Source organism: Aquila chrysaetos, chromosome 15 (assembly GCF_900496995.4).
Source record: "Aquila chrysaetos chrysaetos chromosome 15, bAquChr1.4, whole genome shotgun sequence".
NCBI classification, from domain to species: Eukaryota; Metazoa; Chordata; class Aves; order Accipitriformes; family Accipitridae; genus Aquila; species Aquila chrysaetos.
Genome location: NC_044018.1, coordinates 10,975,221 through 11,119,399, shown reverse-complemented (window position 1 = coordinate 11,119,399; position 144,179 = coordinate 10,975,221). Strand labels below are relative to the sequence as shown.

At 41.4% G+C, this 144,179-nt stretch overlaps 5 protein-coding genes across 12 annotated transcripts; 1 reads left to right on the top strand and 4 right to left on the bottom strand.

The window, feature by feature from the left end:
• Positions 1–32,902: 32,902 nt before the first annotated feature.
• On the top strand, positions 32,903–49,760 carry LOC115351421. 4 transcript variants are annotated; one of them, XM_030038109.1, is made up of 23 exons: positions 32,903–33,366; positions 33,461–33,519; positions 33,654–33,746; positions 35,412–35,539; positions 36,899–37,045; positions 38,206–38,277; positions 39,216–39,383; positions 39,475–39,571; positions 40,445–40,662; positions 41,646–41,799; positions 42,676–42,884; positions 44,115–44,232; positions 45,120–45,325; positions 45,959–46,076; positions 46,158–46,324; positions 46,449–46,549; positions 46,641–46,762; positions 46,881–46,931; positions 47,024–47,207; positions 47,290–47,413; positions 48,433–48,529; positions 48,740–48,841; positions 49,342–49,760. In XM_030038109.1, the coding sequence occupies exons 1-22, from the start codon at positions 33,320–33,322 to the stop codon at positions 48,820–48,822; spliced, it is 2,763 nt and encodes a 920-aa protein (XP_029893969.1). In that variant the 5' UTR covers positions 32,903–33,319; the 3' UTR covers positions 48,823–48,841; positions 49,342–49,760. The 4 variants fall into 4 exon arrangements, with proteins under 4 accessions (XP_029893969.1, XP_029893968.1, XP_029893967.1 ...); XM_030038108.1 differs by having other exon boundaries at positions 33,461–33,746; positions 47,102–47,207; XM_030038107.1 differs by having other exon boundaries at positions 33,461–33,746; positions 48,749–48,841.
• Positions 49,761–54,701: 4,941 nt separating this feature from the next.
• TTC32 (tetratricopeptide repeat domain 32) lies at positions 54,702–57,208 on the bottom strand. Of its 2 annotated transcripts, XR_003926652.2 has the most exons (4): positions 56,812–57,208; positions 56,559–56,719; positions 55,716–56,075; positions 55,486–55,586 (listed from the first exon to the last, which is right to left on the bottom strand). XR_003926652.2 is itself a non-coding variant. In XM_030036995.2 (3 exons), the coding sequence occupies exons 1-3, from the start codon at positions 56,958–56,960 to the stop codon at positions 55,459–55,461; spliced, it is 438 nt and encodes a 145-aa protein (XP_029892855.1). In that variant the 5' UTR covers positions 56,961–57,185; the 3' UTR covers positions 54,702–55,458. The 2 variants fall into 2 exon arrangements, 1 of the variants encoding a protein (XP_029892855.1); XM_030036995.2 differs by lacking the exon at positions 55,716–56,075 and having other exon boundaries at positions 54,702–55,586; positions 56,812–57,185.
• A 397-nt stretch (positions 57,209–57,605) lies between these two features.
• Positions 57,606–103,981, bottom strand: WDR35 (WD repeat domain 35). Of its 2 annotated transcripts, XM_030036989.2 has the most exons (28): positions 103,833–103,981; positions 103,037–103,154; positions 102,216–102,287; positions 99,984–100,076; positions 98,373–98,501; positions 98,020–98,153; positions 96,414–96,579; positions 96,173–96,318; positions 93,920–94,045; positions 90,520–90,705; positions 89,915–89,947; positions 87,692–87,752; positions 78,142–78,286; positions 76,815–76,884; positions 76,008–76,061; positions 74,034–74,143; positions 72,244–72,454; positions 71,588–71,668; positions 71,320–71,456; positions 68,379–68,582; positions 66,103–66,249; positions 64,812–64,944; positions 63,723–63,833; positions 62,425–62,589; positions 61,258–61,398; positions 60,312–60,468; positions 59,403–59,643; positions 57,606–58,353 (listed from the first exon to the last, which is right to left on the bottom strand). In XM_030036989.2, the coding sequence occupies exons 1-28, from the start codon at positions 103,854–103,856 to the stop codon at positions 58,206–58,208; spliced, it is 3,543 nt and encodes a 1,180-aa protein (XP_029892849.1). In that variant the 5' UTR covers positions 103,857–103,981; the 3' UTR covers positions 57,606–58,205. The 2 variants fall into 2 exon arrangements, with proteins under 2 accessions (XP_029892849.1, XP_029892850.1); XM_030036990.2 differs by lacking the exon at positions 89,915–89,947.
• An 882-nt stretch (positions 103,982–104,863) lies between these two features.
• MATN3 (matrilin 3) lies at positions 104,864–123,876 on the bottom strand. 3 transcript variants are annotated; one of them, XM_030036991.1, is made up of 9 exons: positions 123,710–123,876; positions 121,246–121,815; positions 117,537–117,659; positions 116,923–117,045; positions 115,453–115,575; positions 113,495–113,617; positions 112,545–112,667; positions 108,967–109,074; positions 104,864–107,252 (listed from the first exon to the last, which is right to left on the bottom strand). In XM_030036991.1, exons 1-9 carry the CDS (start codon positions 123,852–123,854, stop codon positions 107,197–107,199), a joined length of 1,494 nt encoding a protein of 497 aa, XP_029892851.1. In that variant the 5' UTR covers positions 123,855–123,876; the 3' UTR covers positions 104,864–107,196. The 3 variants fall into 3 exon arrangements, with proteins under 3 accessions (XP_029892851.1, XP_029892854.1, XP_029892852.1); XM_030036994.2 differs by lacking the exon at positions 112,545–112,667; XM_030036992.1 differs by lacking the exon at positions 117,537–117,659.
• A 2,190-nt stretch (positions 123,877–126,066) lies between these two features.
• Positions 126,067–140,144, bottom strand: LAPTM4A (lysosomal protein transmembrane 4 alpha). Its single transcript, XM_030037627.2, has 7 exons — positions 139,933–140,144; positions 132,728–132,848; positions 130,420–130,496; positions 130,207–130,329; positions 128,872–128,967; positions 127,375–127,473; positions 126,067–126,850 (listed from the first exon to the last, which is right to left on the bottom strand). Exons 1-7 carry the CDS (start codon positions 140,029–140,031, stop codon positions 126,776–126,778), a joined length of 690 nt encoding a protein of 229 aa, XP_029893487.1. The 5' UTR covers positions 140,032–140,144; the 3' UTR covers positions 126,067–126,775.
• Between the last annotated feature and the right edge of the window lie 4,035 nt (positions 140,145–144,179).

Below are 144,179 nucleotides of genomic sequence, written 5' to 3'. Positions count from 1 at the left end.
ATCAGGCTTTCAGTGGAGAAGACCTCAGGTCCTGTTCCCACCGGCCAGCAGGCCCTCCCTTTGCACGCACCTGCAGTTTGCTGCTCTTGAGCATAGTTTCCAAGCAAAAGTCAAATGCTGTGTCTGTCAGGGCAAGTGCAGGATATGAGAGCAAACATGATTCACTGTCTGCCCAAGAGTTAACAAGCAATTCAGTTTAAAATTTATTGAATATCAACAGGGCAGAGGAAGACGTGGCTAAGCTGTTTCCCATGGTGTTCTCTTTCTACCTGAAGACAAGACTCATCATAGACATTTTGATAACAAAACTCCCCTTTTTCCTTTTCAGTCAACTAAATGTAAGTCTCTCACTCGTCAGTGAACTATGTCGGAGCAGGCTGTTTTGCATTTGATAATGAATTGCATACCATCTTTAGATAGAGATCTTTTGGACTCCTTTTTGGCTTCTCTGAGGAAATATGTTCTCCACCTGCTGCTCTGTCCCATGCAAACACCATCCCCACAGCGTGTTTCACTGTCGTGGGCAGACCCTGCCACCTAGTGCATCCAGATGTGTACTGGCCTCACGGTACACCAGAAACATCTGGCTGGAGCTCCACTCCTCACCTGGGACGACCTGATTTCTCCATAATGCCCTTTTCTTCAGTTGCTGAAGGAAACACACTGCCAACAGCAGCAGTATTCCTGAGAGATTGAACTGTGCAAATATTCTCCCAGGACCTGGTTCAGTTCTCCAAAAAAGCCATTTTGATTTTCATTTCCATTTAGAAAATATCTCTGTATTTCTCTGCTAGTAATAAACCAGGCAAGCAGACACAGGGGCATCCTATTTTATTCTCCTGTACTTCTTAGCTTGTACCCCTTTGCTCTGACTTGCTCAATCCAGCATCCAACAGCAATAGTATTATCTGGCTTTATGGTCTCTTCTTGCCCCCTTATTCTGTGGGGTTTGCTCTGTGTCATGAAATAAACAGTCCTTCAGAAAGCCCTCAATGCACTAACTTTGCTTCCACTCATAGGTCAAGCAGCATGGCTAGTAAAAAAGGAGAGAGTACACAGCCAATGACTGTATTAGAGTTTGTCAGAAAACAAAATTGGGCTTAGGTGTCCCTGTGTGGCCTGACTCCCCTCCACAAGACTGAGCTACTTGCTGTGTGTGTGTTACACAAAACACACTGACTTGCTCTGAAAAATCAGGTCTGGGCCAGTGTTGGAGAGGGATGCCAAACTGGACACAAAAGATATGATATTTGACAAATTCTGTTTATCAAAGCAAAATTCTCCTTTCTTTTTACAAGGACAGTTTATAAATCTTCAGTCCAGGTTTGAAAGTCTTAATTCTTCCACACTTTCCCCCTCGCAGAGCCAATGATCCTGTTTTCTGACAGGACAACCATCAGCTTTTGCACTCTACACTGAACAAATATCCACTTCTTTCCTCATCTCTCATCTCTGGGAGGAAGGTATTCATTTTCCTCCACAGTAGTAATATAATATATTGCTTCAATCCTTCATTAGCTTCCTAATCCAATTCTTGTCAGCTTTTTCTCTTCTCTTCTGCCTTGTGTTTCTAACCTTGTGTATAGAGAAAAGCCCTCTTTGCCCTCTATTTTTCCAGCAGTCGGCCAGCCTTGCCAAAATTTGCACTTTTCTTCTGCTCCGTTTCTTTTCCTCCCATGCTTCTGACGGTAAATACATTCAAACTAGTAAAGCGATGTACGTTTTTCACAACACTCGAAATGACTTACCAAGAGCCTTGGTAGACTTTCCACCACTTGTGTGGCTTTTATTTAAGATCAGAGCCAAACCACAGCAGCGGGTGAGGAGGGCTGATCCCCAAGCAGTGGGAAGGGGGGGATCCACAAGCCGCCTTCTCATGCAGTGCCAGAAAAGAGCGGGGGTCCCTCTGAGCAACAGCATAGCTCAGCTCATCAGGGTAATGCCCTGATCCTGCCCCAAGAGAAGGATTGGGATTGGTGGTGGGCCACAGCTGGAGTGGGAAGCAGCTCCTGCCCCATCCCGAGCTCCCAGCAGCAGAAGAAGAACGGACCGCTCCGCAGGTCTCCCCTCCAGCCCTGGGCCTGCCTGCAGCCCCCTCCCCATCCATTTGCTTCAGTCCCCTGAGGTGCAGTAAGACAAATGGGAACTGCACAAACAGGGGCATGTTTCTCCCGCAGGGAGGTCGGCTGCTGTGTGAAGCACAGCTGGGGCTGTGAGGCTCACACCCCTCCAAAGTGGGGGCGTGAGGGAAGTCCAGCGGGGAAGGGGTTGGATGCGGTAAGGGGGAAGCAGAGGGATCCCTGCCTCAAATGACAGTCCCCTCGAACTTTTCATGTCTCTCAAATCCCTCTTGTCCCCCACTGAGACCCTCCCAAAAGCCTCATCACTTCCATGCCTTCTCTGGAAACCATGACCTTTCCTCTCCATCTCCTACCTGAAAAGCTTCTACCTCAAACCACCTGGCCCTGTGACACCCTCCTGAATCATACACCTGCCAAAAAAACCCTTAATCACCTCTGTACCTTTTCTGCAGTCCTCCATGATTTTTCCTAAGCCTGTTTGACACTTGTGGTCTTCAAAAGCTTGCTGATCTCATACTTGCCTACTGGAGTCCTCCTGACCAGTCCCAGCATCCTCTCCCCCACCTCCTAAAATCCCCTGACCCCTTCCAGCCCTTCTCCTGTCACAACCCAGTCTGCTGCTGCCCTGAAAAGAAATTTTGCCTACACTGCCAAAAAGCCTTCAGCCATCTCTGATCATGATGGAAAACTTTCTTCAAGTACTCTCTCTCCCAGCTGCAGGAAATCCTGTGGGGGCTATTCAGTGACCTCCGTAATGAAATAGGTCAGATTAGATAACCACAATAAGCTTTCCTGGCCCTGAAGGCCTCCTGCAAAACAAATTGCATGATCTAGCACATGTAAGAACACGGATTAATAAGGACATTCAGGCAGGTCAAACCCTGTGTTCCTAAAGCCTCTGAAACTACAGATGCCAACAGCAGTCTAAATATATAGATCTAAAGAGGGAGGAAAACAAGCGTAAGTGCAAAGGAACGATCTATGTAGCCCTGATAATACCAGCATTACACCCATATCATTTGTTTTGTATTATTAGACAAGTTACATAGACATCCCGTATTCCCCAGTTTGAACTAGCAACATGCCAATGGACAAGGAAAAAAATCACAAAAGTTTATTTTTGTAGGAATAATGCGATGACACATTTTCAGCAATATATACTATATCGTCAAGCCCTCATTAGACAAGCCAAATATTTTTGTGTAATTTCTGCAATAAAATATGAAAGCAGCAACATTCAGACAGAGAGGCTGGCTTTTGTTAAAGTGGGGCTCCAAGAATAACAGCTTGTGAATTACCAACACCATTGTTTGGAGGAAGAAAGTTGCTTGATATTAACAAATTCATTAAGCCAAAACTGACACGCCTGTTAAAGCAGCCATTAGCAGTCTCAATCTTTATGGACTTGTGTCCCAAACGTACCAAACACCAGTCGTGGGTATTGTGTCAAGTGCTCTGACAGTAACCTACAACTGCTGGGGCACAGATACGTTTTCCAGCAGATGTTAATGATGATTTATGACTCACATTTCTTCCGTGTACTGTGGCACTCATACAGCTCATTTGTGCTACATGCTTGTAAGAGTCATTTCACCCATCCATAATACTGGTGAAATGCAACTGCCTCTAAGGAAAAAAGCAAGTGAGGGTTGGAGCTATTACGGTAGCAGCACGCAGGTGTCCAGAACAGGGGATGAGGAAGACTTTCATCTGCTAAGGCCCACCTCGCCAGAGAGTCTTTGAGCCTCTCCATAATTAATTCCCTGATCGCCCATCCCAAGTTATCAGCCCAGTGGACAACTGACTTGCAGAGCATGTCAACGCTGCCTTTCTCAGACAGGGACCACGCACAGAGACAGGGGATGAGCCCAGACCTAAGTGCAGTCCAGGGCCTCAGCTTGTGGCAAATCCTTTTTCTTTCTCCGGTAGAAACTGCCAAGAGGATTTAGGAAGATGGATAGTAATTTGCCCAGGAGAAATTTGGTGAGGAATCCAGTGTGAGCATTCCAACCCTTCTGATAAACTTCAGATAATATTACAGCTTTAGGTACACGGTATCAGCACCTGACTACACAAGCGCAAAGTTTATTTATTTGTTGCATGATCTGGGTTTTTTAATCTGAGGGACAGTTTCTCCTTCTCTCTGTCCTGTATCTTTGAGAGATCTGATCCCAGCTAACATAAGCAAAAAATTCTTCCACAGAATTATCAAGGCAAATTACAGTAAAACATGTGGGAATCCGTATTTGAAGCACCTACATTGCAGAACATTAATTTTTCTTGTTGTTTACTCCTTTTCCAAAGGAAGTGCTTCAGTCTTCCACCTCATCTGAAACTCCCATTAGCACAGGACACTTCCGAAATCTCGTTTTTGCTGTGTAAGGCTATCACGTTAAATAGTCAGATTTGGATCTGGAAGGTCACAAACTTGAGTGAACATCAAAATATGACACTATTATGGTGGAAATGGTCTTCCCATTCCTTAAAAAATTGTACGAACATTAACAGATATAGAGCCATTAAAAGATCAAAGCTTTTACTGATACCTCTATGGAAGCAAACCATTTAAGGCTCAGGTTAGCCCAGGTTGAGTCCAGTTCATCAAGAAATCTTTCTTGAAGCTCAGATAAATCTGCGTTCCACAAGGATCATGCTAATTTTCACCTTCTTACCTGTCCACACACATTTCATTTCTCTCAGAAATAACATTTCATTGTCAAAAGAGATCCCATGAGTATTGTAGAGATGTGCAACTCTCATCACAGATAACCGACATCCTACAACACCATCTATGGAGCACTGTCATCTGGAAAATGTTTCTTCCCTGCAGTAGTTTATAGCTTATATAGAAGAAAAATGTCAAGTTTGGAGTGACAGAGACTTTTAAGTAAGAAAGAAACTCAAGGTTCACTTTAATCCCTAGGTCCCTGGGAAACTCAGCTGCCAAATATCTGTCCTACCCAACAAAGAAAGCCAAAGAAGCCTTACTCCTACGTGTCACTGTCTTTTACCAGTCAAACAGAGCTAAGCTTTAGCTGGATTAAAGCAAAACTACAAACCACCAGAGACACATTATCAAGCAAATCCTTAGACAGCATGGAGACTACCATGGCAGGATCAGATAGGAAAGACAGATCAGTGTATTATGTTTTCGTGTAACCAAAGAGTACTACGAAGTAGCAGCAAATCAACTGTGTTATTCCTCCACCCTCCTCAGGGAATGCATGTCCCGATGAATCCAAATCCACTTCTTCTGCGGATCTTTCAAACAGCCAGCGGAAAACCTGCTTCCCTCTTGCTCTGTCGCCAGCGACATAACCTGACACCAAAGCACCCACTTCCCCACCAGCCCGTGGCAACAGCAGTAGATAAGGAACAGGAACAGGACACAGATATCTGTCATATTAAGCCTGCCCTATACCAATACTGATTGATAACCTATGAGATGTGCCTGTGATCTGTATACAGATCCTAGTGCCCACAAAAAATCAGCATTGTATTTATGACTTCCGCTGTCACTGTCTGTCAAAAGAATTACATGGGACCAAAGACCAAACCACAGTAGCCACCGTTAAAAGCCCATTATACTTTTGCAAGAAATGCTCTGTTGAGAACAGAAAGAAGAGTAGATAATAAGCCACAATCCCTTATGCTAAATAATACTATACCGACAAACACAGGAAAATATTGGCATGGAAGGAAGCTCATGCTACCACTGCCCCTTTATTGAACTTGTTCTGTGTGCTCATTAAAGCTTATGGCACGCAGGATGCTTGCTCTAGCCTACCTAACTAGCATAAACTCCCTCAAAATAACACTATCAGTTACAGTCATACCAGAAAACAAATGAGCAAATTAATTGCATAACAGGGAAGCTTGTTATGAAAGGACAGAAGATGATGCTCTAGAACTTCTCAAGGGCATACAATTTGTAGCACTGAGCTGAAACAGCCCCAGAAAATCCTATTATTTGGAAATGTGGGTAGAGTTCCTGGTTTGCCTCCCACTTTACTGAATCCCTCCATTTACTCACTCTGCTTTCGGTCCCACGTGTAGCCGCTGAGTTCTGGCACCCTGTCCAAGTCTCCCCATCCTGGGAATACCGACCCCATTGGTTCTGGAATCAGAATGACCACACGGCACTTATAACATTTCCAGACAGACATAAATACACAGATTAGTCTTTTCTGCATTTTTCCTCATAAAAACAACAGCAGCTTCGAAGCGCATTGGCACAAGCACTGAGATTAAGTATTGCAACCTGCTATTGTTGGCAGGGTTGCTCTGGCTTCTTCTGCTTTCCCCACCTCCTTGTAATCCTCTCTCCTCTTGGAGAGTAGTTAAATGCTATGTCCATTCATGTCACCACGGAGTAGTCTTGGCAGATGCATGCCCCAAGGCTGGGATGTTTTTACGAGAACCGTTTTCATATTTCACTGTTTGCCTGGCTGATCCTTTATCTGTTCTAGCAGTTATACAACTAAACATGCTGAACCCTCTGTCAGATGATTACATATTCCATGCTGAATTGCAGGATATGGAAATACTGCCAAACACAGTCCTGGTCTAACTCTGTCGACTTCAGTGCACAGCTAAGAATGAATTCAGCCCTTAAACTCCTTCACATTGGTCTTTGAGAATAAATAGAAGCAGATCATCAGTAATACGTCTTGCATTTTGTGCATCTATGCCTTTCTAGACCCAAAGGCTCTTGTGTATACCCTCTAGCTCCGAGTGACGGGCTTGTATACACTACCCCTCTAATTATGTAGGACGTTAGAATCCCCAAATTTAAAGCTGAAAGCATTTAAATCTAGAAGCAACGGTTGTCAGGCTCCTAAAGAAAAAGGAAAGGCGAGAGCGGACGGAGCCGTCCCCTTCACTCCTCACTGTTGACCCGGCAGAGGCGGCAGGGAGGTGGAGGTGAGGAGGGCAGGCGCAGAGAGGAGCTCGTTTCCCTTCTCCACTTGAGAGCGGCCTCCCCATGCTGCCTGCTCCCGGCTACACAGCAAGGGCTCTCCGTCCTGGCGGCGTCTGCCTGCAAACTGTCGTTTGGTTTTTGTCAAAAAATTCAGGGGATTTTTCAGGTTGCTTTTAAACATCCCCAAGCCCAAGGAAAACATGGAGTGTTTTTTTCTGCAGAAGTTTTCATTACTTTTTAAACTCGTGATTCCCTAGAGAACTGGTTCAGGAGAAAAATGCTGATCTGATCTATTCCCATATCATTCAGCTATTACTACTGTATCAAACCATTAATATAGCTTGAGGATCTGGTTTGCACATGATCAGAAGGGAAGCAGAAGACAGATGATTATAGCAAGAGTTCAGGAAGGGATTTTCTCCACAGGAGAATCCTAAGAGAGAACCGACACATGGAAAGAAGGAAAAGCAAATGTACTGTTCATATGTTTCAAAAAGAGCTATAAAAATGTTCTGTACCTTGGATTTCAAGGTGTTTTCAAAGAGTCTCTGAGTTCTCCTACTAATATTGCCACCTGGACACCTCCCAGCCATTTTAGCTAGTTTTATCAGGAGTTTACCTGCTGTTTTCAGTGTTGTTACTCTGATCACAGCTGCCCACATGCAACTAGCATTCTTTTGTATTAAACGCCTGGAAGGTTTATTTATTTATTCATGTGTCTTGACAAGAGTGGCAGCCCCATCTCCTACCAGTGAACAAAACAATACAAAAGAGGCCAAAGGAACAGAAAACATGATCATAAAAAGGTGGGAAGGAAAGTTTTCAGCAGGAAAGCACTTCAAAAGTATCATGGAGAGTGGCTGAATAATTGTCCTTAGCATCCCTGGGTGACTCACAAACAGAATTGCTAAAAAAAAAAAAAGACAGATCCTGCTAATATTAGTGTTTCAGTTCCTCGGTCTCCGAAGATGAGGGACCACAGAGTGGTTCCTCTTCTCAAATCGTTTTTCCCCTGCATGACTTTTGTCCAGCCCCTCACTATCCCAGCTTCTCTGGACCCTAACAATAATTTCTGTGCATAGCAGATTTAATGAGGACTGCATGTTGCTGGCTATTTAGTTGGCTGTAGCTATAATTAGACAGCTGACAAAGACTGGCTTGTTGTGTGCTTTTTTTTCTGTGATTACATATCATATTTGGTCTATGTGCAAGACAAAAGATGATTTTTCTTCTTTGTCACTCTCCAAACTCCTCAAGGGAGTTGATAACCGTATTGGCTGCTTTCTGCCACTTACCTCACTACTAGTAATAAGACACTGTCATCATTACTAAGCTGATAAGTGTGTTGAAGTGACATGTCGAGGAATTCAGTCAGCCTCCTACCTACGCCAGTGTTTTTCCCCTTTTGCAAAAGTGTTGCCTTTCGGGGGAAAAAAATGATAAACAAATATTTTAATTTTGAAATGTTATGCTGCTTGTTTCATGGTAATAGTTGGTTGGATTGCATCTCCCAACACACCGTGATGTCCTCCTGTGGCAATGGGAAGCAGTGTAAGGTGGGAACCCTATGGTTACAGCAGGACACGGAGGTCAGGCCCATATCAGAAAATGAGGACATGAGGGTGGCCTGAAATGGCACTTTCTAATATTTTTCACCTGCAGTATTTCCTGGTTCTACTCCAATCTTTGCATTTTTCATATGGAAGACCCAATCTTCCCATGAAATTAGAGCCTTTTAAGGAAAAAGTCAATGAAAACGTTTTCAGACAGAACATCCTCATAGAACATTTGTTAGTTCACTAAAACAAACACATTATCTTCAGTAATCACTGACAGTAATAACTTAGACTCAAAAACAATCCAGAGCAGATATTTTGAGTGAGAAGACGGCATTTCCAAGACAAGTTACTTTTCTAACCATAGTTCAGGACCATACCAACAACAACACACTCTGAAAACTATCTGTAGAAGTACTTAAAGCCATTCTTCATCTTCAGTTCACTGAGAATGGCTAGCAGAGTATTATTACCAAGATAAATGAGTAAAGCAAATTCCTGAAAAATAAAGCACAATTTAAAAAAAAACAAATAAGCAAGAAAATACTTTTGATCCCTAGTCTGTGAAATCTTCCAGTGAAGGGAATGAAAATTATACTCATACTAGGACAAGGTTTCTACCCTACCAAAAAAGGTCATCAATAAAGAGAAAGGTCAGGTGACAGATACTTGCACTCCTCACAACCTGAAGTTGCTGCAGATTGCACCACACCTCTCCAACCAGAACCTGCCGAGAAAAAGGTGGGATGACTTTTTCTCCCGAGAGAAGCAGAAATCTTCTATAACCTTCCCACCCAGACATATGGACTGAAAAGGTAACGTCTCTGTGGACGCTAGCCAGAAGAGACATCATTAACACTGGGCTTTATTTCACAGCATCAGGGGGGCAATGGAGGAACACAAGTGAAGACTACGAGGAGACGCTTTTCAGAGAAAAGCGGCACTGTAATTCCACCGTGACCAACCTAACTTAAGCTGCTACACATTTTCTATCAGGTTGCTGCTGGCAAGTGAGCAACAAAAAGTAACTTATTCATTTTAGCAGCTACCACCAGTTTCTACCTTTCTTCCTCTGTCAAGAATGCCCTGGCTATCGTTTAGATAGCACACAAAGAGCTTTCCCACTGTCTTTCCTGCTTGCTTCCCCTGCTCCGTAATTCAGCACAGCCCAAGCACCTTGTAATGCTCAGAAATGATTCTCCAGGGTACAATTCCTAGCACCTTCCCAGTCCCCCCAGTCAGCTGCCCCCACTTGCCTTTTGGGCAGACCTCCTCGCAAGTTAAGCGGGTTGGTAAAAATAGTTCTCCCTGTCTGCCCCACTTCTGATTCATGGTCCACTTAGGTAACGTCTCTTTCAGTTACATGGAATGGCTGGGGCCTCCTGGACCCCAGGGACATTACATCTTCATAAATAAGGAGATTTATTTACGGATATAAATCAAGACACAACGTTTAGAACATGCTACAGGGAAACAGTAAAATGCAAGGAGAAGGAAAAAAGAATAATCAAAAGTCAAGGATTCCGGCCAAATTCTTCTTAAAATAGCTCTTCCAAGACATAGTGAACATTGTATCAAACTCACACAGGATCTCTAGCCAGCATCTTGGCTTCTTTCATGACTCATTTCACTCGGGCTGGGGAGTAACAATTTCCTCCCTAGCCACCGACTAACATGGCTAAGACTAGGTAGATAGAGCTCAACCCGTTGTGATTGATCAGGTCCCTCTTTAGAGGAAACGATGCGTTTCATCAAACGCTACTGTACATCAAAATGTCAGCATCAAGAAAATCATCCTCTTTCACACACACCCACACACACCCACATACATGCACGCTCAGCCCGGCGGTCAGATCATCACCTGCTAGTGTTAACGCGCACGCAAGCAATTACAGAGCAGACATCTGTTCAGGATGTTGCTCATTGGATTAGTATCTTCGCACTGAGATGTCTGCAAGACTTTGAAGCATTTATATTCTAACTCTGTGCTGTCTACTAGTGCAGGATGGTTTGTCTGTTCCTCGGGCTGGCACAGCATTCATTGGCATGAATTATTCTGGTTCAGTGCTAAAGCAATGATGCTAATAGAGGAAAGTCAGACTTGAGCAGACAGACAAGATGAAGCCCACTTCTTTCAATTATCAGTAAGTGGGAATTATGGACTCCTACATGGGTCCCCTGCGTGGGAGAAGGTTTTGCAGATTTTCCTATAAACAGTAAATAAAGAGTGTATGTACCATGTTCTGTTTGGCAAGATGGTCACCATTTCAGAGAAATCAAATAATGATTTGGAAATAAAAAAAAAAACCACAAGTCAGTTACAGGGTCTCATCTCAATTATACTAAAGTTTTAAAATGTTCCTCAGAATGAATGCCAAAACAAAGTTTGAGTTTTCACTGTGATTTCTGAATACAGGCTGACGCAACTCCCTCTGAGGGCATTGGTAATATCTTGAGATTGGCCTTGGAGGTAATTAAAAATTAAACTGGACAGTGGTTGCCAAGAGGTGGTAAATGCCCTTGCCAAGTCCCTGGTCTTCCATCCCCGCATGTTGGTAGCACAGGAACACAGGCCTGGCTAGGACATTGCAGAGGTCATCATGTCCGGACTCCTGTGACTGTGCACAATCACACTCACAAATGCCAATTCTTCCTGTGCCCATCAGCTTTAAAAAAAAAGGAAAAAATACATTTGAAATATATGTGAGCTAGACGTTATTCTGGACTTCACACCACCAGAACTCGGGTGGCCGTGAATAACCCACAGGGATCCCAGCACCTTCATACATTCGTTCAGCCTAACAACCGCTTCTCCTGCAGGCTAAGAGCCGGGCAGACTGGTGTGATTTTCGGGACGGTCCACGCTCCGTGCCGAGCTTGCACCCCTTCTCCGTGCCACTGCCACTGCGCTGCGTGGGTGCCTTTGGGGACGCCTCTTTGGGCGCAACTGGGAGGGAAGAAAGGAAGAAAGGAAGGGGGAGAGAGGGCACACGTATCCAACGGGCGCACAACAGACGTTATACCTACACCCTCGGTTGATGCCGCCTGTGGCAGGAGCTGAAGCCCACGGGCAGGGGTTAGACACGAGGGTGGGCTACACCTTCCCGCAGCGCAGCCCCCCCGGGGGTGCAGCCGGCAGCAGTTCCCGTGCCGGGTGTGCTGGGCAGCGCTTCGCCCAGCCGGCTGGCACGGGACCTGCGGGAGGACCCGCGTGTCCCCGGGCTGACCCCCACAAGCTCCGGGAGCCGCGGAGCCGAGGACGGAACGTTTCCCACGCGTGGGAGGCCACGCGCTGGAGCGTGCCGTTAGCGCGTGCGTTTGCCCCGCGGTAGGACGGAGGCGAAGTCTGCGGCCAGCGTGAGGGCAGCTGAACCGGCGGCTGCAGAGCACCCAGGCGCCTTCTGGTGTTTATCGCCCGTGGTATATTTCTACCCCGAGCGGGTAGCTCACGCCTCCTAGCCACGGCCGCGGCGCTGCGGCGGCTGCGGTTTGCAGCTCGCTGGGCTGCCGCAGAGCCGGGAGCGCAGTGGGAGGAGGGAGGGATGGCCGACACTTCATTCAGTGATTGCAGGCCTCCTCCGAGGCTCAGACTTTGAAACAGGACATTGGCAGGCCTGTTTAGAAAAATGATTTCATCCATGTATGAATTAAGCCAAAGAACACAGTACTTGTCCCTTTGGTGTTTATTTTAAAATAATTATTACATGTTCCCTTTTCTTTCAGGAACGTTATACGCAGTGCTGCACATGATTTTGTTCGGGAGGGTTGCAGATGGCTGCGATGAGGGAAAGTCAGTGGCAAATACTGACATATGCACTATGGCAAGCACTCAAAAATGAACTTCTCGTTCCCTTCAGCCCGAGGAATGCTGAAGTCTCATACCATTTTTGGGGAAACTAAGATCAATAACAGCTAGCTGATTTATTTGGTTGTTGATTTTTCTAGTGCTGGGCCACCAGTCCTGTTGTATTTCTGCTCTTTAAATCGAGTGCAGACCTTTACAACAAAGTGCCAGCATTTGGTAGCAAGAGAGGCTTCCCTCAAGCAGCTGTCCTCTGAAAAACATGCAGTGGTTTGAAAATGTGGTTGCAAAATGTGGACAATGTGCACAGGAGTTATTAATGTTCGCAAGAAAATGTGCTGCTTCATCTCCATTACAGTCATTAACCCCAGCTGTGGTTTTGCAAGCAAGGAAATCTACTCTCATTCTTAGAGCTCAGATTTGGATGTTTGCAAGCAGACACAGGTAGTTCCTAGAATTCCTTTCCCAGCTACAACAGGAACATATACAGACACTGGAAAAAGACTTCCCTTTATCTTAATAGACCTAGCACACAGACTGCAGAAGGAATTTAAAACAAGGCTTTAATGTCAGATGTTTCATATGGACCACATTTCTCACACTAAAAAGGGAATAAAAATATATATGTATATTAAAAAAAAAAAAAAGACAATACACTGTCCAGGAAAACAAAGCAAGCCAGCCAGCTCTACAACCATTTGACTAGGAGACGGCTCCAGAGTCATTCCAGTACTGGCAGTACAGCTAAGCCAGAGTTCTCCTATAAGCCAGATGACACAGTTGGAAAAATATATTCCAGAGCTTGTTATCCATCTCCTGGACCTGCCAAATTTGCCCATATGGGACCACAGGTGTTGGCTCAACCCAAGGAGGAAAAGGATGGAAAAAGGCAGTGAGATGAAGAATATCGAGAACTCGAGCAGTAAGTATCAGCAAGCTAGTGCTGAAGTTGCTACAAGTGCCAATTTCTGAGGGAAGGACTGTCACCTTCTTAAAGTCCAGTCCAGGTAAGAGAATGCTTATAGACACATGCATGGGCAGATATTTAAAAGCCCAACATGTAACTTGCAAATCCAGCCCGGGACACTCCATTTTTGCACATGTATGAACACGGCAGTCGTCAAATATTTGCGGGCACAGCATGCTAGAAAGCACAGCCTTCAGCTTCAGTCACAAAGGGAGTCTTTTTGGCGGTTTACTGTGAAGAAGCAATTCCCCGAGCACTGTTAAGATAAGACTACTTACAGTGGTGCAGACAGGCCAACGCACTCTACCCCAAATTCCAAGCTGGCCAGATGCAACCCAGCTCCCATCTGGAAGTTGTATAGCCGTATTAGTGTAGCAGAGTGCCCAAACTACCTACCCCACTGAAAAGCAGGATATATTAACCGGAGAGCATGGCTGTGTTAACATGGCTGCGTGGCTTCTGGAGCTGAGACCAAAGCAGCTGAGGTCTCTCTGAATCATGCAGATGTAACCAGGGAGGAATTTGCTTAGCACCTGCACAGGTCTGATCTTTCTTCCAAGTGAACGAGCTAAAGCAGAGTTGTCCTTGACTAAGTGCAAAATACCTGGATTTCAGTTCCACAGGCTGGCCCCGAGGCTGCTGGCTGCAGATGAGACAAATCCCAAGCAGTGCACAGATCAGCACTATATTTGTCATTGGGAATCAAGCATGGGAATTTTAGCATCAAAAGTACAAAAGCCCAGCACTTGAACAGGAACAGCGTCTCTTACATCGCCAGCTTGAGCCATCCAAAAGTTACAGACAGGTTCCCATACTCATGAACTTGTCTTTAAATAAAAATCACACCACGAGATATGATTTTAATAACACATTTGGGCTTGATTGCATTTACTGTCTAGGGTTTTAACCACTGGGGTCCACTTCCAAACACTTTCACAACAGGAAGGCTCAGAATATGTTATTTTATGTTGTTTTTCAAATGAAAGCTGAGGTTCTTATGCGTTCATCTCAACTCCAGGAGCTGTGTTTTTTAAGGCACACACCAAATGTCAAGGGACTCACAATAAAATCACAAGAATTGGCAAGACTGCCTTCGTTGGCTTTGGGGAATGAGCAGGTTGTTGTTGGAGCCACACATTAGAGGGAGACATAGTCGCATGTTCTTAACCAGTGAATTATGCACAGAGGTATAATGGCAATCTGCCCAGCACTGACATACAGCAACAAGAACAGGATGCACAAAATTCCCAGGCCTCTTAAGCTAATGGAGAAGCTTTGTTAGTTTCCCTAACAAGGGAACCAATGACATAACCTGTCATAAACATGTTGGGACCATTATATACACAGACATGAGATATATTTAAACTATAAAAACCCGTTTAATAACCAAAAAGACAGCTGCGTAATCTGCACATTACACTCACAAAAAGGAAATAAAAGTAAAATGAACTGGAACATGTGTGTCTGGAGAGAAAAGGGTTGAGAGAGGCCTGAAGACCTCTCAGAGAAATTCTTCTAGGACCTGCTTCAGCAGGAAAGCACCCCTATCCTCTGTTCTCTGTGGTGCTCTGTAGGAGCCATATTTTTACAGCTTTTTTTAAAAAAATGGAATGGCCCATACACTAACAATGGGACAATTTTCAAGTAAGGGGAGGAAGCTAGAAGCAGGACTTCATCTTCTCCATTGATGGGGGAAACCGAATGCATATGCATCTCTGTGTCCAAACTAACTAGGTACCACCACCTGAGATCAAGACAAAGTCCACTGAAGTCAGTGAACTGGTCCTTATTTTTCTTGCACTGAAGTGCAAACACCGAAGTAGCAGGCACAATATGGCAGAAAAGAGGGATCTGCTCTCTTCTTCATCTGTCGCTGCCTTTGGTCTTAAAGGCATTGTAGATTTATGTGCAACATGAAAACTGACTCAAACCTATTTAACTAGGACTAAGCTTACAATGTATTTGGGGAGGCAGTACTATGGGGTATGGAGGTTTTTATAAATCATATCACTTATGTTTTGCCATCTCTATGGAGGACATGTTTAGCTGCATCATAACTCATTGAGGTTTTGTCAGGATCAATTTACATTTGTCAGATGCTCTGCAGTCTTCAAACAAAAGCCATAAATAATGGCACAGCACCAGTATTTCATCTTTTTAAATGTTATGATTTATAGCTCATAGAATGGGAAGAAGAGGCAGTGGAGTGATGCATTTGTCTCCCAGCTGCAAGCGCTGATCTTCTCAAGAGAGGAACCAGTGTACAAAACTCAGTAACGTCTATCCCTAATACCAAAATAGAGATTGAAAAACCCCTCTGAGGTGCCTAAATGTCTGTATCTAATTTATGGGTAATTTACAATGGAAATAGACTATATAAAAATGTATACAAATTTGTAGCCTTGCACATCGGGGCAGATAGATAGTTTAACTACAAAATAATGAACATGAAGTGTCTCTTGTGAGCTGCCAGGTAGACATTTTGATTGCCCAGATTTCATTAAACTCAAACCAGAGAGAGCTTGAAGTCTTCCAAACATTCTTTAACTCTATCAAGTGTGTCGGTGCTCTAGAGCCGATGACAGTATATTTCACCAAAGTTGCCAAAAAATTGTTTAATTTTAAGCGATGCCTGTATTGCATTACTTTTTACAAGTTGAGCCAGCATGTAGGGCACGATCAACTCCATAGATGAATAAGCCCATTGCCAACGTTTTCTTTGCGTCCAAAGCACCAATTTCACACAGCCATTCCTTAAAACAAGGAGAAAGAAAACAAAAACAACAATAAAACCCCTGTTGTGCCCTTCTCTCCTCTAGCCCTCAAGTCAGCTTTGCTTTTCCCAACTTTGCCAATCAGACTCAAGCAAGTGAAGAGTTACAGAGAACGTCTGTGCTGCCAAGAGCTATTTCCAGTGGACTTTGATCAAATGATGCTGTAATCCCTAATGGGAAGCATACTTCATTTATAAGGTATTCTTTGGTGTCATTCCCAAGGAGCAGGCATACGAGTTTTTTGAGCAGCAAAGCTCTTTCTCTACAGAAAGCGCTACGTTTGGGAGAGGGTAGCACTACCACGTTCAAGGCGGGTGTACAGGCCTGCCTAGATAAGCGGGCTTTGGCGTTAGTCATTGCCACAGTCACAAAAGGTAGAGGTGGTCAGAGGCTAAGTCTTAGCGCTAGAATTCCTTCAGCCACAGCCCTTTACCCAACAGCAACGACTAACACGCAGCAGTGCTTTTGGATTTTATGATTTCCAGCGAGGAACACAACAGCAGGCTGTTCTGACATTTGCACTTTGCTGCAACTTCGTTGAACTTAAGAGACTCGGGTTATTCAGAACAGTATTTTATTCTCCCTGAAGTTTTATTCCAAGACCAAGGACAATTAGCTCACATTTTAACAAGGAAGCAATTAAAGAGCATGACGTTCATAAAAATGATTTATTGTGTTATTAAATTAGGATGAAAATCATCAAAGTTTATAATAGCCAAAGAAAAACAAATATAAATTATCTTCATACTCGGTTTGTACCCCGATGCTTATCAGCCTGAAACGCGTGTATTTATTCTCCAGTGCTGCTGTGCAATTTCTGTCATTGTATCTTGCTGCTTGGAAAACTCATCATTTTCATTCTGTGCTGAATAGCAGCCCTTTAAATTGAAAAGGTTTAAACAGCCCTTATCTGCTTAAAAATTCCTCCAAAAATAGCTTAAGCTTCCAGAGTAAAGGCATTTTGGGCACCCCCAGGCAAACCTGCTGGAGCCAGGTGTCCCACCGGACATGAGGAGAGCCTCTTGCCCCCCAAAACTCCCTGCTTCTGTCTGTTTATGCATTTATGAAAAAGTCCACTCTCATAAATACTAAAAACTATTATTTTTGTTGTGCCTTCACTTTTTCATTAACCCTTCTACTGTTTTTACATGCAAACCAAAAAGATGAGGATGTTTTTACTGAAATGGCAGTTTCAAACTAACAGACTCTGCTCCCATTTTCTTCCCTATTATATTTTAAAATACCATAGGCACTTATTTATTACGAGATATACATGTGTTAACAACTCCACAAGAAAAGAAGAAGCAATGAGAACACGTCCCAGTGGTAGCAGTACAGAACCAGAGATCAGGAGTCTTTCTGCCACTGGCTGCCTCTGTGATACTAGGGAAAAAAGTTTTCTGTGCCTTAGTTTCGTTAGTGAAATAACAACACATTAACTCCTTCATAGGACTCTTGTCTGCAAAACATTTGGGCACTTTCTATAAAGAAGAATTATGTCCTCTTAGTCAGTCAAGGTTTTCCAGACAATCAGGGTTTTCCTTTCATACCAATATACAGAAGTCCCTTTTAGCAGCCTTCTGTTCTTCACTAGCATCTTTCATAAAAGTCCTTCCTGCATTTCACTGCCAGCCCCTCAGATTTTGACTAGAGAGCAGCCTTCAAGGTCTGGCAAAAGCTGCATCCCTGCAAAAGGTCCACTTTGCACGGTTTAGGGACCCTGCCATGCTACCAGAGGTTGCAAGCCTGCTGGCCCTTCTTGATGTTACAAGGTGATGAGAAGATCCACCTGGCTGAGAATTGCAAACAAGGCCTCCTGAGCGGTAAAATCATCAGGAAAAATCTATCCCCGAAGTTAATAGGTAAGAGCCGGTTCAGATAACCTGCGCTCCTATCCAGGACCTAAATTTGAAGCATGTGGGAAAGCACGTCTCTGAAAATGAGCCCCTTACTTATTAATCGCTGGAAAGATTCCTGGTTTAGATGTCTGAACTTCATGGCAGCGATGTCGTTTGTTATACATCTAATTTAAGGGAATTGTTCATCTACTAACTACATGTTAAATTGATTTGCTGAATTGGGACCTGTGTTTCAAAGTCATAATAAATCTCTGTCATTCTGGACACTGTTTTTCGTATTATAACTTGGTAAACATTTATTTATTAAAAATTCGAACTTTACAATTTGCAAGTAATTTCTATAGGTTCCTTAAAAAGGCTCATTCATGACTTGGAAAGCATCATGCATTATCACATCAATGCAAAGAAAGCTAGTAAGACCTTAGGTACATCTGTTTTCTAGAAAACAAAATTTGAAATAAAAAAAGAAGTGTTTCAATTTCCCATTTCCTTCGTAAATGATCCTTACTTATTTGAAAAAGGAAAGCATTAAATGCTCTGCCTCTATGATGAGTTTTAAGTAGATATTTTCAATGAATTATCCTGATTGAGCTGCCTGTCAAGATAATGGTATAAATTGCTCCTTCAATCTACATTTACAAACTGATTTGAACAGCTTCAGTAAAGACTCAGACAAAAGTTAAAGGAATCTGATGTAAATCAACAATGAGATTAGTGTTCAGATGTCCTTTAACAGACAGGCTGTGCTGCAGCTGAACAGGCTCAAGTTTCAGTTTCTTTTCTATTTTGCTTTAATTTCCCCATTTCAACTCTGTTTAAATTTAAAAAGTATGAGTGACAGTCTAGAAAAAGTGCTCTGAAATAGACAATGAAATATTTCCAGAACCTCAGGTACTGTGTCTTAAAAACTTGCATTCACCGAATGAAGGACTGAATTCTACGTGGAGAAAATATGTTCAAATGTTGAACTGCCAAAAAAATCAGGATTTTAAAAAATGGGGATTTTAGAATACTTTACATATGATATGGACTTAAAAAGCAAAAATATTATTGATCTTATTAACAAACCTCAATCTCACATAGAAAATGTTATTCTTAGCTTTTCACCTCCCTGCTATAAAAAAAAATCTTTTTCTTGTTGTGTTTAGTTTTTAAATCACTTAATCATTATAGCGATCTCCATTTTATTTTGTTTGCAGCTAAGAGGATTTAGGTGTTCTAGTACCTTTTAACAGCATGTTCCAATACTGTTTTACCTTTTCAATTACTTCACAGCCATTTTTAGAAGAAAAAGGAACGATGATAATTGGATATAAATATGCAGTATTCACGCTCTGAAAAATGATTAGAACTTTGAAAAATGTTGACAAACCTCACTATTCTGTTTTGCTCTGTTTTAAATATTGGTGTATTTATTAAAGCTGGTTGGAAAATTTAATCATATACAATATTTTTGTTTTTCATCAGATTTGAATTCTTTCCAGGTTTTTCAGAACTCTCATTTTTCTACACGTCTCAGAAAATCTGTATTAAATGAGGTAGGATTTATTCCAAGTTATCCAGTGCATATCTTCAAAGAAGTATGTTATGTATATATCTTTTACAGTAACTTATTATGTAAACAGTTATTAATACAGAATAGCTGGGAAAAGATTACTTTAAAAAACGTTAGTCTTCTAAAATGCTGCGTGAGAGAGATTTCGGCGAACGTAGTGGATATCTTGAGTTATAGTTCATGCAGTATTTTGTATTCATCAGATTTAACTCTTGAGGTTATTTTCTACTTTTTTGTTGTGGATACATGTTATCTGTTATTTTCCACAGCTAGAAATTAATTCCCGAAGGGCAAGATTTCTGCCTTCTTAACTTGCTGCGTGATACATGATTCTTCCCTGAAAATAATCTGGTTCGTACGTGTAGTGCAAAACCATCCGCGTGGAGAATGTGGATGCTCAGACTCTGATCTCACAGCTCTGGGCACAGAGGACAGACGGCTGCAGTCCCCCGCAGCCCCGCTCGAGCCCGTGGCTCTGGTTCAGGACCCGCGCAACGAGCTGCACCAGGAGTAGGACCGGTTCAGTAACCTTGAACACCCAGCTCAAGGTCAGGGCGAGGTTTTTTTTGGGGTGCAAGGGCTTTAGCGAAAACCTGGTCGGTGGTTCTTACAACTAAGACCTGAGGGTATCCCCTTCTGCCCCCAGCTTTAGGGACTTAACCATGGCTGGTTTCGGAGCCCAGTCACTGTAAATTCCCAGTATGGTCCCAGAAGACAGACAGGCTTCGTCTCCACTGCCAGAGCAGAGCTGAGCTAAGATCGGCCGCGGTGCCTGGAGGAGCTGACCTCTCTCTGTTGACTGCTGCGGGAGCGCGACCTGAGGAGGTGCTTACTTAGGCGCTTCAAGAAATGTCCTACAGCTCGGCAGAATGGATCCGGGAATAGAAGTACTGCAAGAAAGGTGGCACAGCTGGGTCATGGATTTTGCCAAAGATGCTTATTATAAGAGTGTTTATATAATTTAAGCCTGGAATCAAATCCTGCTAGACATATGCTTCATTATTTTTTTTACCCTCTGAACAGATTTCCCATCAATCTCCGTGGTGGTAACTCAAGGTGAAGCTCGGTCAAGCACTGCATGTAAACACACGTAAGTAGAAGCACACCAGCAGTCCTTCTGGAGTCAGTGGGCTTGGCTTGTTAAAGTGGGATTACGTGGCATGTGTGTAATGAGCAGAACTTCAAAATGGAGATGCCCAAGCAAAGGTCAAAGGCTTTGAAAGGCAGGAGGCAGTAGCAGTTTGGTTCCTCTAGGTGAGAGGAGTGAGAAATGGTTGTAATTACTGCTTGCAACTGCTTGCTAACCATGGAGCTGCTAACTACTTGTCATTGCCCGAGCCTGCCCAAATCCCAGAGATAAGGGTGGCCATGGCCAGTAATTGCAGTGATTTCTCCCTTGCCAAGGGAACTGAGCTGCTGCAGCTTCACGTGGGCTCACTCCAGAAGCGAGAATATTCTTAAACATCTAAAAAAATTGCTTTGAAAGTTTGGTTTATGCTGGGGCGGGGGGGGGGGGGGGGGGGGGGGGGGGGGTCAGCATGCAAATCGTGCAAGAGCAAGGAAAAATAACCTCAAACAACAGAAGGCCAACTCCAGAGGTGCAAAGAGGGAAACAATGATTATCAAGGTCTCAAAGTCTGGCCAACAGAGCTGAAACAGTTTTGATGCAGATCTTGGATTCAGCATTATACTAAGTGCAAGTAAGGGCAACCTTGACTGAGCTAGTGTTAATTCCAGCTTTAGGTACGGCTGCTTCCAAACCCATTTTCCCCAGGTTGTGCCACATCACCAATTTCTAGGGTGAGTTAGTCCTGAGCATAGACGAGGCTCATCCTAGTAAAGCCTGCCCCCTTTTTTTTTCCTGTGTTTTACTACTTAGATTACAGTATACTGAATATTCCCCTTGACCTCTATTTATTGGTCTCTTTTCTTCATATATGTCACTTCTGGCCTTTCAGCAGCACAACTGTCTGGGCCACAACAACAACAGGAAAAACACTGCTGACAGATTGCTGTTTTCATCTGTGATTTAACATCAGTCTTGGCCAGGCTCTGAACTGTTCCACATTGCTCAGGAGCCTAAATCAACTCACTAGGCAATCCCGCCTCGCTCAGCAGCAGGCATCCTCCTTGCTCGGGGCAACAGGAGAACGTGCTTAAGCACACCGAGGGGGATAGACTTAAGGACATACTGAAGTGTTTCTGATTTGCAGCCTGAGGAAAACAGCTTTACTGTAACAACACGGATCTGCCTGCTAGTTTGGTCAGTCTGGAATCAGTGGTAAAAATGAAGGCAAAATGAGGTCAGACACCACAGGAGTAATGAGTGCCTTAAGAGGTGAAGCAAGATCATGACTGAAGAATACAGGGAAAGCCTGTAAATCGAGATGATCTAAACCACATCCAAGAGACAGGACGGGGCAAAGCTGGGGATCGGAGGGAAAGTGGGATCAATGCATTGGGAAGGGACACACTGCAGGATGGGAGCAGGCAGGGGTGAAACAAGCTGGTGAGAAGGCAGAGGTCAAGGAAGACGTGGTCAAGGCTGAGGATGAGGTCTAAGGCACAGGGACAAGTAGGGCTAGGAGCCAAGCACAGAAATGCATTTACACTAGTGAACTTAATCTTTCTCTGGTTGTACCCACACCACTAAACACTCTTAGCTCTCCCTGCAGATCTCCTACCTGCCTGTACTCTCAGACTGTACCTGGGAAATGCGAAGTGCACAAATTTGCCCATGGCAAAACTGTGCAAGTGACCTGTGCCTGTGCCCTGGCACAGTTCAAAATACCAATATAGATGTGCCCAGAGACTCTTCACCCAAGCACCCATTCACTAACCATTTGCTGTGTTACCAGATTGATCTAGCCCAGGGTCCATTTCCCATGTACACAGGAGCCAATGCCAGTTCAGCATATCCTCATTCATACTAATGAGAGAATAGAGTTAATATTACATCATTGTGAGAGTTTCACTTTGCAGCCTTAATATTCTTCTAATACAAAAGGTTTCATGCCATATAGAAATTACCTTGTCAATGCACTTTTCTGGCAGCAGGGAAGATGTTTGTCATTTGTTTGCAGCACCTTGGTACTGAAACGTGACTGGGGACCGTGGGAGAGGAAGGCCATCGAGGGACAGATCCCATCTCAAGGCTACCACCACCTTTTTGCAGCAACAACAGTTTCCTAAACCCACCTTCCTCAAGCCTGAGGAAGGAAACTCAGCTTGACAATTGTGTTTCTCATCAGGCCATCAGGGTGTTTGTTAAGTGACAAAATCAAACAATCCTTTTTCATGGAGGGTTGTGTTGAAAAGTGACTTTCCTTTTATAAACTGGCCCGAGTCTCTCTCAGTCATGTCTGTTTTCTACGTGTGATCATTGCAGGGGAGGGAGGGGAGTCAAAGTGATTCAGCGCTTGGAGCCTCATCCAAGACTCTGCACAGCTTGGATCACTGTCATGTTGGGAAGCGGGAGGATGACAGGAGTCTCTGCTAGCAGAATGCCTCAGATTGTTTGTCCTTGCACTTAATCCACTTTAGGCTTCCTCTCATGCCAACACTAGCAGCAACCAGCAGCTTTGAGACAGTGGAGTTTTTGTGTAGCTCTTGCACATTATTTTGCTTCAATTTTTCCTCTCAGTGTTGGACTTTTTTTTTCCTCTTCTGTGATATATGTGGTGATTATGAAAGGTGTGCCTGTGAAAACAATACTGACAAAGGATTCAGTTCAGTTCACTGGGGAATACAGCAGGAATTATACCAAAGGTATCCAGCTATTGTAGAGACATGGAATAAATTAGGTTGGAAGAGACCTCTGCAAGTCATCTGGTCAAAACTTGTGCTCAGAGCTTCAAAGTTAGATCAGGTTGCTCGGGGCTTTGTTCAGTCATGTTTTGAAAATCTTCAGGGATGAAGATTGCATAGCCTCTCTGGGCAATTATGCCAGTGGTTAACCACTGATTGTGATTTTTTTTTCCCTTATATTCAGTCAGGATTTCCCTCGCTGCAGATTGTGACTATTGGTCCTGTCCTTTTGCTATGAACTTCTGAGAAGAGTCCAGTTCTATCTTCTCTGCAACCCTCCTTCAGGCAGCTGGACGCAGCAGTGAGATATCCCCTCTGCCCCTGTTCCTCAGGCTGAGCAAACCCAGACCTCTCAGCCTCTCCTCCGACCTCATCATGTGCTCCAGCCCCCAACCAGCTTGGTGGCCTTGGCTGAACTCATTTGAGTTTGTCCGCGTCATTCCCGTACCGAGGGGCCAAAACTGGACACAGTACTCCAGCAAGTGACAAACAGAAAGGAATAATCATTTCCCTCAACCTGCTGGCTACGCTTTGGCTGATACAGCCTAGTGCACAGTAGCCTCGTTGCCCCAGGGGCACCCTGTGGACTTCTGTCCCATCTGGTGTCCACCGGGACCCCAGGTTCTTTTCTGCAAAGCTGCTTCCTAACAGTCAGTCCCCAGCCAGTACTGGTGCATGGGGTTACTCCATCCCAGGTGCAGGACTTTGCATTCCTTTTTGTTGAGCTTCCTAAGGTTCCCCTAGGCCCATTCCTTCAGCTTGTCATGTCTCTCTGAATAGCAGTCAAATCTCCAAAGCACTCAATGCTCCCCTCAGCTTGGCATCATCCACTGAGGTGCCTGCCATCCCATCGCCTGGGGCACTGGTGAAGGTGTTGAACACTATCCATCCCAGTACCGGCAGCTGAGGAATGCCACTCAGCACTGACCACCAGCCAGGCTTCAGCTCCTTAACCACTTGCCTCCAAGCGCAGCAGTCCAGCCAGCTTTTCAGCTACCTTGTAATCCACATCTCCCGAGCTCAGCTACGGCTGTGTTACCTCTCTTGCCTGTGGACATTAATGTTGCTCTGTGGTGGAGGAAGCAGTTGCAAAAATTCGAGCACAGAGACCAGAGACAGGAGAGCTGGGCTGTTACCCAGTCTCTGCTGTGTGACGTCCAGTAAGTCACCCAAGCCACAGAGACCAGATGCTACACGTCGTTTAAATAAGTCAACCTATCCCAAAGATTATAGCTGCAGCTGCATCTGGGGCAAAACTCTGTTTGTGTGACAGCTGAACTAACAGCACTGCCAACAACAGCAGCCCATGCCCAGAATTAATAAATAAATAAAAATCAAAATAAAACTTTAAAAAAGACTTCTGTAAAGATGTCCAGCACCTGAAGCTTAGGATAGTGTCTTAGTCTCAAGCTTAAGTCCTCCTCTCTGCAAAATGTTGACAAGATTACCTACATTTGTATGCTGCAGGAGTGCCAGTGGTGCCACTTCAGCATTGCATGTGAATTAAGAATAGAATAATGCAATCAGCTATAAAACTTCTAGTGCCACAAAAATCCCTATGCAAGGTGATTTGCAGATGAGGAACAAGCCACGGATGATCTCTGTGAATGATGCAGCATGCAGGGTGCTGCATTGCTATTGCTTTCACAACCTGTTGTATTTTGAGCAGCAAATAATACTGGATCAGGAGAAACTTGTGTCCAGTGTTAAGATGCACAAAACTTGAATAATTTTAGATAGCTCCATGGGATGTCATAGGGGCTACACAGGGGCCAAACTGCTTAGAGCAGAGGTAGGATCAGAAAACAGCTGCGGAAAGACAGGCAAAATCCTCGCAGCCATCCCATTGCCAAAAGGGCCTTTTTCTCCCCACATAAAGGCTCAGGAATATCATTGCCATCATTTCGCATTAGGATTCGGGGAGCGGGGCAGGCACCTTTGTGCATAGCTTGCTATCAGACATCCCTCTTTGCACGTGTTTTCTTCACGCGTCTGTAACACAGGGGAACATCCTAGGACCCAAACAGGGATAGCGTATAGTACCTGCGACAAGGCAACAGTCCTTCCCTAAGCCCTTCTTGCGTATCACTGCCTTGCTTTCCTGCCGCCAGGAAATCTAGGCTCAGCCCGAAACTCCACGGAGGTAGGTTCGATGGAGCTGCCAAGTAAGTTGTACGGACGCTCAGTGGTTTGGCGCTGCCTGCAAACATACGTGCCCCCTCGGGCAGGGATGCTGTGTGCCCCCTCGGGCAGGGATGCGGTGTGCCCCCTCGGGCAGGGATGCTGTGTGCCCCCTCGGGCAGGGATGCAGTGTGTCTCCTCGGGCAGGGATGCGGTGTGCCCCCTCGGGCAGGGATGCGGTGTGCCCCCTCGGGCAGGGATGCTGTGTGCCCCCTCGGGCAGGGATGCGGTGTGCCCCCTCGGGCAGGGATGCGGTGTGCCCCCTCGGGCAGGGATGCGGTGTGCCCCCTCGGGCAGGGATGCTGTGTGTCTCCTCGGGCAGGGATGCTGTGTGTCTCCTCGGGCAGGGATGCTGTGTGCCCCCTCGGGCAGGGATGCTGTGTGTCTCCTCGGGCAGGGATGCGGTGTGCCCCCTCGGGCAGGGATGCTGTGTGCCCCCTCGGGCAGGGATGCTGTGTGTCTCCTCGGGCAGGGATGCGGTGTGCCCCCTCGGGCAGGGATGCTGTGTGTCTCCTCGGGCAGGGATGCTGTGTGTCTCCTCGGGCAGGGATGCGGTGTGCCCCCTCGGGCAGGGATGCTGTGTGTCTCCTCGGGCAGGGATGCTGTGTGCCCCCTCGGGCAGGGATGCTGTGTGTCTCCTCGGGCAGGGATGCTGCGTGCCCCGAACCGCGAAGAGCCCCGAGGAGCGTGGGGCAGTGTCCTGCGAGGTGGGAAAACGCGGGGCGGGGGGGGGGCACAACCCTGCGCAGCGGGGCTCGGCCACACGATCCCGCTTCCTCGCCCCGCCAAGGAAATTCCCCGTGCAAAGATCCCGGAGCAAAATCCGCCAACGTGGCCTGAGCCAGAAACTCGGTCCCGGGGGGAAAAGGGGGACCCCCGGTGCCCCCCCCCCCGCCCCCCGGCTGAGAGCAGGGCGTGGGGGGTGCCCGCTGCCGAAACCCGGCGTGTCGGTCGGGCGGGAGAGGCTGACACCTAACGGGGACGGGCGCGAAGAGCACCCACGGCACGGGCGGCGCAGCGCGGGTGACGGGCGAAGTCCGGCACCTTCGTCTGCGGTGGCCCGGGGAGGTGTAAAGGCATTTGGGGGGGGGGGGGGGGGGGGGCGTGGAGAGCAGCGTCTGCTACAGGGTCCGATGCCGGCAGCGCCCACGCTGCCTCTTGCGGCCGGGCTGGGGGGGGCTGGCCGTGGGCAGCTCAGATGCCGTTTCTGCCCCTCGCCGGCTGCAGGCAGGGAGCCCAGCTCTGCGTGAGACCCCTCCCGCACCCACCTCCGTGGGGCTGCTCTGGCCAGCGGCCCGGGGCACACGGGATGTGGATGGGAGCCCACGGCGTGGATGGCCGCCCCGGCCGGCCGAGGGGCCGCACCGCTGCTGCGGCAATGCCGCTCTCCTCAAGGTTGCCAGCCGCACCATGGCTGCGCTGCCGGGAGGGCGAAGAGGGCCCAAAGGACCCTCAAAGCCGTGGGCAGCTATTGGTCTTAACACTACTCTTTGAAATACGGCCAGCCGAGGCGGCTGGTATCCTACGCCTTCACCAAAAATGTCATGGCTGCAGGTGACAGCAGTATCGTGCGTAAGATCGAGCTGGTTAACTGGGGACAGTCGGCGTCAAAATTGTTTCTGGCAGCAACCAAACTCTCAAGGGAACAAAAGAGGACGCTGAACCTTGCTTTCCCCCTCGCCGTGGACCACGAGGGCCAGGTCCTGCTGGGAGGAAGGGAAGCCTGACAGGTCCCGTGAAACACAGACAAAGACCCAACTCCTTCAGTGCAGCACCAATTTAATTCACCAGTTTCTGCCCATAGAAAGGGCGCCTAAGCTGCCAGTAACACGAGGCAGCGACTCCACAGATCATCTTCCCAAACAGACCTCCGCTCACAGGGAGACCAACCGCGGTGAGTTACAGCTCCTCTCGAGCCACCCTGCAAACATTCCCTGCTAATCCCTCGTAACCATCTCGGGGAGCAAGCGCTGTTCCCATTTTACAGATTTTATACCCCCTGAGGGGATGCAGGGGGCTGCAGCTCATCAGGCTGATGGAAACAGCACGCGCCCCCATGACAGCGAAACGACGAGAACGATTAACCGGTGAGGCCGAGTGGTAGGTGACCTCCACAGCCAAACAGGCAAGCGTGGAGATCTCACCAGAGAAGAGAGCAGCCATGCAAACCACCGAGTGAAATTGGGAAGAAACCTCACAGATCACTGTTAATGACAGCTGCTCAGCAAGGAACAAAGTGCTTCATACTGGTCATGGGCCGAAGCCCACGGTTGTCCACGCTGGCCGTCATCTTAGACAGATGTACAACATTAGCTTGCCAGGGATTTCAAGCTTTTGTAGTCCTAACCCGTGTTGCGGTAACCCGAGATAGGAAATAAAAAGCGACTTCTTGCCAGCATTCCTGGATGCGCTTCAGGGTGAGAGCTGTCTGCTCCTCTCCGGCCAAGCTGTGCCTATAACTGTGCGACTCTCGGGAAGCACATGAGCGTTTTTGTGGTGAAAATGTGACTCAGCAAGTTCTGCACTCAGCTGGATCTTGGAGGCGGCCGTTGGTGTCTGAGACGGAGACGAAATACCACCAACCGGCTGATGATAGCTGGCCGCGGTGGGAGGCAGCCAGCCGCCCACCCGCCCGGGCTGCAGCCAGCGCCGGTGCGGGTACCTGTTGGGAGCGGGACGGGGGAACGCTGCAGTGCGAAGCAGGGAGAGAGTGGAGATGCTGTGGAAAGAGATGGAGATTAATAATACGGGTATTAGGGGTAGTCGAGGAAAAGGGTACGGGAAAGGAAGGAGCACAGGGCTCTCCTGCAGGAGAACAGGAGAGGGGAAGGACACATTAGGACGCGGCATCTTAAGAGGGAGCAGGGAAATTACCCTGATAATAGGTCCATATCTGTTGTGGCACTGACCGCAATAAGCGTACCAACAAAATATCTAATTCATTAACACAGGCAAGCTTTTTTTCTTGGTTCTTGCCAGTGGAAGGCTGGGCACCCTTGGCACAGGACACCAGAGTTAGAAGGAAGAAGCAGGTCTGGGCTCTGCATGCCCAGGGTTTGGGAAGGGTTGACTTGTGTTTAAATCTTACTGAAATAAATGAGATTTAAGCAAAGGCTTAATTGCTGCACTCAATAGACATGTTTTCTTGAATCAGGCCCTTCATCAAGAAATGTTAATTAGACATATTTCCTTCCCAAGACGTCTGCCTGTGAGGACAATTTCATCATCTCCGAGGTGCTCAAGTGACAAGGCTAGATAGCCAGCTGGGCAAGGAGAGCGCTGAACCTCTCAGATCCCAGTTCTGCCACCACTGCTCATGGCAAATATAGTATATTTTTTTCTCTGAAATAACCTCCAGCTACTTCAGCAAGACTGCTGCTGAATGCAGGGCTGCTCTTCATGAGAAAGATGACAGACTCCCGTCTCGGGCTGCCAACTCCTTCATACCAGGACTTTACAGACAACTCTGAAAACCACCATCATGCCGGCATCACAGGCACTACAGAAACGCGCAGCGGATGCTCCATGTCCTCCACCTGTGCAGAAGAAAAGTCACGTGCCTTCGGTGGAAAATAAACCCATGCAGTCAAATACCAGAGCGAGGTGGGGGAGGTCAGACAAATTAAATAGATGGATCAGATTCCAGCATGCCCCGAAGGTCACTCCATGCAGGGTCTGCCGGAGGGAAGGTGGGAGCAGTGTCGGTCCTCCAGGGAGGGTGCCAAGCTACCAGTCTCTTGCCGATTAATCCTGGGGAGCAGGAGGCGGTGGAGAACACCCTGCCAATTGCAAATGTGGTGATGGGGCATTGGGGGCATATATACGCATCATTAGTCATCCGCAAGAATTTTGTTTTTGTAACCTCTGCATTTTTATCTGTCACTTCGAGCAATAAATATGCACTCCCGCCAGTTATTTGACATTACACTTGCTTTGGATGGTTGCCTTTCCCAAATATTAATAGTAACTCATTGTGGACACAGCATTGGTATTTAGTTAGATCAGACCAGCTTCTTTTAAAAAACAACTTTTCGTATAAAGAGAACAGATGTTTTTAATTTACACAAAGAACAAAAACAAAGTTCTATTGTTCAGTTACAGTGAACACAAACATTACAGGCACACAGAAATTAACACCAATAGCACGTTAAAAAAAAATTAAAAGCCCATCATTATACAGGTCTGCTTATTTGCACTTTTTCCACCACTTTAACGATTTAGTGGCATGCAATGATAGCAAGTGTTGCTTTTTGGAATTCATATGAATCTGAGTGTGGCATATTTTAAAGATAAAAATGGCATAAACACAAAGACACTTTTTAAACACATTATACAGACAATAATAATAACAATAATAACAATAGTTTTATAATAACAAACAAGGAATGTAAACCCTCACAGTCCAGGGCATAAGCCAACTACTAGCTCATGGGGATAGGAAGAAATTGCCTCTTTGAGCTGATTATTCTATTGCTGTTCCTTACAGGGTGTCTTTTCCTCTGCAGCACCTGCACACAACAGCAAGGCCTCAGCCCTCTGAAACACAATGTGTGCATATGAAAACGAACAGAGCATTTAGTTGCATCAGTGAGGTTATCTTGTGGTATGGTATAAAGTCAAACCAGAACTATCTTAGATGCTATTTTTCCCTGGGGATTTAAAAGCCCTTTGCATGCACTCACAAGCTCCTGGTGCATGCATGTGGGAGCAGAGCTCAGGCACACATCCATGCCAAGGTGATCAAGCCCTTTCCAGAACAGGAGTGCTACCCTGCAGGTGGAGGTCGCTTGCACCTCTCTGCATCTGACAGACACACACCCTGAGACAACTTTTCTCAGACATAAAGCTTAGCATCATTCCCATTTCTTACCCGCTAGACCCACAACCTGGATATCTAATTCTCAGCTCACTCCAAGGCATAGCTCTTCCCATGGAGAAGCATCTCCTCCAGCATCTCCTTCTTGAAGATTTCCTTCTGGCTCTCTCTAGTTGGTTGTCACATCTTAGGTCACCTTCTTGGGCAGCTATTTCTAGGTTTAGAAATACTGACATACCGATATTTCTCTCTCTTTCGGATCTGCCAGTCCTGCAGCTGCAAGAGGACAAGGAGGGCAGGGATCCCTTATCTTGGCTTCTCCCAACTCTATATAAGCAAAGATTCTGCTTTTGGTACATTAAAACCAGACTTCACCCCATTTCCTTTCCCACTGTTAACTCATCATTTTTTTGTCCGATAATGGGTGCCATTTTACTGTATCCCACACTCAGACTACGTGTCAAACTATAAGGCTTACTTAAGATCATCGCATAGGACCCAGTGAAAAAAAAAATACAACTTCCTTGCATTTTAACCAGTTGGAAAAATAAAGTTTTAATTATAAGACTTGGGACAGAAAAATGAAAAAGTCTTTTTCCGTAGCATTCAGGTAACCTGGGGATTTCAGTGCCGCAGAACAACAGAAAGACAAACAGCATGACTCAAAGGGCTGGAGCCTTTTTCCACCACTAAAAGCAAGCCTCAACTGGGAGAGCTGCTATATGCGTGCTGCTCCAAGTGGCCGGTTTTAAACTCTCAATCACATTATATAATACAAAACCCAGTTCCAGACCCATGCAGGAAAAAAAGAGAAACCAAAACATTACATTCATACGGTACCTTTCAGCTTGAAAGAACCCAAGCCATGAATCATCTTATCCACCATAGAATGCCATCACTTCAACGTCGAAACACAGCAGCTGTTTATTACTCTACAAGAACATTAAGATGGGTGCTCTTATGCAGCCAAAACAGCAAGGAAAACCAAGTAGACAAATATCATAACCTGGAATGCACAAGCTTATCCTCCCTACCTTTATAATGAGTACCAGAGGGACTTTAGGGACCACAAGCAGCCGATGCTTCCAGCCGCCCAGTGCTAACATTGCTTTCTGCAGCACTTTAGCGATCCTTGGAAGCCAAAAGCATTTGACCTGGACTTGCTTTGCTTTGCTTGGTTGACAGCGAGGCCAAGAGCTGGCTATCGCACACTGACCACAGTTGCTATGTCACATCCAAAGTCGTTTCTGCCACATTTAGAACCACAATTAATGCCAGAAACAGTAATCGCGATGCTCCGAGTTGTCCAAAGGTCCGGAAATTCATCTCCTCACTGCTTGTGCAAAGGCGGCAGCTAATTGCAGTCGTGTACCTATCCTGATGGTTGGCTGTTCATTAATAAATTGCAGTCACGCTCTCTCAAACATGGCTCCCTCAGACCTTGACTCTCAGTATCTCGGAGAGATGCTACATGGCTCTTGGAAATGGCTTATCAAAATTGGAACCGTTTGCTATCCAAATATACTGAAGTTTTCACTCAAAATTCAAGATCTCACTGCTACACCACACTCATCACTGTGGTATCTGAGTACCGCCATTTCCAGCTGAATTCCAGCCCCAGCTGGATTCAATGAAGAGTCACTCTGAGTCCGGGGACGCAGAGTTAATGCAGGCCAGGATCACGCGGTGAGTCCTGCGTGGGCTCATGAGAAGTTTTTTGCAGAAGTTGGACTTCGGCTCCTGCTGAGTGAGAAAGGGTCTTGTGGCCAAAGGACATTAATTAGGAGATTGCTAAAGCCCCAGGGCTCTGCTCCAGAGCACTCACACAAGCGTGCCACCGGGTCCGTGCTGTATAAAGTGAGCGTGCCTGGCAGGGCGGTGGTGTGGGTTCTGTTGTTACTGCAGGGGTCCTCTGAGAAACGGGGACAGAGGAGGAAATTACACTGATTGCACTGTGTCCTGTGAGTGGACGTGCCCACTGGCTTTTGTTTATCCCAAAGTGGTGTGAAGTATACTGTAAAAACAATCTCATTTCTACAGCACAGCTCTGCTCGTGCATGTAAACCAAAGTAAGTTAAGAATGGTTGGGTAATGCCCCCAAATGGGGACCAACAGGAGATTGAGCCCGGAGTTTCAATGGCTAAAATGTCAACCTAAATGTCCTGTACATCTCACCCCATCGTAGCTCATCCACGCCACACAAGCTGTATTTTTAGCTCACCAAACCTCTCAGCCTTTCTGCTTCCCGGGGCACTTGCAGTCCCAGAGCCACAGCTCCCACCAGGCGCAATGACTTTCTTTTCCCAGGCAATATGTTTGGCCATTTACAGACCTGCACATGGTCTGACTGATCCAGAGATATCGGAGCACTTCTAAAAACAAGATGTTTTCACCAAAACTCGCTCCGATAATCAAACAAATCAAAGGGCGACCTAACTGGATCCACAAAAGCAAAACGTGTAGCTGCCAAAGAACTGCTGTTATCTCTGGCATGGCTGGGTCACTGGGACATTCCACAGAAACAAAAATGTATTTCCTGTGTAGACCCAATTAAAATATCTGCTGGAAAATGTTTCATGTGCTCTTAAGACCTGAAGCCAAAGCTACCCAACTGGCTTGTAAGGAATGAGATTACTTCCCAGGGGTTGATGGAAAGCACTGAGCACCCTCTGCTGCACTCATTAAAATTAGGCTCAGTAGCAGCACCTGACCTTGTAAATACCAGGCAGAAGGGTGCTGTGCCCTCCCAGCAAGAGGAAGGCTGCCTCCCGCTGCCAGGAGCTCAGATAACGTTGGAGGGCACTGCAGGATTCAGCCCAGGCTTCCCTCTGCAACAGAAGCCACTGTCCTCTCCCGATTCGCACGCAAGGTTTGGAGAAGACAGCACAATCTCTCTGTTGTAAAAGGTCAGCTATACCTTTCCTCCTGGGTCTGACCAAGTTCCCTCTCTGCAGCTGGGTCAGCTTTACTTCAAAGGGAGGAGGACTTTGCTGCCTATGCATGGGTCTCTGGGGACAGATGGAGGCCGTGGGTTACTCACTATGCAGGTAATGAGACTTCAGTTGCTGTCTTGTTTATTTTCTGTCTTGATCTTTTTTTCCTCTGTTCACCCCATCATTTGTTCTTGTGTTTATACTGTAGGATCTGGCTGCTTTTCTTGCTATTCTGTCTGGGACAAGGGAGGCAGATGGCTCCCCCAGGTTGGTGAAACATGATAAAAGGATAGTGGGGAGAGGCAAGGATGAGAACTTGGTTATTTTACTTACAACGAGATATGCTTCTTCTCTGCTCTGCAGTCCCACTGGCTCATACGCTCTATATGTGCTCCCACCAGGTTTTGTAGAGAGCAGTTGCCGCTCCAGGATTTTCTGGATGAAACTGAATAAACTCTTGCTCCAGGGAAAGTTCTTCCAGCTGGAAATCAATGGTGAGTCACAAGTGGCTGCCCTGAGTACCATAAAGTCTGGGGAAATACCTAAACGATCACAGTGCCTGTGATCTGGATGCTGCTGCCATCTATGTGATAACTGGTAAGTGGCCTCAAAGAACTCACAGAACATCCTTGCCACCTAGACCTGGCCTCTCACACCTCAATTTGGCCGATATCCTTACAGATGAGTAAAGCTTGTATGTACAGCCACAGTCCCCTTTGCATCTTATGTCTAACATGCTGGGGAAAGAAGGATGGTCCGAGGAGGAACGACTGACATTTGGCTTTCATTCTTTCATCTGAAGCCTTACGCATGTCTAGCAAAGAAAACGAAGGTGACATTGCAGCTTGGATATGTCCTAGACAGCACAAATGATGACAGTAGTGTAGGCTGGGTAATACCCAGAAAACACACTCTCAATGAGTGCTGAGTGAGTGCTGCAGCAATTAAAGGATTTTTTTCTTTCCTTTTTATTTAACACCACAATGGCAGTGAAATACCCTCTTTCAGATTGAACAAAGGGTTTCCATTTTGCTGAGGAAAACAAAAATCTACTTAACCAAAATGAAAACCAGAAAATGTTCACATTAGACTGAACAAAGTATGTGATTTCACCCCAAACCAGATTTCTTTCTGTTGAGATCAGTCCACTTTTTTCTGGGTTTTGGGTTTTTTCAATTGATTTGGAGGCAGAACTGAAAAAGTCAAGTACAACAAGGGTGTGGGGAGAAGTGATAGCATTTATGAGAGCAACTGATATCACTGGAAAAAACAGACCAGCCTTCAGGCACAAAAAGGTTGTTTGTTTCTTCCAGCTCTATCAGTTGGTCTCATAAAAGCTATTTCCTCTTCTTCCAAAATTCTTCACGCTTATCTCCTTAGTCTATCCTGGCTGCAAGAATACATCTACTGAAACAGCAGTTATTAGTACTGTTCAACATATAAAGATGACAGACAAATCTAGAAATTACAACGGCAGCTGGTTAAACCCTATCTATTTGTACAGATTCTTGTGTCTAACCCAAGACTAAAATAGTTCCTTAATCAGAGGAGCAGATAATTAACAGAATACAATGTTATTAGCTCTACCAGCATCAAGAAATGAGTGCAGCCAGCTCCCATCATGCCCATTACTTGGCTCCCCCATTGGTTCAACAGCACACAGCGCCTTGCCAAGCAGAGATGAGCAGCAAACCTGACCAATTTGTAGAAGTGCCCATCCAAAATAGGTCCATGACTACATCCTTTGATCGGAGTGAGAAGCAGATTATCGTGACTCGAGGATTTTTAGAAATGGATGGGCTTAATTGCCCGTAACTCTTTTCTAGAGAGTAAAATCAGGGAGGTAGAAACGTACATGATGCCTCAGAGAAACTCTCCATAATAGTTACTTCAAGGTGGCTATGGCACAAGCTTCTGGACGCAAAGAAATGGGCACTAAAGTAAACGTACTGTGGGTAGGCTTGAGACATGCCAGAATGTCTCCTGCACTCTAACATACACCAGCACAGCTTCACCAGCTCCCTCGCAGCACGTGTCGCTGGAGAGCACCCAGCCCAGCCGGACCTCTTTTCAGAGGAGAGCTGCCTGAGGGGGCCGCACCACTGACCTGCGACTTGCCCTGAGCTTTCCATCCCACGCGTCATTCCCTTTTTCTATAGATCCGTATGCTGGCCCCCTTCTGCTGGATGAGAAACTAGCATCTCGCTGTGGCTACGTCCTGTCGGAAGATGCGTGGGGCAACCCCGTCTTCCGCGCGTCAGCGCTTGGCTGTCACGTGACCAACGAGGTAAGACCCAGAGACGGGCTGAAAACAACTTCGGACGGTACACGCTCTCCAAAAAAGACAGAATTTGGATATTATATGGCATTCCAATGGCATGTTTTGAGAACTCGAGAAATAGTGAGCTCGAAGAGTTAGCGCCGATGGTGTGTAGAACTGAATAGGCAACGGCTCTCCAGTACGAGGTTTGTGCAGTGACTGACATGGGATTTCCTCTCTCCATGAAATGACACTTAGCCTAATGCTGCTGACTAGCTGCCAGTTCTCAAGCATATCCTTGGAGCTGCTGATTTGCCAGAGTTTCTTGAAAGCCTCTCTGGAAAGAAGTAGGCATCTGCTTGAAAAAGCAACATTTGCAGTGTGATTCTGGCAGATCATTTCCTGGCTTAATTTGTGTGGTAATGTGCCTGTTAACACATGCCTAGGAACGTAGGTCACACACATCTATTAGACCCAGATTTGTCTCACGTAACTTTAGCCATCTAAAAGATAATGTCTAGTCTAAACTAGTTGTTTACGCTTCCACAATAGTCAATGGAGAGAAACAGGCATCTCGGAAGGTGATTCACCCCTTCCTAAAATATGTGTAAAAATTTAGGCCTGATTTCTAATTTCTAAATGTTAGTTGAGGTGCAACGTACCTAGAAACAGAACATATCGGGTAGAAACTTCATTGCTTGTCCATGTTTAGTGTGGTTGACCCCGGAAGCCCCTCAGAAAAAATAAGGTAAAACTTTATGGGCAGAGGTTACGCTAACAAGAATGGGGGTGTACAGTGTGCTGTGCAACAACCAGGATTTGCAGACTGGAAATTTCTCTGGAAAAGTTTTGGATTTTTCTGTAGAAAAATACACATCCATGTCAGATAGAAGCACAGTCCGTGGCTTCACGTGTTGCTCCTGGAGAGCTGAAGGACCAAGAGGAGCTCTTAGTGAAGATAGTCAGGATAGACAGACACTAAACAGCATTTGTAGGTAGTTCAGATCTGTCTTACATCAAACTAAAAGCTCCAGTACTGTCTCTCCATGAGGAGGCACGCAGCAGTCATGAAGGGGAGGAATGTGAACCACATGGTGAGGAAGGACAGATCTTCCCCTGACTAGCTGCTTAGTACTGTGGCAAGAACAGTGCTGAGATGTGACCTGAGGCAAAGGCTGTAAGTACTGAGGCAGTGTCTCTGGCTCAGAAAGCCCCTGAGCACAAACCACTTAGGGTGGTACGTCGGAGGAACCGTCACTACAGCTCTCAACCTGTTCCCATCCTTGTAAACCACTCTTGGAAACAGGACACTGGGCTGGACGGTCCCCCGCAGCCGCTCCTGGGACCTTCCACACCATCTGTTGAAGTGCCTGTTTTTCTTCCCAGGCAGATGAGTTGTTTTCACTGACTGTGAACATCAAAGTCTCCTCATTTTCAAGCATGAGGGCAGCTGTGACCTACACCTACCCTATGTACTGCTCCTACTCTTCCTGGGCTTCAAGAGAAATTGTGTGTGAAGAAAACTACATGGAGGTAAAAGTTTCCCACTGAAGGCAAAGCTACATTCAAGCTCCCTGCCAGGCACAACAACCCCCACAAATTCCTGTCGGGATTTGATTTTACACTATGTACCAGGCGTAATAGTGACCTGCCGATATTCATGTAGATGTAAGCACTGTAGATGCTTACTAGTAACACTTTTACACGTCATAGGTATTTTGCATGCAGTAAAATTCAGTTAACTGTACAGATGATGTAAGTCAAGCCACTGCAAGCGAATCAGCAGCCAGGTATGCCAACCTGTTTAGGTCACAAGAGTACCTTTATGATATAAAGTGCGGCAGCATCTGTGAGGATGTCATCCTTACATTTGAAATAATAAAACCTAGAGTTTGCAGAGCTGCAGCCCTGCTGTGTCACACGACTCACAGGACATCATTGTGAGACAGATCCTGCCTCCCGCTGGGTGGTACGATTTGGCTGTTCAGCCTGCTACCAGCACCTATATGCCAAACAAGAAACAAGGCACTGAACAAAACAAACTCCACCGCCTTTTATATGCACCTACTAGAGGCAGGACAAAGCAAGCATATTTCTCCTACTAGGAGTTAAGGCTGTGAAGTCACATCTGGGTGTCCCAACACACTTAAACCATGGTACAGATGTCTGGAGCAAACACTGATCCCCAACTCATTGTCCAGAACTTGCCTCACTCTGCAGGACATGCTGGTAAGAATTACACCACAGCATCTACCTTAGGTATTGGGGATCCTGCATTTTCAGGTGTTCAGCCTGCATGGGAAGAGGGAACCAGTTCTGTTAAACCCAATAGCTTGCTTCCCTGTAACTCCAGTTTAGAGACCCAGATGTCCCTGAAAGTCTCCAGAGTGTGATCTAGTTTACAGCTTACCAGATATGAAGCAGGACTTTTGATTCACCTGGTTATACAAAAAGTATTCCCTCTATTGTACGTGCACCACCATAGATGCCATGGCTTTAACTTTCATTTTAGGGCCACAGAACTTAACGCAGTCAAGAACCTGTTTGGAAACACTTTAACTACCTCCAGTGAATGTAACTTGCTAAATCCCAACAGATACTGGGGAAGAAATCTGAAAGCCCCCTCTCTGCTCCCCATGCCTGTAATAATGCTGAAGATTTGTTTGTTCTCAAACAATCTCATCTGTCCCCAGGTGTCAGTGAAGACCAATGTCCCTGCAGTTTCAAATGACTACACTGTAGCGTGGATGTCAGCACTGCCAGAGGTATGAAGGGGAGTCTTTCCTAACAGCTCCTAGCCTGCCGCTTCTTGCTATTCTCATGAGTCATTCTTGGGGCATAGCTCCATCTCCATCAAAAAAAAGGAGAAGGCAAAATTGCCATGAAGTACTGAAAAACCTCTCAAGTTTTCTTAGAGCTCTAGACTGCAAAAAGACATTTAGGTGGGAGAATAGAGCCATATGCTTGTTACATTAGTGGAAACTGAATTCAACACAAACAAAGGTAGGTGGTTCTTCACACAATGGGTAGTGAATCTGTCAAACTCCTTGCCAAAAGATGTAAGTGGCTGCTAAAAGCTTGCTTGATCTCAAGGAGAGTCTGGAAAAATTGACCGAAGAGAAATCCAATAAGACATACAAAATACAAAGAAGCTACAGATAGTTCAGGAGTTCCTGAGCTGAAAATTGAGGCTGGAAAGTATTAGGGGGAAATATATACGCTTTTCCTATTTTTCTCATGTCTTACTTGCTCCTTATGCCCATTTTTCCTTTTGACTATCCTCCCATATGGTAATCATTTCAGAAGTTCTAGACCAGTACAGACATTCTTTGACACAGTATGGCTATGTATTACAAAAGGTAGTCTGTCATTTGGCCTCTGGACTGCTCTAGCAATTGACAGATATGAAGGCAACCATTTTATTAACAGCACAGGCCTTTTGTCCAAGGGGATTGTTCAAGGCCACCAATCTAAGTTTCTGCTTAGGGCTGCTATAAGACTATCTCTAAAGATCCCTTAAAGAGCTATAGAATTCCTTACCATTATATATATCAAGGGTGTTTTTTGCCTGGAGTGGACTAGTAGTGTCTAGTGCCACTCCAGTTACTCCATCTTCTAATAGGAAAACAGATGCTACAATATCATAGTTTTTTAAGAGACTTTGGTAGACTTAGATCTGATGCAGCTCATCTCTCTCTTGCAGACTCAGAATGTTGCATACCAGCTATGGCAACTGATGTTTGTTTCTCCATCAGGGAGAAAGAGAATAACAGTAAGCGATGCAGCAAAACTAGGCTACAGCTTCAATAATACGCTGTCCCGAGTGTACCTGCGTGCACCCTATCACAGCAACGAGTCTGACTTCAGCGTGGTGAGTTGTTGCTCTCAGTCAGACACAAAACTGTGCCGTTTCCACTGCCTCTCTAGGACTTCAGTTCTCCTTTTTTCCTGCATCCCAACAGGTCAGTGGTGTAAATATGAACATGGTCACTTCCACTTCCATGTACAGGCAGCGGTGGCTGCTTTTGCTGATTGACACAACTGTCTCCTGTCCTGTTGGTAAGGATTTCTCCCTTGTTCACCAAAAATAACTGCCTAAGGAGCTAGTAGGAAACACAGTCTCCCCATTTCCCTGCGATCTACTCTGTAAGAGACGAGGTTTGCAAGCCGCCCTCCAAGCAGCATGAGCTAAAAGTCTGTGGCTTTAGTCCGGGACAAACATGCTGTGATGCTACATTACTTGTGTTCCCAGTGCAGTGTTGTACCTTGTCTCTGCCATCTCAAACCCCCACATTAGATGCAGGAAACTGGAGACAAGTAAAACTGCTGCAGAAGAGCCAGGGAGCCTCCCCTGGACTAACCCCTCGCCCTTGGCTCTCCGCTGTCATGTAACTCCAGGCAGGGGATGCAGCCCTGCGCCCTCGGGACTCACCTGGTCTTTTTCTCTGGAAGGGCAGAACAAGCCTGGCTTTTTGCAGAACATTGGTGGCTACACCTTCTGTCTCTCACAGAACAGTATTAATTTGAACAATTGATGAGGAAGCAGGAGGTTTTAAGTTGTCATGATCTTGAAGCCACTATTTCAAGGAGAATGCCCAAACAGGTGGCTCTGTGTCTCATTCCTTTTGCCACTAAGGCAAAACTCCTGGGACCAGAAGGACAACAGAGTAGGTAACCAGGAGCATGGCTGTTGGTTATTCTGAATAAATTAATTAGTCATCTGCAAGTGGTGATTCAAGTCTACACTGAGCACCAGGGTTTCTGCGACAGAATAGCCATCAGTTGGCTAGTATCTTACAGTGTGTGTCATTAGTGAAAGCTGTAAAGGTACCCTGGTGAAAAGGAGTCAGGGAAATACAGCCATCGCATAGTGAAGACTCACTGGTAACTCCAATTGCCCGGCCTTCTGGGACTGTCTATCTAACTCAACAGATGGCATCAGTTTCACTGATACTACGCTAACATGGACTGTGCCAAGCATTATCCCCACATTAGTGGTTCAAGAATCCACCTTTCTGTCTAAAAACATCTTAATGGGAGTTGATGGCCGAGCTGTAGTAAACCCAGAGGAGAAGAACTACTTACTGGAGCACAACAAGACACACATCGAAATAACTATCCCTATTGGAGCAGAAGGAGGCAAGCTGAAGGTTAGTACAAACCTGTCACATACTAACACAGTTGAGGGCCTGCACCATGGAAGATGTTTCTAAATCATAATTTTTCCAAATAGTGATTGATTGCTGCTTAAAATTCTTACAAGAAATATTTGAAGACCTAGGTGCTCCTTCTCTGTGTTTTGAAAGCACCTACTCAGAAACTAAGTATCTCTGATTACAAAGCATGAGAAAAGCAAGCGGCTGTCTTTTCTTAATAATCTATAAAGTATACTAATAAATTAAGAGTGAAGGGATTCCTGGGCACTGGCGTTCAATTATATATGTTGTTACATTATGAAACTGGTCCTGGCACACTTCTGACCTCAGTCAATGAGCAATTCCCTAGACAATTTCCATGCAGGCAGCATGAGTTAGTATGGGACAGGCTCCCAGCATGTAGTTTGGGTGCAGCCAACTGCTTTGGATATAGTATAATCTATGTCAATCTATAATTTACAGGTGTAGAGGCAGTGTCCAAAGAAATGTTCAGTATAAAGGAGCTGGCAATATTCTCACAAGGCTCTTTACCAGTTACCTTTGCAAAGATGACATTGGTGTGACTTTGACTTCTCCTGTTCAGAAGTTCACTGTTTGGTGTATCAGTGGACATTTACATCACCATGTGTATGTGACACCAGACAGAGTTGGTCTGAAGAACTGTTGAAAGCACGAGAAATGCGGCTGGTAGTCCAGGGATTGCAAAAAAATAAATGCAAATAAGGTTACTTACTAAACTTAATGAGGACACACCTCCCCGCCAACCCTGATACCTCCTTATTGAGAATCTCAGCAGTATCTGAGCCAAACACGGACCAGACAAATGGGCCAAACAAACAAGCTCCCCTAGCAAAATCCATCCCAAACTGTACTATAATACCGTTTTCCCTTTCTAGTGTAAGGATTTTAACCATATTCAGTCATTCCTCTAGTGAGCTATTGAGAATTAAGACTTAATCACAAATTTTACCTCCTAGAGCTCCATATCTGGTGGTGTATATGGAGTCGTTTACAGTATTGACTTGTTCTTGGAGCACACATGGACAGATGCAGATTGGCAAACCACGAAGTACACTGTCGTCAAATCCATCACCACACCTTTCATGCCACAGATACCAACTGTTATCAACAGTAAGTCATTCCTCTCAAGGAATTTTACTGATCTCTTGCTTTTGACGTGTTATACATTGCTCCATTTGACCTCTGCCACACACGTACATTCACCAGAACTTCCTCAACTCCCACTTCCAATTTGCTAGCCAAAGTCAAGACTCAAGGTATTATAAAAAACCCCAAAACTTTAGCCTTAATGGATGTATCATTTATCACCCGTCATTATGGGATGAAGTGAAAATTATCGGTTGCTGATAAGAACGTGAACATTTCTTTCACACTAACATCCAGATTTTTCCAGTGAGCACTGGGACCCTAGAATAAAGATGTTGTGTTGTGCAATTATCACACTGGGGAGAACTGTCTGAGGACAGCGTTCATTGATGGCATTTTCTCTCCAAAATTGCCTGCATTTGTTATCTTGGGAGCATACTGAAATCATTGTGCCAACCAGTGGTGCAGTAATATTTTTTTAATTGTATTTTCCAACGCATTACGACACTAAATGTCATTGGTTCTGTCTGGATAACTGATGTAGAAAGAAAAAGGAGCCTCTCAGCATACATTATGATAGTTTTTCCATATTTTATGTGGCTGAACTAGATTCTAGATTTCTCTATAGGAAAGTCATTGCACATCTTAGTGCACCTCTAGAAAGTTACTGAACCCACTTTCTATAAAGTTGTATGTATTTGTTGTTAATCTCCTGCAGCTTGAAGCAATTCTCATGTACACAGAGTATTTCAGATCTGACTAGAACACAAACACTCATTAATCAGAGCCATTAAAGAGATGGCTGTTGGCTAAGTTTCCTGGAACCTGAATGAGAGGCCACCCCAACCGTCTTCGTTACTTGATCCACATCAGCAGTAATTTGATGTTCTCTCCCTACAGATACCCTGCCAGAGGAAAGGCTATTTAATGTTGCATTTGGACACTTTCTTCCCGATGTCTCTCTGGTGGCAATCGCAATAGGAAATGTGCCATTTACCCTGAGAGAAGCACAGCACCATGGGTTTAAGATTTATGAAACTCCCTTTTCTAATGGAATGAAAGAATTTATCCTGGAAGTCTCTTTTGATGATCTATACGTTCTAAAGGAGGTAAGATACAGCAGGTCACTCCAGCAGCTGAGTGGAGGAGGTAGGGCAGTCCCTTTTCAGAACATAGCCTGGCTTTTATTAACCAACAACTGTTGCTCAGTCATAAAGGTGTCAATGAGTCTGAGCTCACCTGAATTAAGACTAGAGGCTTGTATGGCCCCACCTTGCTCTCCCTCGGTCTCTGGGAGACATGCTGCATCAAGTGTGATTAGAAGGTATGAAATACGACTTCCTTTAGTGTCTGTCAGCACGGCTAATGTCCAAGCACACGCCCAGCAGGAAGAGGTTTGTCAAATCTCTATTAAATGCTATCCCTTGATACAGAAGTGCCTTGGAAAAATAAATCAATTACTGCAATCCTGCAAACACCAGTTACCAACATCCAGTAAATCCTGAACCTACTGTTTATGCACAGCCATTTGACCGCTGGCACAGGCCACGCACCATGTGAACACGTACAGGCAGATTCGGGTTATTCTAAATGTAATTTTGTTAAGCTTCAGACCATTTCTAATCTAAATATTTGTAAAAAGTATAAACTCACAGAGGGAATTCAACCTCTCACTTCAGCGGCAAGATGCATAAGTGCAAGTCCTCTACCACTGTTTCAACCAAACCATGCAGAGTTGCGAGACTACTTTCTGTTACAAGGAACAACATTGTGAGGGCACAGGATCAGGACTAATTTTCAGGCTGCAGTCAAACCACAGTTAAATTGCATTAAGGATCAAAGCAAGCCAAAAATTTTTAGAAGTACGTCTTTCAGGTTGAACGGCAGGTTTTACTTTGGGGGCACTTTTAGTGAAGTAAATGAGGATATTGAGAGGGACCTCTCACAGCACCTCCTCACACCTTCTGTCTTACCGATTACTCACTCTCCTGGGTCCAGCCCACATTCTGGGTAAAGAAGAATAAGCATTTGGACCCACACCTCCCTCTACGAGCTCTTTCACCAGTGGGCTACAGAGGAAACACCACTGTGTTCACTTCTGCCTCCATTTTCTGAACAGGCACTACATTCTCCACATTCATGTTTGGCCGAAAAAGCTGTTGAATCCAGTCCAGATTTCTGAATAGTTTTAGGCCAACTGAAGCGATGTTTTTGGAGACTGAGCTATTTGCAGGGGAGAGGAGGGTGTTGGAATAATTATTTAGTGCTGCTCAGGATATACATTCCTGTCTGTGCTGGAAGCCATTGCTACTGCAGCCTTACACTTCTCTCTCTTTCAGTATGTGAATAGAAATGAAACAAAATATACCCTCCTTGTTAACTACACTATAAGCGTGGGTCCGGAGATGACACTCTATTATCATTCTGCAGAGGTGGAGTGTGTGGTTGCTGACATCGGTAAGCTTTCCCCCGATATTAACTGGTTTGCATCAACAGCATGGATCAGATTTTCATCGAATTCAGTGAGAACAGCTTTAGGCTGAGGATGAGAGCTTTTGGGAAAACCCCACCCTTCAATAGCTCATTATTGGTAACATAGCCAACTTGCTGCTTTTCTGATGGCAGCTCTTCTGCATACTGGCAAGACAGTCTGCCCTCGAGACACTGAGAGCAATAAAAACTAGTGTGTAAAAGAAGTTGGCTTGCAAACTCAGTGAACAAGATGCCTCATAACTTGAACATACATCTACTGGCAAAACTTTCAGACATTGCTGTGAGTTTCAGTTTGTCCTCAAATGCAATTCTGCCTCTGCGTCCAGGGCAGAACTCAACTGACTCAAATAAATTGCTGTGAACTCCAAAGACAGCATTTCTGTAAGGAGACAATCATCCACTAAAAGCTGTACTTAGCAGGTTATTGAACCAGTCAGGAGGTCTGGTTGGTATTTTTCTCAACCTTCTTAGATTTTGAATGCCACAAAGGTGACAGTGTCTCCTCACTGTCCTATTTTATCTTTGAAACAGCTCTGGCTTCAATCCAGAGAAGGCTGACCGAAAAAATATATTTGCATACATAGCTCAGCTTGCCTTACTGAAACAGGGAGTAGTCCTGGAAGCAAGCTGGCAGGCCACCGCTAAAGCATGAGGATTCCCAGTCCCACGAATTGTGAGCTGTTACATCCACAACACAGCCAAAGCCCTGCAGACGATGCCAGTATGCGCGTAAGAGGGCTGCTGCAGTGCAAGTGCAAAATTTACCCATGAAGGAAATCCCTGCCTGGGCCAAACATCATTGCTAAAACCTTCCTTCATTGCTAACTCTTCACCCCACCTTCTTCTTACAGAACTACCAGAAGCAGTTGGTTACTGTGATGAAGAAAACCTGTATCTAGCCATCCCTCTTTTTGGCTTGCACCAGTATTGGAACCTGTATCTTGGTGACAAGCTCCTAAACCGGCACGTTGCGCTTCTCAATGGGTATCTTGCAGCTACCAACTCTACCCACCTGATCTTGCAAATACCTCTGTTTGCTGTGGGAGTTATCTATGAGGTACGTGAACTGTATAGCAATTCCTTCTTTAAAGCACATAGGACTGTTTGCTCATACAGCCGCAGTCCTACAGTCACAGTTTGTTGTGCCACAGTATTACACGTATTGGGAAACCTCCAGAGGGAACAGCTCTAAGCCAGTGCAAGTAGGACAAGAGGTATCGGACATGGACCCTTCTGGTAATGCCATGTATTATGTAATCTGCAGTGCTAAATTGTCTCTAAAAGATATGCACCAAGTCTTCAAAAACAAACTCCTCAGTATTTTTAGTAAGATGAAGCAAAATGTCCCATCTGCACTGAGCCAGAAACAATATTTCAATATAGCTTTTATGAAAGAAGCTCTTTTAAAGGAACATTTTGTAGAAATGTTAAGACATGGCAGGGGAAAATTGATGCTGTAATAAACATCTGAACTATTCTACAATAATCAGCCAAAATTTATCTCTGTGACAGTGACCAATTAATTCATACAAGAAAACTTCTGCCCCCATGTTGCATCAGGCTCAAGTCTTCAGACTGACTCAACTCTTGTGACTTGTTAGTATTCAAGTGGCACAAGCTAAAGAGCAGAACTTTGTACATATGGATCACATGCCTTAACAGGAGACCTCTTCCATCACCTCCTTCACAGGAAGTGTCCTTTCAGAAAATTAAAGCAAGGTTTGATGTTGCCCTGAGGAAAGTGAGAACTATGGAGACCTTACAGATGTTCTCCGTTAGCTGCAGTTTTAATTCTCCAGCATTTATAAGTAAGTTACACAACTGATCAATCAATAAAAAGATCTGTGATTCTTTCCTTGAATTTATAACCAATTCTCTGATTTTCTCAGTATGCCACCCAGATGGTACCATAATGATATCTGCCCAAATGAAGACAGTTCCTGCCATTGATATGAGTAAAACCAAACTAAGGGATAGCTCTTGCAAGCCTAGAGAGTATAATGAAGGACATGCCTTCTTCAAGTTCCATGTCACTACCTGTGGCACTTCAGTAAGGGTAAGCCCATGGCCAGAGCAGATATATCTGCTGGAAGTCTCTGTCTCTCCTGCATTTTCTCTTTTGTTCCCCTGCGCCAGTTCCTGAAAAGATTCAATTTTTAATGAGCTTCCCATGTGCACAGTTTGAAGGTGATCACATTATTTATGAAAATGAAATCTCTTATGAGAAAGAGACTCTTCCAGGACAGAGCATACCGACAATCACAAGAGATCCAGACTACAGGTAGGAGCTACTGCTCACTGACACTGCTCACTTTGGCACAGCTGCTGGAAAGTAAGAGTGAACACAAAAATTACCCTTTCTTCTATTATAGACTAACAGTCTTGTGCTACTATCGAGCAAAAGAGACCCTAGTGCTAGGTGCCTTCGCTAGTGATCCATCCACATCACCTCCCTTTGGCTCCGGTACGATGGTACCAAGACCAAATATTGCAGGTAGGCAATTCCTTTCCTCCATTTTTAAACTTCTGTGACTCTTTCTGTTGTAAGTTCCCTTGTTAAGACATGCCCTGCTTCCTACTAAAGAACCTCACTAACATTTCCTTTTCTGCAGTACAGAGAAGGATAAGACAAGCCCTGAATGTAGTTTCAAGAGTGTCCAAAGGTAAGTCTCCCCCTAAGAAAACCAGAAAATTTCCAAACATTTTAATTTAAATAAAATTAAACAACAACAAAATCCCCTGACATTTTCTCGAGATGAATCTTTCATGGAATTCTATGAGCCCAACATGGCAATACTCAAGCGACCTGCGGAGCCTGTGTTTCTTGAGGTAGAGCTGAAAGATGAGAGCCCCGACATTGAGTTATACCTGGAAAACTGCTGGGTAACCAGGTCTCTAGACTTCAACAGCACCCCAAGATGGAACATCACTGTGGATGGGCAAGTAGTTATTGAATGACCAATGCGCTCATCAGCAAAGCCCTAATTTCTTCTAGATCTGTTGATCTGTTCTCTCAAATAGGTGTGAGATTAATGGCAGTGAGTATGTTGCAGAGTTCTATCCAGTAGCTGTTAGCCCCAGGGTGAGACATCCTTCTCATTTTAAAAGGCTGGCAGTGAGGACCCTGGCACATCGACTGGAACAGGTAAGGTTAAGTGAAAGGCTCACCTCCCACTCACGGACACTATCCTCTGAACTTCTTAAGACCATGTGAAAAATAGCCAATTTAAACACCTCACAGACTTAAGACCTAGCCAGCATTCAACCCAAGTACCCTGACCAGTGCGCAGCTTTAATTTAGTTCTCTTCTCAAATCCGCTCTGCAACACAGTTTCAGTGACTTGAGATTGCACTGGCTGGGGTAAACAAAAGAGTTTGGTATGTAAATATGATTTTTATATGGTGTTTCTGACTTTTTATAGGATCATAAAAAGTCATAGCACTTCAGCTCAAAATGTCTAGAGCAGAAAAGTCAACTTACATGCCATAACATCCACATGAAGTTCAGCTCTGTTACCTCCCATCAGTCCCAGTGAGTCAACCATCTCCTCAGATGCCAGCCCAATGGGCAGGGAAGCAGAGGCGTGTGGGTTTGGTCTTACACTTTTCAGGTTCTGTGCTCCTCTAACAGGTCTAAGAAGAGCAAAGAAAACCCCAGGACAGTCACCTGAGGGTGCTTTGCTCCTGGTGCACCCAGTTGAGTGGACTCTAGCACATGTACTGATATGAGCCATGGCAGTACCCTTGCCTGGGCAGCTCAAGTAACCACATAATTCTTTTGACTTGGCCTTTCATAAGCAGTTCAACTCGCAAACTTGCTAGAAATGAACATGATGCAATTCTGGCTTGTGCTGCTTCCTAAGTACGCAGCTGCATCTAGCACTAGATTGAGTTTCTGTCTAGCTTTGATACATAGCTTCACTGCAGCTCCGGAGGTTTTAACTTCTCCTACCTCAGCCTCTCAGTTACCAAACTGCCTGAGGGCTTCTTTGACACCAAATTTGAAATTCAAGGCAGGTTCAGCTAGAAGGTGCCGCATGCAAGTGTTCAGACAAGCCTAAGTCTAATCAGCTGTGACTTCTGCAAAAGGCAGACAAAAGACAAAACGATGCTCTGCAAAGCGGGATTTGGTATGGACCAAGTGGTGCTTTTTCTTCTCCGCAGGTATATGTGCACTGTTTGGTGGCAGCCTGCTCTCCTACCAACACACCACCCGGCAGCCCCTGCAGAGGAGAGTGCAGCTCAAGCAGGGAGAGGAAAGGTAGGTGTTCAGGAGAAAAAGAGCCATTGCAAAGCACTCCTGACCTGATGTTTTTAAGGGATTTGGGACCTCTGGTTTTGGTATCTGAAATGCCTTGAACATGGACTGTGTAACATTACCTTTAGTTCATACTTTAATACATTAGCACTTAATGTGCAGCATGTATGTATTCTTTAAAAATTACACAGATACACTATGTATCATTCGCAGCCTTTCCAGGTCACCATTCAGCCAATCTCCAGGGCTACGTACTTGCTGGACCAGTCTGGATCGTTGATCCAGATCTAAGATGACGCATGTGAACCGAATTTGGTAAGAGCACCAGGTCCTGCGTACTCACCTAGAGAGGTCACCATGCTTTGTGGCACAAGCGATGCATAGCCTGTCCTTCAAGACCTTAGAACTGTAAGTTCTGGGAGAAGAACGAGGGAACAGGCAGGGTTTGCAGTCTCCTGGTCTAAGCTTGGGCCTGTGAGAGAGGGAAGAAGGAGAGCTACCTGCCAAGCCAAACACAGGTGGCATGGCTCTGGAGAAGATGCCAGCAGTAGAGCAGGACATGTTGGAGTTGGGCTGTAGCAGGCAGTTTTGGAACCAGATATTATTTCAACAGGTTTTCAACTGGACTGCACCCAGTCTGAAAGAAAATAGATCCAAAATTTTAGAAACAAACATTAAGGCACAAATCACATTCCAAATTCTTTTGAAGGGTCCAGATCCTCGAAACTGTTAGGGTCTACCCCTGGATAACCAGAGCTATTCATCTGTGTGCTCCAGCCTCACTCCTCACTTCACTGTGTGTGTGTCTCCAACAGCTCCTGAAGGCTCTGCTGTGCTGGCTGCTTTCCAAACAGTGCAACTAGACACAGGAGCTGCCTCTTTCAGTGACCACAAGAACTGTCTTGCTTGAAGTGAAAAGACCAGACAGCGGGACTCAGAACAGCACCACAACCCTGGAAAGTGCTAAGGTCCGCTAACAGGATTAGTAAATGTTGTAACCTGTTGCCTCTCTGAAGTGGCTACAAATGAGAACTTACCAGAAAATAGCCCAAGGCTGCAAAATAAACACTTCTTGTTTCTTCCAGCTGTTGAAATAGGGACTTGCAGATCACTAAAATTATTCCAGCCCTGATTATGGCTGCTTCTTTTAATATTTCATAAAGTGACTGCCAATCCTCCCATGTGAATGTAAAGTGCAAATTTGAAAAGTCAAATAAAAATACATACAAAGTAATCTAAGCGCAGAACATCTCCTTGCTAATGTGCAACAGCAACCATCTGGTGTACCAACATTGGCTTCAAAGAGCCAAGCAATGTGCTACTTGGAGCCTCTTCCACATACAACACAAAGGCATACTTTTTTTCCCATTAATGCCAATTTTTGTCTAGAACATTGCATTGACCTGAGCATCTCAGAAGCCTGTTAGTTCCTCACTTTCCTCTCACCTGCCCCTGTATGGAAAAGGCTAACTCTACAAAATGGGAGAAGACAGATTCTCCAACACGAGTAAAAAGGACAACTTACCTGGTATTTTTTCTTTCTGTGCCTACAGAGAACATTTTTTTTTAATTATTTCCAAGAGATCAAGGACAAACCAGACATACGACCACCTGCAGTCTCTCTCAGGATGTGCCTGCGCTGCAACCGGAGGTGTGCCTGCAGCACACGCACGTGTTCGACACCAGTGAAGAGGGGGCAATGGCACTGGTGCTGACGCAGGTTAATAGTGCACACGTATGCCGACCCCAGTGGGTTTGCACAGCTCGTACAGCCTCTGTCTTCACAGGCTGGCTGGTTACGCATGCCGATTAGTGCATATACATGGCACGCTTCCCAAAAGCTGCAGTCATGCCTGGGATGAGTGCTGAATAAATGTAGTCTTAAAGCTGTATCTGCTGAAGGACTAAGTTTTGTAACAAGGAATCGGAGGGTACTGGGATCCCAAGACCCCCTTCAGCACCAGCCTGGGAGATGCCTTCCTCTCTGCTGTATGAGCAGTGCACTCTACTGTCCGGAGCTAACACTGCAGAGTCAAGCAAGCTTACTGCTCCCACACGTTTTCCGAGAGCACACTCCCCATTTTTAATGCTAACAAAAACTCATCAGTTTAGGTTAACTTTCTGTTAATCTAAAAAGCAGTCTTTTTGAAATTTGTAAACTAGGATGAAGGTTAAATAATGATGACTAAATGCTAGCTCTTCTTTTCCCAGAGCTCACGGGACACTGTCTAGTTCCACGCAGATGAGTATCAGGTCTGGTGGTGTGTCACTAAGGCTCACTCGTCCTGCAGTCTTGCAGAGCAGATTCAGGTAAACTCGTCTGCAGCAAGTGGGATATCCCAGATCTTTCCCTTTTGCCCTAGAAAGCCAGGAAGGGGTCCAGCAGTGTTCCCTACCCATCCACCCACCAGCCAGCAGATGGGAAGACCTTTCTCTTCTGGATACATTGGGAAGGAAAGGGAGAAGGTGAGACGGAACCTGCATTCCCATTTCAACAGGCATTTCAGGTTCCCACATTCTCATAGACAAGCCAGAGAAATTCCACATCCTTGGTTTCTTCCTCCTACCTTGGTTGCTGTTCATGGCAGCTGATATTTTTCACACTAAATCATGCAAGTGTGTTAGGATTAGGCATTCATTGTTTAGCTTTGATGGTGACTTCCCCAGCTATTGCATACTGTATTGCTCTGCATCTAGGTTCTCCTGGGATTACTCCCTCCTCTCAGGTATTGGAGCTGGAACTTCAGCACCTACCTCATGTCCTAGATTGCAGTTTTCAGGCTATGGGCTTAAACTCTTTCTTGGATTAGGCCTTCAGGAACAACTCTGGTCATGCCACTATGGTTGAACAAGCCTTCATTACTCAGCCAATGTGGAGAAAAGGAATTAAGAATGTGCAAGAGATATGTTAAATGCACAGATACAGGCACACAGGAGTCCCCATACAAGCCTGGAAAGCCTGGAACTTTGGATCAGGCTTTTTCCATAGTAATAGGAGTTAGGTTGAAACCTACAGTTGTGATGTCTGGTGACAGGGTTGGACTAGCTGTTCCTTGCTGGGAGATCAAGATATCCTTCATGTCCATTTCACATGCTTACTGTGCAACACAAAGACATGAACGATGAAAAACCTGATTGGCATGAGCTGTAGGAGGCAATGCTGTGGACTGCATCCAATCCCTCCCTGCTCATGGACTAAAGGGATCCTACAAGGAAAATCTTGGAAGCAGTTAATATTCAGAAACAGAGTTCAACTGAAATGATCACAACATGCTGCTAGGTGGGCCTCCACCTTGACAAGATCTCACAGCAAACTTTTTTCATAAAAAGCAACCAGCCGTTCCATCATGTGTGAAAGCCACAGGCGGAGGTTGAATCTGTTCTACTGATCTAGCTTCTGCCTCTATTAAAAGGATTAGGCAGACTAACAATAACCCGCTAACACAAAAGAATATAGGACATTATCCTTCTACTAGCAATCTTCAGTTTTGAACACTGGTTTTGCTTCTTTTTGAACTCTTCCCTTTCTGATAGTCAGGGGAGATCACGACCTGCATAGCTGAGCTTGACTGATACAAAGGCATTCATTCCCCACAGAATTTGAATAGTGCACTTTTCACTACTAATTTACTTTTTACCAAGGTTACCTACTAAACGGGACAGTGCATAGTGCAGTCCTCAGCTGTAACAGCCAAAGATTTTCAGGTTTTTAATGTCGAATTACCTCTGTTGTCCACTCAGAGGGAAAGTATGTGGAAGAGGAACATATTCTGGCCACTTGAAGACCTAGCCCTTTCCCCTCAATATGCTGCCAGCTTTCCCTTCGGAATGGCTCTCCTTGTTCCCCACCCTGCATCTCACACCAAACGTATATGAAACACTTCTCATACCGCTCTGTGCCCTGCTGACCTGGGATTTTGTCATCTTTTCCTACCTTTCTGCAAAAGCAAGGGAAAGGTCTTGCAACACTGCAAGTGCTGTGACAACTCCTCCTCCTGTGTTTCAGTAGAAGGACAAACAGGGTAGTAGGGAAAAGCACAGGGCGATGATGTTACTCTTTGCCTTTTTCTCTGAGCAAGTAAGAACTTGAAGACTGTTGTTCCAGATACTGAAGAAAAAACCAAAAACATTCTGTAAGGTATTGAGGAAATCATGTCTTTTTTGTAAGTTTAGAGGTAAATCACCAGGTAGAGAACACTATTACTTGTTGCCAAATTAATCCCAGCTATGGGGAACAAACTAAACAGAGGGGCTGCCAGTGGAGGCTGTGTGAGGGAAGAGTCAAGGGCTTTTGGAGAGTAGGTTTATAGGTAGGAAACCTTGGGACAGCGGCTGTGAATTATTCACGTCTGAAGCACTTCTGGCCAGGGTAAAGACACAGTCAACGTACATTAGCAGCAACCGCCTGTTGGACTTACTGGTACAGCGCCATGACTCTGACTAGCAAACATTTCGCAAGGGCGATGGAGGGGGCAGACAGGATTGACCCAGATGCTCTACAGAGGTTTGTAATTTCCAAGCAAAGACATCCCCTAAAGCCCGGTGAAGGTGTAAAGCCACAGTACCTCTGCACTGCAAAGCATCCAAAGCACACAACCCCTGCTCCTTTTAAAAAGCTGAGAGGTTGTCTGAATTTCATGTGGAAACACTACATAAAAAGAACTTTACTACTCTCCATTAGACTTTTAATTCTTAAAGGCTTATGAACAGGAAACCTTGCAGGACAAGGGGAGTTACTAAACGTATCTTCCTCTTCAAGTTTTTGTATCAATAACGGGGGTTTATACCCTTTGAACAGGCCTGAGTGAAAGAACACCACACAATGCTATTTCATAATTTCAGACTGAAAACCCCAATTAGTCTTGTGATGTAAAGCCAGAGAACTAAGTGACTCATGGTTGCACGTGAAAGGGGAAAATGTGTGTGAGAACATTACTGGCCAAAATCACCTTGAAAGAATTCCAAATTACACCGAAATGCACCACGACAGTTCATGCTTTTGCAGGAGAGACACGGAAATACTGTGGAGAATCTGTGATAAAATTGCTCCCAGTCCAGTGGAATATTTCTGTGCCAGCAATGAATGCATTTTAAGCAATTTAGTAACGTTCACAAAACAACACAAGCTGGGAAGTATGAGGAATATTATTACTAGCATCTTTGTTCTCTAAAATACTTATGTGTTGTTAATATTTTGATTTTTATCTGTATCTTGTCATTTAAAGTGTTCTGTGCAGAACCACATCTGTGATCTCTCAAAGTAAAACTTTGTAAGTCATATTCAACTGCTCATACTGTCTTTTTTAATTTTCTTGGCATGGTAAGTCAGGAACAGGTTTAGTTCTAGCTCACCTCGCCATCAACCAAGAGTTGGTATGATTTCTCAATTTTTGAGACTGAGGTGGCATGAAATGTGCCAAGTCCTCAAATTATCGATGTTGGTTTGGAGACAGAGCACTAAGATACAAAAATGGAAGCAAAGCACGTGCTTAATATATCCAGAAAAGTCAAAAATTAAACCTTTGAAAAAAAATGGTCATTGTTATTCCAAACTGTAAATAGTTACATTCTGCTATCCTGCATTGTATTTCTTTAACTTCAACATTGCTACTGTCAGGAGCAGGAGAGGTAAATGTGGCATCTTCTCAGCCCTGCACTCCAAATCTGCTCACTGCGGCTGTTGCAGAGTTTCATCCCAAAGCTGAAAGAGAACTCAGCAAGGCTGCTGGGGAAGATGTTCAGAGGCTGAAGTCTGTTCTCGTGACTTACCCCAGAGGGTTCCACCATCTTCAGTGAGCCCTGCCCTTGTGCAGGCTCCAGGATCGTCCACGGAGAAACTCACCGTAAGAAGCAGAGCTGTCATTAGCATAATTTATTTTAAAAAACTAATCCTAATGCGCATGTGGGCAATGCAAGAGTATTTCTTTTGTTAGACCTTGTATTGCTATGAACATGCGAGGGTGTTTCTTATCGATGATTTATAGACTTCATCAATGGTCCCTCCTACCGTGCAAGAAATGAAGCTGCCTAGCTATTCACAGCCAGTTCAATCAGATTTCATGTTGTATTCTTCAAGCAATTGACCTTTTACAGTAACAAGGAGAAAGCCACAATTCCTACTGTGAATAGCCCAACTACATTCTCTACAATAAGCTCTTTACAGACAATCACAAGGTAAAAAGTACGTGTTCATTTTTATTCATTCAATTATTAATCTGCCCAATACTTTTGCAATAGGGTTACAAAAAATAGGTATGCCTTGTTCCCACCTGTTTAGGTAACGTAAAACAACCTCTAGGAGCGAACAAATGTACGTAGGACTGAATTCTTATACCACGTTCCTCATGCAAGGTACAGATGATATTTCCTAAAAAGATCTCATTGTTTCTGTTAAATTTGTTTCTTAATACAGAAACACTCTGAAGTGAAAAGAAAATCAGTTACCATAGCATCTCAAGGCCAGCACCTTACAATTAACAACTGCACTTTTAGCTTAAATCAAATTTACATTTAAATGTGGACAAACACTATCATTATTAAATCACTGTACTTCTCGCAAGCTCCAGTCTTAAGTATTTAAATGTTTTATATAGTTTTTCTTCCCCATGAAAGACTGTTTAAAACAATCCGTGAAAGGGTACAGAAACACAGTTTTAATAAGAGAACTACAGACTTCATTTGCTGTTACTGAGCTTCCAACATCTTTATGAAGCACTTCTGTACAAGTATCTCACGTAGATCTAACATTACGCTTTTCCTCAACACTAACAATATCCAAAAATAGTTTATTTTGCAATCAAAATCATAACTTATTTGCCCAACAACAACGTTTCTTCAGTAGGTCATAACAGATGTAAATGACCTTGTGTTTCATCCATCTATGACAAAAATCACGTGTTTTGCAAACCATTTTCACACCACTAGCTGCATTTTCAATAACCCCGCTTTTGTTTTTCTTCTTTATCAAGAATAGCCTGTTTTAGACTCAATGCAGCATCTTCAAACTGGGGGTTTAACTCTAATACTTTCCTGAAATCTTTCATGGCCTCATCAAAGCATCCTGTCCAAAAAAAAAAAAAAAAAAGAAAGAAAGAACAAATTATCTCTCTGTAACTGCTCAAACTCACAATCTGCAACCGAAGAATGACTCCCAATACCTTCACTAACAAAAAGCAGCAGCTGTACTTACTAGACCCACTACATTTGGATTCCCCAGAAGTCCAAGCGGGATTCAAAAGGTCTTCAGAGCAAGAACCCAAGTGCCTATTTTTGAACCTAAAATGGGCTTAAGGCTCAGTTCAGCCAGCTTATTCAAAGAGAAGGAGCCAAAAGGCCCACACTCGGGCAACTAACTAATAGCCAGGCTGCCTTAAACCTGGAACACAGGCACACTGCTTCCCAGCTGAGGCCCTTGGTCAGGCTCCATTCCCCTTAGTGCTCTCTCTAGTCCCTCAGCCTCTGGGTCTTGACTTTGCAATGGCCAAGCTCCAGCAAAAAGGTCCAGGGGTGCCACTTTTGTGTGGCGCATTCCAAACCGGGGCAGCAAATTCTGCAGAGAGAGATGAGAAGGCTGAGCTCACTACAGCTGCTCCTGCTTAAGAGATGCTTTACCTCAGGTTAATGGCAACGTTTGGAATTGGCTAGTTTTACCCCTCGTGCAAGTTCTTCCTAAACTGAAACTGCATCCTTCCCCCCGTTTTTCCCCGAACAGTTATCGTTTCAGATGACACAGCAGCCCATCTGCAGCAGGGCTCTCTGCGCGCACAGGGCAGACCGGCAGCTGAGACGTCCGTCCGCACCACCTATTTCTGGAGTGACGTCCCTCCCCGGCCGGGGCCGGGGCCGGGCAGGACCCTCCGTCCCTAGAACGGAGGGAAGCACCCTCCAGCTGCGGGTGAATCTCGGGACAAAGCGGGGCTCCCGGGCAGGCGGGAAGCCCCGAGCGGGCCGGGCCGGGCCGGGCCGGGGCAGGACCGCCGCTCGGCCCGCCGGCCCGGCGCCGCTGGCGTGACCGACTGCGCCTGGCCCGTACCCAGCCGGTAGAGCACCAGGCCCCGGTTGTAGTAGGGCACCTCGAAGCCGGGCTGGCACTCGATGGCGGCCGTGTAGTCCTCCACGGCGGCGGCGAACTCCACCCGCAAGTACTTGATCTGGCCGCGGTTGTTGAGGGCCGTGGCCAGGTCGCGGCCGGCGCTGCGCGGGGACAGAGGGAGAGCGGCCGTTACGGCGGGACCCGCGCCCACCGCCCCCCGCCCCGGCCACCCCCCCCGGGCCCGGGCACGTACCCTGGGGGGGCGGTGCGGCCGGCGGGCCCCCCGCAGCGGGCGATGAAGCGGCTGTACAGCTCCTCCGCCGCCGACAGCCGCCGCGCCGCCAACTGCGCCTGCGCCGCCGACAGCAGCGCCTCCGCCGCCGCCGCCTCCTCCCGCTCCATGGCGGCGCCTCCGCCGGACCCGGGGCGGGCGCGCCGCTACCTCACGGCTACGGCAGCGGCCGGAGCGGCCTCGGAGCGGAAGCCGACAAGGGGAGGGGCGGCGGCGGCGGCGCTCTGCCGGCTACCCGCCCCCCCCCCCACACACACCCCCGCGGGCGGAGCGCGGAGGGCGGTAACCGGCGCGGCCCTACGACCGACATGGCTGCGAGGGACAACGAAGCGCGAATACCAGGCCAGAAAAAGGAAAAAAAAACCAAACCAAACCAAACCAAACCAGTAATACTTAACGTTTTCCAGACCAAACGGGCGTCGTTCCTGCCCGGGCTCACTTGAGGCGAGGGGCGCCGCCTGCCCCTGAGGACAGCGCGTTAGGGGCCGCGCGGGGCCGTGTGCAGCGCTGACAGGGCCCGCCGGGGAGCGGCGCGGGTCTGGCTGGAACGGCCTTCCTCAGACCTCCGTCAGTCACAGGGAGGGAGTTCAGCTCCTGAGAGCTGTTCGACAGACGTCAGCGGCTCTCCTCAAGGTACTTAAAAAAAAAAAAGCTCATGGCCAGAGTCCGGTCTGAAGGTTCACAGAGGTTGCCTGGACTGGTTGAAGGCATCACAAAGCCCAGCAGGCCAGAGGCAGACTGACGGCACCGATGGCTCCCGTTTGCAAGCCCTTTATTGCTACGGTGGGTTTAAATACACTTGGCAAAAGAAAGCAGCACAAACGTAGGCCTAAAGTGCCACCATCGCTCTAGTAAAACAGCGGTAGTAAAACATACACAGTAATAGTATCACAACTACCATGGCATTATTTCAACTCAGGAATTACTTCCTTCAAAAAAAACGTGCATTTTGAGAAAACCCACTAATTTCCTATGGAATTACAAAAACGAAAAACGGAGCTTGCTCAGATTGAAATGTATTAAGATGAACCTACATTCAGTTTGCATGGTTTTGAAACCAGGCTAAATTTACCATTAGAAAAGAATGCTTTTTACCTTAAACCTTTCTAAAAAGAAGTAACAACAAAAAAATGCAGCCTAACACAGTTGTTTCTTCACATAAATGGAACCAGTAAAGGTTTCTCTTGTGGGTCTTCTGGGTTTTTCTTAAAAAACTTTTCTCTAACAGTGGCACTGTCTGTTGTTACAATAGAGTACCTGAGTTGTATTTTAAAATGTAGTACATCAGTAACATTTTATAGAGTATTTTTAGGAGACATAACAGATAACAAGGATAAACAGTCCTTTATCCTCTGCTATGCTGTACTGTGGCACAGAGGACAGAAGTTATAATTGCTCGCTTCTTTGGCTTTCATACAATGCTTACATACACTGCACATCCAGAATCGATACTCCAGGATAGGGTCTCCTGTTGCAACACATATAGGAAGTTTCCCATCTCCACTATTTAAAAAAAAAAAAAAAAGTTGAAAGAATAAAAACATGGTTTTAAAATAGCAACAAAGACTCGTTTTGTAGAAATTTGCAAAACAGCATAAATACCTAATTGTGTGCCTACAGCTAGCTACAAAACTTGCAATGCTCATCTGCAAAATACTGCTTCTCTATTCAGCTGTGTGCCACTTCTTGATGAGAAGTTATTAAATCACGTAACACTTCACTGTTAATATAGCCAAGTATGTAAATCTTCACACAACAGAATGCACACCCCCAGAACCATACAGTCAACAAATCGGGACCAGCAGATCCAAAAGATTAAGTGAAAAGAAGCAGTGAAGGCCATATAAATTTAAGGTCCAGTTAGACACCTGCACTACTATTACATTTATTCCTCTGAAGAGTCAACATGAACGCCACTAGTGAGATTCTGTACATCTGCACAGTAAAACAAGACAGATTAAAATCCTATTCATTAAAAAGAAAATTGATTCACAATCAATTTCCATAGAAATTCCATGCTGTTAGTAAAAGACACCATTGTGGGTACAGCCACTCAAAGGACTTAACCCTTAAAGGTGCCCTTCATATTCTAATTCTTTCACTTGACATATTCACCTTCTCACACCATGTAGATTTAGGTAATTCACAAAATACTGGAGACTTAATAATGGTTAAACATTGACTCGTTGACATTTGCATCACACCACAATGGTGATGCAAACAATAACATTATTACTTTAATGGCACATGATGCCTTACCAAAGGTCTTAAAACTCCTGTGCTCTGTCCACATGTATTTCAAATTAAGATGAAGGTATATCTTTATGCTGAGTTCCTCAAATGCAGTCAGTGTCTATTCTCCCAAATAAAATAGTGTTGTATTACCCTTTCTGCAAACTGGCTAACATCTGCATCATTCTTGCCCAATATTTGGTTTAAGTAGCAAAACACCTAATTAACTTGGTCACACAAAACCTGCTAAAACCCAAAATACAGACAATAGCAGAAAAGAATGCTAGTATTATTACGGTATCACATAAATATAAACCTACTTCTCAAGAACGTAATCCAGATCAGATTTTTTGTTATACTTCGGACAATGTCTTGTGAATATCTCTAGAGCAAGGTCTTCATACTGTTGCCTCTGCTCTGGCCTAAGAGTTTCCAAGGATTCTAGTTTAACAAAGGCTTTAGAACAAATATCAAATGCTCTGTTTGCACATGCACAGAGTGCCAAAAGGGAATAGATTTCAACTGCAGGGATAATGTCTTCATAATCTCGCAAATGAAGAGCTAAGAAATGGAAAAAAAAAAAAAGAAAAAAAAAGGAAATTATTACATGTCTTCTGTGAAGTGCAAGCATCTGTATGAAGCACTTGCTACTATTAGACAGTATTAGTCTTACAAATTGGACACAGTGAACCAAAGTCTTTTCATTGACATGACTATGAAGCATGCGTGGTTCAACACTTTTTAAAAATAAATAAAAATAAGGGGATCTGACTGGGAAATTAAAGTGCCTTTTTGAGACACTTGTTTTTTTTTTTTTTTTGAAGACATGTTAGAAGTATTTGAAATGGACCTTCATTACTTGGACAAAGTATAGGGCACTATTTGCTTCTCTAACTCCCGTAAGTTTTTCCTGAAGCTCTACAGGGAGGAGTGATGTGAATTCAGTCATGCCTTGTAATTTAAAGAAAGAAACAAAACAGTCAACAGAACATCTACAGATGTCGTCCAGTTTAACCAGGTAATATTTGGTAAGTTAAAATTAGCATTGTCTTCCAAGAAAATACTTTCCAGTTATCTTGACTGCAGCCACATTCAATTCATTATATGGTTCTGTTCTAAATTCCATGGTTCTAGCAAGAATAGAAAAATGTGCCAACTACAAATGAACTTATGTGCTGTGCAGGTCTGCAAAATTCAGTTTCTTTACAGGGTTAAAAATGAAGTCCTACCTGTTTTAAGTGCTGCATCTACAGAACCTTTATAAAGCTGTCTTTGTGCAAGTATGAAAAAATGGTAAGCCTCAGCTCCTCGCCAAGCATTGTCTGCAAAGCGATTAGTTGAAGAAAGAACATCTTCTTCTAGCAAACCAGCCAAAGCTGAAGCAGTCTGAAAACAAAGCAGTATCACAAGTAGTTTTTATACGAAACAGATACAGCAGGAAATGGGGATATATGAAAAGAACTTTTCTGTACTTGGTGATTACACCATCTGTGTTAACTAGGGAAAATATAAATACATGGACCTAAAGTGAACATTGTTAGGCATTTTATACAGTGCATAGGCAGAACATATGGTGCAGATTTTCAAAGATAAATATCATATACATGTGTACAAATATATTCTGTGCACATCTGCAGACTGGTTCATAGTTTGGATTAATACTGCATTTCAACACCAGATCTCTTAAAACTTTGTCTAAACTATTTCATTTGTGCACATGAAGATGAAAGTGTGAGCAGAAAAAAAAAAATGCTTCCATTTGCTTCTGCCATATCTGGAGCCATCTTCCTGCTAAATGATAGCCAACACAGCTTAATCTAATCACAGATCTCTCTTTGGGATTGATACTTACTCCTAAATGACAGGAACGTGAGAGTCCTGCAGAAAAAAAATCTGGAGTTTTTACTATGATTTTCATTGTTATAGTGAAAACATTAAGAAAAACACATTGAACTTAGGAAGAAAAATATCTATTAATACATATTATTTAAATGTTTTAAAATAATACTTTAAACAATATGTTTTCATGGAAGACTTACTTTAAGGAAAGCTTTGTTCATAGCAGGAAAAAGCGTTATTAAAAAACTATAATAGCCTCACATGAAGATAGCTTTATTTATTCTGAGTAGGTAGGACATACCAGAATTCAGAAAGAAAAAAAGTAAAAGACACTACCTCTGAACTTTTTCCTTTAACTTTCCCCCTTTGTGCATTTTGCATTTGTTCATGGCACTGTTCTATAAGTAATGCTGATAATACATAAAGCTTTTTAACTCGCAAAGGCTTTGTCCTTTTCTTTGACTCTTCATCTGCAATCTTAAAAAACAAAACCAAGGAATTTAATGTAGATATAAAACAAAAACATATATATATTAGAAGAGGCGCTTCATTCTCTTGGACAATTGCATGCTTGTACAAACCTAGGAAATCACGCCAAAAAACGATTCTGCATTTGAATGTAATAATTTAGACTGCAAACAGAACTATAAATGAAAATGTCAAAGTGAAGAATGCACATTATTCTATATTTATTTAGCTAACAAGTATATAAAGCCAGATTCTCAGGAAGGATAAATCAGTGTAACCATGTATAAGTCTATTGACTTAATATAAAAATAAACTAAAAAATAGTGAATTTTAAACACTGAAGTGTAAGAAATACATAGCTTTCAATAAGGTCTGGTGGTTTTCCCAGAAAAGAAGAATGGCTTTTGAAAGTAACATATATACATATATATTACTATAAATATTTGCTGTAAAAATTATGTATCACTCTTACAGACTTTATAAGCTATGTACAGAAATCTCTGCAGCCAAACCAAATCTAAGCAACATCTTTATCTTAAAAGCACACCACAGCAGTTTCTAACTGAAGGTACCAATTGAAGAAATACCAAAATTTAACTTCCAGTTAATGACATTACTATTTTTTAAAAGTAAAGGAGATAAAACTAATCCAAACAACATATAAAATAACGTGGACATTGCACCCAGGCCGTCTACTATACTCCTTTACTAGGCAATGCAGGGCAACAGGACCTTTTCTGAGGTGCAGTTCATCTCATTCTGAAGTGAAAGTCTCAAAATAAATCAGATGGCTTGTGTCCTGAAAGTGTCCTCTCCACTGGCTACAGAGGACATCCAGGGTAACTAGTGCAGACAGAGGTTAGACCTGAACTTAGGAGCTGAATTCATCTTTGCAGTATCCTATATAATGACATCTGCTTATTGCCTGGACATTGTTAACACTAAAATAATCCTAAGAAAACAAAAGTAGCATGGAAATAATAAGAGCTAGTCCAAAGCCCCAGTTATTTGACATAAAAATAAAACCTGCAATACCTTGAACATGAGCTTAGCAGCTTCAAAGAAATAATTGGCTTTACGATAGAGTTCTATAGCATCAAGGATTTTATTCTTTTCCAGTAAATGACTTGCATATCTGGCTAACAAGGATCCAATCTCTTTCATATTGTGATTTTTAGCCAGTTCCACAGCTTTATTCCACTAGAAATGAAAGCAGACAATTATCAACCTCATTTTTTCAAATACATTCTCAGAACAAGCTGGTTATCCATGAATAGTCTGCAACATTTGTGTGCAATATTTCATCACCATTTAGAGCCAGGCTACTATAAAATTAAAGTAAAAAGCAAGAGAATACAAATGCTAACATCATTGTCAATCATGTGATACAGCAGGCCTGTGAAACAAATGCTGGACTTCTGTCCAAAACCACATACAAAGCAGTTGCTTCTGCTTTGGTAAAAGCTTTGCAAAAATCACTTCATTGCTGCTCTTAGCTGGACATGTGGTTTTCAACACTTCTGATATTATTAAAACCCAGACTCTCCAAAAGCATGTCTAAAAGAGGACTTTAGCCCATAAGCTTAAGGCACAAACAATACCACTTTACTTATCCTTCTATACACCTCATTTTGTCCGTGAATTTTCCTGATCTTCAGCAGTTTGGCTACTGCGTTTGCCCCAGATCAAAAGTTTGGCAGGACTGAGAAACTTAGCGGAATCTCATACCTAATAGCCCTTCAGATCCATAAACTAAGAAATTGTTCACATTTACCACATAAAGCCAGCACTAGCCAGTCCTGATATTCCCATACGTCAAGTTCCTTGTAGCCATTCTCAGTTTCTCTCTTATTTGTGTAGACACAAACGTTTGCACTGGTAAGTCATGCTGGGGAACAGCTCTAGCTGTAAACATACAGCTCATTCTTCAGATCAGTTCTTTTTGCAGCTACATCCTAAACACAGCCACAAATACATTTGCATCTGTGCAAGGAAGGAGGGGTATGTGGACAATGAGCAGCCAGAAGCTCTCTAGTCTTCCTCCCATTCCATCAGGAGGCAGCACAGCCTGGCTCTACAAAGGCCACAAATGTCTATACGCTGAGCATACTTACCACACACACACAGAAGTAGCACTGCTGCATATAGCTTTGTCCCTCCAATGGTCTAATCCTAATTTCAGATAACTGGCTTAAGCACTGAAGTATGAATTTTCCAGAAATCATGACGAATCATCAGACACTTAACAAGGACTTGTATTTCACTCGGCATTAGGATAGAAATCTCACTGTTAAATTGGTATCAGTAAAGCAGATTATCTACTGCTGTTTTACCTGGTTGAGATGTACACAGGTATCTACTGCATCCTTTGGTCGATTACATTTCAGAAAGGCTGACACTGCTTGTTCACACATCCCCACTCTTACAAACATATAAGCTATATCCTGCAAAAAACATTAGCACTGTGTTAAATTCACTTCCAGATTTTTAGTATGTTGCGTAGCAACTACAGTACTATTATATTCTTGTTTAATTTAATTTCATTTCAAGAAGGTGGGGAAAAGGGATTGTTTGCTTCATGGATTCTGTGAAGAAGACATGCACCATTGTAAATCTTTAGAACAGCATGATACCTTCACACACTGTTTCTAAATTTTAAAAAATGCTATTTAAAAATTTTTCTTTCAAATCAAATCATACCAGAAGGACTGTGTTCTTACTATTTAGAGTATTTCACGAAACTTCACTATTAGAAAAAGGTTAAAGAGAAAGTGCCATGTCTTGCTTTGTTCAAACAACTGAAAATGGCATTAAATGAGTGTGTTTTGCATTTTTCAAGCATTTTGGATTAACCAATCATATCATGGTTTTAAATTAGCTATTACTTACTAGGTCATTTCAGGCTATACCACCTACTTTCCCCCCTTTCAGCAGCGTATCTTCAATTTTCATTGTACATTAGCATTCCCACCAGAGCTACTATGTAAGAAGTTAAACCAGGGATAGCAACCAGGAAGAATTTGGGGCAAAAAAAACCCCAGTACAGACTAGACAACATAATGAAAGCTAAAGTCAGTGTCCAGCCATGAGGAGTGACTTCTCAGTGAAGCATAGCCATTTTAGAGAGAAATGACACAATTTGGGGAGGAAATCAGTGACTTCGCCATGTGGCCATAAAGCGTGATGAATAATCTTTCTGGGGAACCTGGACAATAAGGGAAAGGAAGAATGATGGAGTATGAAAACTTATTATTATTATTATTATTATTGGAGATCAATACCAAAGTAACCCCATTATGCTTAAGTGAGTTGGTCATACACTGCATTCTTTCACTCTTTCTTTCTTAACCCTCCCAAGATGGGAAATCTTAAATAAATAGTTGAGCATAAGACAGTGAAAAATAAACATGCTTTTTGCTTACAGGGAGCAGTTTATTATTCTCTGGAAGGGAGTTAGCTAGATTCTCCAGTCCTTGGTAGTCCTCTAGCATGTAGTAACATTCAGCTAAACGTTCCTGGTTTCGTCCTTGTACATAATACTGGACAGCATTTAACCTAATAAAAAAAAAAAAAAAACGTGTAAGCCTTTTGAATTAGTAAATTTAAAATGACAATTTTAAATAGGTAACTTTGCTTGAGAACGCTTTTGTGGCTAGTATTTCACTGTTTTTCTAAAACACACTAAAAGTTTTAATTTTCAGAGATCATTATATTGAAGTAGTAGCAAGATTGATTCTCTGACTAGCATAAGGTTAGGAAGTCAAGGAAATCTTAAAACTGCATTCCCACATCTGCACAGATCATGGCTGATAATGGACAACTTACAACTAAACTTTCAGAAAAAGGCTTTACTGTTGTGCCTCCATATTTTAAAACACAAGCACTAAAATCTCCAAGATCATTCTCCAAAGTTACCTAAAGCATCTAAAAATCAACTTTGAAAATCCAATCACAAGTTTTCAACTGCTTTGGGACCCAAGCTCTTTGTGATAATATAGTCAGGGTAATTGCAATACATAGTGGAGCTGTGGAACTCTATGAGACAGTGTTCTGGACACTAAAAGTTTACATGGGCTTAGAAGGCAACAAGAAAAGTTCATGAAAGAAAATTTCTCTGCAAGTTATTAACTACAAAGAAGTCATTTCTGGCTCAGTAAGTACCTGACTGCAAAATGTGTTCTGGAGAAATACCATTACATGCGTGCACTGTTCTTAAAATCTTCCTTGGGTGCCCAGTTTGGGCAATAGCTGGAGACAGATCCAGGTTAGAGAGAACTCTGGACCTTTTCAAATATTTGTGGGTTTAAGCATTCTAGAAAGCTTGTGATTAGTCTTGAAATTCACTGATGTTTAATAATTCTCTCCTACTTTTAACTGATTTTTTTTTTTCTTCAATACTTTCTATATCCAGCCTAATACAACTGTATAGGTATTTTTCTTCCTCTCCCCTCCTTTGAAGCAGACACACTTCTGGCAAAACTGAGATCTTTATCACCTTCATTCTTTAGATTGTTGATCAACAGCTCTCTGTTGAAAGGTACATGCAGCGATGGAACCATAAAGATCTGGGCTAAATCCCATCATTCCAAAAATTATCCCGTGTATTGCATCCTGACTTTCCTGACATCTGTCCCGCCTCATAAATTAAGTCTTGTCATCAGTTTTACAATTTCCTTTCAATTTCCTTCTTACTAGTTCCTCTACAGAACATACCATTTCTGACGGTCTGCAAAATAATCTCCAATAGCATTGTGTGCTTGTTCAAGAAGGGCATCGTCTGAATCACCTGAGCCAGTTTTCAATAGCTGCAACACTCTAAACCAATCTCCCAGTTTTATCCGTAGTCCAATGGCAAGATCTCTAGTATAAACAGAAAATAGCAGGAAAAAGTCAGAGACAATACAATAGCTAACAAAAATCTTGAGAAAAGTATCCAAAAGTATTTTCATGTTCATAACCTACATCGCAGGTATCACAGTGATGCCGGATATCTTGTTTACAATTTAAACAGTATTCCATAAAAGCAAATACTTAGAGTTCACAGGTTTTATATGCGCTTCCATATTAGCCATACTCCTGTGTGAGGAGTTAAGTGAGCAGCTGGCGGGACAGTTGGGCTGATGCTACTTCAGGTTTCCTCTTACTCTGTATACCATTCTTTATCTTTCACTGCTGACTGCTACAAGAGATGGCAGCAGCTGCAAAAGGCTAAAAGCAGAAGGGAGATGAGGGGAAAGGCCAAGGAGCAAGGAATATGAATAATACGGGCTAAAGCTGAGATGTAATAAAATTTCAGAGACTTCTCTTCCAGATTCAAGATGACTTTGGATGAGAGGGACTCAGAAGTAGTCTTTCCTTTTTATTATTCGTGCATACATATGACCCACCATGTGTCTGCCTGGCACGTTTTTTCCACCATATAGAGTAATTTTCTATTACTTCATATATAAGTAATTCTGCAGGTGCATAGAAAATCAATGGGAGAGATCTATACACGTCTTTAAAAAATGCCCTAAACTTACAAGTTAAGGATGGCAACAGCAAGTCAGTACAGTCAGCTAAATAAGAGCATCTGTCTAAAAAATTTAAAATTGTATTTGAAAAGTAGATTTATTTCTGCCTGATTTATGGTAGGTCCTTATCAAGATTTTTCTAGGGGTGAGGAGACACATAAGGTCAATACAGAATTCCCACATTCTTGCAGCTGGAAAATAAGATGCTCTACTGTTGAAGAAACCAGTTAAAAAAAAAAAAGTCTGACTTCTGCAATCCTATAATGGCCAAATTTCTCTTCAGCCATGTGGAAAGGAATATGCCATATCTAAAAATCGGTGTTGCAGTGCAACTGAAGTGCTTATGAGGCAGTCCACCTCTCTGAACCGGCATAATTCCATTGCCTAATTAATTATGTGCAAGAAAGTTTTCCATTACCAGGCTCTAACATCATCTCTCCCCAGCTCCTGCCTCCTGCCCCACTCCTTACTGGAGAAGAGGAAGGTTTCTTGTTCTTACAGCATGAAAGAAGAAATAATTTTTTTCTCCATCATTCCCTACTTTTTTTCATGGCTCCGTTAATCAAAGCTTAAAAATTTCACATGTGCATAAGTGATTCATGCTTCTCCATGTTTGACTACCACCTACAGGCTACATTATACAACTGCTGCTTATTATTTCTCATTATCCTTTTTCAGGAAAGACAGTGCTTTAGCTAATTACTTAGTGTTAATTTATATTTCCCAGTAATACTGTAATTTTGCATTGTTTGTTTTCATTCCTGAGCAAAAATTCCATTGATTGGTCAATTTCATCCAGAGTCCTTTCTGCCTTTCCAGCGATTACAGTTCATTAAAAACTCTGTTGTTTGTATATGTAATTGGAAAGAATGTACTTGGCTACTAGCTAAGAGCAACAGTACATAAATTAAACATTAGTTAAGACTGTTTGTATTTCTGGAATCCCAGTTGAAATACCGACAAAATACTTGCGAAAAAAACATCTATGAAACACAATGCTACCTAGAGCAGCTGAGGTTTTGCAAACAGTTTGGAATGCGCTGATTTACATACAAAATTGGTTATCTATGGATACAACAAAATTCTCTTCATCTGATCCTTTTCTGTCTTTCCAGAAACTGGTAAAGAGTCTTCAGCGCTAAAACAGCCATTCCTTATTAAGGCAAGCATTTAAACTGAAAGAGAGTAGATTCAGAGTAGATGTAAGTTCGTTCTTCACTGTGAGGGAGGTGAGGCACTGGAACGTGTTGCCCAGGGAGGTTGTGGCTGCCCCCTCCCTGGAAGTGTCCAAGGCCAGGTTGGATGGGGCTTTGAGCAACCTGGTGTAGCGGAAGGTGTCCCTACCTATGGCAGGGGGGTTGGAACTAGATGATCTTTAAGGTCCCTTCCAACCCAAACCATTCTATGATTGTATGATAATTTTTTTTCAATTTTTTTTTTTCTTTATTTGCTGCTGAGATGACTACATGCAATTACCTTCTGTCCATATCCAGATACATTCTTTCAGCTTCTTCAAATCTGCTAAAATAGGCTGCCACTTCTGCTTGCTTCATTGCCTCACTCTGCAGGTTGCCTAGACGCTTCACAAATTTAATACCTTGATAATCTTTGCAACGTACAAAAGCTTGTTCAGCAGTCTGCAGATCCAGCTTCTGAAGAGCAGCTTCAGCCAGGAGACGCCTGTGTGAAAAACAAACATAATAGATGGAAAAGCAGCTATAAAGTAAATTAAATGAGGATCCATTTAACTAGTCATTATTTGAAGAAGACATTCAAGTTACTGCAATTGTATTGTTTACTAATCTTAATTCAGTTGTGTGTTCGTCCCCAGTCTGTTCTGTGATCTATCCAGTACTTGCTTAGGGAAAGATGTTCAAATAATTGCTAATATTTTTTTGTTCAACTGTTCAAATGGACACTGGCTTGGGAGGAATGGGCAGGGTTTGAGTATTACAGTTGTCCTATGTGAAATGTGCATAGGTAGAAATATCTAAATGGAACTGCATTGAGACCAGCAACACATATCATAACTAAGTCTTGATGGCAGCCTCCAACTAAATTGGCCATGAAGAATAAATTATCCTTCTAATCGATCTGGATGTTCCTTGTCCAGTTAGGACAGCAGTGTGGGAGAACAGGGCAGTTTGGGAAACCTTGTACTGGTACTGCCCCATTGGTTAGTTCTGCAAATAGAGAATTTCTACCTTCAGGCCAGCCTACGTCCATCAGGTGCTTGAATGAGCTCTAGAATTTTCTGCAAAAATAAGGCTAGGTAAATTTAGACTGGCTAACTGACATTGTGAAACAAAGTCAGTGCAGTAGGGCACTGACAAAACCAATAATATTATTGCTGTATTCAGTGACCTAAGCCATGCTTAGGCAGTATCAGCTCAGTATTTTTGAATCAATTTGAGAAGGTTAGTATCACTTCAACTCAAGTGCTCATCGACATCAATGAAACCAAGAGAAAAACAGTATGGCAAACTTAATCTATCTGCGACACACATCACCCTGTTTGTTGCGTTCTAACAGTAAGGGGACTGTCCTGTTCTGATCTAGAATACATTTGCTTTATATCCAGCACTTCTAATCCATCTCTTCTGTATAAATATGTGACGTATCATATGTTTCCTTGCATAATGAAAATTAAATTCATGGCAATTTTGGAGCAAGGTGAACAGCATTTGACGTATATTTTGTGATTTTACAATATAAAACTTTTACTGAGACACAGACTTTATAGTCTAATAATCACTATAGAGGAGTAATAGTCATTTTATAGTAAATAAATAGATGGTACTAGCAAAAAGAATGAATGACTTCAAAACTCCAAAAATCTTCAGCTAGTTCGAAGACATTAGTAAAAATGAAGACTCGCAAAACTAACATTTTACCCTACATACTCAAACTACTAAAATTACAGTACTATTACAGAACCTTTCAACATGCAGCTATCAAATCCTGTTTTTCAGAATGTACATTCCGGAGACGAAAGCACAACTGGACAGGAAGGAATGCTTTTTGGGACAAACTTCTAAAGCAAGCTGTCTTGGCCAGTCTTTCAGCAATTCTAAATTCCCTTCTGAACTGTTAGAATTAACAGAGACCTCTCAACCCCCTTTGATGCAACCCAAACATCCAATACTGCAAGAAATCAGTTAGCTTCAAAACAGAGCCAAAATTACTAAAGAGAGGAACAGACAGAGAAACAATCTCCATAGAGTTAAAGAGAATTGGCATCATTCGACATGTAACTTGTCCATGAAGTTTTAGTTTCTGCTACTGACTTTTCATTAAATTATCTATTGAGACATTTACTCTTCCAGGCCTTATGACACAGGATATTAAATAGATTTCCAGAACTTCTGTTTTCACAGGTCTACTCTTACATGTTTGCTGTGCAGGCTTTTCAAGTTTAGTTTAATAGCTGAGTCCATGTTTAGTTTAAACATGCCAACATCTCCTTTTCTGCATCATAACATGATTAACATACCCAGCTCTTCTCATTTCTGTCCTTCATGGCCTGTCCAAAATGCTACAAGGTTAGTCAACTGCTCTTATCTTGTTATCATTCTAATGTCTTCCCTTTACCGGGTTTTAAGCTCTTTGTTATCAAGGCTCAATATAATATAAATAAATACCCTCTCAACTTATGACCAGTTTGAATTTTAATTTAACCAACTTAAAGTTAGCTCTCTGCCAGCTTTTTCATTTCTTTTAGATTTGCCCCTAAAAGCAGGGAGCACTGCTTTTTGGGGCTCATACAGCATAGAGCAAAAAGGTGTCCTGAGCCTGTACCCTATACCCACTACCATGACACACACAGCATGCCTTCCATTCTAGGTACTACAACATCCATAAGATCATAGAGTTCCAATTTAACAGCAGCCCAATTTTGGGGGTTCAAGAACTAGGAACCTGGGGAAGCACTGGCCCCAAGTTCTTTTTTAAGATGGCTGCTGAGGAGTCTTGAACACTTGTTCAGCATCTCCTGAAACACGCACTCTCAAATGCTCAGGAACAAAAACCTCACTTTCTTCCATTCTGGGAAACCATAAAGCCACACAGCTTGAAACTGCCCAAACACACCAGCTGCAAAGGAGGTGGGGAGCCAGGCTAGCAGGTGACTGCAGGGCTCTCTTTGGGCCTTCCCTCAACGCTGTAATACTGCTTTGGAGTTGATTCAGCCCAATGAAGAGATGTTCTCAGTTAGAATAGCAACCCTTCAGATTGCAGCTGAGCACTGCTACCTTTTTTTTTTTTTCTTCTTTTTCTTAAATGATTCTGTTTAAAGTGTATACTGCTTTGGCTGGTGTTGATTTAAGGTTTTGTACTTTAATACTAGATCTGTCTGAACAGGAAAAGAATACAAAAGAACACAAATTTAAACAAAGTTGGCTTATAAAGAGATTTTTACCAAAGTCTGGGATGTGGATTGTCTTCTATGAATTGGGAAGATTCCTCAATGCCAACTTTTTCAATCAATGCTCGACTGTCTCGTAATGACCGAATCTCGAAATTGATGATGTAATCTTTGTTAGGATGTTCAGGGTTCTAACATAATGGATAAAGAAACATAATTTTATTCCGCATCACCTTTATTTTCACCCAACATACTTATCTACTGCTCAAATCATTAAAACAGACACCAACTTTTCCTACAAAATAAAATTAATTATCCTTACCTTTAATATTTCATCCAGAAGAACAGATTTTATTTCTAAATCTTCAAAGTTGCAAATATATCCAGAAGTTTGTATAGGTTCCTTAAAGTTAAACAAAGGAATGAACTTGTATTCTGTCTGATTAAATCCTAACCAAATCTGTTAGGTATAAAGAGACTTTCTTCTTCAAACTAGGATTTAATTGCATTTCCAACAGGAAACAAATCCTAAAATCATTAACATTATTGACAATTCCATATACACAGACATAATGAAAAATCCTCATGTTTTCTGTAACTAAATTATGAGAAAGAGATAAAGGAACACCTGCCAATATTTAGATTCAACTGAACTGTGTTATGCAAATATCTTTACTAAAATTGCGTTTATATTTTCCAAAGCATACAAAAAATATGCTCCTGAAAATATCTCATACATTTAAGAAAAATATGACAGCATTTTTATCTTTCCAGGACTGATAGTTCATTTTATTTATTTGTTCCTAAACAACACGCCCACATTAGAGTTGACAAGATTTTGAGATTCCAGAAGCAAGTTTATATAAATAAACACTTGCCTAATTGAACAGTAAGCACAAGAATACTGCTATTCAATATAGAGCCATTAACTTATGAGCAAATTTGTAAAATGAGTAGTTTGCATATGTTAATATTTACCTCCGGATCCAAGTTTCTGAAAACATACATTCTTGTTTTCTCCATCATTGCAAACAAATCTGGGTTATCTTTGGCCCATTTCATATCCCAGACATCTTTGCGTTCCAGTTTCAGCTGCTCACCTATCACTTGCTGTCCTGTACTGTCTACTGCCCGTGTATCCAAGTCAAAGAAAGTCAAAACACCTGAAAGGTCTATGATAGCAACACGACTACAGAGAAACAAAGGAAGAAAAAATAAGACAGCTAAATAATATTATTCAAGGTTGTAAATCTGAAATAGTTCCCTAAACTGGCACACTCAGGCCAAATTTCCCCTCTAATCTAATACCACTATAATTCCATAGATTCAGTGAGATGCATGTGATTTTCATCTACCTGCACAGCAGAGAGAGACCAGAGACATGAAAAGAAGTTTTTCATCTGCTCATAGAGGATCTGACCCTGCAAAGGTTCTGAAATATGCCCATTTTTATTCAGCACTCTGAAGATCCTTAGTACTTCAGATACCAAGTTGAGTAAATAGCAGGTTCTGCCCCTCACAAAACTTTTCTTGACAGAGCCTAAAATTAACAACCAAACAGAATTGTTTTTCTTTATTTACTAGGAGGCAGATTCTTAAATTAAAAAGACAGTGCAATGATGCAGACTATTAATCTCTAAAACAGGATTTCTTATATTTCTACAAAGGGTATTCTTTAGGTTTTTTCCAGACAATATGAAGTATAATCCAATTAATCTTTGAAGTAATTTAAAATATGGGAAAAATACAATTTCTAAAGGGTTACATTTGAAAATTTCCAGTTACATTGGTCTTCAGTGAATCACACTAGCCTATATTTACTACAATGCCATTTTAAAAGCATTTCTAAATATTGAAAGGTATTTAGATACCCTTAATCCCTATTAAAATTTCAAAAGCAATTTAGAAAATTAACTTCAAAACGCTTATGGATCTTAGCCTTTTTCACTAGCACAAAGCCATTTAGGAAGGAAACAGCTTGGGTTCAAAACAAAATCAATGTGGCTCTGACTAGATCACATTGCCTTTTAAGTGAAGCAATCTATTTTTGGTCTATACCTAAAAAGGTGAGCGATCTACACACACATTATGAATTTTGTTTGAAATTATAAAGTTATTTTGAAGTGATTAAAATTGTCTTACAAGTCCGCTTTAGTCAGTATATTTTTGCCTTTTCTGCTAAGATTCTCATGCTCTCCCTTGCAAAGAACAGCTGTTAAGTAGAAAGCAACTTCAGTATTGGCACAGCTGAACCTTAGGAAAACCAGTCTTGCTAGAAGCATTGCCAACAGCTACAGCTTGTAACAATGGAAAATTAACGTGGGATGAACAAAGTTTCCAGGCATTAGAAGGACACAGAAATAGAAAGAAGCCTTAGAGATATAAAATTTCAGGTTATGACATAATTTCGTCAATTCATGTCATGATCACAGGGAGCTTATGTTTGGTTCATCTAATAAAGATATTTTCATGTGTATGTTTCCTTAAGCTTCCCACACAAACCCTGAAGAGTTTAAAACATAAGAGAGCTTTACTAACACAGTCTCTCAGAGAAATCTGATGACTGGCCAGAGATAATTAATTAGTAATAAATAAATGGTTAAGCAACCATTAATAACAACTAAAAAATTAATAAATAGTTTATAATAAAGTAGAATTAGTATATAATTATTACAGAATCATAGAATTAATAGAATTAGTATTTTCAAAAATTGTAGTCATTTATTTTAAAATCCGATACCTGTGTTAGAAGCAGATCCGTAACTTACCTGGAGTTGCAGTTCAAAGACAGCTGATATGCACGACAGTTCAGGGTATACTTCTGTACTATACCAACGCTAGGAAGACTGTATCTCTGAATAGTGCCAGATTCTCTTCCCTAGAGAAAAGCAGTGCTTGCTTATTGAGAGAATTTTTCCATCAATAAACTCTTTAAAAAGGTTTTATTTATATGCTGTCCTAGACAAAAGAGGTTTTGGATAAGTGACAGAGCAGAAGTGGAAAGAGGGAATGTCATCACCCTAAAAGTTCCGAATTCTGCTGTTTAAACAAGATACTTTCTTAAGATGCTAAAATTTACAGATCTGCTTAAATCGGGGATATTAACACTAACAGCCATAGTCCACATGCAGCCCACAGAACAGTTTCAGGAGCCCAACAATTCCTTATGAACCTTCAGACATGGTCTACATAACACAAAAGGAGAACCATGAAAAGATCCCTGTCCCACGCTGGTAAGTCCACTCAAACAGTGCCATATGACAGTACCAGCTCGGGTCTGAAAGCAGTACAGCTGTGTTCATGTAGCACTATCTGCATGCTAACAAGTCTCACCAATTACTTCAAGACCTGAGCTAGCTTTAAAAGCAAATGCTGTAAAATATACTGGTTATTCAAAGGCTTGAGTAACAGTAAACATATCTAACAACCAATGCGGTTTATCTTTATTTTGCTGAATGACACACCCATATCCTGTGTCAAGACACTATCAGGCCAACAGTCTAAAATGAGTTTGACATCCCTGGCCTGAAATGATCACTGCCACTATTTTCTCATGGTGTTTCTGTAGACTGAACAACATATCCAGCTTATTTTACCTACTGTTTAACCCTTATGCTGGAAATGAGTCAGTATTAAACTTTAAGGTAGTCCAAAGTTTATTCCTTTCGCCCTCGCCCCCAAAGCCACCCCTAAGATCCTCAGCATAAAATTGCCTTTCATCTTTGATTTTTTTTACATCTATATGCCCTATAAACTGAAAAGCAGATTTGGTCAGAAGTGTTAGAAAATCTAACCACTGTAATATGCATTCAGCTTCAGCACGTTTATCCAGATCTGGTCTCAAAGGCATTTCCTTTCATTCCCCTTCCTTCCTTTTAACCAAAGTCACTGATTAATTATTCTCTTAATTTCATTTTCTCACTCTTACTCTTCAAGCACAAACAGAATCCCATAGTCACCTACTAACTGCCACACTTTTTTCATTCATGTTTTTTCCCATGACCCACTGATTTTGTAAAATCCAAAGGATATAACACACAGAAAAAAAAAAAAAAAAAAAAAAAAAAAAAAAAATCACTGGAGTAGTGGCATGGGAAACCATCAAGATCTTTCTTGAGAAGGTAGATAAAATGAAGAAACAGTAATGTTCTTCTATCTTTGTTCTGCTCAGTTTGTTTTAAAGCCCACCCCTATGCCTGTTTATCTAATGAGGTCACTTTTCAGATTGGAAAAAAAAATGCACCAGCTCTTTGGCATGATACAATAACTCATAAATAATACATAAGTATAATCCATAAATGTATTAATATCTATATAGCATACTACCTACATGTGATATTATATAACACCACACATTATACCATTAACATGTAAATAGACAAATTTTGTAAATCTTTGTGCATTTACATGCAGCCTAAAGGAGACTTCCCAGAACTCAGATTACAGAATTAATTCCTGACCTGGACTTTCTCAAACCCTGTGTATAAGTACTAAATCAAACAACTAGTCTGTACTTAAACTGTAAGCACTTAGTGAATTAGCCCTCCTAAAGAAAGAGTACAGCTTAACAGAAGAATCTGTTAAAGTTATCTTTGAGGACATCTAGAAAGATATTTCATCTGTATTAAGTTCTAAATTCAGAAATGCTTTGAAACTATGACTGCTTATGAACAAACTGCAGAAGAATCTCCTGCCTACAAGCACAAGAGGTAATTAGGAGTTATTTTGATCATGTAACTTACCACAAGTAGTATCTTATCAGATGCTGTTATTGCACAAATTGGATCTCTTGTTCCCTGAAAGTATACAAGTGATATCGATATCAGTTTTAATGCAACAGTAAAAATGCACTGCTAAAGAAAGAAGTTTTATTTAAATAGACAAGAATCTTGGTAAGTATCCACATGAAAAGGGGCTACCAAACCTTGTCAGTATATAGTATATAGATGGTTTATGATATTAGTAGCCTTTGTTATGGGAATCATGACAATAATAATATTAACAGCTTCCTTTCTTCTCCTGCCCCTCCTCCAGAAAAATAAGAAACCCAAAATGTAACAGGTGTTTGACAGAAAACACAAGAAAGCAACTATCCCTGACTTGTGAGGCCTGTAATTGGTAAGTACAAAAGCGAGCCTGCATGCGCGCGCGCACACACACACACACACACGAAGTGAAAAAGGCTGAAAATACTAGAAAAGATTACAGGGGTTATTGAGTTTCAATAAGCTTATACTTTGTTTAAGTAAGGGGAGCTGCTTCTCACCAAGAAGACATCAGGTATCTACATAGTGGACCCCAGAATATACTTTTTCTATGTTCCCTACAGTGTGGTATATATTTCTAGTAACGCATAATGACACAGTTAATGATGCACTAACCAGAGGGAAGAAAAATAACACTTATGTACAAAAGGTAGAAGTAAAAGCAAATTTAAGTATAACCACTTCTACTAATGAAAATCTATGAAAATACATAAAGCAATGCTAACTACTTCTCCTTCAAGCTACCAGTGACACCACAATAAACTAGTTAAAAACATCACTCACTTCAATAGCTCTGCTGTAATCAAGGTGTCCATCTGCAGATCCTGAAGGGGTGTCATCAATATGATAAATCCTGTAGAACAGGAAAGTTAGAAGAAAAAGTGAGTCCAAAGAAAGGATCATTTCTGATAGCATACAGATATTGTCAATCCTTGGAGAATAAACCATTGCAATTGGAAAAGAGAATAAAAGCTATGCCTGTTCTTATGTTCCAGTAGTATCCCCTTTGAAAACCCTGCTTTGTATTGATAAAATGATATGGTACTTGCTTTCACTTTCACAGCCCCTGATGGTCTGTCTATTCCCATATGATCTATAAACTTTCATTCCGCAACAAGAAGTTCCTGCAAACCATCAACCACCCCAACTGTCTCTTCAAATGTTCACTTCCATATTTCCTCGGGCTCTTCTCCATACTTATGGAGAGCTTCACCTTCACAGCCACAAAACTTACATATATGCTGTATTCAACACTTCATCATAACTTCTCTTTTGCCTTAAAAAGTAGCATCAGGAAAGAATTTAGAATGTTAAAATCATAGTTTATGCTGAATTACAACTATTTACTTTTTCAGTATTTCTATCAAATCTACAATCTTGTCCAATGCCAGGACATTCAGGTACTAGAACAATGTAAGTTGTTACAACAGGTACAAATAATTATTCATTATTATGGAAATATTGTGACAGGGGATGATAGATTTATAGAAAGATGCTATAGTGTCTCTATGGAAGAAAACATAAAATAACACAAAAGAAAATTGTAAACAATTGTGGAGGTGACAGAAAAGTTAATGCCACTAATGAGCACCTGGGAAGGAAATATCTTGGAGGCAAAATGATGTTGACTTTGGCTTGTTTAGTTTGGGAGGATAAAAGTCCATACAGGATTAGACATCAGAGATATAATCAGACACAGGTAAGAACTAGCTGGATATACTACGTCCTTACAGCTATTGACACGCAAGAAGCAGTTAAAGTTATCAGAGGGAATATAGCTGAATATAGCCTAGAAACTAACAGTATGGAAGAGAAAAAGGGGAGGGAGAAAAAAAAAGCATCAAGACACACAGCTCTGTAAGGGAAGCACGCAGCAAGCAAATGGAGACACTGAACAGGACTAACCCAAAACAGTCTAAGAGATTTGGATAACAAACACACATTTGTTATGGAAACCTATTCTTTAGTATTTAATCTTACAGGCCTGCAAGTCAACAAATCTGAGTAGAAAAATGAAAAGACAACAGTTCACGTTTTAGGCATGGGAGAATCCACCTTGATCAATGATACCAGTACAAAGGAAGAAAAATGACAAAGCCTGAAGACAAACCTTTCCCTGCCTTCTTTTCTGGTCCGTGCTACCTGATTAATTTCCATTGCTGTGAGCTTCTTGGCCACACGATACTGCCAGATGTAAAATGCTTCTTTTGAAGCTGCTATCACATGCGTTTTGGTCATTGTGACAAACAATGGTCCTGTTATGAAACCCAAATGGTTGTAAAATTAGAGCGGCAAGTATTGGACTAGATGCTAATTTGTAAACTGTTTCCCAGATGGATGAAACCATATCTCCATAGACTAAAAGCAAAAAACAACAACAACAACAGAACACAGACAAAAACCACACCACACACAACCTAGCAGCAGTTTTCATTAATTGCTAAGAAATTTCACTGGGGCCTTGTGGCCTTGTTCAGAACAACAGAGAAATTCTTTACAAGTTCTGATGTACAAATTAACACTTTTCTCCCTATTATTTCAACAAATTTCCATGTGCTAATGCAGAAGACATCAAATGCACAGACAACTTTCCAGGTTAATGACCAGTTCAGGAATATCTCAAATCTCTAACAAGATCTACAAAATACCTCCATATCTGATGTATTTGTAAATATTTAAATATAAATAAAAGGAAGACTACTCAAAAGTTGACAATCTAGAAGAGATTCTTTGATTAGCAGACTTAAAAACAGTTAACAAATTTTGAGTTAGACAAGACTTAGAAATGCTGTTTGTATCTTAGTTAATAGCTGGACCAAATAACAGTTCTTTATCTGCATGGCAGCAAATTAAGTATTTAGCAAAGTGTGTGCTTAGTCTTACTTTATTGCATCCAAAGATCACAGTGTAGGAAGAAAGGGCATTTTCTTCACTTTAGCCCTAAGCCCATTTAGAATATGTGGATAAATTGAGTATCTCATTCCTGCTGTCAATGTTCAGTGACTAAAGAGAAAATATATATATATATATATATGCACTCAAACCATTATTCTTTATAATACACCGTCTTCACTGTATTGCGGCTCTTTTTTTTCCCCCTTTTACAGTCCTTTGTTTCATCTTTCTGAAAACCAGTGAATGCACATAAAAAGACATAGAAAAATGTAGAAACTATTAAGTAAATCCCCCAATGCCTTCAAATTCTACAAGTAAATCAGTATGCTACCAGACAAAACAGGCAAAGTCAAAAGAGTTGTGTAGCCCACCCTGTCAGTGAAACACCAAGTCATACAGATAACATGCTGTGAGCACAAAATCTGATTCTTTTACAGTGAATCTCGACTTTTTTCTGTATTTTAGCACAGAACAGAACTCTGGAGGGAGCTATAAGCCTGCCATAAAGAACAGCAGTGCTACGAGAGACAGATGGGGGAAGATTGGTTGAACAGATTTTATTTCTTTAAAACCAAGAGGACTATATAAGCTACCTGATGGCTGCAGAATACTTTTTAGTATAAATGTAAATACTGGATAAGAAGGCTTAGTGATGATACTTAACATGTGAGCAGTGCAGTTGTTTACATTATATGCAACTCGGTGTACTTCATATACTTAGAACACATTCATTTCAACAGTCACATACAACTGAAGGATACAGTCTCCTCTGTTTCATTAACAACATTAATAAATTCTATGTATTATTTGCTCTGTTCTTTTATTACCTTGCAGCTGCACATGCCATTAACAACCAATGCTCTTATCCTTTAAAGATGAAACATGAGAATCTCCTGACCTGTGAAGGAATCAGGTTTCCTCTTGCTCAAATCACAAAATTTTAGTACTAAGCCTCATATTTGGACTCAGCTTAGTCAACATTTAAACACTCTACTCCAAGACAATGCTAAACCAAGCCACATCTGAAAGCCATGGGCATACCTCAGACTCACCAGGTGACTCCCCATTTGACCTACAGCTTCCATGGAGCCTAGACTCATTCATTTGTACACACCTCAAAATGCCCCAATCTGGGAAAAAAGGATGTTCGCATAAGGTCTGTTGTGATTCAGAAACAAAATGGCAACACATCTATGCTTTATCCAGAGGAATACAATCAATTAGGCATTTTATGAACATGTCAAAGACTTAAACTGATTGTTGCTGTCAAAAAAAACCCACCCACCAACCCCTGACACATTTCCCTGCCACTTCTTTTATATCAGCTCTAGCAGCAGCTTGACCACAGAGTAAGTTGGAACAGTTCATTCATCTAACTGACCTCAAAATTAAATAAATAAAAGATTAGTTTAAACTGGATTAAAGAGTAAATCACAAATGCTGGAGAGGGCAGGAATGAGCAGCCAGCATGGAGGGCAGGGCCTTCCCTTCTTTGCAACAGCAGGCTAAACAATGATTGGATTTAAGCCCAATGTGAAACCGCAGGGAGAGGGATACACAGCACACAGACACAATCATCAGGATCAGATCCATTCAAAAACACATCTGGAAGAGCAGTATCTATATGTGGGAACCAATGCTTTTACAAAATTGCCTATATAGCTTAAACAATTGCATAAAAGTAGGATATATGGGATTTTTTCTAGAATTGTTTTAGCATTTTATACTGGACAGTCATTAAAGAAGAAAAAAAAAACAAACACACAAACAGAAAAATCTGTGGAAAAAGAAACTAAAATCCAAGTCTAGATTGGACATTAGGAAACACTTCTTTACTGGGAGGGTGGACAAACAGTGGAACAGGCTTCCTAGAGAGGTGGCCGATGCCCCAAGCCTGTCAATGTTTAAGAGGCACTTGGACAATGCCCTTAATAACGTGCTTTAACTTCTGGTCAGCCCTGGAGTGGTCAGGCAGTGGGACTAGATGTTGTTGTAGGCCCCTTCCAACTGAAAGTATTCTATTCTATTTTATTCCCCCCTCTCACCTCAGAGCCTTAATCACTGGGCTACATTCTGCTCCTAAAATGCTTTCCTTCTTGGCTGCGTAACAGCATAGATTCAACACGAGGAAAAGGATGCCCCAGCCACTCCAAGTTTGGGCTGTTGCTGGGGCAGAGAAGGAAGAAATGGGATTTGTCCTTTCCTGGGAAAGACGCTCATTTCAATCCCTTCAGACTGAGGAAGATCTAGAATCCCTTTCTAGGCAGCTTGTTTAACTACTTAGTTTCCTTTAGTGTAGGGATGTATTATCATCTTCTACAGTGGCCTTGATTTTAGCAGCAAGTGCTGCTCACTTGGGGATCAGTGCCCTTCAAAGAATTTGTGCTCTGACTATTAAGCAGACAGAAAAGCCAGCACCTTAAGCCAGAAGCAGGCAAGAGATTTGGACACTCCTCTGCTCAGCATTTCCACTGCGTAGCAGCTTTCCATGCTGAACATGTGGACTTCTTAGATTGTCTAGCTCTTCCCACTGATTTTGCAGATAGCTAACTTCAGTATTAATGTCTTAATACTTAAGTTTTCAGACCTTGAAAATATGTATGGAAAACATTTAAACAGTTCCCTTACTTTTCAGTGATGAAATACTGAAAAGGGTTAAACACACCAGCCCATCAAAACACCAACATGTGAAAAAACTGCCCTTTAAGTTTTCTCTGGCCCTTCTCTCTCTTCTCACCTCATTTCTCTTCACTGTTCCTTCATAAAACCTCCTTCCTGGAGAGAAACTTTATTTCTTAGACATCCGGGAATCTCAAATAACCTTCTGCGATGTCTGTATTTCATCCACACTCACTCCATCTCACTTCAGAACAGTTAGAAAACACCTGCTTTCATGTCTAATCTTCTTTAAAAAATAGTAGATGGAAAACAAACTTAATGCACAACTATTATTTTGCTGCATGAAAAAGCTGAGACACTTTCTAGTATAAGAAATAGGATATAAAAACACAAGAGAGACAAGTAATCCCACCTAAATCTGATGGAAAGGAAGCAATCTGACAGACACAAGACTAAACTGTTGTTTTCATACAAGCCTGTTACAGGCTGTTCCTGAGAAACTGGGACAAACTTAGTCTGATCAATAACATCTACCTAATTTTAGAGCTTGATTCAAATGCCTCTAGAAGTGTTAGCTCATAAACAGAAGAAAACGTCAGACAGCAGCAGAGCAGGGACAACCAAACTGCACATGGGACAACTCATGAATGACCACAGTTTACAGAACACAAGGAAATATTAAAAATCAATTATAGTTCACTTTATCAACTTTAAGTAACGGCAATTCAACTGCTGTTTCACATGTAGTTCAGTCATCCTTGTTAAGGCATGTAGGAGGGAGGCGAGACACCTAGGCACGACTCCAGCACTCTGCCTTTAATCCACCTGTATGTCGATCAGGCTGTTGTATTCATTTCACTGGGCAGTAACACACATGTGAAAGATAACGCAACACTTCACTATATCAGTGCTCCTAAGCGCATGTAAGATGATGATACAATCCAGCCTGAGTGACATTTTCTTAGCAGATACCATCTGTTGTGTTTCCATTAAAAAGATATTATATAACAAGATATTTAACCTTCTGTAGTTTATATTTAGTTATTCACGAAAGGACTTTCACAGAAAGCCTGTGAGCCTGTGAAACAAGCACAGAAGAAACTGTGTTGGTTAATTTTTGTACCTTAGTAGGATGAAATATAATAATGCTAGACAATGGAGAAAAGACTAATTTATGGGCTAGCAAACACTAGCTATTGTGAAAGACCCTAAAAAAAGGGCACAGGAAGCACAGGAAGAAAGATGCCCTTGAAAAAAATAAAGGGCAACATGAGGAAGAGCTTTAAGGTGTAACCATCCATCGATGTCTAAAGAAAGTTGAAGTGATGGCCTTTCACCAGATAATGACTGATTAATCCTTTTGTGCCATCGTTAGCAGAAGCAAGCATTAGAAAGCTAATGACATAATTAAAAATTCAACAGAATGAAGGCAATAAGCACTTTTTCTTTTTGAGCCCTTCTTGAACTATTGGTTTAGAGCCCAACAATTTAGATCTCCTGGGGGTGAATCAAACCTTGTGCACTGTCACAATTACTTTGTCATTAGGAGATTAATAGCACTTTGTTGAAACAACTTTATAAAATGTTATAAATTGACAATTTGTACAAATTGTGCCTTAACACACATTCTCAGATGCATTATTCAAATGTTCCATCAGCTACTTTGCATCCCTAGATAGCAATCTTTTTTCTCCACTATAAATTTCCTAGCAGGACAAAGCCCAAGAGACCTGCAGGGCATCAAAGTCTCAAGGAGGAGTAAGATCTTTATGCTCAGTAGAGCGCCAGGTGACTGCTATTCCAATGAGGGGCAGTCCAGTAAAAAACAAAGATATTGTGTGTTCAATTTGCAGTAATTAAAGCCAGCCAAAAAATATAGTTTAGACTCATGGCAGTCAAGAGTGCTCACTTAAGAATAGGCAGGAGCACACAGATAGCGAGCGGTCTGTTGAGGAACATTCTACTACACGAGAAGGCATTTTTTGTAAGCAGTTATGAAAATCAAATAAAGCAACAACCTAAGTGTTTATAAACCAGTCTGAAAGATGGCACTTAGAAGCCTCAAACAAGAACAAGAGTTCAAAATAAAAATTACCTAGGCAAATTATTTTCTGGACAGAACTCAATGCAACAATTTATCACTTTACTAAAAGACAATAGCTTGGAAAACTGTTTTGGTAGAAAGAAGAGAAAGAAAAAGAATTTCACAGACAGATAATATATTTTTTGTTAAGTCAATAACACCCCTCCAATTATCTTGAGTAAGAGAGATGTTAATTTTACTTTTATACTGCTTATATCTTAAACTATTAATGACTACTCTCACCTGATAATTGATTTAAAGCTGATTTTTTTCATTTATAAACAGGACAAAAGGATCATGATTTTGTTAGAAATAATGCGCCAACTGGAATCTTAAAAGAACTTACAGAAAGGTGTTCTGCCTTTAAGGTTTTGCAAGGTCGTCTCTGTCTGTTGACCTCAGAAAGGCGAGCCAGCTGCTTAAGTTCAGCACCCTGTCAAACTGGAACAATTACACTTTCTACTGCCAAGAAGTTCCAACTGTGATAAACAGCATGATATACTGTATATTAAGACCTTGATTGTGTACAAGTGTCTACACCTCACACAGACTGACCTTATGTTATAAATATTTCAAGTTGTTCTATAAAGTTGTATCTTCAAAGGTTACAAAAAAGGAAAGCAACTATCATAAAACCAGTGCAATGTGTTCCAAAAGTGTTGCATTTATAGGCGTTTGCTTTTCCCTTTCACCTTCAATCCCTTCTGTAAGTTTGGTGGGCTAACTTTAAAGGAGTCTTACAGGATGCATATATTAAAAAAAAAAAAAAAAAAAAAAAGGCTAAATCTTTGGCTGTGTTTACTATACAGCAATGAAAGACTTGCTTGTTATGTTTGAACTACCGAGACTAGAGAAGTTTTTCAGGACTCAAAAATGCAAATATTCCCAACCTCAAGTATTTGCCCATCTATGAGACTGAAGGCTGGAACGCCTAGCATTTTCACAAATGAACTCACACTAGGAAAGAGCATTGTAAATCTATGCACTAAACTGATCCTCTGACATTGGAGGGAACAGAAGCAGACTGCAGAAAGCTTAGTTAAGCAAAAGGAAGAGAAGCTTTTTCCAGAATGTTTAATCTCTTCAGCACAATTCAAATACAGTTGTAACAACAGCAGCAGCATTTTTCAATTAAATAGCATTTCTCTTTAACTGTTTTCAGTCTCTAGAGAAGATTCTTTTCTTGTGTACAGACAGCTGTAGAAGACAGGTCGTAATGGGGGAATCAAAGAAACTGATACCTTTGTTTATAATGTAAATAAATAAAATTATCACAGATAGATTTAGAAAGCTCACATAAATAGAACACTAGAAAAATGCAAAGAAAAGACTTTAAATGCAGAGTTGAGAGGTGTACATGAAAAGCTAATTTTGACCATCTGAGTGGGATTCGACTGACTTATTTTTAGATATCTCTGACAGAGATGAGCTGGTTGCCCTGGGCTTCTTTGTACCCAATGGAGAGCAAAAGGACCCCTTTCAGGAATGATTCATTGAACTTATTTTAGATGTCAACTGTAGAAATGAGATAACTACTCCCTATAAGTCCCTGAATCATCCTCCCACCGCCCCAATCCCACCTGTCAAGTAAGTCCAGGAGACTAGTAGGCAAATAGAGTGTAGACATCTGATCAGGAGGGGGGATGAGACAGGGGGGACACAACAGAGATGCCACCCACATCACTATCACCCACCACATCATGTTACTTCAGTGCTCAGTTTTTGAGTTTTTGGGTTGGGTTTTTTTCCACCTCCTTCTATTATAAAATTCTTGGTATTGAATTTCCTGGACACTTTATTCCTTAAGATTCTGATGTGCCACCTCTATTGTAAAAGGTGGCAAGAGGGCATCAAATTGACATAAACAGAAATTATAAGACTAAAAAGTACCACAATATTTCATACACATTCCATAGGACAAAGAAGTCAAACTCATTCATCAGAGCAGGATACTCTTCATTTTAATTATGATCTAAAATATAGGGGATGAATTTCAGAATATATATTTGACTCACAGCTGATTTCCTCCTGCTGTCACTGAAAAACTGAACAATGTTAGAAAATGACACTTACAAACTTAGTTAATATATAACAAAAAATAAAACTGTTCAGTAGCACTGGCTGAGGAAAATAATCACCTTTATGATCTCAACTATTTCTATTCTTTGGTTGATTTTTTTTTCCTACTTACATTCTTCTGTGAATTGTTAACTTCCTTGTCTTACAGTTCTTCACCTTACTTTCCCCATCTTTTCTATCTTACCAAAACTTTGCTAGACACTTTTCCCATCTATTTTATCAGACTGAACGGCTCTTTATCATTTAATACTAACACCAAGTATTAGCACTATGGCTTGGAACTAACTTCTCTAACGAGACTAATTTAGACAGAAGAGTTACTTTTTGCAGAAAGGATGAAACAATGGCCCTAGAGGCAATTTACATCAAAAAAAGTTTATGAGGTTTCTTGTCATAATAGCTACATCTCTTTTCGGCACAGGTAGGGAAAAGATTTTGGTTTGGTTTGTTTAAAAAATAAACCTAATCTCTGCAGAATCAGAGCATGTAAGTTCCACAGCTACAGACACATATTAGACACCTTCACATTAATAAAATAAGAGGGGAAGAATTCTTCCAGGTTTACCGTAAGTAACCTGTTTTTATTCATAACCTGGTCCAATATGGCTATATGCTCCTCTGCTGTATCAACCATGCACAGTATTTTTTTTTCTCCCCAAAGTATTTTAGTGTGGTCAGAAAGTGCTATATCACTGAGCACAGCAGCGGTATAGTGATATCCCACTTTTCTAACACAGTAGAATCACATTAGATGTCTACTGCCAAATACACCTTCTACTTAGTATCATTTTAGCTAAGAGGTTGTAAAAATAAGTATGTACTTTTCATTTAAGTAACTATACACTCCTCTCATTCAAAAGCAAATAAATATTTTTGCTAAAACTTCATTACAAATGATTTAGCCTTTCAACAAAACAGAAAAGGTAATCAAAGAACAAAGCTTCAAAAAGAAAACTGCAAATTGGTTTCACAGTGTCTATTCTGAATCCAAATTCAGATCTATTTGGATAACAAAACAAAAATAAAGGAAAAAAAGAGAACAAACAAAAGTGGATTAATTAATCAAAAAGCTGATTAATTTGTCAGTTTGTCCACGCTTCCCTCATCTCTTTGAAGGGAAAAAAAAAATCAATGATCTTTACTCTCTAGCAAAACTCCCAGAAATCAATGTTTTGCAATTACTTGGCGATGTTCTGTACCACACCTGCAGCAAACAAGCAGTAGGAAAGCCTGGAATTCAGATCTGTTAAGGATTTGGGGGTATTTTTGTATTTTTGTTATAATCCACTAATTTTTTTATTTATTTGATTTTTAATTTATAATCTGAAATTATTTAGATAAAACAATTGTGAGGAAGATGATAAGGAAAAGTTATTATCAACACTGCAATATGAGAAATTGATCTTTAAGATATTTGGAAAGCAGCAACAAGTTACTTTTAAATGAAAGTCCAGATCAAACTATTTCAATTGCTCTGAGAAACAGGACCCTCTTCAAAAAAGTACATTTTCTTAAAAAGGAGTTGAATTACCACTGTTGTGAAGGAAAATAAGAATCACCAAGAACAGGCATTTAAGAAAAAAAAAAAGGAAAAATAATTTCTTTTAAATTCTATTGTAAATAGTTTGTATTAACTGGAAGAATCAGTTTAAATTTAGCTAATTTTTACAAGGAATAGGACTGGGTTTATAAGCCACTATTTTTATTAACAGAGTAATTAATAGGTCATTTCCAACACAAATTACAGTTCACAACATGGGAACCCCTGGTTACATGTTTATTACATTTAGGCAGAGTCCAAATAGAAGTGAGAGGCCAATATAAAATCATAGTCACAACCACGTATAGAACGGAAGGTCACCTTTGGATGAAAGGGGTGTTACCACACAGTGATTGCTTCACTGAACAACAGACTTGCACAAGAAATTCATTACAAAGACTAGAAAAAAAACTCAACAAAATAACACTATTGCAAGTTGCTTACCAATATCAATATATTTTGGGTCCAAAGGAGTGCCAATAGAATTGCAGAGAACCAGCACATACTGTATGGAAATAAAAGCAAGTGTCATTACTACCACATTTTTTGTAAATTAGTAAGCTGTATAAGGTTTTCTGTGAAGGTGTATCTCACAACCTGCATTTCACACAATCTAATGCTGATCAGCAACAGAAAACAGAGGGACCACGACTGCAGTAAATATAAAGCAGCACAAGGATGACAGTAATGAGATTATTTGCCAATTAGCACTATAAACAAAGCCAAGCACAAAACAGGAAAATGACTAGCTGTTCTAAGCAAAGGAGCAAATCTACCAGACAAAATACAATATGTAGGATATACCACCAGCAGGGTCCACGGAAAACATGTGAGCAAGACAGCCAGTGTCTCACACCCTGCTCTGTGGGGCACACACTGTACTGCAATTATTTACTAGCATGATACACCAGCAATTTCTCAGTGACTCAACTTTCACCTAGCTATTCATGCAAAAGATAATCTAATAAACTGCATCAGACCCCCTCGCTAGCTCCCAGAAGTTAGGACCCTTGTTCTATCCTTTGCAGACCTCAATCTCCTTGAACCTCCAAGAGTGCTACAACGAAGGGAGAACTGCGAATACGGCTATCCCTCCACCCTGCAGTATTTCAGGTACTACAAAACTGATGAGTTTTTTTAGTTTTGCCCTTCTTGAAATCCTGCTCAGGAAGACTTTGATAGCACAGATACCTCAGATTGGTCTGTTAAACTCAGGATGATGCAAATAAATAAAAATTGACCTAGACACCAATGCTTCATTGTTGTTGCTGATGTATTTATTTTTCTAGACCAAAATCAAGGATTAAATAGCTTTATGATGACTGCATAGGAAAATAAGAATTTCTTGAATGGGAAGTGTGGAAATTAAGTAGCAACTTTTACTGTAAAATCTTCAGATTAAAAAAAAAAAAAAAAAAAACAAAACCAACAAACAAAAAAACAGGGTTGCCAAAACTTGAATCACCTAAGAGCTGTTATCCCGACTCTCCAGGAAATGGAAGATAATTAGTTCTTCATAGCTCTTTCACCTCCTGAACAATTCATGTAATTGTGGTAGCAGACTACAGCAACTATACAGCTTACCCCTTTAAACTGACAGATGGATAGCTTATTAATCACATAAGAATGGCAGAATTCAGGTTTTCAGCTATTGTACGAACTTCATTCTTTCAAAGAAAGAGATCTGAACAAAGATTTCTTTTCATTAAATAATTTATTTTTCTGGTTCTGCCACCAATACACACCTCTCAAAAATGGTATTTTTATTTCTTTGTTCTTGAGTTAAGCTTTCCGCCAGCATTCTCAAATTTATCTTTTCCAAAAATATGTTGAGCCTCCACTTCTGTAGGAAACCACACCTGGCTTTTTAAACTACTTATTGTTTGTTTCTGTTATGATTATATTAATTCTTCTCTGGTAAATTATCCCAACATTCACTCTATAACCAATTTCTCTTTTATGCCCTTTTTACTTATTTCTGAGACTCTAGGTCAGTAGATCAGAGACTGCCAAGGGGTGACGGAGTAACAGTACCCAAGACAGAGGCTGCATGAGCTACACAGGGTGGTACAAGGAGCAGGGAGTTTTGCACTGTCTGATTTGATCAAAGCAGAAAGCTCAAGCCTTGCTATGGGTTATCAACATTAAGTTCTTCATAACCTACTAACATTCACATCCGCTTGCAATACCTTTAAACAGTTCCTGCTGAAATTAGTCTTTTTTGCCCCATCAGCTACTGCTGTACATTTTGTTGTCTTGAAATCACAATTCTAATGACTGAAATCTATTGCAAAACAAATCTGTTTTTCAGAAAGCAGCTCTCATGAACTGCTACCCAAAGGATAAGCTTGTTCACTTCATTTCCTAAAAGCTGACCCCCCACAGTGTTAATAATTACAGTGGAGCCATTTCAAAAGAATTGAAAGATGCTTGTTATCTGTAATTTTCTGATGCTAAAATTAAATCTCTTCATGTAACTTTCTTGAGCATAAATAAGTCCCTCCACTGTTTATTTCCTATTTTAAAAATACAACCCAGAAAAACCTCATTTTATTGCACTGACTTTCACCAAATGGTTTTAGCCACGTATACCGTATTTTCAATCCATATGACAGTACACCATTTATTGCACAATCAAGCAAAGCAGCACGAAAGCTTTTTTTTTACCGTCGCACCAATTGACTCCGTCTCATGCTCCTCCTTTGTAAGCAATATACAAGTGATACAGAAAATAATTCAGAAGTGAATGCAGTAAGAAAAACAGTGTAACAGCGTCATGCTAACACACATTAATCAAAGGACACATATATCATTTGTCACTACATTTAAGATAAATAAACAAACGGAGCAGTTTGTAGTAACACTTGATTTGTATCACCTAAAAAATTCCCCTTTTTTTTCCACTTCTGACTGATTAAATATTTGTTACCATTCTGATGCTCTCCTGCTTTTAGCTTGTCTTTGGAGAACTGTTCTAAATATTTCTAAAGAAACATTATTCTAGAAGGTTGCAGTTTTCATTAAGTTACTAATGGCTACAAGGAGTTAAAATATAGAGGCAGTTAATCAGTTCTGCACATTTTTGCTATTGTTGTTTGTTGGAATTCTTTGGTTTTAAACACTGAGCCCATTCAAGTGCCATTCTGTCAAATGACAACTGAATGACACACTCCGAGACAGATTCAGAATCTTACATTTCATCTTATTCTGGCTGTAAAGCACTGACATGTGGAACAGAGCGTTTCAAGTGAAATTTGAAAGAAAGACTTTACCTGAGGTTGATTTTCGTCTGCTTTAGTTGCTAAAACACAGAAGTCTCCATAAGTTGTTATGGAAATCAAGCTCTTGACGTATTTCACATACTTCTCATTGTTTTTTGTGTCCCAAAAGACTACACAGTATTCTGGACGATCAGGTCGGGTATATGCATAAACAACCGTATTGGAGCAGTAACCCCACTGCCAAGAGAGACAATTTTGATAAAACCTGTCAGAAATTATAAGAATTCAGTAATACATTGTGCAAAGCTATGAAAGAAAGTGTTTATTTCATATACACAATCAGTATTCAATATTCTTTACCTCTCAAGCGACAACCTGATTGATTAAAAGTATGTGAACCCAGCTCCGGTAGTAAGTCATTTGCATAATATTAAACTGGCAAAAGAAGCCTTTTCATCACACAATAACTTATCACAATCAGAATTGGAGGATCAACCTCAAAATGTGACAGGATCTCACTTCCCTTGTTTGTCTCCTGTTCAGCGGGTACACAGAAATACCCACTGTGATGATGATTTTTGCCATGAAAATGCTTGCTCTATGACTATTGATTTAGAAACCCAAAGTTCATTTCCCAAGGGAAATATAATAAACACCTCAAACAGTGCAATTCCTGAAGCAGACAAAAATAAGCAATTATATTGGAGCACTATAAGTAGTCACATCCCCTCTTCCATATTAGTAACATGAGAAAAACCCTCCCTTCCCCCCAGAAGAATGTAATTATTCATGTAACAAGTAGGAGAAAGGGCAAAAAGGCAAAAGAAGAAATGGAATATCCAAACACTGTAAAAACCATGAAGATGTATTTTATTGCATTCAACTGATTTAGAGAAATTAATAATGAAAACCCTTTCTAACAAAGCAGAATCAGAAAATACCTCAAAAAGGAGGTGAAGCTGACAAATAAATGAGATATAAAGCAAACCACTTAAGGATGATGATGCAATTGTAGAAAAAACTAATAGCATTCTCTGCAACAGCATTTACTAGAGAGAGAGGAGAAAGCTTGTTACAGAGCTGGCCAGAAGGGTTCCCCCGCTACAGAGAATGAAACTGAGATAATAAACTAAAGAATCAACAAAAGAACTTTTAGAATACATCTATAAACTGAATGGTAATAAATTGTCAGAACGCAAAGGTTTTCACTCAAGTAGAGTTCTACAGGAATTCAAACACAATGCTGTGGAGTATAGCCAGAGGAACAGGAGTGGACAGATGTAAAAAGCATTATGATTCTGGGAATCACAAATCAGTAAATCCAGCTTTCACACAAGGTAGAGATGTAAAAAAAAAAAAAAAAAAAAAAAAAAAAAGGAATTAGATGGATGTGGATAAATACAACACACGGGACAGTCATCATGTTTTTAGCCCTGGAAGTTGTACCTCATTCATTTATTATTATTATCTTTCAGAGAGGCAACATGAATGAAGATGACCCAACTGATATGACCTACTTGGATTTTCAAGAAAATCAAGCTCATTTTGGATACAGGAAATAAAAATAAAAGGATTGGAATACAGGTAGTTTTTGACAGCCGAGAGCACTACCCACAGGATCCTTCCCAGAGATGCAAACTGGAACTTATACTATTCTGAAAATTCAAAATTTATATGAAAGGAGTAAGTTATGACGTAACAAGTCAGTAAACTGTAATTCATGTTTGTCAGATCTAAAACTGATTTCAAGAACTGGCAAAGGACCCCAGAATGCTGGATGATGAGGACTTAAAGTGAAATCCAATGTCGATTTGAACAAGGTAATATACACCAGAAGAAATGTAACTAGAGCTATAGACTCTAAATTAGTATTACAACTCCAAAAAGATACCATGTAAACTATGACTAGTTTAAAAAAGATCAGCTCGATTCATAGTTTTACTGTAATACTAATTTAGAACCCCCTTTCTCTTATTATGGTAATACTTAAAAAATAAAGGAATCTGGATTATTCAGCAGATTGGTAATGTGATACTAACACTTCACTTCCAGGTCATTAATTCCAATCCAGCCTAAGTTAATGACAGCTTTGAATCACTACCATTTAGTGACTGTCACCTTTTAGACTATCTAGTTCCTAAAAGGGAGGTACTGATACAATCAGAAAGAACATAGTGGTAGTAATGTGTATTATTTATTGAAGGACAACACATATTCACCATAAAAATATTTAACATTGAAACTGAGTATACAACCAACAGGTTAAGAGTTTATTTGCTGCAGAAATAAATTAATTTAAGCACATCTTTTTCCACTTTAAATATACAAAAGCGGGGGAGGGGGAGAGGGGGGAGAGAGAGCTTACACATGCAGTTTCTAAAACTAAGGTTTCAAAATATTATTCATTTGCAAACTGTGCCAGATCTTGAAATACACGTGGTCTCTATAGATACTGATGAGTTTAAGAAAAAGCAAAAGGCCAGTGTTCCAGCTGTTACAGATTTCCCAGAATAAACATTAGGTAGCATTTCCTGCAAGACTAATTTCCAGCTCAAATTTCCAAAGTCTTTTCCAGCAGATTTACAACAAACTATCTGAGATTGCTTCCTAGCAGATTTGTGTTTATAACTCCCTGACCAATGATTTTTCACAACTGAGTGGAACAATACATTTCAATATAGCTGCAGTATGTTCCTCACATTACACTCTCTTTAATCACAGTGGCTACACACTGAGGATTAAAAAACATATCCTGTGCTGGGAAAAAAAAAAAAGTATACAATACTGTATACTGGACAGTAATTGCTATTTTTTGTTAAACTGTAAATTTAAGTGAAATAGTCCTAACTCTTAAAAAAAACCAACCAACCAAACAAAAAACCCACATGGTAGACAAGATAAAACATTAGCTGAAGACACTCTTGTAAAAAGTATATTGGGAATCGAAACATAAGTAGCAAGTACACCTATCAGGTTGTATTCATTTCTACTGTTCAGTGACTGATTACACAGCTCTCCTGGTTCAAACTTGTAATTCACCACCAAAAAAATGACAGTAGAAATAAGGCTCAAACAATTCCCATTGTATCACTTAGCCCACTCAGTTTAACCAAACAGCAATGAAAACACTTTAGCCTTACCTACATTTCAGCCTCAATTACTACCACATTTAGAATCATTCCCTATTCTGTTAATACTAACGAAGCATACAGTTCCTTATTATGAAAATAAAATCACAAATCTATTATAAAAGCAATGGCTAAGTCATTCCATCACCAAGACAGACAATCACATTCCACCAAAACTTGAAGTCAGTAGTGTTGATCAAGCAGTAATCATAAAGTTAAGCATTGATTTATATATTAGAGAAGGCTACTTTTTCAACCCATTCAGAAAGTGAATAAATAACAGGAAACTTATTAACACAGTTAAATGCCACATTGCTACATACCTTGTAATCTGGACGAATGTTTGCAAAATATATGTAAGAATCGACAGCTAGTGCAATTTTCAGTCCACTTCCCTCCCAGGACAAGGCAGATATCTGTTTGCCAGGAACTTTCAGTGTGCGCAAATGCTTGTTTAAAACAAGGAAAGAAAAAGATTCTAAATTTATCATAGGAAAACCACTCTAAAATACTTAAACAACAGTTTTGATAGTTGATGAAAACCAAACATAGATCATCTTTACAGTACCCCATAATGATTCTCAAATTACAATACACATGCAAACAAAGAGGGAGATATTTAACATGCATTACCATAAAGTGTTCTTTTGCCTCAATTATTTTTTTTGTCAGAGAGAAAAACAGGACTCAGTGATAGTTCAAACTTACAAAAATAAATAAATGGAAAATGACAGTATAAACATTTTTTCCTTTGGTTGGTAATTTGAATCACCTTTAAAATTTCAGTTGCTACTAAAATAAACACAACAATAGTACTGATACCTGACATGCCTCAGAAGTTTCATTTATGCTGGAAGTGTATTAATCAGTTGATGTACAACACCCTTAACTACAGCTGATAGTTTAAACAAATAAAAACATATAGCTAGTCTATGTCAAGAGCATACAATGAATTAGCTGCATATGTACACAATTTTCAGTGAGGCAATGGACATTTTCCTCTTCCCTATTCCCTTTCAAAAAAAGTCTAAGAAAGGCAGTTAGATGTCCATTTACAATTTAAGAGCTAGCAAAGAAATACACTTTCCTTTTTTTTTTTTTTTAAATATCTTTATTTTGCTGTCGAATTTGTATGAAGGCAACAACTGAAAAAAGTAATGTTTTCAAAAACTATAACCTTAGTCCCAGAGAGCACTTGTTTGTGGGAAGTTTTTTGTTTGCAAATAATATAGATGTATGTAATAAAGAATACATTAATCTACTATTTACTGTAAGATTTTGAATAGTCTTAGGCTTTAAAAAAATACAATGTTTTACTGAGCAGAACACTGATACTTATGCTTAGATCTAACTTTCCTTTTGAGGGCATAACTTTGTGCCTAAATAAACTGTTATCAATGAATTTACACAGTTTAGTACCGATTTCATGCCTGTGATCAGATGCAAATACGAAGTCCAAATACTGGTCACACATTATTCACAGAATATACCATCTTCCAAAAAGTTAAGTCCATACCTGAATATCGGAACTAGTACAAAACAATTCTAAAATCTAAATAATTTACTTCTAAACACTAGATACAGAATCTGGAACACCTGTTTCAGTTAATCTGAAGGACATTAGCAACCAGAGACGTAACAGTATTGCCAAAACCTTTGGTTCCATGTAATACTTTCAACTAAGGAAACCCCTACAGATGATGTTGGATCTTAACTCCTTTCACAGAACAACTCACAGCTCTATCCTTACCACAGTTACCCTCAGGGCTGACAAGTACTTCCTCTATATAAGGGACAAACTTCCTCACACTCTGATACGTAACACTAACTTACTGATTTCCAGATATTTTACTAGGAGGGAAAGTGAAATTACCTGAAATTACCTTGCAAGGCAAGAGTAGCACCATGAACAAAAATATATAGGAAAGTTGTTAAACATTCAACTGTTGAATGTTTAACATCTTGCAAAAAAGACAGGAAGTACAAAAAACATTTACAAAACAATATCCCCAACAGGCAAATGAAGATTAGAAACAGCTTACCTTTGCTGAGGTTTCCAAGCCATTGTTTTTACCGATACCAGATGCCATTTTCTCAGTTTTACTGATTCCATAAAAACAGAGGGGAGCGTTCACTGCCATGTTTTAAATTCCTAATCTAGAGATGCCTAGGTCTCTTACACAAGCCAGTGGAGAAAGATAAGTACTTCCAGATTCGATACACAGATGTTAAGTTAGCATCTTAACTGCTGCCTAAGCATCCGAATCGCTTATTGACTATAGTCTGAACTCAGGTATCCGAGTTAGGTGTTCAAAGTTAGACACTGTACATATCCCATCATTTAGTGTTTTATGAGATGCACTCAGATTTTCACACTGGCCATTAACTTGCTGTTACAAAAAGGTACCTGGTCCTGTGTCATCTCTCCAGATCCAGGTGGATATCCTAGATACCTTAGAGCATGTAAAACACTAAACACCTACATTTTGGCATCCAAATTCCACCAGTAATGACCACACAGACAAAACATACTAAGATAAAATACCATTTAAGTTATATATTAAATATATTTTTACCTCACCAAACGGAGTATAGAACTGCACAATGTTTACATCTTTATCTTGAGAAGTTGCTTTTAGGGAGCCTGCCACCGCCAATACACTTCCACAGTGGTTCCACTGAATACATACTACATTCATACTAGTGTCAATCAAAACAGGATCTAGTTTTTAAGAAATAAACATTAAGAATATAAACACAAGTAGACATTTTGGGTCAAGACTAGCTCAGTAATTAGCACCCTACATTTGTACCTACTGTGGTCATTCTCATCTCTCATTATCTGGCATCTTCCATTGTCATAACAGACAGCAAGACAAGGACAATCTGGTTCAATGTAGCCTTCTGTACCATGATACCAATGTATTCCAGCAATACTGAATGCTCCAGTTAAGTTCACCAAACAACTCAGTTTCATTTTCACCTAGACAAGAATGGTTAATTATTTAAAGTCATATACAACATGCTATTTAGAAGAACAATTTATATCTCTACTGATACCTCACAAAAGACCAGATGTCTATGCAAAATTTTTTTCCTGTCTAAAGAAAAATTTTCACATTCTCACAATTTTAAGTGTTTCAAACACTTCCTTATTCAAAGCCAGATCAGATATATGAAAACATATATTTTAACTACAAAGAAGTACTTTAATGTTGGCGTTTTCATTCTTTGAAACGTAACTTAAAACCAAAGAAAACAAACAAACAAAAAAACCCCACCACACACGCATACACACAAGGAACCTCACTGGAACTTTGCAAAAAATAAAAATAATTTCAAACCATTCCTGGCCACAAGATTGGTTTTGGTATTTTTTTTTAAGAAACCTTCTGTCAGCTTTTTCTTGATAAAAGTCTCTAGAATAATATATAAAAATAATTGGAAAAAATAAGTGTCCAGATCAGAACACCAATTAAGTTTACTTTTGTAATAATTAACCCTGTACATCAGGTAACACAAGTAAGGGCTTTTTCTAAAACATAAGAGTGCACCTGGATCACTTCAAGGAGGGCTACCAGGTAAGTTATGGGAGGGAGAGAGAGCACACAACCATACATATTGTTGCTAGGGGGGGGGGGGGGGGGCAGGGGAAGCCACAACAACTTATTTAAAGAATTTCAGGAATTTACAGCACATGCTAGAAACACCATTGATCACACAGTGGGAAGAAAGAAAGATACAGTGGGGGGGTAAAGAAAAGAATATGGGAAGAGTAACAGATACTTTCTTAGGGAAGGGAAGGAAAGAAAAGAAAGAGAAAATTCACCGTAATAGGCATCTAAAAGTCAAGAACATGATTCCAAATACATCACTCCCTTCAAAGTGAGTGTTTTACTTCTGTTTAGCATTTTGTCATAGTCATATTCCAATACTCCAAATAAGTAGATAAAAATAAATAAGTAAACCACAGTTGTAGGAATGCAGCAATATTATAGTTACTTCCTTTCATTTCTCCACTTATTAACAGGTTTTCTCTGAAGCAGGTAACATTCCTTATGTAATAAAGAATGACAGGAGCAATAGGAAAATAAACTACTGCCTTATTCTAAAAGCACGCTAGTACTTTCAACATGAGCGTCATTTAATTTAATTAGTATCACCATACATATTTTTACATTTTCAATAACTATTGCAAGGCAAAAAGGCATTAGTTGATGTGATATTCATTTAGCCACCAAGAAATAAATATTTATGTTAAAAAGCTGCAGCTGCATGAATCTTGCATAAAAACTTTGTGCACAAGACCTTGTCTCAGTACTAAAGTCCACCAACTAAACAAATGAACATGAAATAAATTAAGAGGAAGTAAGTTTTTAAGCCTGTTGAAATTAATATCTTTATTATATCACCATGAACTTACAATAAAATTTCCCTGATTGTCATAAATGTGAATCTCTCCATTTGCCATTCCAAAGAGTAAAACTTTACTATCGGAGGACCAGGCCACGTGGCACAGGTGGGTACCTTTCAAGTCTTTTCCCCAAATGCGATTGCCTGTAACAGAACATTGAATGTACTTAATAAACATACCACAAAATTAAAAATAGGATGCAAGTTACCAATATAAAAGCTAAAGCAGCTAAAGAAAGTCAAAGCAACAATTAGAAAGTAACTATTAATTGTATTTATCTAGAGAAACAGAGCCACTATGTACATAATACTGAAAACAAAAGCTATGTAATACCACAACAATTAGTAGAGCTTAAATTTTACCATCCACTGATCCAACAATCACAGCTCCATCTTCATACACAATACAAATCTTTTGTCCATCAGCATTCCAGCTCATACTTCGAACAACAGATTTATTTCTATTGTTAATCATCTCTTCATACCAAGCACCTATTAGTAGTGAATGAAAAACTGGGTTACACTTCTGATTTGATAATCCTTTAGTGGATTCAAGGTGCACGCTACTCACTGAATTCAAAGAGTAAAATTACTCTCAATTAAAAAGATATGAAATAGGATGGTAATGACATTTCTTAGCAATAGGAATTCCTGAAGTTGTTAAAAAAACCCACAAATATAATACAGACACACAAAAAGTTTATAAAAGTTACCACACAACTTTTTTTTTCAGGTGTTCAATGAAATGGAGAAACCTGAGAATGGTCTGCTTGTAAGTAAACATGCGATAGTAGGTTACATATGACTCTGCAATGTAATATACACCAAAAAACAACACAAGCAATCAGTTTTGGAAAGGAATTAAAACCAAAGTTGTTCTGCTCTTTCAGTAAAACTCTAGCAAGACTACACTATAGTGTCCCCCAGACTCCACAGACATAATTATTGTGAAACCCAGTGTGCAGACATGAGCAACTTATTTCCAAAAAGAACCTGACAAACAAGAAATCGGAGAGGGGAGCCAAAGTCCGAGAGGGGCCCTGTAGGAAGAGATTTGTGCTTACATAATTTCAGAACTGACAAGAATACACTAGGAAACATAAATGAAAGGAACAGCCTTCTTTGATAGGAATATGTATTAAGTAATTTACTGGTTCTTTTCCAAAACTAAGAGATGATTTATGTGACAGTAGCCACGTCATATCAGGCAGAATGAGAAGCTGAGATTTGTTTCCATTTTCCATTAAACAAAAATCCCCAAGAGAAAAAGAAAAGCCTTTCTTTTCTTTTTCTTTCCCACATGTGTTGGAAAGTTGTTAATTTGACTGAGAGGTCTGCTGGCTTTCAAATGAATTTAAGTGTACCAAAGAAGTACATGTATGTGTGAAAAGATCAAGAACAATAAAAGCCAATTAAAGTAGTACATTGGTTAGTCATATTAGTTCACTGCCTTAATTAAACATTTCTAAAGATTGTTTTTATGAAAGTATTTAAGTGATGTTCCAAACAGGTTTGCTAAGTTCTTGTAGTTCTACCAATATGTCTGTGCTTGATGCACTTTGCAACACTATTTAAATATTACAATGATACCCAGAACAGAACCTACACAAAGAAGCACTGCTTCTTTTTTTTATTCAATATAGTATTTTCCTCTAAGGGAATAAAGTAACAGAGATAAGAAAATAAGAAATTTAGAGCAGTTTACCAAGCATATGGCTAAAACTGATATCTTCTCCTAAGGTAGCTCTGCAGGACAAATGCCATTTTATACGTGACTACACTACGAAAAATGCAGACAAGTATTACAATAAAAACTTGGAAATTGTTTTAAATCTATTTTGAGCTTTACAGTCTGCAAAATAAAAGGTCTGAAAAAGAATTGTAAAAATTGCTGAACAAAAAAAAAAAAAAGAAAAAAAAAAGATTTCTCACAACATAGACTATTATCCCGTCTAAATTTATCCTGTAGAATACCTTTATACAGCATCCACACAATGATGAGTCCATTTTGATCACTGGTAGTTAGTTTTTGATACTGTTCATTCCATGTCACCACTTGCACAGAACCTAGAAAACAATACGAATTTTTTATTTACACCATTTAAATAAGTTAATAAAAACGACCATATTCAACTTAATCAACCTGGAGCTTTTCAGAAATTTGTACTGCTGACTTTGGTTTAGTTTTAGGCATTCTTCCTTTATCACTCATTTCCTCTTTCAAAGTTCTGCTAAATGGCTCCTTTTGCTTCTGTATTCACCCACCTGAGTAACATCCTCTCCACACTCTGCTCAGAATATTGCTTCAATACACAAAACCCAAATCATAGTTTTGTGGTTTCTGACTGCCTCTGACATGCTAGGACGGGAAGCTGACAAAACTTTACTGTCCTAAGAAGTTTTGCTTTTTTCTTCCTCTTAGTAGTTTGATCCTCAGTAGTGCTGGACTTTTGAAACAAACTCTCCCTCCCAACTACCACAAAAGAGCACTCTACACACAATTCCTTCAGACCCTCAAGTCTCATATGGGATTCTACTCATAAATATTTGACTTGACTTGAAACATCTTCAAACTGCTTCTAAGTAGTATCTTCTTTCATCAGGTCAACACTGGATATGAACTTGGCCACTTCAAGCATCACACGCTTTCATGCCCTCTCATCCATTTCTTCTGTATCCTTTCAATTTTTCAGCATTTCAGTCATGAACTTTACCAACAGATGCAAAGATATCCAGAATGTCGGGGATTTTTGAAGTAACAGTAATCTATTTCAGAATTGAAGACATCCATTCAAAATATCCACTAAATCAATTCCTCACAATTCATTTCTTTGATCATATTTAACCAGGCCCCTAAAATAACATGACTGTTAGCAGGTTTCAACTGCAAATCCTCATAAAAAGACCATTTCTTCAAATAACGTAAGGATTTTAGCATTCTCTTCATATCCCATTGTCCACGGATGATGACCATGTAACATTTCTCACATGAGAGTTTAATTCCTCCCTGTCTAATTTCCCTGTATTCACACATTATCCTTCTCTAGCCTGTTTTCTAACCTCACTAAACTTTGTATACTCTACTGCAGTCTACATATGTACACATTCTGTAATTTGTCAATAAAGGGAAAATGAAGATATATTTAAGACAGAGATCAGGTTCACCGAACTAACTTCGATTTCTTCACAAGAAAATTTAAAGCTACCATAACATGTAAGCAAATCTCATGGACACTATTAAAAAAAAAAAACAAAACAAAACAAAAAACCAAAACAACAGGCTTATCCACACATGTTGCTAGAAAAACTGCTTAAGAAGGCTTTTAGTCTCATGTCTGATTTTAGCCTATCGTACAGAGTTTAAAACTTTAATATACAGTGAAAGAGCAAATTGTTCTCCTTTTTTTTTTTTTTAAACCACAGTAGGACATCGTTGTTTCTTTAACTGAGCAATTCCAGCATCAACTGCCCATCAGTTTAGCTTTTCTCTTCTGCTATAAAGCATTCTTTACCTGTCATCTACCAAGACAGTAAGTGAACAAATCTATGGGAGCAAATGTATCATGATCTTTTATGTAAACACCTAAAAATATATTCCAGTCCCATGCAAATGAGTAGCACTTCCAGATTAACCACACTGAAGTCAGAGATTACAAGTACTATACCAGCAGACTAAAAAGAAAAAGAAGTCCCTCTGTAATAGAACACATACAATAGAATCATCCACTTAAATAGAAATCAGTATTTCCTTCTCAGGATAATGAATGGGGACCAAATAATTTGGAAAAAGCAAGGCCTGAGGTAATACAAAACACAAGTTAGATCATAATGTCAAAGTTCACAGATGTAACCTTGCAAAATCCATAAGCAAAACTTTAAATCATAACAGGCGGAGCAGAGCTTGTTTTGTGCAGCCTGTGTCCTGTATCACTCAAAGTATCAGCCAGGAGAACCGAGGTAAGGCTAGATCAGTTTGATTCTCAACCCAGTAATTCACTCACAGATCATGAACAACTGACTGTAGGTCGCTCATCAGATAACTTGCTAAAAATAGATAGCCAAGCTGTTACACACCTGAGTTGAATACTGATAGTCTTTATTTCAGGCTTATAATAAAAAGTTATAGCAAAATTACTCTATCAACTTCACAAAATCTCATTTTTTTTATTCTAATCAGAAGTACATTAAATGCCCAAAGAAACTTACCACTATGACCTTCAAGAGTTTGATTCACAGAAAGATTGCTAGGAGCTGCAAGTCCCTTTATTTTTGCTTCATCTAAAAATAACAAAAATAGCTATAAAATAAACCTAATAAAGCATACATTTTACCATGTCTCTATCAATACTGCAGCTCTAATCACTATTTAAACAGATAAAATTATTCACCAAAAAGTATATATATTGTAACTGCAGGATGAATTTTCCACCCCTCAGTTCAATGTGTTTGCTATTCACATCTGTCATCCAAACTCATATAGTCTTTATGGTCTAGCAGTTTTTCAGGAAAACAACAACAAAAAACACCACAACAACTATTGCTATCACATTTTGCTACATTCAGAAAAAGGTTTAAAAGAATTTGAAAATATATTAGATTTTACTCTTCTTGGAACATATTTATTTAAACAAAAAAAAAAAAATACACAGCTTTGTCCCCAAAATAATGAAGATGGTAGAGAACAGTCAAACAAAATCAAGAAATAATGAAGTAAATTCCAAAATAAACTGGAAGCCTATACAAAAAGAACAAGAATTAAACACACGCCCTGAAAAAGAATCAGCACTGAAGACAACTTCAGCAGATATAAGAGGCAGACAAATTACATGTGCCATGTAAGACAAGCTGGAGGAAAACAGTGTTCAAAAGGAAGTGACAGCATATTCGATGTTTATGCAAATATGTAACTATCTATGTATAGATTTAAAACGTATGCAATATTGTCAAGTAACTTGCGGAAGGAGTCATGCTTTGTGAAGGATGGTGGATTTTGTTCTTAAAAAAACAAAACAAAACAAAACATTTACCTGTCTGTGTTTCTAATTTTAAAACTTTCAGTAACCCATCCTCTCCACCACAGGCTATGAAACCTTGAACCTTATTCCAGGAAATACATCTTAATCGAACGTTACCAGGAATCGCAATCTGAAAAAGAAATATTTTGTATCTCCACACAGTTGTAAGAATCACGTTTTATTTTAAAATACTCTTTTTGAACACCTCAAAGACACCTATGATAGCACACAAGATAAACTTATTTCTATCAACAGATCAGTCCACGCAAAAAGAGACAGACAACAACTATAATTACAAGCACTAGTGAAACTGTGCAACACAACACTTGAGAAAAAGGAAATCTAACATATGCTGTAAATAATAATAACAGGACATCTTCAAAGGTGCGCAGAGAAAGCACCATGAGGAACAAAACAGGCGAGAGGGACCACACAGTGCACTGGGCCTTGCCACGAGCTGGTCTCCAGCTGAAGAGCGATGTCCAAAGTCTCCTGGGGCAGCAGTTGCTTAGGAGACACCTGAAGGCCAAAGAAACCCCAAGCCCCAAACCCAGGCCGGGAGGGAGCCGGCGGGACAGAGCGGGGCAGCACTCTGGGCAGGAACCGGGACCAAGCAGAGCCGCAGCGGCCGCAGGCGGCGGGAGGGAGCCCCGGGGGTCCCCTCAGCGCCCCGGGGGTCCCCTCGGCGCCCCGAGGCCTCCGCGGTCCCAACGCCCGGGGGCTCCGGGGTGGGGAGCGGAAAACTCCGCCTGCCCCGAGGGCTGCCTGCCCCCCGCCGCCCCGGCTTTCCTCCGTGCCCCAGGAGCACCTTCTTGCACAGGTAGATGAACATCCTGGCGGAGCGGGCGAGGGGCGCCGACCCACCCCGCTCCTCACGGCGGCCCGGCGGGGCGCGGCATGGCGGGCCCAGCGCGGCCTCCCTGGTAACCGCGTCACCCTAGCAACCGCCGCCGGAAGTTCCCGCCCCCCTCGGGCCCGCGCTCTTCTACTTCCGGGGGCGGGAGAAGAAAGGCACCGTTGACGTGCTGCAGCCGCGGGGCGCCGTCCCTGACAGACAGACAGACAGAAAGGTTGCGAATCCCGGAGTGTTCGCACGCGGTGTTTTTAGTATAACTGACATCGGTACGTCCTCCGAGTTGCCCCAGGCGTCGCTGCTCGCTGAGGTAACCGGTGGCTGTGGCTGAGGCCGCAGGCGCTGGACGCCATTCCTGCTGCTCCCTCAGAAGGTGCTGCCTGCGCCCGCAGCCAGGTCTGGTCCGTCAGTCGCTCCCGTACACAGGTGAATAAATAATGCCTTGATTCAGGGGGTCAGAGAGGATAGGCAAGCGCCATGGCTGCTCTTACAAAGCTCGGACACTGAGCAGTCCAGAGGGAAGGATGAAGCCCGGATTTGTCCCCACAGGAGGTGTGCAAGCGGCTTCAGGAGCAGCCTGGCTCTGCAGCGCTGACTCCAGGCTAGGTTGGACCCAGCTGCAAAATAAATATTTTCCATACCAAAGCTGTTTTGCAGCTGATCGACAGAAAAGAGGAAGGTGGGAGATGTACAGAAAACAGTCCGTCCTGTGTCTTCTGCATTCTGCTCTAAAAACTCGCGTGCTTGTCACGGGAAGAATGGAAGTGCTATGTCTCCCAGGGCATTCCCCTTGCTTTCATAGCAGCTAAGCGTTCCACAGTGCATTTATCCACAACACAAACACCGAAATATAAGCAATTTGTTCAGTGTCAAAGGAGAATCGTGACAAAGCCAAGTTCTCAAACTTGCATCTCCTCAAGTTCAGCATATTCCCCTCTTCTCAGAGAGGCTATCTGGAAATGCAGAGAGATAGAACCAGACGCAGGTTATCATCAGATCATTTTATTCAAGTTACATGAACATGCAACAGTGAGGAGCGCTGAATCCAGCTTTTTGACTGATGCCAACTTGGAAGCACATACATAAGACAGAACTATAAAGCAAAGCTGGCTGAACCCCAGTAAGCATGTTAGGTAAGAGAGCTAAAGGTCATTTAGAAAATGCCTGTGATCAGGCAGTTGGACTGCATCGTTGTAGGTCCCTTCCAACTGAAATATTATTCTATTCTATTCTATTCAGAATAAAAATAATTTTAAAATAGCATCCGAAAAATAAAATTTAGTTCTTTTCGTAACAGTTCTCTGCATTAAAGTTCTACTGCCCCAATAATTAAAACAGTATAATTACTCATTCCATATCAACAAGTACATCTACCTTTAAAATAAAAATGTTCAGTCAGTAGCACATGCTGGTATGTCCTATTTTAAAGAAATCGCTTATATCACCTTGGAATTTTACCTGGTGCTCACAAACACAAAGTGAGACAAGATAACTGCTCAGAGAAATTGAATGTAAACACTATCATTTGTAACGTAAAATGGAGTTATGAATACTAACGCGTTAAAGAAAACCTGCCCAGCTGAGAGCTTGCAAGTCACATCTGGCCTCCAGGACGATTTTCCACTATCATATAAAATTATACATCTCATCTGACAGCTGGCCTTAGTGTAAATGGGACTGATGTCATCTACTCCCAATTGCCAAGAAGTTGGAAAGTCTTGCATTAGATTTACAACTTGTTTATTCTTACCAATTACGGAGGCCAAGGCATACTTCTGGCCCTGTAAATCCTTGTTTAATTCCCAAGTCTAAGCAGAGGACATGAAAGTAAGCAAAGTGCTGGATACAGAACTCCATGACTTACAGAAAAAGTATGCATACACAGCACTTTGAGGAAGCAAGTGTAGCATAGCTAGGTCGTCCCATGCTAACTTTTAATTGAACTACAGAAAATTAATATTGTGGGGACACATCACAAAATATCAACAACAGACCAATCCAGCAGTCTTGGAGAGTTTATGGTCTCATTTTTAGCCCTTGCTGAAACTGTGTCCCATGTTCACCCATGGTATTTAGTATTATATTCTAACTTAACATTACTGTATAGACATACCTGAAGTCTCACTGGCATGTGCAGTGAACATGATAACTGAACTTCTGCCCACCGATTTTCCTTGCAATTGTTTGTATCTATTAAGTGCAGGGCATGAAGCAAGCACAGATGTTGTTATAATATGCCTTTGATGTACCAGCTACTGATACAGTATTTTGTGTAATTATATTGCAGAGCTCTACAAAACATGTTGGATTTTTCAATTCTAGAAAGAAAATAAATAATAATCATAATTTTGACTTCATCTTCAAATTTATTTAAATATAGTCTCTAAAGCATTTGGATGATTATAAATGCCAAGTGTGCAAAACAAGTGGATTCCTTTAATAATTAAATTTTTAAATTGTTAGCTTTTGTGTTTCAACCTGCAAGCCCAACTGGCATATGTAGTCTCAGTAAAGTCCATGGTATGACAACAGGAATGACTGACTAATAACATAAGTAAATCTTGCAGGATAAAAACCTTAAACTGGAGGACATCTTTCATCCTTCTGAGTGTTAAGCAACATTATTAATACTTGAAATTACTATTAAACCTTTCATCTATATTAACAAGGACTTGCAGGTTTTAAAATCAAATGGTTCTTTTTCGAACTAAGTGACTTGGGGATAGCATCTGTTTAATTCTGTGCATTTCTTCCATTTGTGCCTCCTTTATCTCTGGGGTTTTGCTACCTTGTTTTTGTTAAACCTTTTATTTCATAACACACATCCTTTAAGTTGTTACAAAAATCTTCCAACATCAGTGTGCTTATCATACTTTATTTTATTAAAATAAGTTACAAGACCCCAACTAACTTTCCCATTTAATGGACAGAAGACATAGGCACATTTTTTACTCGCCTTGCCATTTCACAGTTTTATATAATGTGATATACTGTATCCATTCATTTTTTCTGTATTTACTTTTAAATAAGAGAATAAAAATGCAGTTACTGCAGAAAAGCAGTACCTGCTGTACTACTTGTAGTACGAACTGAAGCACGGCAGGTATAGGTAGCTTTATGGTTATAAAGTGACTGTACACGAAGATCCTCAGGGTCACTGTATTTTCAAGACAGTTGTCTTCCTGAAGTCTTGTTGACATTTGTCAATAATAACAAACCAACTGTTGATTTGTAAGCTGTGCAACAAAATAAAGCTTGCTGGACACAATAAAAAGGACTGCTTCTGAAAGGTTATTTTAAAATTAAGTAGAATGATAGCTCAGACAACCTGCTGTCTGCCTTGATACGCCTGCAGCTTCTCAGATACTTCATCTAGTGGACAGTTGTTAAGGACAATATAATAGGTGGCTATAAGGTTTGGTTTATTTATAGTCTTTCTCATTGCTGTATTTTCAACAAACAGTCTGCTTTCTAAATGAGGTCAATACATGCTTGAACCAGAGATTTCAAAACGTTTTAGAGATCTTGAAAGGACGCTAGGGATAGAAATTGCCCACCAAAGAATAACTTTGAAAGAAAGCCTCAGTTCTTAGTAATAAAGAATATTCCTAACTTGAAACCACAGCATTTTCTTGCTTAACATTAGCTCTTTGGGGCAGAAAGATTGTTCTCTGAAGGATGGGCTACTATTGAGATGACATTATAGGTTTAATTATCTTGGTGTTCAGTTTTAACTTAGATTCCCTGGAATTATATATTATAATCCAAGGAAAATCAGTCTTCCCTTCACCTTCCCCAGGCAGATAAACTGAACTCCAAGCACACTGCAAGAAGAGGGATTTGCAGTTAGAGTCTATAAAAAAACCTTTGAATTTATTCAAGAAGTGTGAAAGTCTTGTGTCTTTGGCAGAAGTTTTCATCTGGCTTTCAGCAACTTTGGCAAACTGAAAAAATAATTTATCTGTATAAATGATGAGTTCACATATAAAACTTCTAGTTTGCTCTCCTCCTTTGATTAATCCTACATACCCCACTCTTCCTTGATTTTGAAGCCCCAGGGATCAGGATGACAACCACAGACATAGTGCTCCTCTAAATCAATTCCTATTTGAACAAGAGCACCTTTTACAGAAAAAAGCATGCAGTCTCAAAAATTTCCAGTGATGAAAATCTACCACAATCCTTGGTAAATTGTAACAGTCATCAACCACTCTAACTTCTAAAAATTGTGCCTTATGTTGAATCACAGCTTGCCCAAATTTAACTTCCAGTTATTAGTTCCTGCCATGCCATCTGAGGGCATTTATTCCAGCATTCAGGTTTGCTGTGGTACCACAGAGTTGACCACTTTCTCCTTTTTTGTTGCTTTTTCTCTCCCACATGTTTGTGAAACGTCTAATCTGGGGCCTGACCATGTTTCTCTTCACTGCCGCAAGCACTGCACTGCAGCAAATGAAGCCGGCAAATTCCAGCACAGCACTGCTGGCACCCACCAGCCTGCACCTCGGATGTCCCGTGCACCCGAGGCTTGCCTAGTGCCTCCAGCCTCGGCACCCTGCCTCGCAGCTCGCCCATTCTGATACATCCCAGCAGCTGGATATTAATGAGCTAGCACATTTTCACGGAAAAGAAGAAGGTGCATGAAAATTGCTTGGGACAGTGCCTGCCTGCAGGGGTGGGATGCAGAGGAATACCCCAGCTAATGGGACTGTTGTCACACTGCCTGTGACGTTGTCTTGAAAATTTTGGGACATAATAGGAGGGCTCAAAACCGAGCATTTGCTGTAACTGTGAAAGTCATCTGGAAGAATTATGAATAGAGCAGTGCTTGATGTTCAACATGGCATATATAATCTAGGGGATGTGGGCATATGCATTTTATCTGTATCTTGATACTAAAGCCCTTCAATGAAATCTGAAAACATAGTGGTATTTGCAACAACCCGAGATTTTGCTCCATAACATTTCTAAAATCACCATGAAAATACTTTCTGGTTTTGTATATCCTTCCCTGGCTTATATCAAAACAGCTACCTCTAAAATACCAGTAAAGAGCTGAATGCAGAAGATCATGTAAGAAAAAGGATATATTTTGTAGACAGAGCTTCAAGGCGTGAGGTGACTGAGTCCTGCAGGGCAGCTATGGCTTCACACTTACATGACTCTTCAGTTGTTACGAGACTGCTCGTTATGGCTCCTGAGAGAGAAAACAGCATTTAGAATATTTATGACAATTACCCAACATTTAAATCCCAGGAAAACGCTAGATTCTGTAACAGGAGTTGAACTCATGCTGTGAGACTACAGCAAGTACTGCAACCCAGGGCAGCTGGGAAGGAGGGACGGCAGTGAACAGGGGCTGGTGTGTAACCAGAGACATGAGTGTCATAGTCCAGAAACAGGACAGGCAAGAGAGAGCTTCAGTCTAACCAAGGAGAAGGCAGAGCAGGGAGTTCCTCGCCTGCCTACCTGGATCCTCTGCACTCTTTAAATTAGAACATTATTGAGCAAAATATAAAAAGAGGCCTGGGTGCAGGGACCAACCAGCCTCCCCCATCAACTGTAACTGCTAGACTAGAGTGAATCTTCCGTTCGCCTGTTGTCTTTCCCTCTCATCCAGAATATCCCCCATCCCAAAAGGTAGGGCACCCTCGGAAGTAGAATGAGTGCGTTCAGGTGATGCAGACTGAGAAGAACCTGCAGTCCAGGTCTCCATCTTCTAATTAGTACTTTGACCATCAGACTATCCACATGGGAAGGCTACTGGCATCACTGCAAACAGAATCTATTCAATTAGATGTATTTAAGGCCATGACTAATTTGTTGGGCTTCTCTTCAGAAGAATGATACAATTGTAACATGGTTTGGGTTGGAAGGGACCTTTAAAGGTCATCTAGTCCATCCCCCTGCCATAGGTAGGGACATCTTTCACTAGACCAGGCTGCTCAAAGCCCCATCCAACCTGGCCTTGGACACTTCCAGGGATGGGGCATCCACAACTTCTTTGGGCAACCTGTTCCACTGTCTCACCCACCCTCATAGTAAAGGATTTCTTCCTCATATCTAAATGTATATAAACAGAATCTAAATCTATCTATCTATACAAAATCCAAGGCTGCTGCCCTGTGAAAGGTGGATTGTAATGGCATTTGGGGTACCCATCCCTCCCAAACACAGCACTTCTGAGAATCCGTTAGTCCAAAGTTAAGCCTCCAGGAGTTTTGCAAGCCAAGCAGGAAGGCACATGATTTTAGGCACATAAATTGCCTAAATTGTCAGTGTCAGAAATTGGTCAGTTTGCATCAACTTCTAAGATGTGGGTGGAATTTAGATACCTAAGTCTCAGCCTGGGAAAGAATTAGAAGAATTTAATTTACCACTTGGTAAATAATACAAAAATGAAAGCAGGAACACGTGTTAATTTTAAGTACTAAGCAATAAAGGTTCAGCTAAGTCATCAATGTGTATCACCCCACAAGTTTGTAACATGGGCAATATGCATGCATAGGGAGTATCATTTTTGATTCAAGAAGTGTGAACACAAGTCTATTCCAATGTCACATGAATATGGATGGAGGGAACAACAACATTCAAATACGCCCAAATGAATTTAAAATCTAGTAGAAAGGCACAGCAATATTAATGGAGGAGCCAGTTAGTATGACAGAGAAGTCATCAGTCTCTTAAGAAAGAGAAAGCAAGCACTGCCATACTCCACATTGGTTCCATTAAATCTCTTCCTAGGTCTTGCCCTCAGTTTTCCAGACTTACAGGGGACCAGCCTCAGCTGTCCTCAAGAATTCCTTTTTCTCCATAATCCACCACAAAACCAGGGATGATCACGAAGGGCTCAGAGAGATGATAATTTTCAGTGTGGTATAATAAAGTCAGGCATCAGCTGATGGCTCTGAGTTCTTGGCTACATGAAAGACAATTTAACCTCACCTACTCCATAAAGAAAACAGGAATTAAGGCAAGCTGCACCACTTGTGACAGGATAAGAACAAATGTATCAACAGCTACTGAAGCACAGGTACGGTAGTGAGATTACCATCTACATCTGAGACCAGAATAGTAAGTTTCCAAAGGCAGAGCCTTCTTAAAAGAACACCTACAATTATGAAATACCCTTTCAACAAGTTATCAAGAGGTATTACTTGTATGTAATACCTGTCTCTTTATACATGTTTTTTTTTACATTGCTTACAAAGGCAACGATAGCAGATGATTGAATGATTTTTTCTGTAGATATATAAATGCATAGCTGATCAATGGCAAACAAATCATGTGAGCATTATAACAGTAAAACAACAGAAATATTATACCTGGATACAATTTCTCTTTTTTCCTGAATTGTTTTGGTTTCTTTTTTTGTTTATCAATCATGCCATTGATATTTCCATTTTGCAGGGAAACTGCAAAATCTGTGAACAGATTCATTTCTAGCAGTGCAGAAATTCGTTTGTCTTAGAGCCAATGCTGAAACTGGTGTCTCCTTGATTCCACTGAACCTGTATTTGTTCAGCTCCCTTCTTTGGAACGTTCCACCGGCTTTATGGTCTATGTACAAAGAAGAGCTGTTCAAGAGTCAGCTGGAGGAAGGCCAGTTCAAAATATCACACCAACATCGTTGGTTTCCAACCAACTGCCAGTTAATTTTTTTATGTTTGCATTTAAATTCTCCAATGACAGATACAGATCCTCCTTGGATTATGTCTGTTTTAACAAAATTACTTTTCCAACCAACTCTGGCAACTGCCCAAGGGTACCCTGAAATCTTCTACAGTCCTTCTGTGAAATTTAGAGTCTTCCAGTATTTGATATTCAAAATCCTGGACACTCCCATTGCCACTGAGATGCACAGCAAGTCATACAAAACATGCTACAGCTGTGCTTTTACACGGCATTTATGTTTAAGTCCAGACCTACAAAAAAATTACTATTTTTGCAGATGGTGTTTGACTATATCCACCTATTTTATAACTTTGCTCTTACATAGGGTCCTTAGCCACTTGATGTAATGGCAAGTTATTCCTGCTCTGAACCAGAGATCGGACTAGGTACCTCCTGAGGTCCCTTCCAACCCAACTTTACTTATGATCCCCCATCAAATGGTGCAGAGCTTCTGCCAACAGCTGATGCCATCATTGCCCATCTGAAGCTAAGATAGTTGGTGAGTTCATGCCTGCCCCACTTAGCGTGGAGGAATGGACAAGAACATATGGTTTAGCATTGCAGTAGTTCTTCTAACCCTAGTTCTGTTCCCCTCTGGCCTCTACCATCCTCTGAATGCTGGTACACAATTGAGTCCCATGCCCCAGAGACAGATGCCCCAGAACCCTGCCTTGCCAATCCCCCCAGTTATTCCCATTTCATGAGGGAATGCAGATTATAACGAGTTTTTTTTTTAAATACGGTGAAGTCCTTAAATGTGTGGTGATAGGTAAGAGTCAACTGTCATTTTAAATACAGTTACTGCTATAACTAAACAAGAAGGATGAAACTAGCTCAAAACATTAGTGGAAACAGGCAGAAAAGAATGAAAAGGGATTATACTTTCAAGGACTTTATGAGTTGATAGAATGTTTGTCAAACAGATTAAAAGGATTTAACACATTCAAGAAAGGTACTTCAAGAAATATATTTAGAAAAAAACACATTAATTACTTGAGCATGTTTTCTCATCTGGATTTAAGGTAAAGCCTTCATAGCAGTCACAGGTATATGATCCACCATTACTCACGCAGACCTGCTCACAGTCATGGGTTCCTGGTGCACATACCTCAGTTCCTACAGAATGCATTTTGGAGAAACAGTTATCCAAAAACAAGATAACATTTTTTAATGCTTCCCAATGTCAATGCTTTTCCACGCTGGGAGCCTATCCTACGTGAATCTTACCAGCAACTACTGAGATGTGTAACTGATCTTGCCTTGGAGCAGTGACACGAACTAACTGCCTTACTGGGGTCTCCCTCAGTCCTTACTTTGTACACTCTGTGCTCACCCTGACCACAGCTGCCTAACCCCACCAGATATGAAGTGCCAGATCACCTCCAAAGGCACGCAAGGAAAAGCTTCCAGTATACAGTAACTTCACAATAAGGAGACCGGGAAGGAAAGAAGCACTTCTAATATGATTACATTTTTACTATAACTCAAAGTCACTGAGAAGCTAAAGAAACAAACAGCAAAATGAAATTCAGCCTGGAGGGGAGGACATCACCTCAAGCTGTCTCCTGTAGTTTCCACAGTACTGCAAAGTGTGTGACTGTGACTAACCCCAGCTCTTCTCTCTTCAATTATTTCTCAGTTCTGGGTTTGCTGAATGTTGCATAATTTTTTAAAATACAGTGAAAGCCTTAGTTATAAGATGATAAAGAAAGACCAAATGGTAAGCAGTTACTAGCATTGTTGCATATGAAGTGCTTTATATCTCTAAATATTGCTTAAAGTGGAAAAGGCAGAGAGACATAGAACTGTCTGAATACACTTGAATGCACATGTAAGTTTCTCAAACAGATCCAAATACATTAACCTGCTAATGAGAGCTATTTCAATACATGTACCTAGCTGGGGAAGGTATGGGGGGATAGGGAACAGCAATCTGCTCTTACTTGAGCAAGTCTTCTTGTCTGGATTCAGGGTGTAGCCTTGGTAGCAGTCGCAGGTATAGAACAGATCATCTCTCACGCAGACCTGCTCACAGTCGTGCCTTCCAGGTGCACACACGTCAACAGCTGAGAAAGGCATTTGAGAAGAGAATAATATTAGCCAATAGCCAAACTTCAGTTTAGTTGATGGTAGTAATTCTCATTTGCAAACAAATCTTCATTTGGATTAGAAACAGGACGGTTTTATTGCATGTCAGCACGCTATTAGCCATGGTAAGGTATACAGAGCGTGTTTTTATCTGGCTACCAACATCACAAAATTAATATGATTTTTGGAACACTGGCAACACTTTTTTGCAGTTGTAACAGATTGCAAAAGGAACCGAACTAGCAGTGACCCAGTTACAAAATAATTATCCAAACGAATTTCAGAGAACAAATATCTGGATTTAAAGAGTATTTGGCATTATTTCAGCTGTAATTGAGTGGGATAAGACACTGGTTTATGGAGTGAAAAGACCATAAACAGAAGAGTATACATGGCTGCGGAAAAAAAGAGACGTGGCACCCACTGCCAGTTACAAAGTGGGCACTTGATGTGTGAGGCTGATGTTTTCTGCCAAATTTAACACATCAACTCTGAAAGGCCAAGCTGAGAAGGAGTTCCTATATTTGGATATCTTTGCAGTAAGACGGTTCAGTAAGGCACAAGCAAAGAAAGAAAGAAAAGAAAGAAAGAAAGAAAGAAAGAAAGAAAGAAGAAGAAAAAAAGAAAGAAAGAAAAAGAAAAGACCCCCTCCTGGACCTAGACTATTTTTATTATATCACAAAGACCTGGATGGCTGAGAAATCATTAGCAGCCTATTGCAAAATGAGATTCAAAAGAGAAAAAAAGCAAGCATATTAGGGAAATAATCTGAAATTTGACTATGCTGGGGGAGAATCAGTGCTATCAAAGGAGGTTCAGGTTTTGACTTCCAAAGGGGATTCCTAACTTAATTCACATTCCCTCACAAGTGGTTATTGTCTCTATATAATGCCAGGTGAGAGTTAATCTTAAGAACTATATTTACAAAATCAGCTCCTCAACTAGGCAGAAAGAAATATTGAGGCCCTCTGGCTTCACCTCTTTGAGATGCGAGACATATATGATTTAACTGGAGAGATTTGCCTAGGAACCTCCTGGAATTCGAAGCTGAGGTTCAGCGCTTTGTGACACAAAATCTCATAAGGAAAGGGATTATGATGGAAGTGAAAAAAAGGATTTTGCATAAATAAATCATCAGTGAGACATCCAAAGAAATGAAGAGTGAAGTTCAAATCCTAATCAAGTGAAAATAATATAGAATATATATTCATTTGTAGGTACTATATACTTATATGTACATCCTTAAGTACCAGCTACATCTATGCTCCAATTGTCCACAAGAGACCAGCACTGGGAAAGAACGTTTCCCTCCATCCTCTAGAGCTCTAAGGCTGTAGTATTTTTTAAGGTCCAAACACATCTACCGAAAAGAGTGATCACACTTGTGATGATACAGACTGTAATCTCTCTCCCAGCACAGTCCTTGCTCTTCTTTATTTCATTCCCTTGTGCTGCTTTGTTGAAGAGGTTTCTGGCACAGGTAGTGCACATCACATATTCCCCCAAATATATTATCCTTCCCCCCTCTCAGGTGGATATGGCAATTTGTGCTCCGTGGGTGTGAAAATATTGTGAAGTCCTCAGGGAAATGCCAAATGGCATTTTAATAACAGCAGTTACAAGCTTCACAACTGTAAAAGAGTCACGGGTCTCAAATTATTACTGGACACATGAAGAAATAAAGTTGCATTGTGTTTTCAGGAGCTGCACAGAAACTCTTGGATAATTTATCAGAAAAATAATATAAATTAACCTGATTTTTAAAAGCTACTTGCTTTTAGCTAAATACAGTATTTCCTTCATCAGGTCTTACCTGAGCAAGTCTTCTTATCTGGATTCAGAGTGTATCCTTCATAGCAGTCACAGCTGTAGGATCCGTCATTACTCAGACAGACTTGTGCACAATCGTGCCTTCCAGGTGCGCACATGTCCATGGCTGTGGTGAACCATGTTTTAGAAAAGAAACCTATTAATCCCTCCCAGACGCTCAAGAGTCTTAATGCTTCAACATTTATAAATACAATTTAATTAGGATTCAAATTAGGATTCAATCAGTGCCCTACTACATTATTATATTATGCTGCAGACAACTAAATCCAGTTACTAATTATTTAATGGAGGAGGCAGATACTGGGACTGCAAGACATTACTATACCACATCTCACGCAGTTCTGATTTTCATCAGCAATTCTAACAGCCCTGAATATCCCCAGTAAGGATGAAGCTAAAACACCATACTGAGATGAGCAATAACCTGTCACATGTCAAGGCAGAAGCTGTTTCTTGCAAAATTAGCAGTAACTATGGTGAATCCAAATTTAACTTCATACTTTCATCCATGAGCTGAAGGCAGGCACAAAAAGCCAGGCATGACATGTAGAAATGCTATTAAATGGCAAAGAGATATAAAGGCTAGTGAGAAGCAAACAAACAAACAAACAAACAAAAAAGCAGGAGCACTAGAAGATTATGTTCTCTCTTCAGAAATAAGAAGAGTGAAAACTTCAGTGAGAAGAACGCTTATGTGCTCTCAAAGGGAGGGATGCACTTACCAGTTATGAAATAGCTACCCTAAGGCTGGTGCTGCTCAAAACTTCTGGATTTAAAAAATAAACACCAGAGAAGTATTTGGGGGAAAAAAGTTTTTTATAATATGCTAACTTTTCAGGGTGACAATTCAAGAAGCTGCTGCGAGTGTAAGACTGGGGTTGCTATATTGCAGATCCCTGCACAGCTTGGAAGCAGAACCAGCAAGCTGTAAAAAAAGAATGAGTTTCGACAGGAGAGATGGAGACAACAGCAGAAAATCATCAGGTTTTAAGTTCCCTCTGGACTAGTGGCACTCACTCTCCAATGGAGACACAGTGCTGGTGGGCATCTCTGGAATATAGGTTCATCCTCTCCCAGGGACTAAGTGGTGTTTATGAAGTATTGTGAAGACCATAAAATGGTACTTAAGTGCCAAATTGCATTTTTGTAATAGAATCATAGAATCATTTAGGTTGGAAAAGACCATTAAGACCATTGAGTCCAACCATTAACCTAACACTGGCAAGTCCACCACTAAACCATGTCCCTAAGTGCCACATTTAAAGAAAATGCCTTTAAAGAAAAATGCAATATTACTGTTACTGGAACCAAGGGGAAAGTGTACAGGTGAATTCTCATTTTAAGAGTTGATGTCTGTAAGCAATTTTTCAATCAGAAACAATGAAGGTAACTCACAGAAAACACATCCATGTCTCCATGAGTTTCACGTATTAAAGTAGCCTTTAATTCTTACCTGAGCAAGTTTTCTTATCTGGATTCAGGGTGTAGCCTTCATAGCAGTCACAGACATAGGATCCATTGTTACTCACACAGATCTGATCACACTCGTGCCTGCCAGGTGCACACATGTCCACAGCTGCAAGATGCATGTTAGAGAAAAAATTCATTGTTAATAAAAAGTAGTTTGGGATGGAGTGCATATTCACATTTTCAAATATATTTCTATTTGGAATCAGCTCAGAAATGGCAATAGTAATTGAAGGAATTAGAGTAAGTGGTAGGAGAAAATATCTATACAGTGTCTACATCTGAAGACTTTGTTTTGGCATCTGGCCCCAATGAATGGATCTGTAGGCATAATAAAAGGATGGTGATGGAATGAAACTACTTCTCACCATTACTTGCAGCAGATTTCTATTTATTATTTATTATTAGATTTATGAAACTACGTCTCACCATTACTTGCAGCAGACTTTTATTTATTATTTATTACTAGATTTATTATTATTGAAGGAGAGACAGATGTTCACTGTTTCAACAGATGTACACAAGTAGCTTCTCAAATCCAATTATGGTGTTAAAAAGTGATTTTTTTCTAGTTGAACACATTTACCGAAGGAGTAATACCTGAGCAGGTTCTCTTATCTGGATTCAGAGTATAGCATTCATAGCAATCACAAAGGTAGGATCTGTCGTTACTCTCACAGACCTGCTCGCAGTCATGGGTCCCAAGTGCACACACATTCACAGCTACAAAAGGTGTTTACAGAAAAGGCATTTCGGTCATGCCAAAGGAAAGAAACAGTCATTAATAATTTATGCTTACAAAAGTACATCTTGCAGTGTTTGCTGGATTAGTAGTAGTAAATGCCAGCGCTGTGTCACTGCCACAGAAAGTTACAGGCATCTTTTGCATCATTCTGTAGCCAGAAGAAAGAGGTCATAAATGACACTGGCACAACTGCACTGAAATAACTCACCACCTGAGGTGGCAGAAAGACAAGATGAATTGAAAAGGGTGCAAAAGGGAGAGATTTTAAGCATTTAGCAGCATTACACTGGAAGTGAGAACTCGGCAATGAAAAGGCCTTCTGGCTTTTTGTATCCAGTCCCTTTCTATTACAGCCAACCAGCTGAAATAATCCCAAAATGTATCAGTCACTGTCTGGCAGTTTACTAACTTCTGCTCACTGGCATACAACCTGATTTATGAATTCCTGCTGCGCTGTAAAAAACTCCCATGTAAACTAAAAAGGAACAGAAAGTAAAATAAAATAAAATAAAATAAAATAAAATAAAATAAAAACTGCAACAGAAAGAGCATCAAGACCAGGAGGAAGAGAAAAATTACACAGAGGCACTAGGATAACACACCATCTTCTCACGGATGAAAAGAGTGCCTGCGTAATGATGGTCCAGACATAACCAGCCAGCAAAGAAACCCACCAGTGCAAGATGGATATGTGAGGTCTGCAGCTGCCTTGATCAATCAAATTTAAAAAGTCAAGACCACAAGGGGATGTGGAGGAAAGTTTCTACAGTAAGGCACGTGAACCTCCTAATTCAAAGACAGTACAGCAATAATGTCAAAACCTCAGAAGAGATGTTTCAGAGAAGCTGAAACTGCAACTACAAAATGAGATTCGATTTTCAGGGACCAGCTAATTCCCCAGCAAACAGTAAGGCTATCTCATCAGACTGAGAAAACAGAAACCAGTGATACGAAAGCAGCGTGATGGATGGCAGCTGACAGAAGTGTGTTGCGGTGACAGGGCACACAAAATGACTGTTGTAACGCTGGGCTGTCTCTGCAATGCACTGCGTGTGCTGACAGCCTTTTCCTTCACAGACGGTCTAACTACACAACTAATTAACTTCTGACCAACTTTTCTTTCTTTTGGATGTGCTGCTTCTCTGGTCACCTCAGGATGCCCCTGTTTCTTTCCACAGACTGTAAAGGAAACCTTGATTCTCACTTGAACTTACAGGGTTTTTAGATGAGGGGGAAAAGGGGAGAGAGAAGGGGGGAGAAAAAAAAGGTTGAGAAAAAAGGGGGAAAGGAAGGAAAGAAAGAAGGAGGAAACAAAATAGAAAAGGAGAAAAATGGGAAGACAAGTCTGTTACCACCTGAAATTTGACTTAGATGAGTAGTTACAATATGGGTATGGACTACTGTTAAAATCAAGCTCCAAAGCAATAGTGGTGAGATAAGAAATGAGAAGCAAGAGTGCTTGAATCTTCTCGTGTACTTCTGAATGCAAGGCAACATTTCCCATTTTCTAAAACACGGAAGATTTAGATGTCCCATAATAAGACCAAGAGAGAGTGTGTCTTGTCTTTCCATTGGTAAAAACAAATCTCAAACCAAGACAGCATCTTTTCATTCTGCTACCCCCTTGGGAATAAGAGAATTCATCTCCATGACTTATAAACAAAATCTGTGGGTGATATTTTCAAGCATAACTGAGAAGCTCAGACTCAAATGGTCAGATTTTTGTGGCAGGAAAGTCAAGCCTCCACTGACTTGGACACCAATTAAAGGCTAAGATTTTCCATCTCCAGGATGGTCGCATGTTGAATGATGCTCTCAATGCATCAAGAACTTGATCTTAGCCAACTATTTTGCCCCTGAACATTAGTTTTCCTGTTTTCAGTTCACCCTACAAACAAATTTGCTTGCCTTGGCCAAAGCAAAGAAAATCCTAATTGTCACTGGTGAGTCCGGATTTCTGACCAAAAAGCAGTCTGGAGCTGGAAAAGACCCAGTTTAGCCACACTGCCTTACAAGACCCTCTTAGATTCATTCGGTTTGTAGGAACGTTTTTTAAAACTATTCCCTTTACCTTGTTCTTGTTCATGAATCCCACAGATTCTGGCTAATTGCACGCAGGCAACTCAGAGTTACACTGGAAGTGTGGATGTGTGAGCTCTCTTTGGTTTATCCTCCAGCTTAATAGGGGCATAATTTCCATGCTTCGGCACAATAAACAGAAAGTTTACTCTTAAGAACAAGAGATTTTTCTTTGGTGCTATGAAAGGACTTGCTTTGGCGAGAACATAGGTGGAAAATCAGTGCTATGTTGACAGCACACATACTGTCCAGCTAGGTGGGCACTTGTACCCACTTCCAGCTACCAGAGAGAGGATCTGGTCACATCAGCAACACAGCATGATGTCAAGCCAAACCTCAAGGCATCTCCTATGTTAATTACTGGGCAAAGTGTCCTGTCTGGAGATGGTCCTACACATTTATTTAATACCTAGAAAAAGAGGTCTATTCACTCTAAACTTATTCAAAAGGTACGGTGGTAATTTTTAGTAAGGCTCTGAAATAATGAAGTAACACATTGCCAACCAAGTTCCCAAGGCAATGGCTGTTATTTTAATTCTCTTACAATGTTCTTTACACCTGATTTTACCCATTACTTGCCGGAGACTTATTTTACAAGTAATTTCCTTAGAAATTTACTAGAAAAATCTACTTCATACAAGTTTTTTAATTGTCAAAAAGTTGTCGTTTGATTTGTGAGTAGGGCTGTGTCATAGCTCTCTATAGGCAGTTCTAAATACTCCAGATACATGACCTTTTTTTTCTGTAAATGACAATCACAACCCACACTGGCCTAGCATTGTTAGTGGAGTTCTAGCCCAAACCAAATATACATCCAACATTTTTCCAAGAAAAGCCCTGAAAGAGTGAAGCTAATTCAACGCATCCCACAGTTCCCTGACTAAATCAAGATGCAGAGAAACAGAGAAAGGTGTGAGTCCAGCATGCTGAAAAAGCCCAGCAATGCCTGCAGAGTGAAAGCCCATCCTGCAATGGCCTGCCGTAGTGTTCGGGCACTTCATCCTGCATCAAATTTCTCAAGCTATGGTGGCAGTTCACCTGCACGCTGATTTTCCTACTCTGAATCTATAAAGAGCCCTTCGGTACTACACTTCCACCCTCCTTGCTCCCCAGCGAGATGGGAAAAGAAACGAGCAGGCTGCACAGCTCTGGTGTGCGCTGTCGGCAAGTCAGTAAATATACGTAGCCGAATCCCGGCCAAGCTGACGTGCTTTCTCTTGCGCTCAATTGCACCGACTGCACAAGAAGGTCCACTGAAATCAGGTCTGTTACTTGCATGCTAAAGTCACTATTCAAAATGAAAGGTCATTACTTGGCCTCCACCGAATAAAAGCGTTGGCTTGTTTGCCCAGTGGATGGCAAAGGAAATATTGAAATGTGATACATAACACTTCTCAAAAAGAAAAACTTCTTTCTTAGGGAGAGGAACCACAGCAGGAGCCAAAAGGAGCCAATCACACTACCCTCTTGGACTGACCACCTTACCACAGAAAGTCTCTCGGAATTTGGATGTCAGCTTTTCGATCACACCATAGGTCTCCACATAAAAGACATGTTCATCCAGTGGTTCGCTGGCCATTATCCTCAGGGACTGCATGTCTGCCCGGTCTACCCCAACTGCATAGATCTCAATGCCAGCTGTCCGGGCGCTTGCTGCCACATCTTGAACCTGGTCCTGTGGTCGTCCGTCTGTCACAACAATGACCACCTTGGGGATATTGAAGGTTGCCGGCCGGGTGCCCATTTCCTCAGTAAAGACTTCGTCAACGGCAGTTTGGATGGCAAGGCCGGTCATTGTGCCAGCAGACAAGGGCTCAATGTGAGATATAGCCTCCTTCATAGATGCTTTATCAAAGTAGGTCCGGAGGGGAAACTCTACCTTGACAGTGCTAGCGTAATTCATGACTGCCACACGGGTTGTTCTTTCACCAACGTCCAGAGTATCAATCATTTTTGACAAAAAGATTTTCACTTTCTCAAACTCTTCAGGTCGGACACTACGGGAACTGTCTATGATGAAGACGAGGTCTAGGGGCCGGTTCTTGCAGGCAGTGTCTGTCAAGAAGGAAGGAAAACAAAACACTTCAGTCATCTCCTACACAGGACCGGAGCTCTCACCCTACGGCAGTGAGAGCTGTCATGGCAAACTACTCCTACTAGATAAACGTTGGCACTCTTGATTCTTTAGGAAGAGGCTTAAAATTATAGTGAGCAACACGTTAGAAATTCTTAAATATTAATTTTGACAAGTAATAAATAATTGAACACTTCTAAGCATTAAAAGAGAGGTCCACATTTGAGCGCACAAAATGTCTAATTATCCTTGAAACAAAGGGTTGTAGTTCCCATGTAACAGCCATCACAGAAGTGTAGCAATGATATATAAACATACTCACTTTTTATTTTTAAAGATAAAGCCTGAATTCCATTTTTATAAGCTACAGAAATAAAATGGTAAAACAACTGGCTATATTACATAGTGAACAGATCCTAAGAATATTTTTAGGATAGTATATCCTGATTAGGAATTATTTCTTGTTTGTAATTCACAATCCAAAGTACACAAGAAGAAATAAAGGCCAATGGGAAAAAGATGCAGATGATGCTGTGATAAAGGCTTCTTTAGAAGTTGTTAGTGTTTTAAGGCTTCTAGAGCAGAGAAAAAAGTAATTTTACATGTAAAAATGAACATTTACACACATATTTCTAGCTTCCAGAGTTCCTCACTGACATATAAATCTAGACAGAAACAGAAAAGCCATAGCTCACATCAGAGACAAGCATCACTTCTAGGAAGACAAAAAATAATCAAGACAGTGACAGCAGGCGACCTAAGCTTACACTCTGTCCTGATATCCTGACCCGATGTTGACAATACCATGTACTTAGCTCATACCCTCAAGGTATGGATTTGTGCAGCTGGTTGATGAAAAACAGACAACCCAAAAGCAGAGTACTTCTATTAAACAGACATTCTGGCTCAACACTGCATTAAATAGCAGTTTTAATATGCTCCCTGAGAGCTGCTTTGGGAACCTGACACACCTCTCTCAGTTACTATTGAGTTCGCTATTACTATTCCATTCCAGCTGAAATAAAAAATTAAAAAATCTTCACAGGTCTCTTAAAAGTAGAGGTGAAAACAGCGGGGTTTTTTTCAATGCATTAGAAACCTTTTTTCTCTTGTGCAAGAGAAAAGGGAGGGGAAAAAAATCAAATTGCACAGATAGATCTTACTTCCATCAGGAAACACGGGAGCAGAGTTGATTTTGCCTTTGGACAGAGTAATGGAGTGGACGAATCTAGGATCCCGCCTGGGTATATTACATGTAATTCTACAAGCATCCTGTAGCTCAGTTTTTGCACAAGGATTTAGAAGAGTGGTTTTCTGCCCTTTGGAAAGCTGAGAAAACACAAAGAAGTGCTGCGCATGCATGGGTAGCTTAAGACGTGAAAGAGATGCAATGTTTGTCCTACAAAAAAAAAAAAAAAAAAAAAAAGGCCAAATCCAAGGTTTGTAGGCAGAATAATTCTCTTTTTTAGGTAAAAAAACCCCTAAACAAGCCTCTTCTCAGCAGCCTGATCCTTCTGTGAGTCTGCAACGGTGCTGTTTCGAGAAATGAACACCGGCAGGGAAGAGTTACGCAGGTTTTGGAGAACAGCGAGGCCAGCTTCGCGTAAAAACAAAAGACGAGTAGCTGGTACTTCAGCCTACCAGCGAACGGTCCGCGGGCCGCTGCAGCTACCGCAAGACGCCCCCGGGCCCCAGCCTGCCCGTAACCCCGGTCCCACTGCGCCCGCCAGGCCGCCTCCGACGAGCAGCCAGGGCAGGCGGCACCGCAGCGCCGGGGCAGCGGCGAGCGAGCAGCGGGGGGAGCGCCGCCTCAGCGAAGGGCCGCGGGTCGCGGCCCCCGGCAGGAGGCAGGTCCCGCCGCCCCGAGTACGGTACCTGCCGCGGGCTGGCTCCCGGGGAGGCCGCCGCCGGGCCGCGGCTGCCGGCGCAGGCGGTGCGGGGAGCCCCGCGCCGCGGGCGGCAGCGGCGGCAGCAGCAGCAGCAGCAGGCAGCAGCCGAGGATGCCGAGCGCCCGCCGCATGGTGCCGCCGGCCGCCCCGCCGCCCGCCGGCCCGCGTTTAAAGAAGAAGGGCGGGCAACCGAGGTGGCACCGGCTCCCCCCGCCGCCTGCGGCCCGGAGCGGGGGCCGGGAGGGCGCGGGAGGCCAGCCCTCGCTCCCCCGCCCCGACGGGGCGGGCGGCCTGGGAGGGAGGGAAGGAGGGAGGGAAGGAGGGAAGGAGGGAAGGGCGGCGAGGGGTCGGGTGAAATTTTGGCAGCTTGCGGTCGGGGTGAGGGCAGGGTTCAAACTGGGAGCCGGGGGAGCTGAAATACAAACTCACCCGTTCTCCCGCCACTGGAATTACCTGATGCAGGTCTGCTAGCTTTGCACTTCCTAGTCTCAAGGCTTTAGCTCCAGGGCAGTATTGGCAAAGAACGGGAGAAGCAGCTCGCAGCAGGATCACCGAGGCGACAGAAACCGCCTTCCCTGTTGTCAAACCTAACCTAGGCCATTCTGTCCGGTCCCTAGCACTGCAAATCCTCCCAGTCCCTGTGGGAAGCTGCAGCAAGCTTTAACAGAAAGCACGGTTTAGAGCACAAATCCACTACGACCTCCAGCACAGTCTTTTAGAAGACACCTTTGCCAAACCCACAGTCAACATGTTGGACTGCAGGACCATCTTTTCTCCCTTCACCTCCATAAGGGGAACAGGAACCACCACACCCTCACAACCCACCAGCAGTACAGTCTCAGGCAGGTATTGACTCACTCCAGCAGGTACTATCCTGACTGCACGGTGGAAGAGGCCACCATCGCATTCACAAAACCTGCCAACAAAATCGGGAACACCACCCTTCATGCTGAGGGAAGCCACAGGACAGGGGTCCAGTGGAGTACAACGCCCTTCATCTCCTAGAGGAGGCTGCAGCTCTGAGCAAGCAACAGCACATGCCCGCACACCACCCAAATTTCAAGCAGTGCCTGCTGCTGCCAAATACTGCTCGCCCATACGATTGCCCACCCGCAGTTTGGGAAGTCTCAGCACCCAGGCCTCGGCCGAAGCTCTCTGCCCATATCCAACACTTCCAAGTTCCTTTGGTGCCCACTCACGGTCAGACAGCTAATGAAGGAGCAGGTTTTTGGCTTCATTCTGTAACACACACCAAATCTCCCTCAGTGCGGATGGATCCAGGCGAGAGCGTATGCTCTGGGATCAGTACTTGAGCATCACACAACCCCCCAATAGTTTCTGCTGTGTGTTTCTCAGACCACTCGAATTTCATGTAGTCTTTCAGCCCCACCCCTCACCCACAGAAGTCACATTTAAGCAGTCTCTGCCAGCATCTAAAGATTCCCTGGTTTTGGAGTCTCTTTGTGAGTCCGATCCAATGCAGTTCCTCAGAACTTGGAAACCAAGCGCAGCTGCTGACAGCCCTGGGTGCACAGGGTAAGTAGAAGGGCAGGGCGGTGCCAGAACAGTGGCACAAGATGTTCTTGCACCACCGCAGCTTAAGGTACTCTCGCAGATGGCACCTTAGGTAAAGGGAAAAAACGAATTAAACTATTACTGATAGCACGGTAATGACAGAGGGCATTTTTAAATGTGTCAGGTGGACAGGAAGGAGGTACATACTTGAACAGACTAGAATAACAAGAACCTGTATGCCTTTTTTCCAGAGTTTAATCCCAGGTCCCTTTTATCTTCCAAAGTAGAAAGCCATTTTTTCTTCAGATGTATTAGCAGATCATTAAACTATCTTTTACCTCTTACTACAGAGGAGGAACAGTAGAAAGTTGTTGTTTGTAGTTGGGTTTTTTTTTCTTTAGAAGAACATTTCTGAAGTTAGGGCATATGTCCAACAACTTTGGACATTTTCCAATGTAAATAACATTGTAGTCCTACTGGGTGTCTGTCCTGCTCTTAACACCTGAGTTCATCAGACATCAAATTTGCCTCAAAGGCTAGAAGCCTCCAGTACAATTCCCTTTTCCCAGCTTATGTGTAAGTAACAATAGGACAAGTAGAAGACAACCAAGTACTTGAACTGCAAGGCTGCAATACAAGCTTTTACATTAAAGGAAATCCACGTTCTCCACTCACAGGAGGACTTTTGCTGAAGAACACAGATCAACCACTAAACAACCTGTAGGAAGCCAGCGTTCACTAAGCTGCATGTACATGGGACTATCTGCAGTACACTGAAGCACTTAAAAAAAACCAAACCGACAAACAGATCAACCAAGGCTACTGGTAAACATTTCGTAAAAGATTTATTTAAGTATCATTTATCACAAAGAGGAAAATACATATAAGATTAGAAGCATGCAACCATCTTCCACATTTCTATTTATTTTTCTTGCGTTCACAGCACATTGTAATAGAACTCCTGTGCCACCCTCACTTCTTCCTGAAAAATACTGTGTTCCAAGACATAGGATAACCAAAAAAAACCCACAATAAAGGTAAGATAACATATGAGAAAAGTGCAAAGTAAAAAAAGTCACATATATACCACATTCAAACCCCCTCCCCGTCCAAAAAAAGGATAAAGGCAAACTGTCATTTTGCTGCACGATCAGATTGTCTTTATGAACTACTTTACAAAAAAATTAATATAAATTAAGGGCACAATCCTGCCGACACTTATAATTGTAGCTAACTTCAATCATAGATTGGCTCAGTTGGTATTATTAAAAGCCACAAGTTAGTCACATGCATAAGTTCTTGCAGTATAAGGCCCTAAGGCAATAAAATGTTTAAGAGCATTAAGGAGAACAAAAATTAAAGCAAACAAAATCACTCCCAGATGTGTTTTGCTTAGTAAGTTTATATCAAACATATTTTAAACAGAACAGTTTGCTCCTAAAGCCCTGAATATTTCTATTACTTAAGCAGTTTTGCAAGATTAAAAGACAAAACCCCCAGGAAGCTGGTACAGATGTTAATTAACATAAAAACTGCTTCAGGCAGGTATGTAGGGAGGTGGAGGCTCCTTCTCAGGCATCTTCACTGCCATTTCATAGGTTGGCAGAACATACTAAAGAGAAGACATTTTGGAGATTAATGCAGAAGGTTTAGGGGGGGAAAAAAAAAAAAAAAAACAGAACAAAAACATACATGCCCCATCAGCAACTTAATTCTCTGTTGCAGGCAAATGTTTTTTTTAGTAAGAACTTACTGCTGTTCCTAGTAAGCTAGTGGGGAAGTGAAAGAAGGTACAACAGTAGTTTACTGTGCTGCTGAACCTAACCTGAGGTCATTCATTCCACCCCACTATCTCTTGGTTTTGCAAAGCAGCAAGGAAGGTTTTGACTGGTGCGATCAGAAAGCTTCACTCTACTACACGAAAAACATTCAAAGACTTTTCTCTATAAAATCTCCAACTTTATGCACTGTAAGAATGAAACTAAGAAACAACCCACCATAATGTTAGCTGAACTTTTTGATCTTTCCAGTCTTTGTTTAGAAAGCTGGACAAGGCTTATAAATGTATATGGATATGGTGGTTTTCTACTTAAAAGGAACCAGCATCGTTTAATTTTGATCTCAGAAAGCTTTTACCTGTGGAGGAGCTTCAAAAGCAGGGTACACAGCTATCTCTGGCAAGTTTCTGTTGCTGATGTATTTATAGCAGTTCCATACACAGTTAATTAGATATGCCTGAAAGAAGAGAGATTTCTCTTTAAAGAGGCCTCATATGCATTAGCTGATTCAGAAATTAGATCCTGGATTACATTCATATGACAAAAAGGAGCATAAATCAACTTAGTCGATACATATCTGAGGAATGGTTGCTATTTCACAGATTTAGCCACATACCAATGCTGTTCCCCATTTAGCTTTGCTATCATAGTGACTCAGAGAGGCTAAGCCACACAGGTTTTAGCAAAAGAATTCACAGATCCATTCAACTAATCTCTCTATCTGCCTCAGCAGAGCTAATCAAATTAATCCCCAACCAGCTTATGCTTCTATGGATCTCAGTCCAAACTTGCCAGGAGGAAGAGGAGGACAACAGGCCAACAGCACAATCCCACTCATCCCTGAGTTAGCGTTACTCTTTGTCCAACTACCAGAACGAAGGAGAGGGCACAAACACCCAACCAGGGTGGCAAGGAGAAGATGGTAGCGCAAAGTAGCCTGGACTTTAAGTCAACGTTAACTGCTGTAGAAAGACATACTATCGTGCTCTGATGAGGATTAGATTTTTTTAATTATTAATCTGCGTAACATTAATCTCTGAATTTTTCATTGGCAAGTTAGCACATGGTTATACACAAGGTACTGAATTTCCCAATCAATACAAAAATATCATCTACTGTATTAGGCTTCCACTCCCCCCAGTGAAACATTCCTCTTGGAGAAAGTATAGGAATTGAGTAAAATTCTTTCATTACTTCATTTTTTCTTAAATTCAATCTGGATGCAATAAAGGAATATTGTCACGGCCAATGTGTATTATCAACTCATTTCTCTAATATGCTTTGTCTACACAAAAGTTTTTGTAATTCAAATGAACGCCTCTGTATTTAGATCTTCAGAAGGAAAATAATTCTTAATATCACCCTTCAGTAGGAAGAAAGATGCAGCTCTGAACTAACCTATGCATTTCCTTCTTCCATCATCTTCCTTCCAAACCATGCACCCTGGTTTGTTAGGCACAGTGAGAGATTTTAAAGTTTTGTTTAGAAAACTTGTAGGCAGTAGCTCAATATTGTTTCACTACAAGCTTAATTACAAATATTATATTTATCTCCACTTATGCAAAAAGATGGTATATGAAGTCTTCGTGCATTCTTACTTCCTACTCAGGAAGGGCAGAGCTGCATAAACATGCCCCACTGCATACAAACAAGTTAGTTGAAGACTCCAGTACACAAAATCTAAGACTTAAGCCATACCATAACTGAACTTCCTAACAATTCTGCTCAAAAAAGTTCCGAACTCAGCATTAAGAAGTCAGCTGAGTTCTTAATTCAGCACTGAGAATTAACTCAGATTGATAGCATCTTAATATAGTAACTCATGAAACAGACACATGCTTAAGTTTTAACTTACCTTTAAAATGATAAATAAAGCAAAGAACACCAGAACAATAAACAAGAGACAGCTGGAGTCCAAGGCAAGGAGATCATCTTTGTACGGGAAATCCGGCTAATTAAAAAAAATAGGGAAGGGAGAGAAAGGACAGAGATAAGCATTAACACTGCACAGTCACAAATATGACAGAAGGACATCCAAACTTCACACCAAATAAAACAAACTCTTGTGTAAACTACTCCCGCAGAAACAACAAAAAGTTCTGTTTCTCACTAGCTGCTTCTTTATCCTCCCAGAAAGCACAGTATTTATCCTGCCTCTATCCTGCAAGAACAGGTCACTACAGAAACAGGCTACCTATACAGAAGCCTTGTACTATCTATGTCCCTAGTCACTACTTCAATCTCTAATACATGATATTAGTCTCTAATACATGCTAAGACAGATATCCATGAAATTTCATTTTTAACAGCGGCAGCACAGCATTTGTACTTATGGTCCTCTACTTGCTAACTCTTTAATGACTTTGTATTAATTACCTCCTGTCAGTCCAACCAGTAACATACATGTGTGCAGAACAGAAAGGAAAGTCAGAAGAGACAAAACAAAGAGCTTCTACAAATTTCAGACTCTTCTCTTTCCCTGACCACAGTAACAAAGCCTCTCTCCAACACCAAACCAGGTTTTTTATCTGTTTTAAAAAGGATTTTTTTTTTTTTTTTTAAACATCTAAAACACCAGCCAGGAAGAGCTTGCGATCCCCATTAACTAACAGCGTATTCTATCCATTGAGTCTTTTTGCAGTTAAAACACAGGCAGTCTTAATGAAAACTCCATTACAGTTTCCTTAGAAGGCATTGTTGCAAAACAAGAGGAGCTATATAGAATGTAAAAAGGAACCCTCCGAATCTCAGATTCCATCCCATAATGCTGTAAGACCCTACATCATATCGATCCTTACCTATATTCTTCTTCCCCTTCCCCACCAAGTAAGGGTCAAGACATTTTTAATCTGCATTAGCAAACCTGCCAGAACCACAATGCTTGAAGGGTTACAAACATCTTTGTTTCAAGTGCAAATGTAGCAAACCCAGTTTAAACCAACAATTCCTATCACATTTCTTCTTTACTCTCCCTGGCTTTCCTTTTAGGGAGCAATGACACCTTTGGCCCTTCCACCTCTGATAAGTTCTCATTCTCATAACCACCCTAACAGTCATGCCCTACGGCTGCTGCAGTCTGAATTCCTTTTTCTTATGCACAGGAAGATAACTATAGCTCAGTCACTTACCCAATTAAACCAAAGTTTAATTTCAAATGTAAAATATCAACTTGAGCTGAAGAAACACTTACCAACTGATCCAGGTAATCCTTGATTCTGGGCAAGTAGGTTAGAGAACTGATTGCAACCAGACAACTGAGCACAAAGTCAAAGAGTTGGTAACAGAAAAATGGGATCAGCCAGCCTACACGATGCTAAGAAAAAGAAAAAAGCAGCAGCCTGTAAGGTGTTTAGTTAAAAATTCAAGTAGCAAATTTAAAACCATGGACTATAAATATACTTACAGCAATTGCACCATACACCATCATTGCACTGATTGTGAACATGAGGAGGGAGATAGCAAATAGAACGCAGGCATTTTCTGCATTAAAAGAAAAACAGTAAGCATCAGTCATTTCCTGAAGTTGTCACACTGCAGCTGACATGTACCCAAGCTCTATCCATTACTATGATCTGTTTTCAACTGTTTCATCTGTCAAACTAGCAGCAGCAGAATTGAGTAACTCAGATCTCCCCTAATGGAAAAAGACCTGGTTCAAGAAAACCGGCAGGCATTTGGAAAAATCCCTCTTCTTTAATCAAAAGCCTGAATGAAGCTCAGACATACCAATTAGAAGCCTGACATAGTTTGATAGTAATGCAACATAATGGTGCTGATTTGCAATATATGTCAGTGCTAAAAGTATGTGGGTGATTAACTTTACAACTGGAAAGAATTTTAAGTGAAGCTAGCACAGTATCAACCTTTACACTTTAAAAATGATTTGATTATATAATTTGGTCATTGGCAGTGGGAGCAGCACTGCTCCTTCAGTAACACTAAGGAAAACAGGAAATCACTGTGTGGAAGGTATCCCATTATTTAGAAGAAAAGGCAGTGGAACAGAAGCCAAATGGTAGCAGAATCCAGGACACTCATGGAAACTGAATGATAAAGATTCTCCTTGTGCATCACAGTTACTGATGACAGAAGCACAGCTGCTTTCCACCCGTTAGATTATACTCATTCTCCTGCAGCAAGCACAGTTTACATTTTTAAACACAGAGAAAGAAACCAGCTTGAGAGTCTATAGATATGGTAAGTTAATGTTTTTAGCAATACTGAAGCCAAACTTTTGTGGCTCCCACGCTTGAAAGAGATGATCTGAGAATCATAACTTTCTAGTCTGCAACTGATTGGAAAAGATACACTGTAGAAGCACTTATGTACCCAATTCAGTACAAGATAATAATACCTACATACACAGATGGCATCAAGGAGTTGGCCCTCCCATGTCTGAAATGCACTACGTTGATCAGAGGGCCTTAAGTACTCAGCAATAACCAACAAGCGTGGTTTTCTTCTAAGGATTTGTTACTCACAATATCCACATGCACAATCAAAATTGTAATATCCCTTCCTGCACACAAAACCCTCTAGCCCGTGTCCCAACATGGGAAAAAAGAATCTGTAAGTCAAAAGCATGTGATAGCCATTTTATACTAAAGAGTAGAGAAAGCACCTTCAGAAGCATCTCTCAGTCACATAAGCTTAAGGCTACCAAGTACACCAACATTCATTGCAGAACATACAACATTTTACAGATATCTGCTGTAGTTTTATTTAATATCTTGGCTTTATGAAGTAATTAGTAATGAAATGAGTGGGAACAAGGACCAACAAACATGAGCTACAGTCACAGGTCAGAACTGACAGATCCTCAGGTCATGAACAATTAACATGAAGACTGTAAACCAGAACTCTCAAAACACAGATTTGTGCTGTACTATTTATCTTCACTCCAGACTGGATCTGACCCTCCCTGAATTTTAGTGTAATACAACAGACTGAGATGAGACACATTAGAAGTGCCACACTAAACATATTTCTGCACATATAAAACCAAGAAAAAACAAAGCATGCACCCAAGTTTACATGTCATACTACAGTTAAAAAGCTTGGTCATTACAGACAAAAGTTTGACACCAATTGCACTTGTACACATCATAGACTTAATCTATAACAATAGAGTGGAAAGTAGGTTTAATTCTGCTCATGATGCTTTCTCTTCCATTTCTTCTGCATGTCAAACTTTTTAGATAAATACTTTGGTTTCACTCCAATACTTGGCATCCCAATTCTTCCACTCTTCTTAGAAAAATGGCATGGTTTTCCTCTTAGTAAACTCATACACAATAGCTGTAAGCTTTTTCCTTAAATCTATGAGGATCACCAGAAATTCCCAAAAAAGTCTTTAAAAATACTTTTCTGCTTTTTGTTTTACTGACATAGCAAAGATAGTAAATGTTCATGGAGAAAGTGAATTAGACATGTTCCACACATACTTCAACACTCCAAGCATTAGAGATTAGAAATCGTATCATTTAAGATGCTTAGGAATAATATGAAGTATAAACAATATTCCATAAACATTGTGGGGTTTTTTTATTCTGGTAGAACAACTCAATTCCAGAATAATTAAAAGAGAAATTCAGAAAACAAGGCAACCATATTTAAAAGCTGTATGCATATATTACACACTAGTGTAAGGCAAATACACCATGATACTGCATGCTTTATTTTCTAATCAGACAGCAGAGTTAAACACCTACCAGCCATTCTCTCAGAAGCATAGTAATTTCCGATGACTTCATACTGGATATCAACAGTTGGCACTATATTTGGATGAGTCACTTCTACTGTCAACAAGATGCCCATCAGCAAGTTCACCACCTGAGAAAGATTACAGTTACTTAAAGGTTATTTACACTGCAACAGCTATGATCTTTTTAAGGACACACTAATAAATCTTTTCTTTCAGTTGGAAATAAACTCTTTGCTTTGCCTATATGCAGAAGAAAAAAAACAAAACAAAAAACCAACCCAACTTATGATTACATTTCAAGCTGATTTAGTTAAACCGCTACCAAAACAACCAGAAGAGCACTGGACACTTGCAGGTTTTAATGAATCACAACTAAATAACTTCACAAACTAAGAGGACGGATAGGGTTTGTAGGGATTCAAATGACGTAATTAAACTATTGCTGCACAATGCACAGATCCATAAACTGGAAAACTGGAAACAGTTAAAAGAGGCCAGGAAGGAAAAGCTACAATAACGGACACAATGGGAACATTTGGAAAGAGTTTCTGCTTTCTACAACATATTGAAAGGCAGAATTAATTTAACGCACAAACAAGGTACTGCACCCTACTCTCAAACAGTGCTGGAGGGGCAAGCAGTACAAGGGTATGTGTAAGCATCACACAGTAAATACCAAGTATATGAGGGAAAACTTCCACTATAGTTCTAATCCTCAAACGTAGCTTTTTTCTTAATTTCTCCCATATTAGTTTTAATACAAGCAGTGGAGAACTGTCATTCTCCCTCCCCTTCCTAGATCATTCATTAAAACCTCATCAGTCCTTATCAGAAAGGCTACACAAACACAGGTGAAGTTAAAAAAATCTCACACAAAGATTGAACCTCAAAATTTGTAAGCATTCAGCACTGGCTACATGCTTACTGGTCCTTCTCTTCATTTACACTGCCATTGAAGACTACTTCTGTTTCCCCATATTGGTACATACCAAAAACGCTTGCAGTAACAGTAAGAGCTCAAAGAGTCAGAAGTAGCTTAAGCATCTGCAAAATTGCCTTCACAGCATTTATAACCTATTCAAGATTTACAGGGGCATAGTTTCTGTCACTAATATCTGGAGAGACATGCTAAAGAAAAAGGTTGCATAACAAAAAAAAAAAAGTCATGATGATATTTTCAAGCTGCAGTCCTTTTCCAATCAGTATTCAGTACAGTCACCACCAGCAGCAGGATCTTTTACAATTAGCCTCAAAAGAAAAAAACAATTTGGTTCGCAGTTTGTCACAACTTAAGAATATTTGCCAAACATTTCTTCTTTTACTGGCCTGGTTTCAGGAGTCAGTGATAGCAGTAGTGGCAAGTCTACACACAATTATTGAAGTTTTCAATAAGGAAAAAAAAGCTTTTGAACATTTAAAAGCAGTTTTAGCTTTTAAGACTCACAGTTCCTACAAGTTGGTTTTGGTTTTTGTTTTTTTTTTTGTTTGTTTTTTTTTTTTTTTTTAAGGGTTTTGTCGGTTTTTTTCTTTTTTTTTTTTTTTTCCCCCTAGGGTTTAGAGATATCATTGTGATAACCTTGCTTACACTTTCTGCTAAAAAGAACGCTTTAGTGAAATCAAAGCTGATTATTTTGTAGAAATGCTATCATATCACCATGTACTATACAAACTCACTGGAAATTCCAGCTACTTTCAGCCACTTGTATACTCCATTTTATGCCTTAGAGTGTAAAATATAAAAACTAGTATAGTTGGCAGTAAAAAAGTAAGTTTAGCCACCAGTATCTTTAGCCTTGAAATGAGCATATTTTCCCCCTCAAAAGACACTTCCTACAGGGCAAACTGTCAAGTTGCTCATCTGCCACTTGTCTAAATCTTTTATTTTGCTTCACCATTGTTCAAATGTATAGAATACTATATTCTCTCACCACTACTGTTTCATCCTTCTCTACTCTGGCTTTCTGCTCTTGATGTATTTTCAAGCCTTCTATTTCTGCCTCGCTGTAAGTGAGCCAGTGGTATCAACCTATACTTTGGAAAATAACTTCCTGCTCTATACTTGTTTTAAAAAGCCTATGTCAAGGTTCAGATCTCTGGCAGTTAAACATTAATTTCTACTTCATAAAACACAAAGAGACAAGTTCAATTAAATCATTTTTTGTTTATACACAGTCATCATTTTAACTTAAATAGTGATAAACTTCAGGACAAAGACAATACTACTTCAATACTGAGTTTAACTGCCATAATGGCTATGTGCCTCAAGATAAAGAGCCAGCAGTACTTGAATTAAGTACTGAAGAACTTGAATGCCTTGGAATTGTGAGACTGTGATCCTACATCTGCCACTTTATTTTCATCCTATCCATGGTCCCAATTTAGGATACAGAAATCCTTAGTAATTCCACTGGTTACTGAGCGCAGTTCAAAGTATTAAAGCTTTATTTTCTCAACCTAAAATGGTGTGCAAGGAAAATAGGAAATTAAAGAGTCATTCAAAATCCAGTCTGCTAGGATCAGTGAGACAGAATAAAAATACTAACTTAAAAAAAAAACAAAACAAAACAAACAACAAACCCGAACCTCTGCCAATTAACACCCCAGGGTTTCCAGTACTCCATTACTCCTATTTGTGAATCATATCACAGCACTGAGCAATTCATCATAGTCAACATATGGATTTCAATTAAGAGTTACCAACAACTCCAAGTTAGGAGTCCTTCTAAGCATAAAGCCAGAGCCTGTATTTTAACTACTACCATTCTTCTTTCACAGAAGCTTGCTAACAGCAAGACCACAAGGCTTGTTTCAACTTGATAGTCAATGTGACTGGCAGTAAGAGTATGGTTTGGATTGGAAGGCATCATCAGAGCTTAAAAGAATACACTCACTGCGAATAAAATATATGTTCACAAATGGTCTACATGGAGAAGTCATCAGAAAAAACATAGCACAGGTAAGCCTCAGTGTAACCTGAAGATTAAAACCACCAGCACCCCAAAAAACCCTGCCAACCCTAACAAGCCAGCACTCAGTGGATAGTTCACCATTCTGAGGTAACACCTCAGAAACCCCAGCAGTCCCCATCCTAGCCTTTTTTGTTAGGAAGTAAAAAAATAATCATAAAAAGAATAAATTACAACATGCATGTTCAAATTCTAATTCAAAAGATTGTTCCATTAAGATGAAAAAAAACTTAATTTAGTTTGTAGTAGTTTAAGAAGTGTATTTTACTCATGTAAGTGGGATAACTGAGCTTAACTGAAGTTTGGTGTAGCTTGTATCAAAATTAAAAAATCCAATAGCTGGTATTAAAGTAGAAACCCAGCAGTTATTACAAACTGGTAATAGAAGTATTAGCTCCCTATATGATCAGAACTCAAAAGACTGCGGGACTATAACAAGCATTAGCTTTTTAATTAGGGAGTTTTATCTCCATGGTATACATTTCATGTCTAATCATGTAAGTGCCTCATCTCTCTGGAGGCCTGAACATTAAGTCTAGGTTTCCCCAAGCACTCCGAGTGACTAAAAGTCTTGGACATCAACAAGAATTCCTACTTAGCATTTGCTTATTTCCTTTTATGAGTGGGAAAGAAGAGGGAAATTGCCTTGCACTACTACACTTTCTCATCTTCCTCTCACTTCTCCAGTATTTTTCCTTAAACATGTTCCTGAAGAAACAAACCAAGATGGTTTTGTTTCGTTGTGGTGGTTTTTTTCTTTTATTATACTGAAAAAGAGTAATTTTAGATAGAGTACTTCAGAGCTTCTAGCACTGTTGAGATTAGGTTGAGACCAGTTACTTTCCTTCATTTCTGGAAATCTCGTTCAGTGAACAAACGACTCCAGAGATCATCCTCACCCTCCTGCTAACCAGTAGCAATTACATCATTTTGACTCTATTGCTGAAGTTTGCTGCCAGAATGAAACAGCCACTCCCTCCAAAACAATGCTATTACTTTTAGACTGTTTATTGAACTCTGATCTGATTTTTGCCAGTGCAGTGTTCATGCTTCCGGCTTCTGGAAAGCACTGTGCCTAGTAAGAAAGTTTACAGGAAGAAACAAACTTCAAAGCCACACGTTTGCAATTATGGAGCTAGGAATAGGAGGTTTCTTTTTCCTTCCTACACAGAACAGTAGTGGGTGTTGCAGAGTTAACCAAACTATATTAGTCCTGGAACTTAAGCATGAGTCCACTAGAAATGTTCTGAACTCATCTTTTTGCAAATAGAGTTTTAGTTATTTATCAGAAACAGTAGCAGCATACGGTCTGAAGCATGCTTAAAAGATGCAGTTTGATCACACAGCCATCAACAGCAGACATTTTAGAAGATACCTTGCTCTCTCTAGACTCAAGAAGTACACAACAAGGACAGCAATGTAACTGTTTTAGTGAGGAGATAAGTTAGACAGATGCAAGACTTAAAAGTATACAAGCAAGGAACAGGAAAATGCCTAAAAAATTTGTTACATGAGTAACGCACACGTATGAAATAGCCAAAACTCTTATCTTCCTAAAACATCTGGAGTAGATTGCTACAACACTCCATTTTATGTTCTCTATCAAATTCCTTCAGGACTGCACAGCACGAGAACACAGTCTATCCAGTGAAAAATACAGGCTGACCAAGATTTTCAGTAACACAAAGCTATCGTTGAACTAAGCATTCTCCCCCACCAAAGAGCTACCTCCCTCACAAAAAAACCCAACAAACCAATAAATAAAAAAACCACCCCCCACAGAAACTTATTACTATTTGTCCCACTGTAACTTAAAAGCAGATTATTGAATTTATTTAGAAATACTTATCATAAGCTAGTGTCTGAAACACTAGTTAGTGATATACTTAAACAGTACATTAATTAACATGTCTAAACAATCTGACATACCCTAGGCCATTTAATTTTAATTTTTTTTTTTAAGTTTGTCAGTGGAAAGCTAAGTTTAATTTTCACTGTCCAAATTGTACTTCACCTTCAAAAGGTATGAATTAAAGTTGAATCCTAAGTTAAAGCATTAGGCAAGACCACCTAAGGCTTCATGGTAAGACTTTATTTCAGCTCAAACAGCTTAACAGTTGTCAGACTTAAAAGTTATCTCCTTTTCCCAGCTGTAAGCTGGGAAGAACTGGATAAAAATTTTCAATGCATAGTTTAACAAAGTGTTTGATACAGTCTATAGAAAAAACGCAGCTATGAAGTACTTCACATGTACACTGTTACCCTGAACTCAACTTATTTCTCCCTCTAGCAGCCTGAATCCATTGCAGTTACACGAGATCAAAGGAACGCTTTGCCTCACACACCACTACACCTCTGAAGCCATCAGCCTCATCAATGACTGGCATACTTTTCACTGTCCATAAGCACTACAGATATTTGCAGATTCAGAAAGGAGGAAGAGGTGCTGCATCCAGGGAATGAGATGAAACAGAAGCACAGCAAGAGAGGTAGAAGCTGGAAGTACTACTGGGTCTGTGGCTAGGGAAAGCACATCCCTGCCCACCGCCCTCACCAAGTTCCTGGCTTTCTAGATACTCCTGCGAACAGGAAACCAAAGTGGGGAAGGCAGTAAGGTGCATTTGTTTCGCAACAAGGATGAGCGTCTCCTTACTGTTAACGATTTATGCTTTTACTTGAGGTACCAGAAGCATATTCTTGATCTCCTTCCATCAGCATAGGGTAAAACTTCTGGAGGTTTTGCGGGTTTCCAAAGCAAGTGCCATGTTCAATACTGCAATGGACCTTACTTTTCTGTTTTACATGAACTAATAGTAGAACTTAATTAACACCAAGACATTTTTTCCAAATTCTTTTGGAAAAAGAAAAAAAACCACCTTTCCTAGAGTTTTGGTACACTTCCTACCCCCCTACCTCGCTGCTTCTTCCTCTCCTCTCTCCCACCATTTTATTGTTTGCCTGTGCATTTTTTGGTCAATGGAAGGACTGAGATGAAAAAAAAAAAAAAAAAAAAAAAAAAAAAAAGCTCTCCCCATACTTGCTGAAGATAAACGGTAAACTCTCCAAACTTAAATCCCCATGCCTGTAAAAGCAGTTTCTGTGCATGGCTCCTTCACATCAAGGCATAAAAATTCAGCACTCTCCATTTTTACAATCTGGGGAAGGGTAAAGGAGAATACAGGCTTTGGTTACAGCTTCAGGACAACAGAAAAGCTATAATGCAATGTTTTTAAAACTACCCTCACATCTTTACTGCCCATGAGAGTAAGGGAAGGAAAGATGAGGAAATGGCTTCAATAAAAGGGAACTAAGGGAAGTGAAGGCTCCAGGCCTTAACTTGCTGGTACTGTTTTCACATTTCTGTTTCACTCTAGATCAAAACTATTTCTAGTGTTTCAGCTTCACCACCACAGCCTTCCCTCAAAGAAAAGGCACACACCAGTCAGAAAACAAGAGGTGTGAGGTGTTTTGGAAACCAAATACTGTTTGTATTGCTCCTCAGCCACTGCGTTGAGGATGCAGTACCAAGCAAACGGGAACTTCCCCTTCCGCAAAGCTCTTCAACAAGCAGAAGCCATGCTCATTTCGGAGACCCTCACCTTCCTCTCAGAGGTTACACGCTACTCAGGGGAACCACATCTTATCATCGTATTCTCAACACACCCCAAATTCCAGTCTCCCCAAACGTTAGCATCTCCTCTCTTACCAGGGACAGACACGTTCAGTACTGTTTGAAACGTTTAAAAGTCCCTACTTCTCCAATCCAAGAAAGGGAATAGTAACAGAACCCCTGAGAGACCCAGATTAAAACGCCCTCAACTTCTCCTTCATTTTCTTTTTCTAACCACAACAAGGGAGGCCGCCAAGGGACGACTGGGTTTGGCGAGCCCGAAACAGACCCCGGGAGGGAAGAGGGGCCCGAGCCGCGCCGCCCGACTCCAGCAAACTGGCGCAGCTTCCCCCGCACGCAGCAGCAGCACGGGGGACGATCGCGACGGCTGGCGCGACGACAGCCGACTGCCGAAGGAGAACAACTCCCGGGCGAGGAGAAAGGGACCCCGCCGCCATGGCCCCCCCCCCCGGGAGCTGCCCCCCCTCCCCGCCCCGGGCCCACCGGCGGCGCATGCGCGCTGCCCACTCCGCGCCCGGGCTGGGCCGCGGCCGAACTCCCACGCATGCGCGCTGCGCACAACCCAAATCGCCGCCCCCTCAGCGGCGCCGGCCGCCCCCCGCGCCAGCCTCTCACCATGTACCAGGTGCCCAGGATAATGGTGCCGGTCCGCACATGGCAGCAGCCACAACAGCGGGTACTGTAGAAGCGGTCCCGGCTCCTCTTGAACGTCATGGCGGCAGCGGCAACGCCGACCTCCCGCCCGCAGGCCCGCCGCTCGCCCTCTCCGGCCGCTTCCCCTCCAGCTGAAGGGCCGTAAAACCCCCGCGCGCGCGTCACCGCCGCTCGGGCCAATCAGCCGCCGACAGCGGGGGCGCGGGGGTGTGCCTGCGGGAGGGCGTGCGCGTTGCCGCGGCAACAGGCGATCGGCGGCGCCGCGGGCCAATCACAGCCCCCCTGGGCGCAACGCCCTGTCGTTCACCTGCGGCGGCGGGGCGGGGCTCACCTGAGGCGAGGGTGGGCGTCGCCCCCTCTGTCCGCCATGTTGGCGCGGAGCCGCTTCTTCCCGCCGCAGCCCCCTCAGGGCCGGTACCGCTCCGCATGGCGGGTCCCGCCGGGGCGGGCTGGCTTGGCGTCGGGGGCACAGCTGGCGGTGCTTCCCCGCGCGGTGCCGGTGGAGGTTGGCCAGGGCGAAGAGCCGGCGCTTGGCTTCCGAGCAGGCAGCCAAAACCCGGCGGGGAAGAGCGTGTTGTCCAGCGATAACCCTGTTTTCCAAGAAAAACTGGAGTAGTCGCCTCCTCAGTAGAGCCCGAAGCGGCCAGCTTCGAGACACTGCCAAAGTCCCGTGGCATTGGCTGCAATTCAGCCAGTACTGTAGAGGGTTTAATTCGCTTAAACCCTCCCGCTATGCTTTTGCATTAATTCCTTGGATTGAATTATTAATATTGCACGTTACATGTTCAGAGGATACGTGCTAAGAGGGTGAACAGAAGAGCTGAGTTTTAGTCACGGAGGTGCTTTACTCTTTTGTGAGTCAAAGTCCCTGTTTGTGAGTGGGTCATAATAGTACCGCATTAGTCCCACTGAAAATTGCAGGTGCTGCCAGATACACGTGTTAATTAGAAATAATGTGTATAAATGCAAGTGCTGCCATCATAACGTGTATGGGGTAAGAGGTTGCCCCACCACTTGGACGGGAGGTCTGTTCTCGTATGGAGCAGGACCTATAAACTTGCTCTGACCCGAGGGCAGCCAGTGGGTTTTGCAGACCTGAGCTGTTGATACAGATAGGCACACAGTTTATTTTAACCCTGGTGCAGCTGGAAGTATTTCCTTCTTGGCCGTGTACAACCAATCTGAGACACTCATAGAACCGTAAATATTTGCTGTGCATATATACACCAAGATGTGTATCATATGTCAGTATTAATACTGTTTTTTTTCACTCTGAACAATGAGAAGGTAATGAGGGTGACTGTACTTGTCCTTTTGAAATATTCCAGATCCTACAATTAACACATTTTATTGTTTTAGCTACTTAGTTTATTTTTAAACATGAACTGTTGCTGAGTTGTTTGAAATGATTTACTTAAAGGCTTTAAAACTGACCTTTTTATTTTAAATCCCCTGTGTTCCATAATGGGTGTTTTTCTTCCTTAGGGCATATTTCATTTTTGAATAAACATGTTGTAAGTGCTGCTAAGACTGCTCTAATGATCCTATTATAAACTATTGTTTGTTTCTTTAGTGCTCCTAATGTTCTCAGCCCTGTGCACAGATGCTTAATTATCAACACTCTGATTTAATGTAGCAAAACTAGACTAATTTTAATCAATATACATGCATGCGTGTAAATAAATGGAAAAGGATTGTGCATTTTGTTGTAATCAGTCATTTAAAAAATCAGTTTTCTCACAGATGGCACGTTGGGAAGCCTAAGCCAACTGTTTCTGCAGCGCACACGCCTGAATTGATTACATTGTTCCTGCGGAGTTGAGAGAGGCTCTCCCTCCTGTTAGTCTGTCCTTGTGTGAAAGAGGAATTCACAGGACTAGAGAGAGTCAGAAGAGAAAGCAGGAGCCTCTTGCTTGAGTTACGGCATCCACTTGGAAACACCTAGATTCCATTCTCAGTTCAAATGGTTTGTGAGGGCAAGTGTTCCAGCTAAGATCTTGCAGTTGGACACTTTGCCTTCACTAGTATCACTGGCAGCTCTCATGTCAGGCTCAGATCTTCAGGGCCATTTTCATGAGATGAAAGAAATCTTAATTAAGTGTTCATATCTTTGTCAGCCAGGCTCAGAATAAAAATTGATGCAATTCCCTTGAGCTTCACTGCTTATTATACCCTGCAGACAACAAAGATACCGGGAAGAATAATGTGACTGTCATTTAACATCACAAAGCAGCTTTCCACAGCAGGATAGACTGATGTGGAACTATTGAGTGGGCATAAAAAACTTCTCCACTTTCTCCTCCTCGGGAAAAAAAAAAAAAAAAAAAAAGGAAAGAAAGATTAAAAGAGTATTTTGAGAATGATTGCATTGTTTCCTGTACTTGGGGGAAGAGACAATAGGTTAATGATTCTAGTTTGACCCTCTATGAAAGATTCTTCCATGCCGCAAGCAGCCCAGATGACCTCAGGCAAGACACTTCCTTTTCTCTGAGCCTTAATTCTCTCCTTTGTGCTAGTTCAGAGAGGATTTGTGAGGCTAAATGTATTAAAAATTCTGAACGGCTCAGCTTACAGTCATGGCAGCCAGACAAAATCTCAGAGACAGAGAGTACTGGTGATAAACTTTTCTTCCCAGATAGCAAAAAGACCTTGACATTGTGGGAGCAAATCGTCCACTTCCACAACAGTAAGAGCATAAAGCCCTACGCATATCTGCAAGTCAGAAGCAGCTGCAAAAGAATGATTCAGATTCCTTTACCAGCATGATGCTTAACTCCTTCCCTCTCAGCAGGTAGGGAGGGAAGGAGTTTTGATATCACAGTGTTCCTCATTAGCCAAACTAGTTAGGTTTTTCAAAATCAGGTAAATAAGAGGCCAGGCTGCATTCTCCTTCAGCTTCTTCAAAAAACTAAGTTCAACACCTCCGAGATGTCAAAACAATACAGCACTCAGATTGTTTTATGCTGATTTTTTTAATTCCACAGTCCCTCCCTTTTGTGCCATTCTTCAGTCTATCCTTGTGTAAAGGGAACTAGGCCTTAAGCCTCATTGTTTTCTAAGACTATTCGTATCAGACATACAACTAATGATTAGAGGTTGCTTTAGATGTGATTAATAGAATGCAGGTGCTTATAAAACAATATGCATAAGCTGCCTATTTGTCCCATGTGTAGCCCTCACCATGGCTGGCTTAAAACCCAGTCAAGCTGAATCAATCGAAGAAGGATCATACATCTTAGACCTAAGACATAGGAGTAAGTGATTAACTTTAGAGCAAGACAAATTAATAGAATAGCCTGAGTGATTTTCAGAAATTCAAAGGTGATCTTTGATGTGTAAGAAGATAAGTGATTGTGGTGACTGGAGACTTTCTGCCTACGACCACTAACTTTATAAGAACCGGGACGCGAGAATTGATGAGATAAGATGATGAATGATAATGACATGGGAACTGAGATCAACTGGAAAATTACAAAGACTTTGGACTGGGATAATAGGTGGTAAAAAGGTATATAAGACTGAGAAATTTTTGGAAGGTTGCCATTCACTGTGGTGGTGGCCCAACTCTGAGTTGTTAATAAAGCAAACCTAGAGAAACCCATGACTAAAATTCTCTAACACCTTGGCTAAAAGATGTTGGTTTAGACTTTCACTGTAATCATTACTTCTCCTCTGCATGCACTGAACTATTGCCAGGTTGCTTATGAAAGATGGAAGCAAGCTATTCTGCTTCAGCGTTTGCTCTGTGTGTGTGTGTGAGGGGAAGCCTACAGACCATGAGTGATAATTGTATATAACCTCCACGGGCACAGTTCACATCACTTTATAATAAAAATATTGTCCAGTTTGGGGTTGGGGAAACTGAGGCACAGTGAGATGAACTGATTTGACCAACACCACAAAGGCTAGTGAAAGCGATAGGAACATCAAGCAAGTCTCCCACCCACTGCCTTCTTTGCCAGGGAATAAAAGGTCCAGTGCAGGACATGTTGGAGCTCTTCCATCCCAAATGGAAGGCGCTTGACTATGAGGGCAGTAACAAGCTGCTACTATAATTTTTTTTCTATAACTTTACTCTATGCATGTGTCTGCTACTCTACATTATAAAATTAAAAAAAAAAGAGGAAAGGTGACTTTGCTTCTGAGACTCGGTTATTTTCCACACTGAACTACCATTTTTAAATTAAAAAAGCAAGGTTTTTCAACAT

Excerpts from the sequence above, each read along its gene's own strand:
- LOC115351421 (XM_030038106.1), top strand. The coding sequence starts at position 33,316 with ATGCATGGGTCTCTGGGGACAGATGGAGGCCGTGGGTTACTCACTATG. Across the intron at positions 33,747-35,411 it reads CTTCCAGCTGGAAATCAATG|ATCCGTATGCTGGCCCCCTT; the intron begins GTGAGTCACAAG and ends CTTTTTCTATAG. Across the intron at positions 42,885-44,114 it reads ATCTATACGTTCTAAAGGAG|TATGTGAATAGAAATGAAAC; the intron begins GTAAGATACAGC and ends TCTCTCTTTCAG.
- WDR35 (XM_030036989.2), bottom strand. The coding sequence starts at position 103,856 with ATGTTCATCTACCTGTGCAAGAAG. Across the intron at positions 96,319-96,413 it reads GAGAGATGAGAATGACCACA|ATCCTGTTTTGATTGACACT; the intron begins GTAGGTACAAAT and ends CTTAAAAACTAG. Across the intron at positions 76,885-78,141 it reads AGAAAAGAAGGCAGGGAAAG|GATTTATCATATTGATGACA; the intron begins GTTTGTCTTCAG and ends CCTGTTCTACAG.
- TTC32 (XM_030036995.2), bottom strand. The coding sequence starts at position 56,960 with ATGGAGCGGGAGGAGGCGGCGGCGGCGGAGGCGCTGCTGTCGGCGGCG. Across the intron at positions 56,720-56,811 it reads GGCCGCACCGCCCCCCCAGG|CGCCGGCCGCGACCTGGCCA; the intron begins GTACGTGCCCGG and ends GTCCCCGCGCAG. Across the intron at positions 55,587-56,558 it reads CCTGGTGCTCTACCGGCTGG|GATGCTTTGATGAGGCCATG; the intron begins GTACGGGCCAGG and ends TTTTTTGGACAG.
- MATN3 (XM_030036991.1), bottom strand. The coding sequence starts at position 123,854 with ATGCGGCGGGCGCTCGGCATCCTCGGCTGCTGCCTGCTGCTGCTGCTG. Across the intron at positions 117,660-121,245 it reads ATTCCGAGAGACTTTCTGTG|CTGTGAATGTGTGTGCACTT; the intron begins GTAAGGTGGTCA and ends CACCTTTTGTAG. Across the intron at positions 117,046-117,536 it reads AGATAAGAGAACCTGCTCAG|CTGTGGACATGTGTGCACCT; the intron begins GTATTACTCCTT and ends TGCATCTTGCAG.
- LAPTM4A (XM_030037627.2), bottom strand. The coding sequence starts at position 140,031 with ATGACGTTCAAGAGGAGCCGGGACCGCTTCTACAGTACCCGCTGTTGT. Across the intron at positions 128,968-130,206 it reads AGGATTACCTGGATCAGTTG|CCGGATTTCCCGTACAAAGA; the intron begins GTAAGTGTTTCT and ends TTTTTTAATTAG. Across the intron at positions 126,851-127,374 it reads CTTTTGAAGCTCCTCCACAG|TATGTTCTGCCAACCTATGA; the intron begins GTAAAAGCTTTC and ends TCTTCTCTTTAG.